We start from the raw sequence: 144,179 nt of genomic DNA on the forward strand, positions 1-144,179 counted from the left end.
ATGCGGTACATAACACAGCTAAGGCAATTCATTGTGTCCGAGAAGAGAAACTTTGAGGTAAACACTCCTGCTCAGCTCATGTCAACACGGAGCAAGCTGTAAGACAAGCAGACGACGCTCGCTGCCCTCGGCAGGTTCCATGATGTAGACTGAAATATCAAACAAGATTGGTCACTAGATGTTATGCCTACTGGAATGATTCTACGTGTAAAAAGTTTGAAAAGCTGAAAACTAGATTGGCTGAGCCGCTGCGATCTGGAGCGATTCAAATGTTTAGTCTTGTAAGAATTACAAGTTGATTCAGAGGATTTAAATCAATCTTAAAATGATCCTTAGGACTTGCTTTACCAGCTCAATACATTTATAAGAAATCTTCAAAACTGTTTCAGGGTCTCATTTAACGTGTTAAGGCTCCACGTGGTATTTGTTTTTTGTTTTTAAATTGAAAAAAAAAAAAAACATTTTTTGTACTGGCAGCTTAGTTCAAACAGGAACAGAACTAAGCTTTTTGCGCTTAGTTTTGAGCCAGTAACTAGTAGCTGCAATTGCATGCGAAATGCTGCAAAGGGGCGCAACTGATGCTAAGTCTGTAATAACTAATTGAATCACAACTTTTATTTAATACAGAAGAACAATGAAGTACAGTATTGACACTTACGATAAGGCAGCTGAATGTAGACTTAATTAACCACTTTTTGTTTACTTTAGCTATAGTGATAAATGTCTCAAGCACGCACAACACACAAAGACACACAAAACCTGTACACTCTGACAGGATGCAAATACCATGTTTACATCCAGCCAACTGAAAAAAAAAAAAAAAAAAACACCAGGCCTGTTCGGAAGGCACAGCACAATCACATCGAAGGCTAGAAGAGCGGCCTTTCAGAGCCTTTTCAGAACACTCATTTGATAGCTGCTGCAAGCACACTTGCTGGATACCCACAAGGGCATTAATAATAAATTTTTTGGGGTAGTAGGCCGGAATTCGCTATGTTATGTTTCGGCCCCGCCACTGTGGTCTAGTAGCTAAGGTACTCGGCTGCTGACCCGCAGGTCGCGGGTTCGTATACCGGCTGCGGCGGCTGCATTTCCGATGAAGGCGGGAATGTTGTAGGCCCGTGTGCTCAGATTTGTGTGCACGTTAAAGAACCCCAGGTGGTCGAAATTTCCGGAGCCCTCCACTATGGCGTCTCTCATAATCATATGGTGGTTTTGGGACGTTAAACCCCACATACCAACCTATGCTATGTTTCGTCATTCTTCTGAGAAGCGCGGTATCGGCTAAACACTTGCAAGGAAATTCGTGCCAATTGTTCATGCAGTGGCTGACGAGGATGAGGAATTATGGCTGAAGTGGCTATGCGCCACAGTTAATATGGGAACAAGAACAAGCTTTTGTAATGGGTTGGAGCATTGGACGACCCACTCGTCACGCTATTTGCATTGTGCGATGACTGGTTGTTATTTTGATGTTTTAAAAGGCTTCATAAGTCGTATCAACGCGATTGCTTTCCCGACATCAAGCCTGCCTAAGGCAAGTTTGCCAATAGGTCGCGAGCACAGGCGTAGCTCAGTGGTAGAATACTGGGCTGGCACCCAGCGTACCCGGGTTTGAGCGCCACTGTTTGATTGGTGGTATGTTCTTTTTTTCTAATTTCGCACAGTGTGGTTACGGACACTGGCGGCGGCGACGGACAGCCGCGTGTGACCCGAGTTGTGATTTTATAACAGCTTTCGCTGTAAAACGTCTTAGAAAGTAATTATTGTGCAGGAAAGCACGGCCTGGTTTTGAACTTAGATACAGTGCGCGAGTGGTCTGTTTTGTCACACACACACACACTTATAATTATATATATATATATATATATATATATCAATGAGATCTAACAGACAATAATGCCAAGTAAGAAGAAAAGTGGGTGAAAAATAACTTGCCGTGAGCAGGAATCGAACCTACGACTTCCGAATAACACGTTCGATGCTCTCGGAGGTCGTAGGTTCAATTCCTGTTCACGGCAGGTTATTTTTTCACACACTTTTCTTTCTTTTTATTTACATTACATTGGTTCTAATAACATCCCCTATACATTCCTTGGCATTATTGTCTGTTAGATCTCATTATTATTGTGTCAAAACACGGAAAAACAAGCCCTTAGGTATACACTTCTGTTCCTTATATATATATATATATATATATATATATATATATATATATATATATATATATATATATATATATATATATATATATATATATATATATATATATGCACTTGAGGCCAAAAAAGCGCACAACAGTTCGACTGTGCTGTACGCATGTGCACTCACAGTAAGCTATAACAGTTAACTTAAAAGACTACCTCCCCGCCGCAGTGGTCTAGTGGCTAAGGTACTCGGCTGCTGACCCGCAGGTCGCGGGATCAAATCTCGGCTGCGGCGGCTGCATTTTCGATGGAGGCGAGAATGCTATAGGCCCGTGTGCTCAGATTCGGGTGCACGTTAAAGAACCCTAGGTGGTAGAAATTTCTGAAGCCCTCCTATAGGGCGCCTCTCATAATCATATGGTGGTTTTGAGACGTTAACCCTAACATATCAATCATCGTCAATAGGCTACACTCGATCATCGGAGTTCCAAATTAAAAACCTGCTAATTATATGATGTTGAGCAGCGACAATATTTTCACATGATGCACTTATGATTTCTTCTTCTCTTTACATTCCGCGTGCAGTATTCTTGTTCCGAAATAGCTTGCAACTATTCACCAAAAGCGAACTCGCAAGCAAGTCTGTATATGTGCAATATATCTATCGCGGGAAAACTTGCATGGTTCCTCCATTTGCGAGTTAGACGAGAGGTCACTGATTTCGGCAAAGTATTAGAATGTACCACGCATCCTGTTTACCTCACGGTGTCTTTGTCATTCAACATGGCAATCGGTTCTCCATGCGGCAGCAGAGCGTCGTCCAGGTAGAGTTCGGCACTCTTGGGGACGCCGTACTTCGATTGCACCAATCGCGCGAAATGCCCAATCGTCGGGGTCTTCGATCTGTCGGCGATGATCCACACCAAATTGTGCGGTCCCCGATGCGGTAGGACGCACCGCAAGTCCAGTTTAACTCTGACCATGCCCGAAGCGCCGTTGTTAGCCATCGGTGCTCGGTGACTTTGTTTCGCTGTAGAGTTCACGCACACGTGCCCACACACAAGAGTCCCAAACCCAGCTCTCCTCCGCAGTCAGATGGACTTGTCTGAGCAGGTCAGCACATGAGTTAAAGCTAGCGTTTGAATTACGCTGGCGCACAAGTTCATACAATCCCACAATTGCAAGTTCGATAAAGTAATAGAAGATGGTAGCTGTTCTGTGGTCATAGTTTCGTAACTGCTGAACGCTCGCTGACAGACGCAGCTAGCGTCGCTCCCTTCCTCCGCAGGTAAATAGACTCGTCTGAGCGAATTAACAGCAAATGTTAGCGATGGTAGTTAATAATCCCGCGCAATGCAAGTTTAGACAAAGCAATAGTTTCGCTTTGCAGAAGTTGTCGTGAGTAGTTTCGTTTTGCTTACCCCCCCCCCCCTCTTTATGCGGTCACATGGACTCGTTTGAGCATGTTAGCAGGAATAGTCAACGTTGACAATTATACTTATCTGGGGACAGGAAATGACGTGCAGTTCTTGCTTCTTATAACAGCAGCTTGTTTGTTTGTTTATTGAACAAGCAGCTAAAAAACGCCTTTATTTACACATCGCCGTCGGAACAGTAGTCCTAATATATTACGAACACCACTACGTACGATGCTACGATGTACTTCATTTGAGATAATAATAATAATAATAATAATAATAATAATAATAATAATAATAATAATAATAATAATAATAATAATAATAATAATAATAATAATAATAATAATAATAATGATGATGATGATGATGATGATGATGATATGTGGTTTGCGTCCTAAAACCACATTATGTGTATGAGAGACGCTGTAGTGGAGGGCTCGCAAAATTTTGACCATCTAGTGTTTTTGACATCGTACAGTACCCGGGCTTCTTCCATTTCGTATCCATTGAAATGCGATCGCCACTGTCGGAATCGAACCCGCGGCCGTCAGGGCAGCAGCCGAGTACGTGCACTGATCCACCGCGGCGGACGACTTCGTTTTGAGGTGGAATTGTGTTCGAGTTAATCACGTTATAACGCAAAACTGATGTGCGAACACACGTCTCTTAATGCGACAAACGAGTGTTTCTACCACTCTTCCTATATTAGCGCTCTTAATTTCTTACATTGTCGAAGTGTTATTATTTGTTAGGCGCGATAATGTGGGCTTTGCAGAGTTGATGAACGAAAAAAAAACTTTGTTGTTACCTTGTTTAAAAAAGTAACGTAGTTGTTATTAATAAATTACAACTCTATTGTAACAAAGGGACCGACAACTGATTTTTTTTTTTCGACCCAATTTTTTCCGGCGTGACAGAAAGCTTACCCTTCGCAGTGTCCGCAGCTGCAGTAGTTACTCCCGAAACACGTAGTTATTTTAATAGCAGTATTTTTCGGTTTGAAAAGCTTTGAACACCGACGTACCTTTTTGTCCAGCAACACTGAGAATTGATAGCGATGCCGGTAGCACTTCTAACTACTTGTGCTGCGTGCTGTAATTGTTCTGCTTTTGCAGGAATTACAGTAACTATGCTTGACCACGTCTACCATGAGCTTTACAACTATTTTTGACAAGAACAAGCTGTTACAATGAGACGCTGTGGCTTTATGCAGCTTCCCTATATTGGTACCGTATCCCGACGTGGTGGTCTAGTGGTTGATGTACTCGACTGCTGATCCGCAGGTCGCGGGATCGAATCCCGGTGGCGGCGGCTCTTGTAATTTAAGCTTGCACTGTTGTAATTTAAGCTTATGCCAGGTGCAGAACATGGCCAATTTTCGTCAGTGCTGTAAAGCTGATCCGGGACGCCATTTATTGTGTTGTTGCAACTAATGCACAGGATTGCCCATCATATTTCGAATTTTTTCGTAGTAGCAAGGGCATCCAACACCCCACTAACACTGCAGTGTGTTTTCACTATACCAATGTGCAAATTTTTTACATATTTTAATTATTAACATGATGTTTAGCCATGAATAAACAAAAAGTTGCACAATGAATGTTAAATTTAGCCACTGTTGAAAATGTCAATAGTGTGCAGTTGGGCATAAACTAGGAGTAAACCTACGATCTTCACCATTTCTACAGGAGTAGTACAGTCATAAAGCAGCATATGTGTGCTGGACTGGGCCGTGCAAATTGGTCAGCTCGACTTTAGAAGTTATACATTAGTCATCTACACTCTCTGAAAAGTTTTGTGGATGTGAACATGCCTGCCTACATGTTCCTAATGATTCATTTCTCAATTTAATAAACAGCACTTTGTAATATGCAGAGTTGTGATTGAAATTACCTAATGTATTGTTACTAGGATGTGGGACGTTAATTTGCGTAAATAGTAAAAACTGTCATTCCATTGGTCAAAATGTATTCGATTTGCTACTGCCACTATTTGATTAGCACATGATCCAGTTTTAGAAATTATTATCCGGAAATCCGCGTAATACAGTACAATATGCAATGTTATATTGAAAACTGTGCTCATGCTCTGAACCACTTCGCTACGGAAAACCGCAGAAAAAAAAAATAAACAACGAAGAAAATAATGTAAACTGATGGGAAATGCTTTATTATTTCATTAAGACGGTCTTGCACTTCAGGATGATAGGACAACTGGATCAATTAGTTCGGTCCACAGAATTGAAACCTGAAATGGATAGACATACAACAACAGCAATTATATAAATTGGTAACCAAATATGTAACACTCATTTGAGCTCATTGTACACCATGTTCAGAAACAGCACTTTCTTCTGACATAGAACAATCAGTCCAGCTTGGTTACAACTGCAATATCCCTTTCAGGCACAATTTAGGACAAACTTTTTGTGAATGAATCAATTTTCAATAGTAATTTACTACAATGTGCTAGAAGTTTTGTCGTAAGAAAGGTTAAAGCAGTTGGGTGTTGCCTTGTAAAAATATTCTAGGGAACCACAATAGACTAATGAAATGTCTGCCCATTCTGCAGTTGATCATAATGCATTTTGCAGTATAAAAGGATAAGAATCTGATTGTAGAAAGCCGTGATGGGTAATTAAATGCCCACCTATTCTGTGATTGATCACACTGCATTTTTTCTTGAAAAATTTGAATAGCAGACTTTGAGTACATGCATAAGTTAATTACTTGCTGAAAGCATTATGAGAAATACGTTACTATTTCGCTGTTGCTGTTGTCAGCGGCAAATCAGACATCCAGTTATACGTGATAGCATGCACACTAAAGTGCTAATCTTTTATAAACAACACACTGCCAGTTAAACAAACCATAAGCCAATTGCTGAGGGGGCAAAATTTACTTAACGATCAGTACTTGTTGCTCTTTATGTTGTAAATGTCACAACTGTTTACATTTAGTCACGACCGGCAAAATCTAATCACACACACAAATACATACCAGTGTGCCTGATGGCTATATGCGAAGGTAGAGAATCGCATTCGCGCATCAATTCTTTTTGCTATTTTGGGCAAAGGGCAGATGAAGCACCAAATAAATGCTTTTTTTATTTAAAAAGTTTTGTTTAGTAATACTGCCAACCCTCATGAAGGGTCACAACAGAGAGAACAATACAGTGATCATATTACAATACAATTACACTTTTAATGCAGTAACACTTGCAACAATACATATTACAATGCAATTTTAATTACATGCATAAAAAATTGTATAGTATCGGGCTTTTCAAAATGACAAATCTCGCGTGAGAACCCAGAACAGCAAAACTACAAAAACTTGTGTTTGTTGGAAGCTGCAACTCGCAGACACTCACATTTAAACGATGGATCAAAGAAGTGCAATGCACACATAGTGTTAAAAATGAATAAATAAAATTGGACACATAAAACTCGAAAGGTGTATTGCTGCGCTACATAATTATTGGCGTATCTTAAAAGATCACAAAATATGGATGTATATGAACCAAACCAAAGTTTATAAAGGGCACAAAGTTCCAACTACATACACGATTAACATAGTTTAATTTTGTTGGTCTGCCTTGTTTCCTCACATTTTATGCCGACGAGATGAGGTGCCATCTAACATAAGATTACATATGACAAGATGGATGCTGCTGCAAACATGTAGCCTGTTTGTTTACCTAATAGGCTGCATTCCAGAATCTGCTCAACTGATGCTAAGGTGATTATTAACAGGGGCTGCATTTGTGTTCAACTAGGCGCCGACAGATCGGTGCCCCGAGCACGATTGAGGCTGTACTCACCACTTTTTCCACTGGAGGCATGCCTTCATCGGGCACCTCGAGCTCAAACTTGCCACCATAAGCTGGTAAAAATGAAATAAATAAAGAGAAACTACATTTAAACTTTCATATAACGAGCTGGAATATAACGAAATATCAGTTATAACGAAGTAAACAAAAAATAGTCTTGGTGTAATATAGTGTTTCAAATATACCTTTTATAACAAATCTTTGAATATAACTTTATGTTCGTGTAAGATGCAACTTTGTTATAATAAGGTATGAGTGTACATTCTATTCTCAAAATAACGAATTTGAATATAATGAATTATTAGTTATAACAAAATAAGCAACGAATAGCTTTGCTATAATGTGATATTAATATTATTAAGGTTTGTAACAAATTTTCGGATATAACGAAGTAATTTCATGGCAGATGTGACTTTGTTATATAAGGTTTGAGAGTACTTTAATCTACATATAGAAATGTACACAAGATTTACCTTTGCAACAAAGACGGGGCAGCTGCTATACAGAAGAAGTTCACAAGAAGTTTAACAAGCACAAAGTTTCTTTGCAAACACAGTAACAACAAAAGACACACAGATTATTAAGTATGTAGAAAAATACAATTTGATCAATCTATAGTCACGTGTACCCAAGAGATGACAGCTGAAAGTATGATATTCATGTTGCCTCAAAAAAGTGTTCGTTGCAAACTTTGACTGGCAGTATGCTGGTCATAATTTTGACATTTCAATTTCCCTCCCCAAGATGATGAGGCTAAAACTGTGAAAAAAAAAAAAAAGACCGGTTAATGCAAGCTGGCCATGCATTCCATGAACTATGGGGGTATTCTTAACACGTGTGAAACATAATGTAGCCAAAGTATGATTCAATGAACCATATCACTAAAATCAAATTGTTTCATGTCCTACCACACCATAACAATCTTTTGAAGCTCTATGTGTACTGACCATAAAACTATTGTCACTTATCACAAAACAATGAAAAAAAGAGAAAATTGGGGTACCCTTAACTTCGCCTTTAAGAGTTGAACGGGCTAGCGATATCCTGTCCCTAGTGCGTACATCAAGCACTAAGTGCATGAAATCTTTTCGAACTTTCTATGCACCCGCTACATGCCCTTAAGGGTCCAGTAAAGCGTGCTTCTTTTGTAGTGGTTGACTGGCTTTAAACCATGAGGTCATTACGATAATTACGTGTTCTGATGCCCGGTGGCAATGTACGCTTGTAACACGCATTATTAGTGCAATATTTCATGTTGCACTGCTAAGCATGTATAAAGAATGCGTGTTTGTAAATTGTGAAAGTTACTTTCACTGCCCTTCCAAGGAAAGGAAGCTGTTCCCACTGTATTCACAAGCAGACACGGTTCGATCCCCACTCGGACCCTGTTTTTTTTTTATTGTTTCTTTATTTGCACCTTTCTCAATTTTTCGGTCATGCACTGGATGAATTTTCGCTCATAACAAACACCGCCGGCTACGACGCCGAAACTTCTGCGGAACAAATTCTTTAACACTATTGCGTTAAAAGGAGCGAGGAGCTAACTGACCGCGGTTTTACGGTCAGTACACAGTGCGAACCGACTGGCCCGACAGCAAGCACTTTCGAAGCTCGACCGTTGACTCAAACTGCGTCGTTGAAAAGTCAAGTGCACTTACTCTTCTTGGCCTCGGCTCGCTTCAGCTCTATGCTCAGAAAGTCGCTGACGGCATTGTGTTGCAGAACATTACCTTCCTGAAAAGTGAAACGAATGAAATTTAAATCAAACATCCCCTCACTTCTACATTTGAAAAATCATCAAGGTAATGCCCTTCCAGGACCTTCCATTTCTACACAGAAGTCACAAAGGCTCATTGGCCACGTGCTGTACAACGCTGCAACAATGACGTGATGGCACTTATATTAATGACAATTAGATTGCACCTTTTATCATGACTCTTACAGATTTAAAGACCAAATGAGCTACTACGTTAACTAATGCTTGGCAGAGCAGTTTTGAAGCGTGAGAGGTCACAAACATTGCTAGGTCATTCCAAAGGCTACTGTGGTGCGCAAAACACCGCGATACAATTTACAGCTGTGGCAAATTATAAGTAAAAGGACCATTTACCTTGTAATCGGACACGTTTGGACAATAGTTAGCATCCAGTTCCAGTATCTAGATTAGAGAAAGGATAACAAACATGTCAGTCTGGCTAGACACACTCGAGCTGTGGCGGCTAGCCAAATAAGTCAATGAGAATGTCAAATTTACGCGCAAAAGGTGGAACCTCGATGCATGTAGTGAGAAGTAGCAGCCGTATATTCGGATTTCACTGCCGTCAAAACCGTTTCTATAGGCTGACACACGCAGGTGATACACTGACATTTTACACTCGCACGTAGAAGCTGCACTCTAGATTTTTGCGACTTGTTGCTCTCAAAGGACACCCTATGGACACTTTTATTCTCTGATGATAAGACTATGTATATCAAGCTAGTGATGATTATAGCGAAAGTTGGCGACAGTAGTACATTTAAACAGTTTCCCCTTGTTTCTGCTTGCGGACAACAATTTCGCATAATTGCTTTGGAGTTATAGTTAACACTAACGGCAAGGTATTCATACGAGTACTGAGGGAATGAATAGGTCAAGTCGCAAAGTCGCACTATGGTCACGTACAACCTTACAACAGGGAGAGATTTCAGTCTCAAAAGCAGACAAACATTAGCCTGCACACATGGCCACGTAAGCTAGACTGACACCATAAGCAGGACTGCCGGTGACGCCGCCACCAGGGAGCTTCACCGAACACACTCAAACCTTGATATTACAAACAGAGATAAAACAAATTACCAGTTACCAAGAACTAAATGAATAATTCACTCATAGATACGATGTTACGGATATATATCTATAACAAATTTTTGAACTTAGTGTACTTACTTTCGTGTAAGATGCGGCTTCATTACAATGAGGCTTAAGCAAACGTGAGTGGGAGACGGTGAAATTGAAAACTGGGTGAGTTAGTGACACTTCGACTTAATGTGTGGAGCAGCACGCGGAGAATCCACCAAACCTTTGGAAAAGGACTTAGCGATTTCAAAGGACCACCGCTTAAGTGGGATTAGCACTTTAGTTCCAGAAACAACGTGCTGCTTGCTGCCTTCAATCACCTAAGCTGGAGTGCTCTTCCATCTTCTTAATAGGGTAGCGGAATAGTTTTACAAAAATCAGAGCGTGACAAGAGTAACATTATGTTTCTACCATTCCTACAACAAAAAAGTTACGATGCTATATGATTCGGATTTAAATGAAGTTATAATGAAGTTATTTTAGGAGCAGATGTGACTTCCTCATAATAAGGTGTGAGTGTATGTACAGGCATAATGGACCCTATACTTCTAGTTTTTGCTAAAAACTGTAAATTGTTGGGTGACCCTATTATGGCCTCTATATGTTATATACTCGACTATGTGTGAGATGGAATTAAGATGTCACAGCACTTTATTCAAGACGCAGCTGCGTTACCTTGAAAGCTATGACGTCTCCCGGCTTGGGCGGCACTTTCAGCGGCGGGTATTTCGAGTAGTTCACTTGTCTTGCGGGTGCATCAACAGAGTCTGCACTCGATGCTGCCGCGTGTTCCTCCGCCACCTTCCAATGAAGATTGTAGTTACAGTATTAATATGGAGGCACACTGTTTCAAACAACCACGATAACGATTCTCACTGAATCCGATCCAGTTCATTGCAATGGCTTCCCACAAGACCTCTCTAAAGATGCTGAAAGATTTGCGAGTGATATCCTGCCTTAACACCGGCTGTAGCCACAATCACATAAGTTGCATCTCTGCAAAAAAAAAGTATGGAGACTAACACCACAGCTCACTTAAGGTCTTATTAAAGGGGCCTTGCAACACTTTTTCTAGTAATCATCGAATGGCTCCACTGAATGACTATTGCTTTACGAATACATCATTGCTGCAGGAAATTTTAGAATTTTTTCAAATACGAGCGGAGTTATAGCAATTTGTTGAGCAGCGCAATCAGTTTCTCTTTTCTCTCATCCCGAGAAGTGTGCTGGAAGCTAAGCGTCAAGGGATTGCACAAGGGGAAAAAGTTAGTCACATTTGCATTATGACTGCCAGCGCTTCTTTTTTTTTTTATTTGAACCCACACCCAACTGTCAGCGAGATCGCGAGCGGGCACACGGCACCGTCCAGTGGTTGATGCTGTAACCATGCGGTCCTGCGATACCAAAATGAGCCAGTGGGCCCAAATTCGGGTATATGACGCGGCTATTTGAGTATATGGCATCATTAGTAGAGAGCAAAGGGAGCAAGTCTAGCTGAGTTTGAGAATAAACGGTAAATTCCAGGCTGCATGCCGTGCTGTAACATTTGGCTGGCGTGTTGTCAGGAGCCTTGACTAGTGATACGCAGCGTTATTTGGCCATGCTGAAAATGAGTTGCAGGGCCTTTTTAAAGCTGTTAACCTCAAAGGCACGCAGATAGTATTGGCATTATCAGTGTCGGCTCAGTGCTACAACACTTATGCAGTCGTGGCCACTGACTAGTAATGACACATTACTAGTACCCAGTTAAATCATTTGCCAAATGTTTTAGCATAACTAGGTCGCAACGCTTAGTTGCAAACAGCCACTTTGATTGAAAAAGACTATTTCAGATTGCAGACACAGTTCAAAGTGACCCAATTACAAAAATTGAGCAGTGAGCGAATAATTCCAAACAGACAGTTTTCAATTAAAAGGGACTATTTTGTGACTCGCCGTCGTTTTGTAATTCCACTGTGACTGAATGTTTGCAACCACCTCGATCACGCAACTTCAAAAGTCTCTGGCGCAACCTAGTCCTAAAAGAGTACCTTATTAATGTCTAAATGCGAGCCAGTTGATTGCATTCACAGGTAAAACAGCACAAAGTGACGTTTAGTAATAAACCAGGATTTGGTAATGAGGGACGCCGCAGTGAAGCGCTACAGAAATGTTGACCATCTGGTATTGTTTTACGTGCCCCGACATCGCACGGTACATGATCATTTAGGATTCTGCGGCCCTCTGAAAATGCGACCGCCGCGACCAGGATTGAACACGCGACCATAACCACTTATCCACTGTGAAGGAGAAAGTTTTTTACTGCTTTCGCTACTAACTGTATAAACACGATACGTTAAGCGAGCTTTTGATAAAACTAGCTGACAGACAACGTAACTATATCACCAGTGTTTTTTTGAGAAAACAAGCTTTGATACTTGACGAGCGTGCAGCTAGAAATGTTCATTATTTCTCCCTCCCCAGTGTGCACACTTTAAAAGTATATCAGCGAGTTTTCATAAAAAAACTAAAGTAGTTAGCAGTCATTGAACAGATTGATACAGGTAGTTCTGTGCAACTTATCTATATTTTCTTTGCGCTGTTTCGCCAACGGATGTGAAAAAGAAGGTCTTTTTCTTTACTACCTCTGGAATCTTGGCGTTCAATGTGGGAGCTTCTGCAGGTGGAGGCACGGAACGGTAGGAGCGTGTCGCGGGAGAATCCCACGACGATGCCCGACCATTCATGAGTGGAAGCTGATTTTCCTGGTTCGTTGAAACGCTCTGACTAACTTGTGCTACGCAAGGTGTTGGTTGGACAACTGCCGGTTGCACATTCTGCTGGGAAGCTACTTGCTTTTCTTCTTCGTCATCATCATCATCTGACGATCTACTGCCGAAACGAACATGTCTCCCGGTTGGCAATTCCCCTTCAGCGAGCTTCACGAGAGCGCGCACTGCGGCTGTTTGTGGTAAGCTCGGTGATGCGACTGGCGATGGAAGGCGTGGTGCTGCAGGCAGGCTCAGTGACTCGGCAGCTTGGGCGCCATCCTCAGCCGGCTTTTTCTTCTTCCTCCTAGGCCTGCGTTTTTTCTTTGGAGGGCTCAACGAAATCGATAAGCTGGGGTCTGCTGGGGCCACGGGCCACCCTTGTGTGCCTTTGAGGCTCTGACTTAGTGGGGTTGAGCAAGCTGGTTCGTTATGGAAGGGCGTGCTTGAGACTTTGACAGCTGGGAAGTGCGGTGTGGCACCCTGCTTCGGTGTCGTCGCCGTTGAAGTGGCGGAGCGGTCGTGGTCGGCGGCTCCAAAAACATTGCTGGCGTTGTCTTCGGGTGACTCGTTGCTCTCCGAGGATTCCCGTTTTCTCTTTTTTTTCGTCTTCTTCACAGGCTCGTCTGGCGTGGGAACATCATTGGCGTTAGCCTCGGGTGACTCACTGCTCTCCGAGGGTTTCCTTTTTCTCTTTTTTTTCGTCTTCTTCACAGGCTCACCCGGCGCGGGAGCTGCGTCGTCATCAGGTTCGGTATCGGGTTTTGAGGGCTGTTGCGCAGGTGTGACAACTCTGTTGGAAGAATTAAATAAAGAGAAAACGAAATATAGAGACAGTGCCACTTTGAATACACCGTCGTTTATCACAAATTTCAATGAGCTAAAAAGAAAACTACACTGTGTAGAGGACCAATGAGTGCATATTGCCGTGTTTGTCTTCTTCGCTGTGTTCTTGTCTCTCGTGTGTGCAGAATATGATTCAACTCACCCAACTATTAGTTTTACATCATTTACCATCACATGATCTTTTGAGACAAGCATCACAAACGCATATTGCTTTTCGTTTCTGTCATAAGTACCTTGGGTCTTGCATCAAACCAGCTTGATGTTACGGTCAAGTTCTTTTTAAAAAAAACGAAGTGTAAATTTAAGGGCTCGTTGTCTTCTTTAGTCACAAGATCAACGAGAAATAACAGAAAATGATGTCAAGAGAAGTATAGGGGTGTTATTAGAATTGTAATTTAAATGCAAAGAAAGAAAAGTGGACAAAAAGATAACTTGCTACAGGCAAAGACTGAACCAGTGACCTTAACATTTACATCACAATTTCTTCACACTTCCATTACAATTGCTTCCAATAACATCTCCTATACTTCGCTCGGCAAGAATATGTGTTAGTTTTTATTATTATAAGGCCAGGATCTTTGCTACTCTGCATCATATTGTGTACTAGAAATAATAAAAACAGTTTCTGGAAGCAGGAATTGCAAACGAGGCTGTTTTTTGCGCCTTGAAACTGCAGTGCGTGATTGAAAGCGTCGCTTTGCAGATGAGCAGTTTTGCAATGCAATCGATTCAGTGATATACAACTATCCAATTCCCATGTTATTCCTACGAAACGCTAGCCAGTGATTACCTTTGCAGGCACGTGATGTACAGGCATCAACATAAACGACAAGAATAAGGCACCGTTTGAGGTGCTGTAAGGGCACAGCTTTCTCCAAATAAAAAGATGAGGCCCCTGACTACAAAAGATAAAGATATATTGGCGTTCCGGCACCCGCAATAGGAGCCTTGTGCACAACTGTGAACGAGGCTCTCATAGCAAAGCCAAAAGGTCTCTATAATTTTATTCCCTTATGGTCGGCACCCTCACCTTTTTATTGAATGATTCCTCCCGACCAGACGGGTGTTCGTCGAATTTGAATTCTCAGCAAAGTAAGATATCGTTTTGTTTCATATAAGCACAGAATTAAGCAAAAGTCTCTGCTCACACCGAAGGATAACACAAGCATGCAACAAGAAAAACAAGCAGAGAGGTAAACCAAACATCACAAAGTGCCCGCTCATTAATAAAATGCATAGTATTGTGCACGTTCATTAAGACACGCCCATCTCTCGAAGTTTACTCTGCCTTCACAAAACGAAATGATGATGATGCTCCTTGGATGATTGGCAACGACCCACTCAGGGGGATCGGTACAGTAACTTGTTTGTTTGTAGCCTGGAGACTGTGGCACATGTTCACTACGGGGGATTGGCCAAGAATACAAATAGTAGCCTACGAATGGTAACTGCACTATTGATTACCAACATATTACAAGAATAACGAAAAAAAGAATGAAATATTACAAAAAAGGAGCAAGCAGCAAGTACATCTTTGCTGAGTCGGCTTCCGGGTATATGCCAACAGCTGGCGCCGTAGTCACGCATTGGACATGCAAAGTTGGAAGCCTTGCGTTTGCATTTCGCGACACTGAGCATGCGTCGTACGCTAACCGCTTGCGGGCGAACGCAACGAACGCTAACTTAATGTACGCTATTCGAAAACTTCCCTGAAGAAAATCTCGCATTCTACCCGCGGTTTTGCAGCGCGCCACAGTTTCGATCCTATCAGCACTAACGTGTTTCTGACAAGCGCGCACAGCAATCATGCTCTTTTTCTCACGTGTCAAATGATTGATTGATTGATATGTGGGGCTTAACGTCCCAAAACCTCCATGTGATTATGAGAGGCGCCGTAGTGGAGGGCTGCGGAAATTTTAACCACCTGGGGTTCTTTAACGGGCACTTAACACATGGGCCGACATTTCCGCCTCCATCAGAAATGCAGCCGCCGCAGCCGGGATTCGATCCCGCGACCGGCGGCTCAGCAGCTAGCCGAGTACCTTAGCCACTAGGCCACCACGGCGGGGATTTGTCACGTGTCAACCCCTCTGTGCTGTACGAAGGGCGCGCCTGTCATACCCACAATAAGTCCGCCTTTTGGCAAGGCATTCCGTAGTACCTCACTGTATCTTTGTCCCTCAATATCCGCAATGGCTCGTCGGGCGGCAACCAGGCATCGTCGAGGTAGAGTTCGCTCTTCTTGGGAACGCCGTACTTGGCTCGTATCAACTTGGTAAACTGCTTCACCGTCGCGGTCTCCGCTGTGTCAACCACGATCCACACCAAATTGTGCGCCTCCCTGTGCGGAACGGCGAGGCCCAAGTCCAACTTCACTCTTATTTCTGCATCGGCGCCCGCCATGTCTGAACAAAGCAGTTTCGTTTTGAAGCGCGCGCCCTCACAACCACAGAGTTACTACCATTTGGTTATGCTCACAACGAGGGAATGCTCTTAATTTTGTGCTCAAGTATTGCAGCTTACAACGGTTAATAGGTTGACATAGACTTTACAATACGTTTTAAAACATGGCCGTTATGACGTTTTAGGCGTAGATAAGCATGGCATTGGAGATTACCAATTACTGCTCACGAAGCTTTTTATGAATGCTTTAACTCTATGTTTAAAATTAAAGTTGACAGCGGTTTGCAGAATGACACCGATTTTTAATGTTATACGTTGTGTCAGTGTGCTTTTTCACTTATTTTCTGTCATGACTTCAATTACTTTGTAAAGCCCAGATCATGCGCTATCATCATGTGCGTGCAAAACGTACAAGCCGGAGCCGAGACAATCTTTAGTTATCGAAAGTTGCAGAAAATCGGTTCTTCCGCCGCGTGGTTGGGAAATTCGTGCGGCGCTAAGCGTATAATGTCGCGGCGCGTTGTCGTCGTGTTGTCGCGTGACTCGAACACGTATTTGAGTGACTCTGAACCGTTCGCACAGTACAGTAACACCTGAAAGAACAAAGACTGCTAAGCGGCAGTCTTTACACAGTATCTTCTCAAGCAGCTGGTTAGCCTGCCCGGACTTTCCGTCACGATGTCAACCCCGTCGATATTGAAGAAACGAGGTACTTCGACATCGACGGGCGTCGTCGAGAACCGCGTGGGATTCGACTTGCCCACCGCCGACGACATCGACGTCCAAATGGCGTTCACGGAAGCCAACAAGTCGAACGTCACGGCCAGCAACTACAGGCAGCTGATCAACGTCCTCAAGTCAGCCGACACTGACGTAAGTTCGTAGCCTAACTTGCCGGTAATAAGCGCGCACTGATCGCGCTCTTGGCAGCAGTTATTGCTCTGTTTTCTTGCATTCCGAAGCACCGATCTTAACTATCTCAAGAATAGCAACTAGCATGGGCAAGTTTTGTATATCTGGCTGCAGACTCACGCAACCCAAAAACGCAAAACAGAACCTCGTCCTAGCATCTTTTGTGTTCAGTGCAGCGATATTCGTAAATGGGCTAGTTGTTTATAATGAAATACTCGAGGCTTATTCGTTTCCTGACCTGTTGTTAATGGTGTCCCGTCATTTGTTAAGCCCGAGGAACCTTCCAGAACCATTCGAACACGTCAAAACAAGCCCACCAAAAAGCCGGCGTGCCCGCGCAACGGCACTTGGGCATTACGCCGCGTCGCAACTTGTTGCGCAAGTCACCGCTATATTCAAAAGATCGGAGAGGGAGTGCCTGCAACGATTGCGCAGCGAGCGGGCAATACGGCTTTAGTCTGGGGTCGGCTTATTGACCGATTTATCGATTGCCCGATGAAGCTTAATGTCTTAAAGCAACACAGAGTGCCGTTTTGGAGCGGGAGACCATCTACCTGTGTCCACCTTATTCTCTACTTACACACACATTCGCTTTTGTCAATATTCAAGTGAACCCCTATTACAGGGAGTACAGAAACTGTTCGTGTTTTACCACTCTCATCCTGACGTTTTACGGTGATCAACTGGGGACCCGAAGGTCGTGGGATCGAATCCCGTCAGCAGCGGTCACATTTCGGTGAAGGCAAAAAGCTAGGAGCTCGTGAAGAACCCCTGGGCGTCGAAAATTACTGGAGCCCTCCGCTGTGGTGTGTCTCATAATCAGGTCATGGTTTCGGGACGTGAAACTCCAACAGTTACATTATTTTTCTATTTGTGTGGTCAATATTTAGGAAAACTTCTACATTGGGTATCGCAGAAGCCATTATTCTGGTGCTGCTGCTTTCGGCCATTTTTGTTGTCACTGAGCACCGGTAATCGTCACAAACTATAATCACACACTTTCACACACGTTGCAGGAACTGTTGTGTACTTTCAGAGCCGCGTCACACTTACACTTTGCTATATACCGGGCGTATGCACTGACCCTTGATCCGCAAAGGGGCAACGCTAATCGCCGCGCCATTTTGAAGGTTTGTTCGTGCATGGCGTCTTGACTTTCTGTGTGGAAGTGTTCCTAAGGTCTGTAGACATCAATGTTGCTGTACGAATATCAAACACAGTGCATGCAGGGAGCTTTTTCCGCTTGCAGCGAACACGCGGACCTTAATTATGGGGGGGACCCTGACGATATCGATCCTCGTGGATGACGTGCGTATCCCCTATAACTTCATTAAAAGTTAAAAGTTGTAGCAGCCGTCTCAATACCATTTGAAGTTTCTAGCACACACTGTGTGTGTGTCTATATATATATATATATATATATATATATATATATATATATATATATATATATATATATATATATATATATATATATATATAGGAGGGTTGCACGTGACGTCATCCGCATGAGGCGCTAGCAGCGTTTGCTTCTACCGCCATGTCAGTGGTCTAAGCCCGCCCTTTTTGAAGCGGCGAGCGGCAGTGAGAGGTTGTGTGCGTGCCGCTACGTACGGTACCAACGTGTTGAAATTCGACTGAGTGCTTACGCGCGTGACTTCCGAAGTCCGGCGAAACTTCGCTACGAACATAAAACTCACATTTACGGCGGATATCGACCCGTTCGACTTCAGCAGCGATGAAGCTGTGTTGGATGTGAAGTGTTATTCCCGCATCAAGCTCACGGACATTAAGGACCACCTTGTTGGCGGCACAAGCTTTGCAACAAGGGACGAGCTTAAAGCCTGTAAATTGATGGACGCCCACAACTATGTCACTAGCGGATGAGTCCAACAGCACCGAGTCAGAGACCTCGGAGACGGCCGCCACGTCTTCGTCGGAAACATGACTGGTTCCTCTTGCTCAGTGTTCGGACAAATACTTTTTTTTTTCACCGCGGTGGTGTCGTTTCCCGAATTCTTTGTGTGGAAGGGCTTCACCATTTGCAAGAGCATGTGAGGTGATACAATTGTCATAGTTCGTTCGTGGTTGAGCTTAAGCCGCTTGCGATCAAAAATGCTCTTTGCTGCAGGGTCCAACGACGCGCGTCGGGCAGTTGAGCACTCAAAGATCACATGCGGTCTCGATTGTAACTGATCGACGTTAATGTGATATCACCGTTTATGTGCTCGGCTCGTCAAAGCATGGGTAAACAAGAACGCACTGCGTCGCTGACTGTTTACTAACACACAGAAATCAGCAACACGCCGCACCAACCCGAATGATATCGCTCATAAGTAGCGATCGCGGTCGTAGTGCGCGCGCTCGTCTCCTGCTGCGTAAACAAAACTTCATAGCACTTCGTGAAAACCTAAGTTTCTCACCTCAAAAACGAACATCTATGATGTTGCATAGGTTCTGAACACTTACCAAAAATGAAAAGAAATGTTTAACGCACACGCGTTATAGTGTGTGGCTGAACCATCCCACCCAAACCTTTTTGATTGGTTTACAATCATTTTAGGTATGAAAAAAAAAAAAAAACGCCGACATCAGACGCATTCTCGTCACCAGCCTTCTTACTCGAGTGGTTGTAGCAACCAAATACGGCACAGTTCATCATTATGACCAGAGGAATCTTGCACAGACGCGCACCCGTGAGTGCGCCACAGAACACCTGCATACTATAGTTCTGCGACTGCTTGCCCGCGGTGGCAGAGAGAGGGACCACAAAGATGGATGCGCTGCCTCTTCGACACTGGCGCCATCTCGTGGGCCACGCCCCTGTGCAACCCTCCTATATATATAGTTGCTTTATTCTTCATCACACCAGTCTGGAGCTACTTGCTAGACCAAGAAAACTTTTCTCCTGCACGCTGTAAAAAAAAATTTATCTACCAAATTTGTTTTGCGGAAGTAGGATGAAATGGTTAAATTTCAAACGTCGGAAAGGATTGACACTTACTTTGTCTTCTGGGTGCAAACAATGTTTTTCAGGATGAAGCGCTGGTGAGGTTGCTGAAGCGCATCAAGAACTCCGCACCACTCATCGAGGGGCACAATGATGAAGTTCTGGATTGCGTCCTGGTAAGTGTCAATGTATTACAGCAGAGCTTCATTCGACTCAGACCTCAGGATTCATTCATGTGCGTCAAAACCGTTTGAGAAGTTGGAGCAAAAAAGCATTTATCTTCATTGGTATTGCACGTGCAAGATTATGGCAGAGTTATGTTGAAAGTAAGGGGGTGCAAATTTCTAAATTTTGAATATTTTTCAAATAGTGTCCGCATTTCGATTCACACTCACTGTTCCAACAGCCCGAAAACAATGTCCTAAAGCCAGTGGCCCATCAGATCTTTCATTTTCTTCACACGATCACACTGTCAAGTTGTGGCAAAGCTGCCTTTCGGTCTCTGCAATGGTTGCAGATGTATTGATTCAATAAAACGCTGGTTCCAATATGGAGATGACAGATGTGACAGGGGTGGAGGCTGAATCACTGCTGTTTTGGACACGGAATTTCAGTTCGAAGCCTGAAAAAATGGGACGCCGAGGTTTTTAACCTAAAAAGTTTCAGATGTTCTTATATACGACGTCTATGAAGCAGATTTGGAACTCCAGACTCTGAGGGAGTGCACCCTTGTCCACTGCATCAGTTGGGCTTGCAGAAAAGTTGAAAGAGGGAGAGGCTTAGGAAATGGCATCTTTGCTTTTCACATGTAAAGTGTTGTCGAGAACAGTTTGGTTGTCCCAAATCATGTAACGCAAAATTTTTTATTCAATATGCACGCACACTTCAATATTTAAATTCGCTTCACGCCTAAAACTTTGCTATTCGCACCGCTCTAGTTACAAGTTCTTATAACATCATAACAAAAGGTGCACATTGTGATAAATATGTCAATGCTGGCTTGGTAATATTGATGTTATTTGTGCAGAAGACATCCGTGACATTCAACATTTCATCCTCAAATCAGGAAACAAAATCAACTGTCAAAACCACATATTAGGCGGTAACGTGTGTACATGCAGTGTTTTCGACATGGAAAATGCATGCATTTCTGCTGCAAAAAAGAACCAACTCTACAACTGACCACATTTATTTTGTGATAGCCCTATGCGAAAACCATGTACAGTGAAGATTCTCAAAGAACGGCACGAGTACTGTGCTACAGTGTATGCAATTGTCTTGCTGTGAGTGATTTCTTGTAGTGCAGTGCTCAGTTGTTCAAGGTTCCATCAGGTTGACACAATTTTCTTTTGTCTACAGTCTATTCAGTCACCCTGTACTGATTGCTGCCACGTTTTTCAGAAAATAAACCTGCTCAAAAGAAAGGTTCGTGTCATCGAATTCTGTACTGATTGCTGCCACGTTTTTCAGAAAATAAATCTGCTCAAAAGAAACGTTCGTGTCATCGAGGCGTTTTCTCAGCTGGCCTGTGACATGGTCTTCATCCATCCCGCATTCCTCAGGAGCATCGTCGTGTCTGTCCTGAACACCTTTATGTCGCCAGGTTCGTGACACGTTTGTCGCGACATTCACGTTGTTCAGTTGTGTTCAGTGTGATGAAGGACGTATGATACATATTGTGCTTTGTGTACTTATAATCCTTTTAATTAAGGAGGTCTTTATTTGTGAGATAAACCATGAGATCCAAAAAGGTACAATAAGCATTTTGCTATGCCTAACAAAATTTCACGAAAACAGTGTGCCTTGGATGTTTCAAGTGCATGTTGTACTATGTGAGACCTATTTGCACAAGTAAATCTGTTGCCTCTATACCAATATGAAATGAGTGCAGTCTTCAAAAAGGGAAATGAAGGAGAATCGTGGATTTTTAAGAGACCTTTGCAGGCTTCAAGATAATACGATGTTGCCTGCCACTTAATATGTGCGTAATGTCTACTCACGTGACCCAAATCATGTAACACCATGTAAGTAGTCACGCAGCATGTTCGCACGAAAACCCCATGACAGTGTGTTGCGTGCCCAAATGACCGACACCAAAGAAGAACAGCCAAGTGTTAGCCGTACTTAGTGCTACTAGTAAAAACTTCACATCTCTAGCGAAACGTTCACATTACTAGTAAAATCTCACTAGTTGGCTCACCAGCTCTGCTGTTGGTTCCAGCCTTGTGCTACCAGTTCAAGGTGTGCACGTTTTCTTTATGCATGCGTTTATCTGTACATAGTCCTGTCACCTTCTTGACTCTTTGCAGAAGCCACGTCGAAGGACACACCGGAGCGTGACGAAAAACTGGAGAGGCTTCACGCACTGTTCCGGCTTCTCTTCAAGCTCGTGCCGACGTAAGAGTTGCCTCGCGATGTCAAGGCGCGCGTGTTTGTCTGCTTGGTGTGTGGTGTGGAGGCTGTGAGTAAGAGGGCAACTTATTGCTAGCTCTGTGGACTTGAAGTGATGAGAATGCTTCGGTAGCACTTTAACACAACTGGCTAATGGCTTTCATTTGTTTTTTGTGTTGGTTGTTCAAAACTGACCTTCAGTAGAACTTACTTGTTGCTCATTATGACCAGATTCAGCAAAGCAGTTGGTTTTCTTTCCAAAACCATCAAGGGCAGCGTCTTCTTTACATATACCCACATGGTTGTTTTGGAAGTTTTAACACAAAAACAATAAATCTCTTAACTACAGTAGACTATAATTGAAACCCGAAAGAACCAGTAAAATGTGTTTTATCTAACCGGAGTTCCACTTACTGAGAGGCGAACGGGGGTGGAAAATTCAAGTGCAAAACCAATCTTATTAGAGACAGCTGTTTCATATTAGTAGCTGTTCAACTTGAGATTTATGTCCACTTATAGTCTACTGTATTCATTCAATCAATCAATGAGTCGGTCAATGTGTGCAGGGCTCCCACAAGATTTGTCGAGATCCTCGCCGAGGTGTTTCCCTATATGAAACGGGACGGCATCCAGCAGGCCTCGCTCGTCGGGCACCTTCTGAGCGTGGCGTCGTACATCCCGGACCACAGACTGGAGCTTCTGCAGCTGCTGACACACAAGGCACTGCAGATTGATGTGAGTTCTCTGTTTTGTTTTTTTCTGAGAACAGTTAGTCTTATTAAAATTTGAACGAAATCAACGCTAAAAATGGAACTGTCAACAGATGAGACAGATGTGCCACAAAAAATGTCTCTTCTTTTCCTCGCCCTGTTTTAATGTGAAAGAGACAGCACAGAGAGAAATGATTGCCCTCCTACTTGCAAATAACTCTTTCACGACACGAAAGCGTCACTCTTGCCCTAAAAAGACATTCGGCTAGACAGAAAACACGAAAAACTTCTTCAGGGGCCAATGCTGACCTTAGTTTTTGCACCAAATACGAAGCGCTGCTTGGCCACTCTCACACATTCGCACACACTGATGTAAGCTTGCAAGCATCATCATGACAATGTGTGCATGAAAAACTGCTCATTTGTTTTTTAATACTGTGAGCATTGTGTTTATTCTTTAGCGGGTGAGTTTCTGATTTCTCGCAACATGTTTCGGTGTGTCCCTTCTAGCTGCACTGCCCTAAGGATGAAATCAATGATGCTGAGCTCGAAGACGAGGATGACGCCATGGAAGGAGATGACATCTTTGAAATGGTAAGGCCAATAATAATAATAGTACATGAAATTGGTTGTGGTCTATTGTTGCGCAATCTTTTTCCCCTTCTTTGGTGAATCGCTGTCTGTGCGGGCACAGCTGGTATATTTCAGCACTACTGTTCACTTGATTCTGTGATAGTCTTATTGTCACTGTTCACGGCCAGTTGATTCCCGTCGATCACAAGGGTGGATTGTTGCTGTGACTACTGCCGAGTCGTGGTGAGCATAGAAAGCTAGAGCATCTCAAAAATTGTTTCATTGAATTGCTGCTGCAGTCGTGACGTGTTATGGCTTCAAGCTGTTGTGTCCCTCATACTGATGCATCCATAAACAGCACTACAGAAAAAAAAAGGGCCAGCTCCTGTAAAAAAATAACACATCAACTAGGTCCAAGTATTACCCACGTTTTTGTCCACGTGTATGCATACCAAGGCTGAATGATCTGGCGTGTAATAATCATCTTGTGTGTATTGACTACCTTAAATATATTCGAACCCCTGTTTCAGAAACACTGATATAGGATATAATTGGATATAGTGGATATAAGATACGTTAGTGTACATACATTGAAATTAAGGTTGACCGGAGAAAGCACACGGGGTACCCTGCTTATAAGAGATACTGTATAAAAGACAAGAATTGCTGCCTAGCGCATGTCTCTTATAACGGGTTTCAACTGTACTTCATGAGTCATAAAGACCGGATGTGTGTTGCGCTATGGAAATCCCAGCTAATAACAAGCTGCTGATATCACCTTTTCTTGCTGTAAGCAAATGTTCAGCTTGAGGCGATGAACTCTCTCATCTAAAATATGCTGGTATTGCAAAGAATGCTTCCCGGTCTTTATTTGTAAGCGCAGAGCTTTCCTTGGGAATCTGCAGCTAAATGAATACAGTCGAATGCTTTTTTAATAGACACTGGTGTAAGAGACAAATGGGTATAAGAGACACCCGTGTGGCTACAGTAAATAAACGGATTGATAAAAAAATGCATACGAGGTACCCTTCTTATCAGAGACATCTCATATAAGAGACAAGAATTGCTGCCCAGAGCATGCCTTTCGTAAAGGGGTTTAACTCTGTGTTGCGTTTGCTTGGGAAATTCGCAGGAAAAAGTCGGTGCAGCCGACTCGGAACGAATGCAACATCCTCTCGCTGACACGCTGGACCAGGTTCTAAACCAGTTCTACGTGCACTTCCAGCAACACTGCAATGCCAAAGGTATCGTTTCAAGTGAGGCCTCACTAGTGCATGTCTTTGTTCAGTATAGTTCCGATGCTAGAAATTTGTCCAAACATCCTTTTTTTTTCTCTCTTTTTTTTTTCGAAGTGCCTGTAAATTAACAGTATGGGCACCCTTTATGCAACGCATTCAAAGTGTTTGGTCTCTTGGCTCCAGACGTGAATACACCCATCACCGAAAGTGGAGGTTGCGGTGGCGGCTGCTGTGTGCCTTTTAAAAAGCGACTAGAGCTAGTCACCAAATTGTTTTTTAGTTGAAAATTTACTTTAGAAAGAGTGTCTTTTACATTTGGGTAGCACAATGTAAAAATGTTTTCTGTTTCTGGTTCGGTATCTGTTGGTGGCGCTCTTCTTAACGCGAAACCTTTCGGGCCATATCCACTGTGCTAGTTTGTCACGGGATGCGTCAAAAGGGGCAAACATGCTTCATCTAAGAGCGCATCAACGCTGAACAAAACTAAGGCCTTTTGAAATATCTAAAGAGCACCTCCTTCCAAACCGAAATGGAAAATGGCTGCCCTTTGATCATCAGCTGTTCTGCCGTGCGAAGATTATCTGGAGAGGTTTCAATGAGAGAGAGAGAGAATTTATTGAAGCCTATCGTATGAAATGTATAAGGCATGTGCGAATTGTCCATTTTATGTTAAAGGGCCAATAAACAGGCTCCGAATTTTTTTTTACGCCCCCCATACAAGCTCGGCTATTCGTAGATTACACCGCAGTGATCACGTTTTCTGAATATTACAGCGCTGCGCCCCGCGCAGAGCCTATATCTTGAAAAACAATTCCCGCGCATCTTTCCTATGCCTGACCGACCTGCTTGCACGCGCAGTGACGTCAACTCGGTGATCGGCGATGTGACGTAGCACGCAGCTCGCCGATTGGTCTAAATCAGGTATGAAAAAACAGTAGTGAAGTCAACGTCAGTTTCTGTTCCAACCCACAGCAATCAAACTTCCCCTTGTTTCTTGGCACTGCGGTGAAAGAACCAGCCTCGCAGTTATCATGTGCACGTGTACACTCCTCGCTCATCTACAGCGCCTGTGCGCACATACGAACACACTTTGGCCCAGACATGAACAACACGGATAAAAAGCATTGCTCTGTTGTCGGCTGCAAATCGAGCGACTGGGCAGTGGAGAAGCATCGGCACCGGGTGCCTCACGATAGGGGTCTGCGGGCTGCATGGCTGAAGGGAATCGGCCATCCAGCGACGTACGTCGGGGACCTGATCGTTTGTGGTCGACACTTAGCATCTGACGCTTACACAGTTGACTCGCGGCTGGTGCGGCAAATGGTAAACAAACAATCACGCTTCGCAGCAAGCGGAAGTGCGTTGCGACTGGTCGAATTCACCGATGACGTCAATCGCTGACGTGGTGTCACGTTGCTGAAGTGGGTGGAGTCACGACGATGGGCTGCGCCTTCCCCTTCACGGAAGGGAGAACGGGGGCGAGGCGGCGCAAAAATTCAAACCAGCTTAGACCGGTGTTCTAAACCCTGTAACTTCCTCAATATAACCTGTATTTGCAAAATTCTTGCGGCAGCATGTTCGCAAAAAAAAACTGCACATATATCTCTTTTTGAAAATTTTTGGACCTCAGGGCTGTTTACTGGCCCTTTGAAAGGCGAACAGTTCTTTTGGTCAAATAACTCCAAATTCAATTGGAATAGTATATATCACATGTTATAAAAGGAAGTGAGTATATTTTTTTGTTATGGTTCAACTAACCTGCACAGTATATTTAAAAATTGAAACAAGGCCTGTGCAAATGCAATTCTTTTCGGTTCAAAATAAGTGCAAACTTCGACTTTGAAAATAGTGGCAGGATTTATCTTTCGGTGGAATGCAAGTGATGATTTGCAAATTATGTTTTCTTTTAGAATTTGCTATACGCAGAACATATAAGTAGGTATAACAAGCTTTTAAACATAAAAAACGGTGAATCGATGTGAGGGCAATGGAGCTTAGCGGCCACGTGAATCTTCCCTGGTTAGATGTCTTCACGGCTTTGTCCCCCTTCACTACAGTGAAACCACCTTGCATGTAGTTTAAAATACATATGTGTGTTCATTCTGAATACTTCAAAATTTTCAATTATTCAAATTGGAATCGAAGTGACTTTGAACACAGTAATATTTGTTCAAATATTTGAAGCATTTGAGTATTTGCACAAACCTAACTACATAAAAATAAACATCAAGTGTAACTGTAGGCTCACACAATTTCTGGGCGTAACCACGTCTTGTCACTACAGCTGTGACAGCGAAGGCAACGTTGGCTCTGGTGTAAGTGTACAAGCCAATTTTTTGCTCATGTGGCACTGACTGAAGACGGAAGCAAAGGTATGCACATTACTTAAGCCTATGTTGACACATTCTGTTCAATGAGGGTTGTACATTAGGCAAGCAGTGTGTTCGTACAGCGCTCTGATTGAGTTGCTGCACCACTTTAATGACTGCTATGAGCGATTTCTAGTGATGACCGCATCATGTGGCTGCTAATCCGGCTGCTGAGCTGAAGATAATGTTGGTTCTGGCGTAAGTGCGTGAGTCGAATGCGTTGGAATGGCACGACCTGTACATGCTTGAAACAGATTTATGTGTGGTGCTTAGCCCTAAATTTTTGTGGTGTTCTATTCATGAGAGATTTACGTATGCATTGTATTCTCTGATAAAGGTTATTCTTTATTCAAAAAAAAACCTTACAGGCCCCAGAACAGGGCATTGGGTAAGGGGGGGAGGAATCGGAATGGTACAGACAGGTAACGAACAGTTTACAGGCAGGATCAGTGCAAGAACAACGAAAAACTATATATATATATAGTATATATAAATGAGATCACATTTTAGGCTATACAGGGCGAGGTAAATTTGAGGGAATACAGCACTTGTTGATATGAACATGGCGACAGAGGGATACATATTAAAATAAAAGACAAGGGGAATATAAATCACCGTTACGCAATGCACTCAGAATACAAAAACAGGGTCACATGGTGAACAGAGTGAGTAGCTGACGGCGAAATGTATCGGGATTAGATATGGAGGCTATGCAATCAGGGAGGTCATTTCAAAGACGAACGGCCCGAGGCAGTGGTGATGAATTGAATGCATTAGTTGACCCGTATATGCGCATGAAGCTGAACTGATTATGCATTCTGCGTGAAAAAGAGTGAGATGTTTGAAGCTGAAGCCGCGTTCGTTTATTAGAGGTAATATATTTCTGGAACAGACAGAGATAGCATATAGGTGTCGATTGGTGGCTGTGTTGCGAGCATTGTTGTTATTTTGATAGGTTGTCAACTCTTGCATTCGCGTCTTGCTTTCTCTGGATACACTCAAACCTCGACATAACGAACCCAGATGTGACTGTTGTTTATAACGAAGTAAACAAATAATTTCTCTGTCATAGATACAGTGCTACAAATATATGTTTATAACGACTTTTCGTTATGACCAAGTATTTTCGTGGCCCTAGTGACTGTTATAATGAGGCTTTAGTGTAGTAGCCTTTTGCAGTTTTTTTAGCTGATATCCTAGGTATCGCTGAAATGTAGCTATGCGTTCCTCGCAGACGGCAACGACATGACCAAGCTGGACTGGGAGAAGACGAAAGTGCTCTTCAAGGACTTCCTGACCATCTTCGACAAGATAGTCCTGCCGACGCACAAGTGCTGCCACGTGCAGTTCCTTCTCTTTTACCTGTGCAGCTTTCGACCCGTAAGCGACGTTTCACACCTTTGAAAAACTGAAGTAAAAACCTTACTGTACTCCATTGCAACCTAAGAAAAAAAAAATGTCAGCTCAACCCAGAGAGTTGTGCCTCCTCTGCCCCTTCACCTTTGAGACAGTTGTGCTGGCTGGTTTCTGCTCGAACCGTTAATACTTTTTCTCATCTAATGTTACTGCAGTCAATCCTGGATATATCGAAGCTGAAGGGGATCGTGTAACAGTTCGATAATTCGAAATAAGAAACAAGCTTTTTTAAGGCTTATATTGACGCATTGCAACTTTCGAAATGGCTATGGCAAATTGTAATAAGCAGTAATATGATTATTCGCTCTCAGTAAGCTTAAGAAAAAGGTGACAACTTCTTGTTTTGTAAATTACTGCACTTCACTTCGTGTGAAGAAGTCTGTAAACTTGTCTTGCTTCTTGTGCCCCGTCAAGTTCATCAAGTCATCCTCGTTAATATCATTGAAGCGTTAAAAATGAGCAAATGCGGCACCTTCTGCTATAACAGCGGTGATTAATGGTGAACGGCGACGCAAGCTCTGTGGCCCGGCAAAATGTTGTCGAACGGTCGCTTTGGAACATTAATGAGCGTGGGACTGCTTCTGCGGCATTGGCAACGTCGGCCATGATGTCAGCATCGATGCTGTCAGAAACATCGATGTCGTCATTTGCACTGATGAAGTCGCTTTCTGGACTCCTGTCTCATGTGGTGCCCCGCAAATTTTAAGTTTCGAAATTCACTGAGGCACTGTCCGCCGTTGTCAGTGGGGATGACGCACCCGAAGTCGTCACCTGTCACAGAAGCCCACAAGAAAATTGTGCACGATGGCACTTTTCTTAACGTCATTCCAAACATCAGTCATCATTTTTATCATCGCTACGAGAGATGCAATGTTTTGTTCGACTCCCGAAAGAAGCTTCAGCAGGAATGAAGCTAGAACTACTAAAGTCGACAGGCTGCAAGTGACAACGCTGTCCACAAACAGATGTTGATGGCACCAGTGGCTTTTTAGGTAGCGGCAAAGGAAAAGCAAGAAAAAAGTGCAGCCTCCAAGATGTTTATTTTATAATCCAGAAATGGGGTGGGGGGGCAAACATTCGTCATAAGGTTGCAGATCTCAAAAGCCATGCGTCTTGGGCCCGTGTGCATCGTGCGCGAACAAGCAAGGCAGAGAATGCGAACATTGCAAAGAGGCTATCGAGTCACTTTGTATTCATATGATTTTGGTGTCCTCGGCAATCAGACCTTTTGAAAAACACCATGTCCACAAGCTACGACACATCGGGCATCACGTGCCGGTGCGTTCACAAAAAGCGCTGCGCAACCAACAAATTACACCGCCTTTATGTCACCTGCATGCAAGGAGCGACCGAAACTTGTTAGAACGTGGCTGAGAAATGATCAATCTTTGTCAGAATAAATGCACTTTCTGGGCTTCGGCACGGCACAGCATTCGATATATCTCATGTTACATTCTGTGACAGTTCAATATATGCATGCAACGGTACTATACTTTTGCATCGGGAATTCAAGCAGATTTATTAACTGTTTGATATAGCGAATAATTCTATATATATTAGTTCAATGTAACAGTAATCGACTGCACTATGCATATAACCAGAATCGACTGTACTAGGCAACAGCTCCTTTAATGAAAACATTCAATAGCAACTTGGAAAAGTGTTGCAGAGCGCCTTTAATGGAAAGTGCACAAAAAAAGGGGGGGAGAGTGAAGACGCAAGAAAAACATGAAATGAGCACCATTTGCCCACTGAAAGTTTCTTTTGTATGACCACTTCTCAGGCAGCCCTGGCTGTTGCTTTCCTGGACTACCTCTGGAAGAAAGTCCAGAACCCAGCCACATCATGCATCATTCGGCAGGCATCAGCGTTCTACATCGGGAGCTTTCTAGCTCGAGCGAAATACGTGCCTCTCAGGTGAGGAATCTGTCGAGACCTTTTGGCATTTCAGAAGGTGCGTGCTAAAATGCCTCGGGAAGTCTAAGTTAGTCCGGAGTCTGCAGCTGTGGCACGCCTTGTAATGGGATAGTGCTTCTGGCACATTGTATTCCAGGTTTTCACTTGTTTAAAAACCTGTTTAGCACGATATAGTTTTTATCTTGTTGGATTTTACTGTCTTCATCATTCTCAGCGTGTACTATGTCCACTGAAGGACGAATGCCTCTCCCAGCGGTGTCTAATTAACCCTGCGAGCCGATTTCATTTCACCGATGCCAACCTAATTTTGGAACTCCCTCTCGAGCCTTCCCCGATTGTGTGTCCCATTCCTTGGTAACCGTTCTGTGGCTCTCAACTGTCCACTGGTTGTTTTTGCTACGTATTCCGTGGCGGGCCCAAGTGCATTTCTGTTGCTTATCAACTAGAACGTAACCTACGCCTGTTTCTTGTCTGACCTATTCTATTGTTTCAGTTCTTCTAATGTTACACCATCATTTTATGTTGCATTGCGTGCTGCAATGTTCTTGACTGAGGATTTCTGAGTTACTATTTTCCAGAATGCTGCCAGTTGTACACTCGTGGAATAGCTTAACGATGAGCATCGACCCAAGGATATGGTAGCATCTATTACCAGCAAGAAGCAAGGAGGTCAGCAACGCAATGATCAGTGTCACACTGGTTTTCTGAACATTTGATCGCACAGATAAGGCTCATACAATCTGTATGCTTTCAAGCCAACAGTGTAGTGCAGTGGTTCTCAGCCATGGATGTGTCAGGGACCCCTTGCAGCTGAGGGGAGGGGGGTACGTAGGTAAATTAACACAACTAGAGCTTGAAACAGGTGCCTTTTATTTCTACCAAAAACATCAAACAAACTTGCCACATCACTTTTATTTTAGACAGTTCATCAATACGTGGCACAGTCACGCATTAAAGAAAAATGCAGGTGAGGGTTTCGCGGATCATAGAAATGGCTTCGCGGACCCCCATTTGAGAAACTGCTGGTGTAGTAGATAGCACGAGTGCGCTCTCTATGCCTGGGTATCGTGTAGGAAATCTCATTAGTTCTTGCCTATACAGTAAAAGCTTGTTAATTCAAGCTTGGTTAATTTGAACTTACAGTTGATTCAAACTGATGCCCTGGTCCCGGCTCACCCCTCTTTATTTCTATGGGGGAAAACTCCCGATAATTTGAATGCGTCTGTATTCACAAGGATTGATTTGAACTGGGAAGCCAGTTCTGGGAGGCTTTCGTCTCTCCTCGCATAAACTGGACCAGAAGGATCACCCAAATTACTGAGTACTTTCAACCCGGTAAGACGAGTGTAGCAATTGATTTCCACATGTGCTTTTATGGTTGCGAATGTCGTCCGTCTGATCCTACTTCTGTATGGGTGGCATGGCCCAGTCAGGCAGTGTTTGCCTGTTGCCGTGTACCATTGGACAATTTAAGTAACGTTTCAAAATATTATTTCACATAAACTAAGAAAGAAAGACTTTAAATAATAGTTGCGTAGGCTCTGCCATGTGGATGAACGTGTTTTGGAGTACAAATAGCTTTGTATATTTCGACATTAAGGCTGATGCTCACGTGGATCGCTGCTTGTTTCTGGCGTATCACTGACTGATCAATAAATTCTGTGCAGTTAATGAACGAAATTACCTGCCACATACGTGTAGTATTGCCTAATTTGAGGGAACGAGTCCAGAGGTGGCTTCTCTGGATTTTCTCTGCACAGTCAGGTGCGATGTCTGTTCATTCCAGCGCCTGTCCAATAATTTGAACTCTGCCTAATTCGGACCATGTCTTAGGAGACAGTTTTATAGTCTCCTACGAGTTCGAATTAGTAAGCTTTTACTGCATTAGGCAATATCATGTCCCGGGGTCGAAAATTGGGCGATTAGGAAGAGTTTTAGTGTCGGGCACCACTGGCATGCACGTGCGCTTGCGTTGCTTATGCGCTCCTGTTCACATCTATGGAGAATACAAAGGAACCAAGGTATCTCGTGTGTAAGCTGCTTTGGGGCCCCGGCACTGAAACTCCGCATTGTTGAAAAATTGCAAGGGTGTACATTTCTGCTTGCTCAACTCCTCTAATAGCCTTGCTAAATAACTAACAGTATCTGAAAACCATTAAATAAATATAAGTAAATAAACTTTCTCAATGCAGCACGGTGTGCGACTCCCTGTCCCTGATGTGCCAGTGGGCGCACGGTTACGTGGCTTCATTGAACGACGGCGGCTTCTGTCAGCACCAGCATGACGTCCTGCGGCACGGGACCTTCTACGCCGTCTGCCAGACCGTCTTCTACGTGTTTGCCTTCCACCACAAGGGCATCGCAGACGGTGCGAAAGGTGTGGTTCGCGCTTCTTTCTCGGCGTTGAAGGGGTGAACCACCATGGTGTTTTGCTGCTATGCAAGAGTTCGGGGCTTCAAAACGACACCCCAGTATAGAATGAGAATACTGAATGACACATGTGCATAAGTGCCAGCTTTCGCTTTAAATTAGGTTGGCAGCAAATAATATAAATAATGTAATAATTAATATTTAATAAGTAATTAAAATAGGTCAGGACTACGAGGCAACATGAACCTGTTGCATATCACTGATCATTGATAAATAATTTAAATATCTCGCGAATCCATGATTACCCATGTAGTGCCTATGTTAATGTCGGTTAGGATAAAAGGGGTGGAGGGGCGGGGAAGGGGAAGCATGCTAGGTCGATAGTATGTTCATATGATTCTGCTGGTGGCTCTTTATACACATATAGGGTGCTGTTCCATGGTACACCATCTTTTAATGAACTTCAGTTTTAAGTCCAGCCTTGTCCTGCACAATACTTTTTTCTTCTGCTCACACTTGAAACATGATGGAACCATTCACTTCACACCTTGTGAGTGTTACGAAGACTGTGTGCAAATTATGTAGGTGCATAAAGATGACGGATTATAAAACTGCCTATAGGATTAGAAGATTATAAAGCTGCATATAGATTACAGGGACCTTATGCTTTGTAATAGGACATTGTGCAGGGACATTATAGTTCTGCGTACAAATCATGAAAATGCCTTCTGTTGAGGGACATTTCTCATCGCCGATTGTGAAGACATACGGGTTAGGACAAGGCACATCCGTGTGAACGTCAGAGCGTGGCTAAGGAAAGGTTTTTAGTGTTAATGAAACGTCACCTCCAATAGCTTCCTAAAGATTTCGGTATTTTGAATGTCGGCAGTGTTATCCAAAAAGTTGTTCTACGATCCAATGTCCATTGTACTGTGCTGCAGGCCTGCAGTACTTGCGCGAATTAAACCTGGAGGCGCTGGTGATGTGTCCGCTGAACCCCCTGAAAGCCTGCCTGGCCGCCGTGGTCAAGCAGTTTGCCTCGATAGCACGCCACTACCAGCTCGTCTACTGCTACAGTGTCATCGAGCGCAACCAGCGGCTCGCCTTGCCCACGGCCAGCGGGGGGGACGCGCCCTATGGGGATGCAGTCCTCGACGCATTCTTCCCCTTCGACCCCTACGTGCTGAAGCGGTGAGACTTTTTTCGGGGCTACACGTCACTTGCTAGTTAGAACCACGTGATTTGCATGTCCTCCGCATACTTTTTCTCAATAAATGGAGCTCCTGTTAACGAGAACGCTGCTTTCCGGGTCTCTCCGTGGGTGTCTTGGTGTGAAGAACAAACGGCGATTTTCAGGAGTGTAGTACTGTGTAAGGGCATTGCACTATCAAAGTGATTATCGTTACCTTCAGCCTGACTGCACCCACCACAGGGCTAAGGCCTTTCCCAGGTTTTGCCAAATAGTATGGTTCTGTGCTTGCTGCAACCGCCTCATCCCAGCAACCTTCTTAATCTTACTTGCGCACCTAGCTTTCTGCCTCCCCCTTGTGTATTTGCTCTTTCTTGAAATTCAGTCGGTTACACTTAACAATAAATTATCATCTTGCCATTGTGCTACATGCCTGGTCTATGCCCATTTGTTCCCTGACCCACTGTACTCCCTTCGTGTCCTTTGAGGTTATGCCTCTTGTCTTTCCATGGCTTGCTGCATTAAAGAGTAGCTGGCATAATTTATGCCTCCAAACAATGAACTGCAGTGCTGTTTATTTTGCATTGTTTACTTCTTCTGACAAGTTGCCCTTCCATTTTTTTGTGCCCTCTATCGCATGTTCCAGCACTGGCAAATGGATCGATCCGCTGTACAGGAAGTTCGAGAAGTCCGACGAGGAGGAGGATGCGGACTTGGATGATGAACTCGAGGTCTGCATTCCATCCCATCTTTCGGCAGTGATGCCTTTGCATGAACAGTGCAGCTTTTTCTGCTGCTGCGTTATTCAGGTTGCGAATCGTACATTGCGAATCTGCCCGCCAAGGCGTCCCAAGTGGCCTTGTCGACATTTCAAGCGTCTCGGTTTAGTTTGCTTGGTGGCTTGATGATTGTCCTCGTCATCAGAAGCGATTTAAGTCCTGCCACCAGAAACGTTACCTTTGAGATATATTTTTTTTCATCTAAGCATCGTATCTAAACATGAGCAATCTCCAACGACATCATGTAAGGTGATTCCGCTTCTGCCTACGGTGCCGTTGCCCCTTCTGCGATTTTGTTGTCAGAGTGCGTGGGTCAGTGGCGATGAAATTGAGGAGGGGGAGCAGTTGCCAGAGCGAATGGCTTCATCAACATTACAGCACTGAATTTGTTGCACAGGCAAAGGCACGTGGCACTATTCATGCTTCAAGACACGTTTATTTATGTGGTAGAGGCAATAGGATCTAGATAAAACGTAATCAGTAATTCATATTTGGTTGCGGTTCTGTCACCAGCCTCCCGGCATCGCTTGCAGCTTGTCCAAGACCTCTAGTGCAGCGTTCTCATGCAACGAGAAATGCTGCTGTTTCGTTGTTTTGCATCTCTAGCAAATTCGGTTCGGTTTTCTTACACATTGTCATTACACGGGGCAGACTTCTGCGAGTAGCGATGAAAACCAGGAGCTCCCAGTTCGAATGAACCGTTCTAGATACCGACGCGTTCGAATTATTGGGAGTGTTCCCAATCGCACAGGGCTGTGCCGGGACCGGGCCTTCAGCTCAAATCAACTAAGTTCGTAATAATGAGGTTTTACTGCATTTGTGTGAATAAAAAAAGTTGTAGCATTCGAGGCCTGTTTTTGGAATGATTGCCTTGTTATTAGAATAGCATTCAATATGTATTTGCATTCAAATCGGTATTATTACTGTTCGATTCCTTTTGTTATAGATTTCAGTATACGCACACCGCTAATTGCAGTCGTTCATGTTTATGCAAAATATTTTGCAGATGCTTGGAAAAGTTGCTGATTTTGTTTTGTTGTTTTAATGTGAAGAGTGATTACGATTTGCTGCTCTTGTTTTTCTCCCAGGACGACGAAGACGAGTTGATGTGCAAGTCCCCGAAGTCGCCGAACTATGTTGCCGAGATGTTCAGTTACAGTGGGTCGCCGGGCTTCAAGCGTAGCCTATCTTTAAACCATCACCGATAGTAATTGCATACAGCTTGTAGAAGTAGGGATTATATTGTTATTGCTACCGGCGCGAAGCGGCGGGGTAGAAGTCAATGGTTTTTGTTTATCTTTCATTTTGCTGCTTTTGACGTCGTTGCAACGACACTGCCACTTGCGGACAAAAAGTCGGATACGCAGTCAACTTCGAAGTGCGGCGACAGCGCCATTATGCGAAGGCGATCTCGCTTATTTCACTTCATCATCTTCTGTGACCATAACCGAGATAACGGCTTCCTGTGCGACACTGAAGTGTTGTATGTTATTCAGAAATTTCTAGGAACTAAAATGTAAATATTGAGAACTTTAATTGTTGAGCTGCTAATGGGAAACAGCTTGGGTCAAAAGTTTATGGGATGTGGTTTCTGTGAAAAAAAAAAAACATTTCTTTTTATATTTTAGTACTTTCCGAAACCTGATTTTCTATTTGTACAGTATATAAGTGTGTGAGACCTATGTAATATTTAATAAGCATAGTACTTAACAGGCACAAGCAAGGAAGGGTACGCTCACATTAAACTTTTTTTACAAAACCTGCATCTTGTAGTAAACTTCAACCCAGGCATGGAAACCTGCATTGTTAAGAGAAAAATATGTACATTTTGTGAAGCAAGCAATCGTGTTCAGAAAACGTGAATACATTACTCGACGTGCATGCTGCTCATGCTTTTGCGAATATGGAACCTTGCTGTGAAATAAAAAAAAGGCTCAACAGACATATCTCATTGTGTTGTGCTGCTGTCATTTTAGGAGTTTTGACTTCTCTTTCAGCTATTCATTCTATGAGCTTTAAGTTACAGTCATCTTATGTCAGCTCAAGCAACATAATAGTGGCAATCAGTGGCGCACTGTGCCCGTGTGCTCCCCCTAGTGACGGAAGTGCCGCTCCAATTCCTCCAAAAGAGAAATGCCGCTCCCGACTGTGATATTTGTCAGTAACTACTCCAAACCTGCTCCGAAACGGAGCTGGGAAATGAAACATTGACCTTCAATCGCGTTAGCATTCAGTGAGACTGAACAAAAACAAAAACGTATTCTAGCGTATTGACAATGCTACATGTGCTGACATTGTAGATATCTATTTAGTGGACAAGCAGACTATTTTAGTGAAATGTGTGTGAGGTTAGTATAGCATCATAACGATTACTAACTGCTGTTGTGACTACTATGATGTGTGGCTGATTACATTAGCACTTTATCAATTTTGAGCTCATAAATGTCACACGAACTGGCATTTCAAGTGTATAGCTTATTTTAGTTCTGAAATATTCAAGGCTGACTGTTTTGGTGAAATATGAAAATAACACACAGTACACGTAGCGATTATAGACTGCTGCTTTGGCAATGGTTACATGTGACAATGGCTGCTTTTGTAATTTGGTGCACAGGTTTATTGCTTTTGTATGATATTTACCACAGCCATTAGCATTTCAAATATAGGTAGCCTAGGTAGCGAAATCTATATTTCAGTGACCATCCGACTGGTTAACTATTTGTTTTGTGCCATTTCAAGTGATTATTGTATGTGCAACATGCTTTATAAGTATTAATATTTATAAGAAGCTTAGATGACACTTTAAACTCCAGATGTCGTTTATAATAGTTTGCCATCAGTCCAAGCACATAAATAGTTGCTCTAAACTAGCTTTTCTTTTCTGTTCCAAAACACTATCTTTTTCTGCTTTGGAATATACTTCAAAATGTCGCTTCCATCACTGCCCTCTCCTGCCTTAAGCCTTTTGCCAGCCATGGCATACGGAGTGAAATATTACACTAGACTACGTCTACTTGCCCAGCTCCTTCACTACGGAAGAAATAGGTGCTTCCTCCTCCATTCGAGAAAGTATTTCTGCCAACATCCCTGGTGGCAACCACAGTAGAACACCACTTGTACGTTTTCCCACATATGTGTGCGACATCTAGTTAGTCCCAGTGCGGAATATACAGACACCTATATGCTTATAAGAATATTCTTTTTACATCTTCCCACTGTGTTTCTGCCTGATAGGTTGCAAACTGTTACCTTGCTAGATGTGCAAAGCAGCTATTTCATTGAGCTTTGTAATGTGAATTGCCACAAAGTCGTCCAAGTACTTGAAAAGTCTGGTACCAGCAGAGGCATGAAAAAAATGCTGAGGACTATATTCTGCAACCAACCTTATTGCATGTTTTACTTAAGTTTTTGTGCTCTCTACATGCATTATAAGGGAGCAACAACAGGGTAAAAGATAACAGCAAACTTTTTGAGTGAATTCTGACTTACTTTGTATACAAAATGCACTTAAGGTGGCAGAAAATGGGAGATAAAACTTTCTTCTAGAACCTCTTTGGTTGAAGCAATAAACTGGTGAATAAGTTGTTCTGAGGTAGAGCTGTGAGCAATGTTTCTGTTTGCTTATTCATTAGAACTTTTCTCATATCTTTACTGCATAGTTATGTTATGCATTTCTCTAATGGGTGTACAATAAAATGAGTTACACTGTTATATATGTATATTTTTACTTGGGCTGTATTTGATCATGTCACTGTGAATTTCCTGGGCCACTGAACTGTACCTGCTAGTTAAGTCGCATCAGTACTTTTTAACTCTGGTGCACAAGAAGGCTCAACAATCTAGAAGCCATACACCATGCATTTTCATGTTGCGTGATGCAAACGTAGTAACCGTAGTGATTCATAAAACGTGCTGAATTCAACAGCCTCCTCAAGTACAGGTGATCCAAGAGCAAAACGGATCTTGCGAGCTTTGGCCGAGCTACGGAAAACTGCATGTCAGCGTGCTTTATAAGGGACGCGGTTCTTTATTTAAAGACTGAAATGTGCCAGAACACAGTACTATCATTTCCGTATGTAAACAAATAGCCACATTTCTTTCGGAGCTAACTGGCATGCACATTTGCGTAGCTTGGCCTCGGCTAGCGTGCTTCGTTCTATTTTTGGAACACCTGAACGTACGAAATAGCATGTCGCCGTGGAAACTGCTTCGCAAGGTAGACTTTATTACGGCTACTGCAACACATCATACGGCAATAAATTGACGGTTCGCTTGACTCGGGCCGAGACCACACCATTAGTTGGACACAGCATTCACGAACAAACAGCTGCACGATATCGAACAGTCAAAAACTGCCGAACAGCGATCAACATCGCCCCCAGAAGAACACAAGGTAGGCGCAGTTTAAACACGATTCTCCACGAACAACAACCGCTTCCTTCACAAAAGCCTCCGCGACCTCAACGTGCAGTAGATAAACCCCCCCTTGCTCGCGCGAATTTGGCGCCTCGTTCGTTCATTCATCTTCACACTCGTGTAGCGCTTGGTTGACGACGATCCAGTCGTTAATCTGCCGGCACCTGTCTTCGTAGAGCGGAATGCTCCAGTTCCAGGCGGTTATCTTGTCGAAACGGCCGCTCACGTAAAGTTTCTTCGTGCTGCATTCGCAGTCGGCGTCCGTCGCCGCGCTGCGGGCTACGATGCCGCTGTAGCCCTCGGGCAGCGTCAGGTGGCGGCCTTTCAGAGGACGTCCCCGAAGGTGCGACTTGAACATGCCCGGCTGTCCGTCAAGCGGTTCGACGTGGGGCAAGAAGTACGTCGACGCCTTGGCCTTTCCGCGGTGCTTGATGTCGCAGGAAAACAGGTGAACGTCGACCGTTTTGGCGCTCTCCATTTTGAGATCGGCGACGGCCATGTTTGTTGATCTTGGCTTTTTCATTGCGTGGATGAATGAAGCGAGACAAACTGCTAGCACAAAGCTTGAAGCAAGACCTTCACAAAAGAAGAGGGAATATAAAAAACTAAATTTTTTGCATATTTTATCAATCAGCAAAAATCATACAAGTGTGCTCAAGCAAAAAAAAAAAAAAACGCGAGTTTATTAGCAGGAAAGATAACAAGCGCGGGAACGGAGTTTGAATTGTTGTACATTGCTGTTGGTGTGCTGTGACTATTCAACAAATAAAAATGTGTGCTAGGTAAAAAAAAAAACAGTGCTCAACAGCCCTTTACGTTGCACGGCAGTTACAGCCAACAACCACTTCATGTTGGCAACATTGTTATAATCAGCCATGGATGTAATTGGATGTAATTAGACGTAATGAACCTCAAAGAAAGTTAGCTCTGTTGTTATTGGTAATGGTAAACGATTAATCGAACTGGAAGAGGTGAAGTATAACTGCTAGTTCTGTGACCTTGTAGTTCAACATTGCACAGAAAAAAAAAAAAAAAAAACTGCAGTAACAACTCAGATGCTTTGCCTTTGTGTATTTCGTCCTGGTTTTTCGTGCACTGTTAAACATCAGTATGAAGAGGTAGTTGCTGGTAGACACTTCAGGATAAACCTAGCAAGTTTCTTGAGCAGGCTACACTCAAGTCAAAAGTCTGTTATATCCAGTTTTCAAAGTCGCATCTGAGCAGGGATCACCTTGCAATATTTGAAAATTTATCGTAGAGGTGTATTTGTAACACTATACTTATGATAAGACTATCCTTAACCTACTTTGTTATAACGATAATTTGTTGTACCAGTGTTTGTAATACCAAAGTTCTGAGTTACAGGGTCATTGTTACAAGGTGTGAATAACAATTAGCGAGGTGTTTACATCACAACCGCATGAGATAAACAAGCTTAAAAAAACTGGTGTCTGATGCATAATTCAGAAAAACTACTGTTGTGTTTATTGACACAATCATTAGATGTCACATAACAAACATTTCGATAGTGAAGTAGAGTAAATCTCCTAATTTCTAACTTTAGTACTACGGAGGTGGTAAACAGATGTTTAAGATGTTCAGCAGGTGGGGCAAGCATCAGTCATTTCAGCCTGAGGCAATGACATCACAAAACAAAAGAAATGCGTATGAATTATTTTATTTCTATGCTATACAGGCACCTGCAGAGCTTGGGGTGCAAAACAAATATGCGTGAAAATAACGAAAAAAAGAAATGTCCAGCATTAAGCGATGGTACTTGTGTTTCTGGACAGTGATCAAGGTTTGCAACACATCTTCCTTTGGAAGAAAATTACGAAAACTGTACAGTTCCTACGCCGCACCGTCGGATGCGGATTGGCCGTCCTCGTCTTCTCAGACGATCTCGCACGTTCCACCGGCCATCTCGATACTCGCTTTGAGCTTCTCTGCCTCGTCTTTCGGCAAGTCTGCTTTCACTATCTGGGGCGCGCTCTCCACAAACTTCTTGGCCTGGAACGAAAATTGGCGTCGGTCAAAACGAACAGTAAAACCTAGGAGCAGGCAATCTAATATTAACTGATACTGCATTCAACGTCTGTGTCACCAAAGGCGTAGAGAGAATGTCTGTAAGCGAGGCTATCCAAAGGTCTTGGCACTGTTACGATGGTACGTCGGCAATATCAATATTGGCGAGTGGTAAATGGCACGAATACCATGTTCCTGTAAATGTAGTGTGCAATGTCCAAGCTGACTCGAAGGATCCTTCAGTGATGCAGGCCAACAGACCAAATAACGATCATTAACCACATCGATGGGATGGCTGTACACACAAGGGTAAAATTTCTGTAATGCCCAAACAATTGCCAAACCTTCCTTTTCTGGTAGCAGAGTATTGGCATTCTGCCTTCCTTAGGGCGTGAATAACATATGCAAATACACACTCAGAGAAGCCAGGCTTGCGTTGAGCAAGGACAATACCATCTTTACTCTACTGCAGTGCGACCATGGTTGTAACGCAAGGGGTAACTTTTGGTTACACAAGGAGGGGGGGGGGGGGGATAATAAAACAAAAAATAAAATAATTGCATTTATCATTACACTTTTAACACAACATGAATTTTAGTATTCCATTCTAATGTCAGGGTCAACTTCAGGTAGCAAAAATCTGAAAAAAAAAAACAAAAAAAAACAAAAAAAAAAACAACTCGCTTTACATTTAAATAGATATGGTACGTTCAAACATATTAAAGATAAATGCATATCTTTTCAACCAACAATGATGCGTGAAGGCTTTGCGCAAAGAAGACAAAGCATAAACAGGAACACAGAGGCACGCACAAAGTGCGGACGCCAAACTGGCTTCATTGTGTGACAGCAGGGATGGGTAATTACTCAAACCCCGATTTAACGAACTGAGTGTACCTGTACAAGGTTGATGCCCTCCATGAGGTTTTTGATCTCCTTAATAAGCTGGATCTTCTTGGAGTCTTCAAACTTAACGAGCTTCACCGTGAACGACGTCTGAACCTTGGCCACTTTGTCACCTTCGTCCTCCTGCATTGCAAGGATTATACATCGGAATTATACGGCTTTCCTAATTTATTGGTGTTGAATTAACAAGCTCTAACTGTATTCGCTTTAGATTTGTGTCCTAAGGTTTCGATAGCGTTGTATTTGTGACTATACTGCACTATTTTTATGGACCGTTATCAATAACAATTTTCGGCCAGACAGCTGATCTCGGTAATAACGACAAAAACCTACCTGGTGCTTTGCCCTCAGCGCGAGGTGACACAAACCAATGGCTTATTTCACCCTTTATTTGTCGCTGTCAGCGCAGTGAGCGGGTAGCAAGTGCAAATTTGGATTGAAGCGTGCAGTCGCGTGTGCACGGCCGTTGCCATGTTGGCTTGTAATTAAAGTTGCCAGCGATTACTGATAGAACAATTACAGGCATGAAACATAAATACAAATAAGAAAAAAAGCATATGACACATCTATTTTACACAAAACATGGCGAACGAACGCAACTGTCTGAACCCTATTATCTGTAAAGTGATTAATTTATAGAATATGTGGCTTGTTTGCACTCTGTAGCTTTTGTAGTGCAGCACGAGATGGAGTATAGGCATTTCTGAAGACCTTCTAGCCACCCACGCACATCGACACTCAGACAGAACTATGCCGCTGATGCTGTTTTGCTTATCATTGCGAATAATTTTACGTGAGGATGGATGCCCGCCTATCGTACTGCCCGCTCGTATTTGATTCATTGTAGGGGTACACTTTGTATACATTTTCTATGCCTTTGTGATACGGAGGCCAGATGTGCAGCCATGCCAAGTGGGATAAACAAACGAGTGCATTAGAATTTGAAAGCATTAACGTAAGACAATGAAAGAGACTCAGGACTTCACTTGTGCATACACAGAGTGACAAAATGAGCATGACATTTACACGAAGTTGATTCAAAGTCAAACCAGGAAGAATGACAACACTTCAGAAAGAAAAACAATCATCGCCTCAGCTGAACAAGATAACGCTACAACGAGACTCAAGTAATTGATTTTCATAATGGGAAGAAATGAGGCTAAAATAATTAGTAATGGCTTTAAAAATTTTCAGCACATGACCTGACAACGCATCTATGCCGAGAGTTGATCAAGGCGACAGATTACCGTAACCCACGCGCACATTCAACAACAACAACAACAACAAAAAACGCCATTAAACTGTTTGTAACCGGCAGTTACCTCTTGAGGTGCGGCGGCCGCTGGCGCTGCTGCCCAAGCTCCTGCCATCATAGGTGTTTCTTGAATATTAAGGGTTTTCTGCAAGGAGTAAAGGAATGAACACACCCAAAGTTAGCACTGCGTACGTAAGGCAACTACCACTGTTTTCGCAATTGCGCACTGCTGTAATTCCCGTTGCTTGATCAACGGTGAACTCACTGCGCCCATCGTAGGAGCGGCATTCAAACAGCTTGTCGTCGCGCAACATTCGACCGGCGTCACCGTCATGGACACCCAACGTCGGAAGCAGTTTTGCGTACCTTGAGAAGTTCGTTCAAGTCGGCCACTTCCATGAGCGTCAGCTTGGCGATGTCGTCCACAATCCGGGTGATCTTCTCCGGATAGTGTCTCTCCTCCGCACTTGGCGTGGGCTGCGCCAAAACTTCGGTACTGTAGGACTTCGCGGCTACGGACACAGCGGCGGTCGGCGCTTGGGCGCATCTGAAATCGAAAACGCACCGACCTGAAATACCACCGTGACGTGAAAAGTGCTATTCCGTGAGGCCCACAATTAGCGCAACCCCTCAGAATTAAGGTCAAACGCAACTCAAAGAGAGAAGTGCGGAAAAGCGTAGACAATGTGCGCTCTCCGCATCACCGGCGCTACGAAAAAAAAAAAAAAAAAGACCATGTGCGCTACGGGACGATCGGGAAAATTGATCGCGAAGCAAACGAGATGCCAACCTTTTGTAGATCCCTCGGACGCAATGCCTTCCCGCAGATAGGACCGAACCGCACCTACGTGCCAGAGCTAGTGAAAGGGACATATTTGCTGATCGTTGCGAAAATTTCTCTAGCCGAAACCGATTCTAACCCTCAGATCAAGAAACACATGCTCCGTTAGTACAGCTCCGCAGTTTCAACGAACCGCCTCAAATGAACGACACAAATTTTGATAAATTTATAAATAAAACACTTTTAATATTAATAATTACATGTAAGTTTTTGCAGGTAAAGTTGAAATTTTAATTGAAAAAATTAGTATTGACATTAACAAATGCGGTCCTTCTATGCGTCTGCTTGTCTGCCATGTTGTCTGCTACTGCAGTTATTCGCAGCCATGTCTGTTGACGACCGATCCTCCGTAGAGGCGCGTTAAAAAAAAGAAAAAGAGACGCACCGCGCTCGAAGCCACGAAAATGGACGTTTCAGCGCAAGCTCCTCGGGCATCACTCTGAACAGCTGCGAGCGTCGTGCAATCCGGTCTTGCCATGGCAGTCAACGCGGATCCGTCCACAACAACACGGAGTTGAAACGTCGCCTCTACCCTTATGGAAGGGGGTGGAACCCCGCGTTGTCTCACGCCGCTTCGCTAGCAGATGTGAGTGCGTTTTGCGCGTCGCACGCCGTCTTTAAGGGCCGGTTTCGCTCTCGTCCGACGGGACGAAGTGTATGCATTGCGTCTACCGCTTCCGTACGGAGTGTTCCAGTTCGAACAACCAACTGTTGCTGTCCGACGTTTCACGTAGTTGGAGCGGAGCGCTCGTTGCAGAACGACTCGCAGCTGGCGTTTTGAAGCCGCTTCGAAAGCTGCCCGCTTGGACGGATTACGCCACATTTTACTCCCTTACGTTTCGAGTGTCGTATCAGTATTGGCCGTACATGATGTCGAGCTCACGATTCAGCGATGTCCTTTCTTTCTTGCGCGCACTGCGCGATATTTGTTTAAGCATTACGGTCGACCTTACGGTCGCCACTGGATCTTCATCGGCTCGTTCCGAGAAATGAGTGAATGTTCTTTAGAATGAACGCAGTGTGTGCGTTGGCGTTATATTAATGTCGATGTTGGTAAATTTAGAAACATCGATACTGACCTGTCAGACGCATCACGATTTATAATCGGTGTTTCGCGCGTCGAAGCTGTAACTCGCGGATCTAGCCGGATGGTTCGCTTTAGGCGGAGGCAACAGTGGGAAGCGATTCATAGCTGGATTACCTAATTGCTTCCCAATACTTTTTCGCACAATCTACGGTAAATGAACGGCGGAAAAAGAACAGAAAAAACAACAGAACAGTCGCCGTTCACTGAGGCGACCCAACCCGGACGCCGAAAGGCTGAAACCCGTGATTGCCTGCTTGCTTTAAATTTTTATCAGTGCGCTTGTTATGGCATACATGTACAAGAGATTATGGTTATCTCTTTCCTGACCCGTGGCTCAGTGGAACTGCGACGAGGCAGTGATAACAACTGCAACGTTGGAAAACTACACTTGTCATCGGCGTAACTAACGTTTTCGGCGACTGAAGGCTGCAGGGATAACATCTTGCTTGGCTGTGCAGTCGTTCCCAATGTACCATCGCTAATTGTTAATGTGACAACTTCAACACTGCAAGTAATTCTCAACAGGTGGTGTGATGTATAGTTAAAATTTGTCATGTTTATAGTTGTAATTGCAAGCATTTTATTGCTGTCTTCCATATCTACAAGACAATATGTTCACGGCAAATTTTTAAAGGTGTGCAAGTATTCGAAATGTTTGAATAACAAATTCAAGCATATAATTTGATTCACTCCCGCAATCAAATAACCCATATTTGAAATATCAAATATTTTGCAAATAGTTTTTGAATCGTAGGCAACGTTGAAAGAGATGCTTAGACGAATAAGATGTGGGAACAGAGAGGTGTAACTTTTCTTGTTTTCATAACGCGCATGCAGCCCATGTACTTACGACACAATTGACACTTGTTGATCACAGAATGAAGGCGTTTCACTTTGAACTCCAGTGTGGCTGAAGAAACAGTGTCAGTAGTCAACTATCTATGCTACAAACTTTATCATGATGTTAAATCATGAATTACATATAGTTTGAACATATATAAGTTTTACTTGGAAGCTAGCTGCTGCCATAGTACCACCCTGAATGCTGTGGTCACTGCTATATTTCAACCTGCAGTTACATAATATATTGAAGGTTTTAGTTGCTGCTTAACATCAATTGTAGTATTTCTTATAGGTTAAAAATAATCGCAATGTTCTTTTGTTAAAGCTTGGAAATATCTGTTTAAATGAAATGTTTTGGAATACATGGGCTGTTTTGTGAATTGTCACTGTACCAGTCTAGACCCATCTTAAAAGATGGTTGACTTACTATTTGAACAGTATTCGATTTTGGTATCATCACCGGCTTAACTGGTTTTGGTTTTATTAGTCGATTCCACAATTTTACATTTCTGTCTATAGAACCGTGTTTGCATTCTTTAATGAGTTGCTGTGTTTTTTTTTTGGTGTTGCAGTGAAGTTTTAAATGAACAGCCATCATGGCAGCCCTGCACACTCTGCTCCGCCGAGCGTCCGACCTGTTTCGGACGAGCTCGGGTGTGCCTCAACAGCTGAAGCCACCGGCCGCGGACGGAGAGGTGGTCTTCTGCAAGAACAACGTCTGCGTTCACCCTCCGGTGTCGTCAAAGAATGGAGTAACACACCACCCTGGTTACCTCACCATCAAGGTGCACCATGACGAGGTAGGTACATGGTTGCGGTGTTGAGATTCAAATTTTGTTGGGTGTGCATGTTCCCCCTCCCCAGCAAATAAACTTTAAGTGTTGATGCAAGTGTTTTAAGTTGCAGTTCATTTAGCAAAAATGTTTCGCTTTTCTAGCAAAAGCTCGTGTCTGAGAGGTGTGTCTATATCCAGTTTCAAGATGAGAAAACTTGACTGCTCCACCGACGGCCATTGCTGTCCCTACCCTAGAAAATTTGCATAAGTGCTCCGTCGACTTGTTCTTACCCATTCTCTTGACACAAGAATTTGAGTGCCTTGGATAGCTGTCTTTTGCTTGCAGGTCCACGCTTGTGCCGCTACTTGTGGAAACGTTGTGCTTTAGTAACACACAGGGCTATGTGAAGTAAGTGTTACCCTATCTGATGGTCTAAGAGTAAACATTAATTACTGTTGTACTGTACAGTTATATCTAGCAGCAAAACAGCGTAAAAACATTACACTGTAAAAACAGTCACACCATTCCTCGTGTGGAATCGTCACTGAGTAATAATTCGTTCCTTTCATCCGTGCCTTTTAAGTGCGACGCATTTGTCAGCAAACTGCAGGCACTTTGAGCATTTCTATCTACGTATCTATTTAGGTGCCTACGTCTGGGTGCTCTCATGATCACCTCTTTAGCATGTTGTTACCGCAATAAGTAAGAAAGGGTAAGAGGGTTTGACGAATACAACTGTTTGGACATGACTAACACGACAATCTTCTCATGTACATCGTCAAACCTTCTGCACCGGATTTGTATGGCATCTATTTAGGTGCCTACGTCTGGGTGCCCTCATGGTCACCTCTTTAGCATGTCATTACTGTAATTAGCACTTCTACATGATATTAACTCTATTCAAGCATGGTGTGACCATTGGCTCATGACACTTAACCCAACTAAATGCAAATCATTATCTTTCTCACGTCGTCAAAACCCTTTAACTTTTCCTTACACACTCGGTAATGTTGACTTGGACAGAGTCGAATCTTATAAGTATCTAGGTGTAACATTGTCATATGATCTAACGTGGGGTGCGCATGTCACTAACATAATAGCGGGTGCTAACAAATCACTTGGATTTCTGAAACGTCATTTACGCCACGCTCCCAAACACCTGAAACTTCTAGCCTACAAATCTATTATCAGGCCAAAGCTTGAGTATGCGGCTGCCATTTGGAGCCCGCCTCAGGCTTGCTTAACAAATTCACTTGAGGCACTGCAGAACCGCGCGGTACGATTTATTCATATCATGTCAGTGTGTCATCATTGAAAGAAGAATCGTCTTTAATAACTCTTGCACTTCGTCGTCGCATTGCCACCCTAGCTCTGTTCCATAAGTTCTATTACAGCTCACGTGACCGACCGGATTTTATCACCACTCCAGCCCGCATATCTCATCGCACCGGTCATGTCCTACAAGTCACCCGTCCACGCAGCCACACCAAGACATTTTCTGCCTCCTTCTTCCCACGGGCATCATCTGAATGGAACGACCTTTCCTACAGCACTGCCGCCATTACCTGCCCAAGTTTATTTTCACAAAATGTAACACATTGTCTGTCTCGCAATTAACATACATGGTTAGCATTTTCATTTTTTGTATAATTTCTCTACATCCACCCCTTATGTAACACCCCCTAGTGGGGTCTTTAAGGTAATAAAATGAAATGAATTGCACCTGTCATGGAATGCGTGGTGTTCGGGAGTAAAGCGAGGCAAAAATGACTGCATTACTCCTGTCCAGTAAACTGGAGCAATCAAGTACTTCTAGCACTGATCCTAGCCGTGACAGCAACTCAAATGAGTCGTGTGCTGGAGTTGCTATTGGAGTGTACAGTGTATTCGAGTTAATTGAAGAAAGACATTAATCCATTTCAATTGTCCATTGGTAAACTGGAGTAATCGGGTACTCCAGCGCTGTTTGCGGGTGTTACAGCGACTGAGTGATTGCACAGGTTCTCGGCCTGAGCCTGCGCCTCAGCTGGATCCCCAATGCGTCACTCAAGAAGAACCCCCGCAGCCTCGAGAACCGTACGCCCTGCAGCTCGCCCTGTCGAAGCCCCAGCGTCTGCAACAGTGTGTGCCCGAGCCCCACTGTGCACCAGCGGCATTTCCGGCGCGGCTCCACGAGTTCTGGGAACCAGCCTGCACCGGATGAGGGCTCCACGTGTCAATTGTGAGTCCTCGCAAATTAGTGGGAAGTTTAGACTTGTTACCAGAACAGGGTGAGGGTGTTAAAAGCTGGTGTGGACTGTGGAACCAGTTGCCAGGAGCTTCCGGGTGGCAACAAGAAGGCCGCACATGCCATTTTGAATGTTGGCAGCCTGAGAAACTCCTTGATTGCCATTTTAATTTGGTCAGGTGACAGCAGTTGTGGGAAATCGGGAATTCGGTAAGTCACTCAACCAATCGACCAATCAATCAACCAGTTTGTTTTTCATTGATTACAGCATCAACAATGTAATGAATGTGAGGATATGAACTAAAAGTTGTTACATAGCAGTTTTTTTGTTAGCCTCATATTCCAGCTTCAATATTTCTGAGAGGCCACTCTGCGTGCTTGTCTTTGCGAGATCTGGGCCACCTTTATCAGATGACTTCATGGATGATCTCGAAGGATTCTCCACAGAGACTATATATTTTTCTTCACAGAAGCTGCGACCAGCAGAGCATCAGCTCGGCTGTCTCGGACATGGGGAGTCCACAGGAGGAGCAAGGGAGCCTGGACTCCTGGACGGCCAGTGACCAGGCCGAGATGACTGCATCAACGGCGGGGTCACCAGCAGGGTTGTCTCTCGACCCCAGCGAAGGTGACCTCTGCGGTGCCGGAACCAGTGCCACCGTCTCCAAGATGCCGAGCTGCGAGGATGAGAGTGTGTCGGGGGCCGACTGCAACGGGTCTTCGTCGTCGGCCATCGGACCAGAGGAAGTGACGGCTGCTTTGGAGTCCATGATCAGCGGCCTTAACCAGATCGACGCAGGAAGCGTCGTCGGTTAGTTCATCTTCTTCCGTACTGACTACTACTTCCAGGAGAGCATTACAGCAATAAAACTTCGCATGAGATCATTAATCCCCAGACCATTCGCATTTGGTTAGTTTGGTTACAACCTAGAAGAAAATGAGAACTCTTCCCACAGCCATCACTGTCCCTCCGACAAAGAATTTGCGTAAATGTTCCGTCTAGTAGTGCAGGTGTCGGCAACCTTTTGAGGCAGAAGGCCTAGTTGGTTGTAGCCAACACGGCAAGGGCCAGATGGCAAATCGCAAGGGGGGTGGGGGATTGCACTTTGCAGGTTAAGAGAAAAAATTAGGCGAATTGACAATGATGTACAAAACTGGCTCATTTTTTGGCTGAGTTTGGCTCAATGTGAGAATGAAAAAAAGTGCCAACTGAAAGCTATTAGCCAACTGTCCAAGCACATTTTAAGTGAAAAATGCGATGTTGGCCTTCAGATGGGAAGTGACAAAGGGAGGGTGTTCTGACATCATAACGGGGGCTGCATAATACTGCACCATGGACCACAGATTGCTGGTTCTCTACAATAGTGCTCACTCATTTTTGGGACATCAAGCACTTCTCAAGGATTTAAAATAGGTGATATTTTAACGCAGACGCAGGTTTGCGACTCAGGTTTCTGGTCAGAAACTTAAGCACCTTTGTAAACATTTTAAGGGATTGTGAAGTCACTGACACATTGTTGACTTATGTGCATCATGTAGCCTCTAGTCGTTCAAACTTGTAGTTAAGTTCTATGTTGATTTGCTTCGTTTGATATTCATGGATAATTATTGAACCAGTGTTTAGTAGATGTTTATTCATCAGTAAAAGAGGAGGATATTGGTTTCAGGCTTTTCTGGTGTCCAACTTGAAATTAGCAATAATATGTTTTTGGATTAATTACGGCATAAAATTAGTGTAGCTTTGTTTTGTTATTGGATTATTGTTTCACTAAAGCATGAAAGAAACACACTTAACCTCCTCTGTGCTTTTAATTATAGCTTCATTGTCAATTGGCCTTGTGCAGTTTCTGAATGACCCAAAATAATAAACGTGTGCAAGTTTTTTCAACATTTCACGTTCTGTGCTTGTTTAACATTGCTTACTTTTGTCAGGGCAGCTATATTCAATCAATCAATCTTTATTAGTAATATAATAATACAATACATGTGAATATGCAGATGGTGGACTCAAGGTTTCAAGCCAAATGCTGGACCTCCCATGCTAGCACACTAGAAAAGTGAATAGATGGAACATGTGGCAATGACTTAATAAAACTTGTTGTTGGGCTAGTTGGTTATACATCATATACTTAGAAATTTGGCGCAACCTCGACTCACGCAAACACTCACACAAGCACACACACTTACACCAGAGCAACACACACGACACGCAGCGCTCACTACCAACTGTTTATTGCTCCTATCTGACCTTCTTAAATACGTACATCGAAATGCGCAAAGGCACAAACTAACAGAACTGCGCCAGTAGAAAACCAACATGGCGTCACCACACCACAAGGAACATAAAAAAAGTAAAAAAAGTAAAAAAAGTAAAAAAAGGGGTTAACACAAAAAGGAGATATAATCGCTAAACCCTCGCATCAAGGAAAGATATTTCTTGTTGATGCAACACCAAAGATGGCTCGCTGACACATATATCTTTATTCTTTTCTATATAATATGCTTCTAACAGCAAACGTGCTGATAAATTTGAGCTTCTCCCAAGAATCCTTGTATCAGAAAATCGTGGTTCACACCCACATGCGGCAATATGCGACACAAGATGTGCGTACTTGTCCTCGTTTTTCTTAACCTTTAGCGCATGCTCCCTAAGCCGGTCATTGAGGCATCGCTCGGTAATGCCAATGTACACGTTACCGCAGGAAAAAGGAATGGAGTATTGAATATCTTTTGGCATTTTCTCTTTCTGACAGGCAGCAAAAGTTCCTTGGCCAGTTCAGCGAAAGAAACATCTGCGACTTCGTTGGGGAACGGCGAGGACATGTCCGGCCGGTTCGAGAGAAACGGCACGGCCATATCCGACGCACCATGGAAAGACGCGGGTGACATCAGGGCAGGTGGCGACACACATTACAACCAGCCTTGGCATTCGGAATGGAATGGCAGCATTGATGAAGTAAGCATGCACCTTTTGTCTTTTGCACGTAGCGCTCGTGTCCTTCTTGTCTCTTTGTCGTTGTTCTGTTCTCGCGCTATAACTATCGTCATGTCATACCAACTAGCCCAAACTGCCATACCGCTGGTCTGTACAGTCACGAATGAGTTGAAAAGCAACAAGTAATGTAGTTAACAATAAGACAGATGCTTGGGCTAGTTGGTGATTGGGAACAAACCTATTTGAACAGCGCAAGACTACGAGCAGTTACAATGTAACTACAGAAGAAGAGACAAGGACAGAAAGAGCGCTGGTCACTGTCCCGCCGACAAAGGATTTGCATAAATCTTGCGAAAAGAAGTGCGCCCAGTTTCTAGTTATGCCCAGTTGAGCAACTCCTGTTTCGGCATGTAGGTTAATACTGTGAACAAAATAAAAATAAAATGGTATCGGCATGTGCAGCCGTCGCGCAGCCGGGCCAAGCCGCAGCCGGAGTCGCTCCGAAGCATGACCGACTCGGGGATCGCCTCTGGACCCACCATCATGGTGAGCCGACACAGTGGCTGCTCCAGTGCCGACCTGGCTACGTGCGGGTCTAGCAGGAGCAGTGGACTGGTCTCGTCGGGCTCATCAGAAGGACCGGACTCCGGCCAGCAAAGCCCGTTTCCTGGTAGGCACTGCTTTGCGCACTAGTACCATTATTTAGAGTAGTTTTCTGGGATAGTTGGAGTACTGAACTTCGATACAATACTAGGCGTTTGGAAAAGAAAAGGGACTGTAAGAATGCTGTTTGTTTTTCATTTCTTTCTTGCTGTTCTTTTTTCTTTCTGAGTGTGTCTTTTGTCGCCCTATTTCACTGAAGTACTGAAAATTCATCAGATTGACTTCATTATCTGTGATTCGTGCATCTTTCTTATAGTGATGCTGTATACGGCTAAGTTACGGCTTACCGCAGCTGCAGATGAAGATGCATAAAGCAACTACTTCTTGGCGCCCTTCGCGCATTGCCTCCTCTCCCTCCGCACTGCTGCCTCTTGCCACCCCCGATGCCTTTTTCACGATTGTCACAATACTCGACGGTGACACCTTCTGTTAATTGCAGCGACCATTTGTGCAGTAGGGTAGAGATTGTGCAGAAGGACTCGTTAACAACTTATGAGAAAAAATGCCGGCTTTGCCCAAAGTCATTGCTGCCCTTCCCACAGAGGATTCTCCATTGTATAGTGCTTGCTCATTTATGCGTTGTCTAGTGCTTGAATGTTTCTCATAGTTGAGTTTTGCATACATGCATGCGTTTGTGCCACTGGATTTAGGTAGGAAACATCCTGCTAAATTTAATCAGAGAATGTGACATTACTGCTCAGCTAAACATGATTTTTTAGGTTGTAACAACGAACCTTTTCTCTCAGTGTGCATAGCGCTCACATTAGCTTAGAAAAAGTACTTGTGGATTGAGCATAAAGCAGCTACACGACTGCCTTTTGCAGGTAAATTACAGGGTTTCTCTGTTCTGTGGGCGGAGCCTAGATTTTTTTTTCTGTCGTAGCCGAGTATAGGCAGTATTTACAAACTCAAGTGCATATCTGCCGTTCCTGCAGGCTTCATTGGAGTTACATAGCAAGTCTTGGGCATTTGTATGTATTGTATGTATTTCCAAATGTTGCATTTCTAATTTTTGCATAATCAAATAAACTTGCAGGGAGTGTATATTCCAAAGCTATTGATAGGCAACATTATTGACACTGCCTGCATCAGAGTCATTTATGCCATTTCTGATGGCTTCTTTATGAATACAGTGCAATCGCTTTGGAATTTAGTCCTGTGAGCACAGTTTGAGAATTGTCCATCAAAGTATGCACCCATCAAACTCGACTGCGATAGCCCGCTGGGACTTTCCGTGCAGGCGACGACGGCTCGAAACGGCTTCTGGAGCGGCTACGATCTGGCTCGCGCTTCATGCTGGAAGAAGGCACGCCCGAGCAGCTCGCGCACGCTCACAACCTGACCTTTCCGGACAGTGCCTCTCTGAGCGGACGGAGTCCGTCGCGGTCGTCCATGTCGAGGGAGAGTCCGTGCGGACAGTTCTCCGTTGACTTAAGTCAGTATATTCACTTTACTGTGTGGGCAACTGTGCATGCTAACCAGGCAATTTATACTCGAACCTTCATATAACGAACCCTGATATAACGAAGTGTCATTTATAACGAAGTAAATGGAAAAAGTCTTGCAATAGATGTAGTTTTAGGAATACCGTAATTACTCAAATCTAATGCGCACCTTTTTTCCGGTTAAGCGAGTTCATAAATCGCATGCGCGTTAGAATCGAGTACGAAAAAAAAAATGAATACGGTCATTCTATTGCCATCGACAACTCCAAAATGGCCGCCCCCTATGTGCGTCGGCATGGCGTGTCGGCCATTTCTGCCTATGTGTTTCCCTTGTGCAGCACTTCGTACGTGTGCTGAGGAGTTCGTCATCTTGTAGTGCAGTAGCATCGACGGCATGGAAGGGCCGACTCCAAAAACTTGAGTGCACCACGATGCCGCTTTTAAAAGAAAAGTCATCGCGTGTGCAGAAACGGACGTAAATCGGGCTGCATCGTGGTCGTTTTGAGTTCCCGAAACGCGCGTGCGGGACTGGCGTAAACAAAGGCAGAAGATTGCCGACAGCAGAGCTTCACGCAAAGACTTCAGTGGACCACAGCAGGGTCGGTTTCCGCAAATTAAAGAGCTGCTCGGCGAGTATCTGCTTGAGCACCGAGCGGCACGGCGGCCCGTGACGACAGAACTGCTCCAAGTGCGGGCTATGCAATTAGCGTTAGCATAAGGTCTAATGTGGAGCCAGTTTAAAGCGAGTAGGTGCTGGCTAACTGACTTCATGAAGAGGAAAGGCTTTTGCCTCCGAATTGGGACGGGCATATGCGAAAAGTTTTGCGGAGGAGTACGATGAAAGGCTTTACAGTTCTCAGAGGTTCGTCCTAAAATTGCGGCACAACAATGGCTACCTGCTTGGGCAAATCGGGAATACCGGTCAGACGCCTCTTTACTTCAACATGCCTGGCACTACAATCGTCGAGAAGAAGGGGGCGAAGCAAGTTCTCGTGCTGACATCGGTCCACGGTGTTGCGAAAGACGGACCGATCCCGCCGATGCCACCGCTGTTGCGAAAGACGGCGACGCCAACACGGCCCCGAAGGCGCCACTGCTTTCAACTCCGCCGGGAAGGTCACCAGCCGTTTGGTAGCGTATGTTTCTCAGCTCGCGACTGCTTCTGCGCCGAGCTGATAAGACGAGCGGACGAGACGACGGTGAGTTAAACAAGGTTTATGTACAGCATATATACAGAGGCGTTACAATTTCGGCACTGGGGCCGACAGAGACTCGAAGAGCCGAGCTCTCCTCTCTAATACATAGGTGAACTTTTCGCCTAAGACCGCCGACTCACACACATGTCGGCTCTCCGACATGGGGACTCCTCTCTCATAGGACCGCCAATCGCGACACGCCGCAGGGCTTCTTTTATTTGCACCGGGTCCAACCAAAATGTCCAATCAGAAGCGCCGCTGGTCGTCAGGGCAGATTCCTCCAATGGGGTCGCCGCTGGGCCACGTTACCCCCAAACACGAGGACGCCGGCTCGCTGTCACGTGCGCTGCTGACTCACTGCACGTGGGCCCGAGAGGCGCCGCGCGTGTTTACGCCGTTGAATTGTTCGTGTCAGGCGGACTGCGGGCTGGCCTTGACCCAGATTGCCTTTTTCAGAGGCACGGACGTTTGACGAGGACTCGCTGGCATAACAGCACCCCCGCCACCAGACAATGCACCGGAAAGACGAGCTGCTTCCACGGGGCTCGGATGTCAGGTGCGCTCGTTCGCCAGGTCCCTCCAAGTTCGCCTCCAGGGCCATGGGGAGAATACAGCTCCAGAATGTTCCGGGAACACATCCCATTTTTGACGACGGATCCCAGCTCCACTGGCTTGTCGCCACAACTTGTCGACCAGCTTCACTCGTCTCTTCTGACCATCTTCGGTTTCAGCACTTGTCGATGGTTCTGCAACTTGCCAAGAACGGATCGACAACAGACAACACACGACACACGCAAGTGCCTTCGGTCACCCGACAGAACACCAGACAAAGTATAGTACAACATATACCTATCTATGTGTCTATCGGAATTTTGTTCCCTCTACATCAAGAGGCACATGTGGGACACAAGACTCTTAAAATGACAACTCAATTTTTTTTTTTTTCCCACGTACAACAACGTAACGAATTAGAATACCACAAAGTTGGCCCCTTGAGATCACTCTAAACGAGAGCGCTCAGCCCAGGTCGTGATGAGGTCAAAATTTTGCCCCGAATCGCCAGCGAGAAACCGAAAGGTTGAGAAGGTACTAGCTAGAACGCACTGCTCAATGCACCTGCATTAGCGTTTAGCTTTCCCCCCCTTTTTTTTTTTTGATAGCGAACGTCAAAGTTGCGCTGTGGAGCAACATGCTCCATCTCAGTAACCGGCCACTTTTAGGCGACGATACCTATGCGGTACCAAGAGCGGCTCACACTTGCGACGTTGCACAGGGAAACAACGATACGGCTTGCTACGGATTGACTCCTCACCGCTTAGCTCGATATCGTGTTCGATCACCCTTGTGTTTCCGTCACAGTCCGAAAACACGTCTTCAACCACCAAAACAATCTTTCTTGGGTCCTCTTTTTGGACTTCACTTAACCTAGGCTCTAGGTTTATCTGCTCCCAGATTACTTTCGATCCCCCTTCGATTACCTCACTAGTACTCAAAATTTCTGCTTCCTCTTCCTCTGAAGCACTTAAAAGTAAATTTACGACTGCTTTAAAGTTACTGTGATAAATTTTGTTCGGCCGCCTTCCTAATTTCTCTTCACAATTGGTATCGGAAAGCTTCGATACTACTTTTGCGGGCCCTTCCCAATCAACCTCAAGCTTGTTCCTTTTGGACGGCTGCAGCAGCCTTACCTGATTATCGACTTCAAAAGCACGCTTCTTCACCGATTTCTCGCAGTGCTCCTTCGACAGCACTTGTGCCGCGTTTTTGTGGCTTTCCACTAGCGCTTCAATCGAGAGGTCCTCACGCTGCTCTCGAATGAGCGTCTCTCGATCAACTCTCGGCAGCTCGCTCCAACTTTCCGCTACAGGCGAGAGCGTTGCAACCCTCTCGCTCTGACTCAATGGCGCCATGTCGTCTCCCCTTTCTACGGAAACCGCGCCGGTCGGTTCGGCGACGGGCCGCTCGCGTGACTGCTCACATGACTCATGCGGAAACTTTCCTTTCTGGGGTTCCGTCGACCCGCCGACAAGGTCACTTGAGAATTCACCGCATGGAACCAGATCAAGCTGCCGCGATAGCTTCCGCGCTTGCGATCGCGTGAGAGCTATGCACGCTAAGTTGGGGAAGAACGATTTGCCCTGCTCTTTGAGAAGCTGCTCCGAGTTGTTGGAGAAAAGATAAGGAAAACGATCATTTAGCGCGGCAGACACAGCCGCTTCGGTGCGAAGCTCACCGAACGGGCCTTCAATGACAACCGTGGCGATTGGTAAGCGCACACTCTGCTCCTCGGCGACTTGCCTGATCCACGCGCATTCTCCTGTGAAGTCATCCGGAGACACCAATGAAGGATGGACAACGTCCATGGTTGCCGCTGAGTCTCTAAGTGCTCGGCATGTTTTCTCATTGACCCTAATTTCTTGGAGATACGGCTCCAACAACCGAATGTTTTTTTCTGATTCTCGGATCGTTGCGAAGGCAAACTTTTCCTGACAGTTTCTCGCGATGTGTCCTTCCTTTTTGCAGTTGTAGCAGATTTGCGGCTTTCGTTTGTTTTCCGATTCAAATGCCTGTGTGGTAGAAACCTCACTCGATTTCTCCGCTTCTGTTTGCCCTTCCCCTACACTGTCCTTCGTAAGAGACGGGTCCTTCTTGAAATTACGGTGCGGAGCGGGTTTCCGTTGATCAGGTTTCCTTGAAAAGCCCTCTTTCCTTTCATCCTTTTCAACGCGCACTGCCCTGCTATGCAACTTTCGGCGAGTATAATACTCCTCAGCTAACTCAGCTGCCTTGTTTAACCGTACTTCCCCAAGTCTGTCCTGCAGCCAAAGTTTGACATCCTCCTCGATGCAGCGGTAGAATTGCTCCAATGCAACGCATTCCACCACTTTATCGCGGTCGTCATAAACACCTTCGCCCTTGAGCCATTCAATCAAATCGGCTTTAAGACGAAACGCGAAGTCAACGTGTGACTCATTCCCCTTTTTAGCATACCGGAACCTTTGCCTGAAAGCCTCGGGTGACAACTTATAACGTCTCAAGAGCACTTCCTTAACCTCGTCATAGCTCTCAAACGCTTCCCTCGACAAGCAAGTTATCGCGTCGGACACTTCGCCGGGAAGAAGAGCTAACAGGTTCCGCGCCCAAAGACACCGCTCCAAAGCGTTTCGCTCACAGACGTGTTCAAACTTGACAAGATACTTCACCATGTCCTCGCCTACTACGAACGGTGGCAGTTGGTCCCGAATTCTAAAACCGCAGACCTGAATCGTCTGAGAAGCTACGCTAGGCGCCTGCGAACACTGTAGGATTGCCAATTCTAGTCGTTTCAACTCTAGGCGCTCTTGTCTCTCGGCCTCCTCGCGCTCGCGACGTTCGCGCCTTTCAACTTCTTCACGTTCGCGAGCTTTGCGCCTTTCAGCTTCTTCACGTTCGCGAGCTTCTACTTCTCGCCTTTCAGCCTCTTCGCGGCGTGCTTTAATATCCACCCAGGCCTCATCGACTTCCTCAGCCGACACTCCCTCATCCTTCATGATCTCAAGGATCGCTTGCTTTCGTTTCGCACGGCCCAAAGTAATGCCGAGTTCCTCACAAATTTCGATGAGTTCCTTCACTTTAAGGTTCTCCATCGTTCACACTAGCCTCTTGCTGTTTGCCCCTGTTAACAATTTACTTGCCGTACCCACTATAAGTCAACTAGCAAGACGCGCAAGCAACTTTTCACTCTCCCGTGTTTACCCCCTCCGCATTAACTTTGGTTTCAAAGCACTTCGACTTTGCTTGAAACGATCAAAGCTCACTCTAATGCTTCACACAGCCCTTCTCTAAACTACTACAACCTGAGCTAGAGTAGTCTGGTGAACTGAGGGGAAAACATCAGGCACTCACCGCATCGATGTCGTTGACGCCGGCCGATCCCGCAGCTGCCAACCACTGTTGCGAAAGACGGACCGATCCCGCCGATGCCACCGCTGTTGCGAAAGACGGCGACGCCAACATGGCCCCGAAGGCGCCACTGCTTTCAACTCCGCCGGGAAGGTCACCAGCCGTTTGGTAGCGTATGTTTCTCAGCTCGCGACTGCTTCTGCGCCGAGCTGATAAGACGAGCAGACGAGACGACGGTGAGTTAAACAAGGTTTATGTACAGCATATATACAGAGGCGTTACAATTTCGGCACTGGGGCCGACAGAGACTCGAAGAGCCGAGCTCTCCTCTCTAATACATAGGTGAACTTTTCGCCTAAGACCGCCGACTCACACACATGTCGGCTCTCCGACATGGGGACTCCTCTCTCATAGGACCGCCGATCGCGACACGCCGCAGGGCTTCTTTTATTTGCACCGGGTCCAACCAAAATGTCCAATCAGAAGCGCCGCTGGTCGTCAGGGCAGATTCCTCCAATGGGGTCGCCGCTGGGCCACGTTACCCCCAGACACGAGGACGCCGGCTCGCTGTCACGTGCGCTGCTGACTCACTGCACGTGGGCCCGAGAGGCGCCGCGCGTGTTTACGCCGTTGAATTGTTCGTGTCAGGCGGACTGCGGGCTGGCCTTGACCCAGATTGCCTTTTTCAGAGGCACGGATGTTTGACGAGGACTCGCTGGCATAACAATGGTAAAACTACAGTGACGGCAATGCTCTGTTACACGTCAGATGGGCACAAGCTTTGCCCTTACCTCATACTTAAATGGAAGACGCTCCCGAAAAGAGCTGTTTTTTCGAGTGGTGTGATCCTGCGGGCCAGCGAGAAAAATGGGTGCGCGTTGCAACCGATGTCTTACATTTTTTTTTTTTTTTTCGTCGTGGAAATCGGGTGCGCGTTACAATGGAGGGCGCGGTAGAATCGAGTAAATACGGTAAACCTTTATAACAAATTCTCGGATATGACAAACCTTTTTTCGTGTAAGATACAACTTTGTTATAATAAGGTTTGCGTGTATGATAAAAGGTTCCGGTAGTGATAAGAGTGTCCCTATTCAACTAGAAGTCAGCGTTCAACCAGAAATCAGTGGCATTGATGCTGACATACTGCCGTTTTAAACTGCTTGTAGTGTTCATTTCGTAGTGTTCAATACTGTAAAATGCCGCCGCAGTTGACGAGAAACACTGGTAATTTTTTAAAGACGATAGTCTTTCTTGGGGACCTTCGACGCAAAAATTTCGGTCTGTCTTTACATTTGTCTGTCCGTCCACTCTTAACGGTACCGGATACTCTGAACGGCACCAGCCGATGCCCCAAACGGCCGGCCCGATTTGCAGCGCCCACCAATATTGCTCAAGCATCAGCGTTCATACGTGTGCGATTGTAGATTAAAAATCAATAATTGCGCATATCTGAGGCACCTTAACAACATGTATATATTCTTTGTGTGCGTCTTTTACTAGAAAAGGCGTACATAAGTAATTTCATGGACCGTAGCGTTTATCACGCTGCGCTGACCATGCAACGCCTGCACGAAAAGGCGAGTGTTTCCAACGCTTTGCTAAGACGACACGTTAGTGGCACCTACCCGTCGCCTTGCGTCTACACCTTATCGTCTCTAAGACGGGTGCGCACGCCCGTCTCGGAGCCGCATGCTACGTTTTCCAAGAAAACTGCCAGATAGCGCTAATGTCTCACGTGTGATGGGACTTGGTGCACTCGTTCACCTCCGCTGCCCGCTCGAGGCACTCTAACGCAGCGCCTCCAGAATACCATTCACCAATTTTCTTGCGCAGAACATCAAATAAACATATTGTTCAATCTCTCCAGACGCAAGACTGTCGTCTTTAGACGACATTTGCAGATTAACATGCAGATATGGGGCCAATTTTTGACCCTGCTTTTTCTTACCAGTGTGCTGCGATGAATAAAACTGATCAATCAAGGGAACAATCAAAAGGTCCCCCCGACAGCTTCTACTTCGGGACCTCTGAATGTATAATTACGTCTACCTTGTAAAAATCAAACTGCCAATCCCTCTATCGATTCATCTTGATGTGCAGGCCAGATGCGATCGCTGCGGCTACTGTTCAGCAACCGTGAGTGTACCTGCGGCCAGCTGGTGATCGCCAGTCGGGAGAGCCAGTACAAGATCTTCCACTTCCACCACGGGGGCCTCGAGAGGCTGGCGCCGGTCCTCGGAGACTTCGACTTCCTTACGCGGGGCAAGAAGAGCAAAGTAAGATGTGATGACAAAGACATTGTCACAGTGTGATGATCGTGAAGATCAGTGTAGCCAGACTGTTAACTACAGGTTAAACTTCATTGAGTGAACTTTTTAAGAGTATCGATCTGGGCTTTTCAGTTTGCCAGTACTCGTGAACTGTTATTGCAATAGCTGTGGCTTCTCACCGAAGTTTCACAAGTGCATCGTAATCGCAGAAAACACCAGCGAAATGACGCGCCTTATTGTCGGGGCTTACAAGATTTTAAGTTTGAATGAAAAATGCATAAGCCAAGTGCCTCTCTCTATTCATCAAGGAAATCGTGTATGTGAGGAGTACGACACACGAGTGGTTTTTGCTGATATGCACTTGCTGTCATGCGTAATGTAGCTCTGTATCTTCGTACATAAGGTCATGTCATTTTTTTTATACGTACACTCAAACCTCTGTTCAGCAAACTCGGGTATAACGAATTATCGGTTATAACGGAGTAAGTGATGAATAGGCTAGCAGTAGCTGCAGTATTACGAATATACCTTTATAACGAATCTTCGGATATAACAAAGTTTTTTCCGTCGGAGATGCAACTTTGTCGTAATGAGGTTTTGAGTGTAAGTATGTTGATAACATGCACTCTGTGCGTCTCTGCGTTTTTGTCTAAGACTTTTTGTGCAACAGTTTACGAGCATTGAGTGAACTCCGCGCAAGAAGACTAAAGTTTGTTAGTCTAACGATCTGAGGTATTGCGACATACCTCAGAGCCATGCTTGAAGCAACCACACAGAACCAAAGCAAGGCTAACAGTGAAGGCGATGCACATGAGGAGCCCTATAATGCTATCGCCTGCTACCCTTAACGGCAAGGCTCAAGTGCTTTTCAGGTTTTTTCATCTCGACATGATTTTTTTTGTTCAATGCCTGAGCGGTAGTTAAACCTAAACTTAATGAATTGATAAATGGAGGTTTATTTCTAATGAACAATTGCAGAACGCAGGCGGGCAAGAAAAAATGACGTAGAAAGGCTGCTTGAGAAACCCCGACATCCTTATAAGCAGAGAAAAGGCCAGCAAAGCATTTGATTAGTGATAAAAGAGAGGCTGTGAAGGCATAATATTGGTGCCACGTAAAAGTGCAACGCTGGGACGTATACATTAAAAGATATGCAAAATATGTTCCGAGAAAATCGTCAGCAAGAAACAGGAAATGGCAATCGCATCACAACAGTATATGCATATAACAATAGGAATGCATTTCGAAAAGCATAAAAAAATGTAGTTTGACAAAATAAAATGCATCACATAAGGAATGATGCAGGATGTTTTAACTCTGCAATGTTGATACCCAATATGCAGAATCATTTAGGAAGCAAGGTCAGTTTTAAACTGCTGTGTATGCATCAAGTGATTCGTTATAATAAAGTAAATTCCACTGAAACAGTGGTACATACATTTCTTTATTACGAATTTCTGGATGTAACGAAACTGGATTTATTTGGTTATGAAGATTTTGGACTGTATATCGCAAAAACGCAAATGAAGGAACAAGTTTTGCCCACTTCTCTAGTTCATTACTGCTGCTTGCAGCGAGTCAGTACTGCTGTCCCAGTTACAGTGCTCACACCTCAATATAACGAACTCGGATGTAGCGAAATATTGGTTATAATGAAGTAAATGAAGAATAGTCTTAAAATAAATTACCTGCGATTGGCCTCTGTGATTGCAGAACGAGAATTGCCCGTACGACCACTTCTCGGTGTCCAAGCCTCAGGTGTCGGCCGAGGAATGCCACCCCGAGGAAGGCCTCTACAGCACGCCAGTCGACGAGGAGGCCTGGCGGCAGTACATGAACGACGACGGGAGCATCGACGATGACTTTCAACTGCGAAAGGTTGCGCCATTTTCCTTACCTCGGCGTTTTCTCTTAAGCACTTCAGCGCAAGTTGAACTTGGGTGCATGCAACGGTGGCAGCCACGTCTGTGTGGTAGCAGCTTTAGTATTGAGCTGCAGCACTCTGTATAGTGCTTGCAAGTTCAAACAGGAATTTTCAGTATAAAAAATCTTACGTGCAATTTCTCAAGCTAATTACGTCTTGTAGCGGCAGTTCTAGTCTCTGAAAATAATGTGCGCTGCGATTTGCGTGTTCGAGTTGGAATTCCGCAGATATGACCCAAACTGAAGATGGTGAAAGACAAAGTATATGCGTTTCCTGGTCCGGAATCCACCTGTTTTGATCTGCGAGTACTGTACATTGCATCCTCGACGCTGTCGTGTATGTAATTACGCCATGTTTCATATAGAGCGTGTGTTCAGAGCTTGTGAACATGCGCTCTGCGTGAAATCAGGTCTTACGTACATGGTGACATTATGGATCCTGCATATCGAGTAATATCATAACTCTCTATAAACACAGCATGCTTGTGCTGCAAGCCTGTGTGGTAGGAATTCGTGTGAAACCTCATGAGTGTCGCTATGTTAGTTGAAAGGCGACCAACTATAGCGAAAAAATACGTGGAATCAAACTAGACGCAAAACACGAAAGGCTCGTACTATGACATTTGTCTGGTACTGTTTCTTTCTACTCCGTGTTTAGGTATGAGTGGGAGCACCTGTTGTCATACATAGTTACTATTTATGAATGTTAGTTTTTCATGCCCCTCTGTGAACTATTGCAGGGGTCTTTAGTTCTATTTTTCTTAAGATCTGGTTGCCTCTTTTTGGTTTCCAACCCGTTATTTCGCCATTCCTGCTGTAGCCCAGCGAGAAGTTCGGATGTTTAAATAAAAAAATTAATGAAAAATAATGTACTGCGAAATTCAATGTTTGTTGGCTATTGACCTTTGATGGCGTGTGTATGGATAGTTATATGCTCCTATCTTTGGTGCAGGCAATCTTCTTCAGAGGCTTGGATCCCAGGCTACGGAGGGAGGCGTGGCCGCTGTTGCTACAGCACTACGCCTTCTCGACAACTTTCGAAGAGCGGGAACAAATTCGCAACGACCGATTTCTCGAGTACCAGGATATTCGCAAGCAGAGGTAATCACTGCTGCATGATTAAGGTTGCTCAGTTGTAACAAGGAATCGGGTATACTCAAACACCGATATAACAAAGCCAGATGTGGTGAAATACAAATTTTAACTAAGTAAATGAGGAATAGTCTTGCAATAGACATAGTGCTTGGAATATACTTTTATAATAGTGTTAGGAATGTATCTTTGTAACAAATTTTTGAATACAACACATTTGTTTTCGGGTAGGATGGAACTTTGTTATATAATGCAACTTTGTTAAGGTTTGAGTGTAGTTTGGTTTTCCAATAGCCAATACCTTTATTCTTTATTTATGTCGGTGCAGCTCATACTTTAAACAGGAACATCAATTATCTTTTAAAACATAACAGTGAACTGATATAGTAAGCTGATGTAGTAAAATTCAATATCATGGCTTGGAGCTTTGTAGATTGCAGTGGCGTAGTGCTGTGGGTGTTAATATGTCACATCACAAACTCCACTTCGTCTTGCTGTCTCGACAAACCTTTGCGTACACAGATTGCCGCAGAACATGGAATCCTCATGATTTTTTTCACTCAACATAGTATTTTACTACGACATCTAGGTAAGATGTACTGGGCAATGAGAAGAATTGTGTGGGGACCGTTCAAATTTTCAGTTGTTTTTGAGCTGTACGTCAATGCAGTACACTCTCGGAACATTTGCGTTCTTTGCTGTGTATCCTTGTTGTGTGACAATAAAATTTCTATCTGGCTTGCATGCAATCACTCTGGTGGAAACTTAGCTTTTGTCACTTCCCCATCAAGAATTCTACGCTGCTATTATACTGTGTGTGGTGTTCGTGTTGAAAGTTTTCTGGGCACATAGCGTTAAGGCGATGTGACATAGCTATGATAACAATGATTTTCGTTGTGCGACAAAGGTTTGTGATAGAAAGTATAAAGTGTGCTCTGACTACACTCAAACCTCATTACAGCGAAGTAACATCTGCCACGAAAATCCTTCGTTGTATCTGAAAATTAGTTACAAACATTTTTTTTTAACACTGTGGTAAAGCTACCGTATTTACTCGCATAATCCTTGCACCTTTTTTTTGGCGGAAAACCGATGCAAAGTTGGGGGGTGCGAGAATCACGCAGGGAAAACTCTACGAAAACGTATAGAGCAAAAAAGAAAACAAAGTGGCCACAAATCGGGATTCTCACACCAGCAACTAATAAGCTTTGAGAAGTACTAATTAAAAGTTACCTCAACAATAAAACCACAGGTTCAACACAAGGCAATATTCATTTCAGACACAAAAGGTGCAAGGAAATAGTCGAGAATTAGAATACTATACGTAAAGCTTGTGGGCGTCGTGGGCGTAGCGGTAGCATTCGTCGCTCAACAGGAGCCCTCAAAAGGTAAGCGTAGGTCGTCAGTATTGGGCTGACGACTATTTACAGAATCGTCCGCAGTTTTCTTCTGAAGAAATAAAGTTTACCATCAATCCCAGTTTTAGGCACACGGCAGGCCCAACGCGTCTTGGTGGCTTTCAGCTGCTGTCACCAGTAGCGAACACAAAGCTCATACTCCGAAAGGCCAGCCGGCGGCCCTGTTGCCGTTGTTTAGTGCATGATTTGTCACTTTCAACTTGAAAGCAGCCGTGTAGGTTTAGTATCGCCCCATAACGTGACAAGATTACCGACTCAACAAACAAAACACGCCGCAATGCGCACTTGCCACTTTAGCTTGGCTTAGATTGGATTGAATCTCCGTGCAATAATAGTATGCTTGATGCTTAAAAAAAATGGCGCACGCTATCCTCAGTGGTTGGAACGAGCAGACGACATTATTGCGGCAGTTTTTGGGGGTGCGATAATTACTCGAGGAAAAAAAGATATCATATTTTTGGGGGGCGATCAAGGGGGGGGGGGAATTATGCAAGTGCGAGGATCACATGAGTAAATACGCTATTGGTTGGTCACTTCATCATAACCGATAATTGGTTATATCTGAATTCGTCTTATTGAGGCTTGAGTGTATTTCAGATATGTGGTCATTGTCACATCTTGTTTTTAGTCATTGTATGCTTGTGCCTTCGAAAATCTGGTGATGAGCCATATAACGGTGCCGTGGGTTGAAGTTCGTGGGTGGCGATTGCGTGAAACTGCAACTTTTGAAAATTTTCACTGATATTGTAGCATTGTGTTGGTGTTTGTAGAACGTAGGATTTCGCGTTAAAAAAAACTGGTTGTGATATGCAGAGAGCGGATGAGCCCGGCTGAGCGCGAAGCCTTCTGGCGGAACGTCGAATGTACCGTGGAGAAGGACGTGGTGCGCACTGACCGGACCAATCCTTTCTATGCTGGTGATGACAATCCCAACATCGAGATCATGAAGTGAGAAAAACTCTCTCACCCCCGTTTCTTTTGATAATATTTTCTAAGCTCTTCTTCGCTCACTCTCTGTAATAGAATGATGATGTCGGACAACTTCTCGCATAAATGAAGATCATAGGATAAAAAGCTAAGTATACCTAAGAAATCACACACAATAAAATTACTGTATTAAAATGAAACACTAAGAAAGTACTGAAAGTTTGAATGCATAAATACATGACACTAAGTCGTCAAGCAAGGTCGTCAAAGACACAAATTGTTATGTTTACTTGCACTGGCTAGAGTTGGCTGACTGTTGGCTTTCTGCTGGCTATGTGTACAGCTTATTTGCTCACATAATCAGCACTAGCTATTACTGGCCAATGTTTGCTTTTTGATGGATAATGCTGGCAAGTGGTAACTAAATGATGACCACAATCATCACTTACTCCTACCAGCGCTAGCTGAATTTAGGAAGTGATGGCCGAATTTTAGCTTTTATTTGCTACCTGCAGTACTGCAATTATTTATTGGCGTACAGCCAGTGCTAGCTAATGGTACATGCATACAACAGGCACTGATAGCGTTATGTGCTGAATCGAGAAACATGTCAGATCTAGCTTGTTGTATCTGATATTTTTTACAGCTTTGTTTGTTATATCAAAGTTAAGCTAACAACCCTGCGAAGTGTCACTTCATGACATGTGCTAAGTTTCACACGTGTCGTCTTTCCATCAGGAACATCCTCCTCAACTATGCGGCTTGCAACCCGAAACTTGGCTACACCCAGGGCATGTCCGATCTCCTGGCTCCTGTCCTGGCCGAAATCCAAGATGAGTCCGAAGCCTTTTGGTGCTTCGTGGGGCTCATGCAGCGCACCATATTCGTCAGCTCCCCCAAGGACGGTGACATGGACCTTAACTTGGTTTGTGCTGCACTATTTCATTAAGGTGGAAGCCTCGTCAAATGCGAGAGTTCGCGGTCAGTGCTGTCGGCACCAACACAAGTTACGCAAAAAAAATCAGTCACATAGTGATGCCATGATGATTGCTATAGCGTGAAATGAGTACAAAGAGACACACGAAGATGAGCGCCAACTTCATACTAAGTTTGCTGTGTAGAACATAAATTGTGGGGGAAAAAACACGCAATAAAAGGTGAGCAATGCAAAGAGGTTGAGAGAAACAGTGAAGTCAAACATCCCAAAGAAAAAATGCCCCCACCTCCCTAAAGAGAATCGTGAAGAAATGCATTGCATAGCGCCCATAATGGTGTTTTGCACGTGAGAACTCGGCGTTAGGAGAATAGTGTTTTCTTTTTTTTTACACCTTGCAGCCAATAGCACTGTTCGCTGCTCTAGTAGCTCGCCAGCTCTAGTAGCTAGAGTGCCCGGTTAACAAAATACTATGAAGTGAACGAAACAAACGGCTTTCTCGACTTGGCGTTGACGTATCACAGCGGCTTCTCGAGCACACACTTCCGGATGTTCTTGAGAGGCGCCCAGCCAGCGAACGGTCGAGAGTGAGGCACAGGGAGGAGAGAGAGCGAATGGCGAGAGAAGCGGCAAAGCACTGTACCTACCCTCTCCTACACTTTCTTGCACCAGATGCTTCGGTGGCAAGGGGTGAGGATAAGCGCGCGCACCCCCTACTGTTGCTGACAGCTTCCAATGCCGAAGCGTGACATGGGAGGGCCTCTGGTTGCTAGAGACGCGCGCGCCCGTTGCGGTTGCTATGGGAGAGGGCAGTAGAAGGATCCCGACGGACGCCTGACATAGCCCGACAAAAAAATCCATTCGCATTTTAAAAAACCTAAAGGAAAAGTCAAAGAAAAACTATCATCACTTCGGGCAGATGCAGGTACAAGTGCAAATGAGTGTGGCTTACGTGCCATCTGTGCAGCCTTAAAGGGGCCCTGAAATATTTTTTCAAGTACCATAATTACTTGAATCTACCTTTTTTCCAGTTTAGCGAGTTCATGAATTGCATGCGCGTTATAATCGAGTACGAAAAAAAAATGAATACGGTCATTCTATTGCCATCGACACTTCAAAAATGGCCGCCCCTCATGTGCGTCGGCATCGCGAGTCGGCCATTTCTGCCAATGTGTTTTCCATGTGCGGCACTTCGTACGTGTGCTGAGGAGTTCGTCATATCGTAGTGCATTAACATCGACGGCATGGAAGGGCAGACTCCGAAGACTTGACGAGTGCACCACGATGCCGCTTTTAAAAGAAAAGTAATCGCGTGTGCAGAAACGGACGGAAATCGGGCCGCATCGCGGTCGTTCGGAGTTCCTGAAACGTGCGTGTGGGACTGGCGGAAACAGAAGCAGAAGATTGTCGACTGCAAGGCTTCACGTAAAGGCTTCAGTGGACCGCAGCAGGGTGGGTTTCCGAAAATTTAAGAGCTGCTCGCCGAGTATGTGCTTGAACAGCGAGCGGCACAACGGCCCGTGACGATAGAACTGCTCCAAGTGCGGGCTATGCAGTTAGCCTTGGAAAAAGGGCTAACGTGGAGCCAGTTCAAAGCGAGCAGGTGCTGGCTAAGTAACTTTATGAAGAAGAAAGGATTTTTCCTCCGAAGGCGAACGGGCATATGCCAAAAGTTGCCCGAGGAGTACGAAGAAAAACTTCCCAGTTTTCAGAGGTTTGTCCTTAACTTGCGGCACAAAAATGGCTACCTGCTTGGGCAAATCGGGAATGCCGATCAGATGCCTCTGTACTTCGACATGCCTGGCACCACAACCGTCGAGAAGAAGGGGGCGAAACAAGTTCGCGTGCTGACATCGGGCCACGAAAGAACTAGAGTGACGGCAATGCTCTGTTGCACAGCAGATGGGCACAAGCTTCCCCCGTACCTGATATTTAAGCGGAAAATGCTCCCGAAAGAAGTCATTCTCCCGAGTGGTGTGATCGTGCGAGCCAACGAGAAAGGTTGGATGACGACGGACCTGGTCGCCGATTGGATCCATCACGTCTGGCGGAAGCGGCCTGCCGCCAGTTTGGGCCTGCGAGCGATGCTCGTGCTCGACGCGTTCAGGTACCATCTCGACCAGCGGATCAAGAACAAGCTCGCTGCGTGCAATACGGACCTTGTAGTCATACCTGGCGGCATGACATCACAACTTCAACCGCTGGATGTCTGCCTGAACAAGCCGTTGAAGGACAAGATGCGGGCGCTTTACACTGACTGGCTGATCAATGAACGACATGATTTCACGCTAGGCAACAGGATGAAGTGCGCCTCTCTGCAAGACTTCGCTGCGTGGGTGAAGGACGCGTGGTGTGCAATACCATCAGCCATAGTGACCAAGGCATTCAAGAAATGTGGCATCTCGAATGCCATGGACGGTACCGAGGATCAGATGCTTTGGGCTGTTGACAGTGATAAGGAGTTGTCCGACAGCGACGAGGACTGACCTATTACGCGACTCGTAACGCCACCGTAGTGGTCACAGTTTTAGCTACAGGGCTGGCTGTTTGACTTTGTGTTTTATCTTTTGAAACTTCAGTGCATCAAAACCCAAATACTTGTTCTCAATGTGCAAAAGTTGACACCTACGGACTTTTTTTTTCTCTCCCGTCGCGGAAAATGGGTGCGCCGTACAATCGATGTCCTACTTTTTTTTTTTCGTCGCGGAAATCGGGTGCACGTTACAATCAAGGGCGCGGTAGAATCGAGTAAATACGGTAACCGTAGATTGAATTCACTGGAAGAGCTAATTGCCTCACGAATTCAACGTCGTGAAAATTTTAAGAATCCGTCCGGTACGAGTGGAGTTACAAGAGTGCTGCAATTGCATTCTATTTTCTCTTGTCCTGACGAAAGCGCTGGAAGCTAAGAAGTGAGGGATGTTAGAAGCAAAGAGATTACGTCACACACGCCTTGTGAGGTTGAGCACTTTTTTCTATTTGGATTTTAAGTGTCGTCGTGAATGCACGCGCAGACAAGTCACGGCCTCCCGCAGCGATTTTTAGAACGACTGAGCACGCCATGTTCAAATCAGCCAGTGGCTGATAGATGGCCATCTACGGGTGATTTTTGAGCGTCTTCCGTCATTTTTCGAGAGAAGAGAAAGTAATATTTAGCTGACTTTGATAATTTATTGTGAATTCCAGGCTGCATACTGCGCTATAATATATGGCTCGCGTGTTGTCAGGAGCCTGTACTACCGATTGGCAGCGTTTTCTGATCATGCTCACAAAGTGTTGCAGGGCCCCTTTAACGATAATTCTAGTACAACATTCCTGTGTTTGTACAGCGTTGCTGTGTCCTCAGAAAGAGGTGTACAGTTGCACGCAGTACAACGGTGGGCATAAAACATATCATTTCCATTTTAAATGTTAGTGTTATTCTAAATCTGTTGCTTATAATGTGTAAGGAGGTGTATTTCCAGCATTGTTAGTGTTAGGAATTACTTTGATATACTTACACTTATTATGCGAAGGTTTGCATGTGTTCAATGCCATAGCTTCAGATCACCTCTTTAAGCACCTCGGGTAATCCTCAAAGGCAAGACAATACTACTACCCGGAAGTCGCAACAACATCCACAAAAGGTCCAATTCGCTGTCATCAATAGTGTACTAGAGTAAACTGCCATTTGTGGCGAAATCGAAAATGATAGTATGATTTTTAAGAAATAAAGGGTAACGAACTTTTGCTAAATTGTGCATTAGTTTGTGCATAAATTAGCAACCACACAGGGTAATGAGCAGGGCTTCACATTTTATTGTAAGGTGTTATGTCTTTCACTTTTCATTGGGTTTCTATGTTTTTGCTTGTGAGCTGAACATTCTATCTTTGACACTGCTTTTTACACCATACTCAGTGTTGAACTGTTTTCTTTAGATTGCGCTCATCTTCGTGTGCAGCAGCATTGAAACTCTACTGCATAAGTCATGCACCACTCCTGCTTGGACCTAGGTCTACAGCATATTGAAATAAATAAACAAAAATTGGCCGTGTATCTGCATGCTTTACTGCAAATGTTCTCGAAAGATTATAGTCGTCTACAGGCCTCCCTTCGTGCATAGTGTCGCATTTTCAGTGCACTGTAAGAAACACCAGGGTCTTAAGATTCGTGTATCTATGCACTTTCTAGTAAAGGAACACACCACGTAATACTTACATGACGATGTAGCGCCTCAGATATGCATAATATTTGCTTATTGCTAGACTATGTTCACAAGTATGAACGGAGCCACCAGTTCGAGATAGCTGGGCATTCAGCAAGTGCTTAAACCTTGCCCCGGTGGCTGAATCATGTGACAGACACAGACAGACATGCCGAAAGACGCAGTCCGAAAATTCTGCATTAAAGTATCTCGAGAAAGACTGTCGTTGTTTGAAAGGAAAGTCATCTGTTCTCGTGCGTCTTCAGGAGTACATGCGAGAGCTTCTGCGGCTGATGACACCGCGCTTCTATGCGCACCTGGAGTGCCAGTGCGAGCACTACCCGGATGCCCTGGAGCTCTTGTTCGTGCACCGGTGGCTGGTTCTGTGCTTCAAGCGGGAGTTCGCCGAGCCGGAGGCCCTGCAGATGTGGGAGGCGTGCTGGGCCCGCTACCAGACGGACTGGTTCCACCTGTTCCTGGGTGCGGCCATCGTGGCCCTGTACGGAGGCGACGTCGTCGACCAGGGCATGCGGCCTGACGAGATGCTCCTCCACTTCAGCTCCCTGGCGGGACATATGGACGGGGATCTGGTGCTCCGTAAGGTGCGTGATGAGAGGGCTTAGACGTATTAAAAAGTGTGATAACTTACAGGATTGGTTCTCGCGAAACAGCCACCTGGGCAAGACGGGGAACAGGTGTGCTGGTGTTGTCATTCTCATTTCTTATCCCTGCTCCGTACTAGGCTCCATTTCGACTATTGAGGGAGTAATAAGTGCATCAAAAAACATGGTGCTCCTTGGCCCTTGCACCATAAAGGCCCAGCAGCCATCATTGAAAATCGATGTTGATACCCCTCCAACAGCGTGGGCCTCAGTTACAGCAATGTTTCGTGGTCGATGCAGGCACGGGGCCTCTTGCACCAATTCCGGCTCCTGCCGTGGATCCCGTGCACTCTCGCCAGCCTGTGCGAGCTGTGCGGTTCCGGCATGTGGGACAGCGGTCACGTGCCAGTCGTCGAGTGCCGTGGCGGTCACGGCGGCCGGTCCTGTCCATACGGTGGCCAGGACCCCGTGGCGTCATCCGACTCCACCGCCACCAACCATGTTCCCTGATCTTCAGCCTCCGCAGCTCCGCGTGGTGGCAGCTGCATTTTTCCGTTTCTTCGTTTCACAGACGGAGAGCAGTCGGAGGGAAGTAGCGATGCTTCTTCGTCACACGCGTGTTTGTTCTCAAGAGCTCAGGACTACCTGTTCCCGCAATTGAGAAAGGAAGGGAGAAAGTCCTCAGGCTAGTAATGGGGGGTAGAAGTCCGGGCGGATTTGCGAGTAGCGTGCCAACTTGCGAGTACCAAAAAATGCTGGCGAACGAGTTCAGGTGTTCCCGCAAGGTGGCAGAATGGTTATGCAAGAAAAAATTGACATTTACTTGTGCAAAGTATTTACTTGTGCAAGAAATCCACTCAAAGAAAGAGAAATTGACAACCACTTTTCTGCAGCTCGAAGCCACAAGCTAATCCTTACATATTACTCAGAAATAAAGCTTCTTAGTTGCCGAAAAACTCGTCCTGGTCCAGGGATCAAACTCGAAACCTTTCAGGAGTGGTCCCTATGCCATTTGATGAGCATCCGTATAAACTTCAGTGTGGCTCTTCATGGTACAAACAAGTGGTTATCAATTCCCCTTTCTTTCACGACCCTTCTGCCACCTTGAAGTTCTGCAGTACTGATTTGCAAATCCACATGGATTCCTAGTTCACGGAAAATTCTCGCCTGTAAAGGGATTGAGCCCAGGACCAACGCCTTGTGGCAGTCACTCTTTTCGGTTAGCGAACCATGATGCTGGCCTGTGTAAACTTATCTGCCCCCTTATCGCTGATGCGTTTTAGCTTTGACATGCAAAGCAGCTCTTTGACTAGCCTGTGTAACACTGTCCCTCCGTCTGCACTGCTCCCCTCGCTGCAGGCGTTGGAGCGGTGCCAAGTAGCTCACACCCTCCTAGCAGTGCGCGGTGACGTCTCTCTCCCTCGCCAGCCGCGCGCTCGCCGCGTGTCAGCTCAGCTCTCTCGCTTCACCCTCTCCACCGCTCGCAATGCTCGAGCCCACTCGTCATGTGGGCATCATCTCACCCGTGCCACCTCTCTCCATCTGTCGGGGAGAGGAAGCCGCAAGTCGGCGGGAGTGCGCTCCACGCCCGCCTCTAGAGCCTCACGGCACCAACAGTGTAGACAGCACGCAGCTGCTTGCTGCGCAATCGTGCAGGCGGGCGAGACGCCGTTGCGGCATGCTTCCCGCTAATGTGTGCGTACATTTCCCGGCTGTCAACGGCGTTGTGAGGGTTGACGAAGCTGATCACGCTCGCGAATGGCGATGTCAACAATGATGAGATGCGAGCTAGGGAAGGCAAACGCAAGCGTCGACACTGACGAGGTGCAAGTCAAGTACATCAATCACTTTCGTGAATACAGACGGCGCGCAGGTAACACCGACGAAACGCGAGCCAAGGAAGCCGAGTGCAAGCATCTTCAATGTGTCCTGCCTCCCTTGTCTTTGTGTTTCAAACAAATGTTTATTCAAAAGTTTACTCGAGTAAGCATCTCCCTGAAGGGGTCCCCTTCAGAGAGATGGTCCATAGTTTTTTACCTTTAATTGCTTCATGTGATACATAATTCTAATGTTTTAATTACTTTATTCACTTTAGACTCTTCAAGCTTTGTGTGACAGGCCACGTACAAAACTATTTTTGCATTCTCATATACTATTTGGATGAGACAATTGGGACTAATTTGTAATGCGTCTTAGTGACAGAGTCCTACACGCAACCCATTGCAACGACAGAAAGAAAAAGAAGAAAGTTAAGACTGATGCAGTTACTTACAGCACCGCTTCAAAAGAATTGCTGCACTATTCGCTGTTTCAATAGACTTTCACGAAAATTATGAGCTTCTGCAGTTTTTCTTTGCAATTATGCGAATCTTAACCCTTTTTTGTAGCGATATCAAATGCTTGGTTTTCAAGGAAAGTCATTGAAGTTTTGATGCTACGCATTCTTTTGTGGAGATGCTGTGGAACAACCCCCTTTTGAATGGCCCTTTAAATAGTCTGTTGAAAATATTTATTGACAAAAATGTTAGTTTACCTCAGCTTGTATTGGGAAGTTCACTAGCATTGTGAAAGTGATTAGTGTTTTTTTTAATTGTACACTGCAATGTTTTTTCATTGGCAAAGTGGCTCGCTTCATTTGATCGTTGAACTTAGATTGAAGCTTGCAAATATTGAAGAATAGTTTGTGGAGTAGGCAATCTTGGTAGTTGTCGCTCTGATGAGCAATGAAATTAGTACGCTTGCGAACTAGTGCTTTTTATTCGAAATCGTGTTTTATGAGGTCGATGCGCCGCCTGATGTGGTCGTTAAATTGCCGTCTTTCAGGCTGCACTATCTGATTGTCATGAGAGTTGTGGTACGTGCGCAATATTTTATATTTTTACAGGCTCATAATGAAGGGTGTGTATGACAGGGTTGTTCGAGAAGATATAGATTTTTTTCTAATCTCTCGTGGACTGCTTCATATTTCATGGCTTAGTAAAGGCGTCACTTTCTAGATTGTCACGGCACTTAAAAACACAAATGCTCTTATTGCGTTCGTCAAATTCATCTTGATTCGGTTCATTGTGTTTATATGCAAACTGACTTATGGACTGACTGACTCAAATGTGTTGTAATTCAAATGTCCATGAGGGCATTTGTGTTGGTTCACTCTAAAACGAAAGAGCGTACCTGGAGTGTCTTTCTGTCCCATGGCAGTCACGGTCGTTCATTTAGAGTGCCGTTCGTCACATTATTCTCACATGCACTGTACATCCAGGTCACCAAAGACATGTGCGCTATCACCGTGACGTAGCGTTACGGCGAGCGTTCGGTTGTTGAAGGGGTACCGAAGCAAAAATTTTCGTTCGTCGTTTTCTTGCATCCAGTGATGGAAGTGCAGCTCCAATTGCTCCAAACTGCTCAAAAAAAGAAATGCTGCTCCATGCTGCTCCAAGCAGTAATATTTCTTGGTAATTGCTCCAAATCTGCTCCGAAATGACGCTGACAGAATGAGAATGACGAACTGTTACGGTTTCACCGACTCGTAGGTCCTGAAGAAGCTGAAAAGAATCTGTGTACTATCGTCCCTGTATGCTACTAGTGTGCATAATTATCAGCTATCATTTCATTTATGCAACAAGAACAGGCATATAGTAAGCATATAGCTCATTTGGCTGTTTTTCTTTCTCAGCTAGGCGTGCAGGCAGCGAAATGTCAAAATTAGCAGGATCGAATCGCTTTTATCTCATACCGATTAGTTACTGCTTATTTGGCAGCAGTAATATAGGACTGTGGTTGCTTCTAAAATGTGGCACTCAGCCTTTTCTATTTGATTTGGTTTCTGCCAAAAATACTAGTATTTTAATTTTTACCTCATTTCATTGCAATTTTTGACAACCAGCCATTGATTGCTATGTGAAATTTGCATTGATTGTTGCCTGTTAAATATATTTATTAAGAAATATCAATATTTACACTATGCTTTGACAATGCTTAAACTCCAGTTAATGTACGGCAAATCGAATATCTGCTCCTAAAACACCAACAGCTGCTCTAAACTAGCATTTTTTTTCTGCTCCGCAGAAAACTTATGGCTGATCCAAGGCACTACTCTTCCTGCTCCAAAGTTATATGCTCCAAATAGTAAAAAGTCACCTCTATCACTGTTCATCAAATGAAAGGCCTAGCCTTTAAGAACCTAGAAAATGAACTGCCAAGCGCGAGTCTACCCTGAAAAAGTAATTACAGTATTGTACCCTGACCTCACAACACTGTATGAGCTTCCTGTCATGGGCTCCTGCAAGTCCTTGTGACGTTTTTGCAACCGCTTTGTACCATGGCTCCGTTGGCGATGCTCAAGTGGTCACTTTGAATGTTGTGGTGACGCGCAAGTGGCAGTTTCAAAAGTTTGGGTACCTGACGTCATCATAACTAGCCAAACTGCTACGTGAAGTCGTCGGAATTAGTACTGTACCCTGACATTAAGCTAGCTTCGATGCCGGTGCGTGCATCGTGGGGAAATTTACTTTAATATTGAAATAAAACATCTTAACAGCATTTGCTGGGCTTCACACTTGCTCAGACCATCTCTGTATATACACTCAAACCTCGATATCATGAACCAAAATATAATGAAATACTGGTTATAACGAAGTAATAGTGTTCATAATATACATTTATAACGAATTTCCGGATATAACAAATTTATATTCGCGTAACATGTAACTTCGTTATAATGAGGCTTGAGTGTAGTCTATAGGAGATTTGTACAGATGAGTAAATTCACCTTCGAAAAATGATGTCAGTACCTTTTTAAGAAAAGGAAACACAAGCTAATTGGTCGTAAGTTATTGCGGAGTGGTTAAAAAGGAGGGTTCTCTTCGTGATGTAAAGTATTTTCAGGCTGTTTAGATCTGCTTCGTTTGTTTTTGAAAACGAGTAAACTGGATCTCACATGGTCAATGCCCAAATCATTGTTTTAATGCTATAGTTCAAGAATAATTAGGCTTGCATGTTTTACGTTTTCTGCCCTAGTCAAAATCATGCGAAAAGTTTGCATAGTTTCAGAATTCAAACGAGACTGAAGTTGTTTGACAAAAAGTTGGAGGATGAAAAAAAAAATTATAGAACAGAAAATGCCATCGGAGTCGACACTTTAACAAGTATACTTGTCTTGTCGAAACATTGACATTTGCATGCTTAAATTTATGATTTCATGCTTCTCTTGAACTATTTTTTAAAATTTCTGCATGATGTTTCGTGTCTGCACTATCTGTTGTGTTTTGCAGTTTGCCGTTCACATCAAGTGAGCGTGTAAACATTTTAAGTTAGTGAAAGTGAACGGCACGTTCACTTTATTTGAGAAGGAGTGTTTCTTGCTATGGTTTGAGAAAAAGCTTTAGCTCTTACTTTTCTCACTAAAGCACAAGCAAAATGCAAGCACAAGCTTCGCAGATAACTGTTGAACTGAACTGAAAGGCCTTGTTTGCAAGTATGAACAGTCATTAAGTTTTACGTGATGCAGTTCAATTATTTTATGGAAACTCAAACAAGAAGTTAATGCAGGAAATCGTGGTTGGAATTTCACAATTTGCCTGTGGGGCCGTGTGAAGAGTGTCTAGAAAGAGAAATATTGGTACACTCAACAACCCGAACAAACTCAGATATATTGAAATATTGGTTATAGCGAAGTAAATGAACAATAGCCTTACAATAGTGTTAAGAATATACCTTTATAAATGTACCTTTATAAGAAATTTTCGGATATAATGAACCCATTTTTGTGTAAGGTGCAATTTTGTTTTAATGAGATTCGAGTTTAATTTCCATGTGACAGTATTAGGTAGATTCATCTCCAAATTGTTAATAGGGTGCTCGGCTAGATGAAACACATTGAAATTACGTTATTTAAGCAAGATAAGTGGTTAACTTAAATCACAAATAACTGACAGAGTGTGTGGTGAACTTGACTGTTTTTGAATACTGTTTTGATCAAATGTCTGTCAATTATTTAAAAATCTTCAGTTTGAGAACTGAAGGCGAAAATGTTTGATGCCCGTGTACTTAGAATTAGCTGCACGTTAAAGAACCCAAGGTCATCGGGATTTCCAGAGCCCTCCACAATGGCGTCCCTCAATAATTTCGTGCTTTTGGGGAATTTAATGCCAGATATTATTATAGTTAATTTGAGAATGTTAGTAACACTGACTACCTACTGGGAGCAGAATTGAGCCTGATTACCCTGAAGGCACTGTATTTAATTCAATAAAGTGCAGCAGTTTCTTAGGAATATTGTGCATGCATTTATTTATTCTGCATGTCATTCATTAAAATGTAAGAGCTAAGGCTTTTTCTGAATCATTCTTATGTGTTACTTGAGGTATTCCAGGGCTTCTGGTTTTATTAAGAAGTGACATTCCTAAAAGTGATTCTAGTCAGTTTCAAAGTTGGACATTATTCTAGTGAAAATTAGCCCTTTAGGCTAATTAGTTGGAACTTGTTTTTGTGTAATTGCAACTTCCATTATTTGATTCCTCATTTATGGTTCCTATTTTCTGTAGCATTGTACGCTACTTAGCAGCAACTATTGGAATGCACAATGTGATTGTCGGTGCGTGACTTGAATTTTTTTGTGCACTAGTTCAGTTGAAGACGTTGCATCAGTTGGACGTGTTTATTTCCCATTGACTAGTTCCCATTGGACTACTTGACGAATTGGACTTCTTTAATGAACTATACTCAGTTTGTGCAGTGTTCACTTTTAAAATTTCACTGATTTGTATGTGTTCTATGATATTTGATGTAATTTAGCAAATATCATTGCGTTACTCTTTGAACAGCTGAATCTCTATACGACATGGATGCAACGAATCATTGCATATAATGAACTAAGCAAACTGTTCCATCACTTACATCAGCAAGCACAAATATGTGTGTACTGTGAATCCTGGCAAAATGAAGACTTTTCCCGACGTTGAAGCAAGTCTCTTTCAGTGATGTTCAAATATATTCAGCATACCATCGAAATACATTTCGGGACACCATTTGTTCCAACGCTTACTACAATAGTTTTGTTAAAGTGACTCTCTTATTCGAGCTTGCTTTAAAATTTTTTCCTGTTGAAAATGAGAATGCACTGCATTCGTTTGCAACCTTCTTCGTCTTCTTATGTACATTTCTCATCTATAATCAGTCAGCTATGTGATCTTAATGCGCGAATCTCATTGTGCAGCTTCCAAAATACGACGAACTTTTAGCTGCAAAGCAAGCTACATTATACTTGCCTGTACAAGCAGATGTGATGCGACATGTGCATGGCACAATTTTCAAGTAAAGTGTTACATGGCATGTATTGTTAAACATTCTCTATACTGACAGCCATGACTTGATTTTCTATTTACATTTTTCTTGGATCGATTCTAGATTCTACATCTAGATCGATTCCACATTTGTGATGTAATGTTTGCCTGGCGATGAGCATCCTGTGGTGAAGTGTGATACCGAGAGTACAAGGGTTTAGAAGAGTAAAGGAGAAACAGAAATTGCAGCTTTATTTTAATTATTAGTCTTGTCAAATGACTTTCTACATGGTTTCAACTTTTGAGAGTAACTGTGGTTTAGTGCACTTCAGTCAGAGCACATGCGACCATTGAATTCCCTGGAAGAAGAAATTTGAATGCACAGTTCAGCATCGATAATGAGTTCGGATATAGCGAATCACTGTTTATAACGAAGGAAACAAGAAATAGGGTTGCCATCAGTACAGTGTTAGGAATATAAATTTACAATGAGTTCTTGGACATGGTGAAGTTACTTTCATGTAATACGGGAGTTCGTTAGGACAAAGTTTTGCTGTATTGATCTTAAGCTCTTAACTATTTCATTACGTTGTATTCAAAGTCGCTATAAAAAGAATAATTGATCAGTAGTGTAGTCAGTTTTTAATGATGAAGGCTGATGCAGGTTTAGTGCTTAAAATGCTAAAGCAGTTAAGAGCTCAGCTAGGCTGTGTGTGTGTTTATGAATGAAAAATGCCGGACTCAATTGCAGTGAGCAATGTACATAAGAACTGTAGGAGAACTGAGTGTGAGTGTAAAACAGCTTCTTTCTTCGTTGCAGCTGCCCAGGAAAAAAATAGTGTTTGTGTGATTCTCCCGTCTTAAAAAATGTGCTGGCACAATTTGTGAATGGTAACACAAATCTTTTTGTTCCATTGTACATAAAGTGTTGTAGTTGCGTGCAGTGTAATTTGCCTTGTGATCTAGCCCTTGTATGTGCAATGTTTATGTCGCAGTGACCATGACGTGCAATCTTGTCTTGGAAGCTGTTCTTTTTTTGTGCCATTACTGCTATAAAACGTGCAGTTTTTCTGGTGGCGTAGGTGGCAATCGGTTTGAAAGAAAGAAGTCAGAAGACTTGCAGTGCAGTAACGTACAGGCATGACGAAGTCTAGTCGTCTCGAAGTGCCAGATTTTGTACATATTTTGTACGCATGCTCTCAATGCGCAAATTTTGCAAGACAAAGCCGGGAGTAGAGGCACCGTCGTGAAGGTGTCAAATGAGGCATCGTTGTTGCAAGAACAATCCTTAGCATTGATAGTAAAGACTCCTTGCGGTAGTGGAGTTCGGATAACAAGCAAATTGTATTGAGCACTGGTGACTACCGGGACAGTCAGGACAATTACTTATATATGCTGTAGCTATTGGAGGACCTCTTTTGTCTCCATTCATTGCAAGTATGTTCACGAGGTTGATAAGCAACACCGTTTGGCGGATAATGTAATGCGTGCGGGAGATACATAATGCTGGCGAGAAATGTAGCCTGTCATTGTAACAGTACCTGCTTGAATGGAAGTGTAGCATTGTCTATGTATCGTTGCCTCACTAATGCCCTACAGTACTGTGAAAAGCTCCGAGGTGCATCAGCCAATCAGAACAGAGATCCAAGAAATACCCCTCCAGTGTTCACAACTGATCATCCTCTTTGCGAAGCCAGCTGAGAAGTATCGTGGTGAAACGCAGTGGAGTGTAGCAAACAAGCTGTCCACTTCTTGTCCCAAGATTACTGTGCGGCTATTGCTCACACTCGATTGGCTTGTATGTGCCCCGTAACCTTTGTTGCAGTGCATGGAATTGGTGAGATGAGATACGAAGGCGTCACAGAAATAGATGTGCTGATATTACTGAGGTAGTGATCGTCTTATGCAGGAGAGACGAAAGCGGAGTCCTCCAGAAGAGGCCCTTGTGGCTAGCCAGTGGGATAAGATGAATGGGGTGAGATGAAGATAACGACTTTGACAACGATTAAGGTGACGATTTGTACATTGAATTGTGCGTCGCTTGGTTTTTGTGCTTGTAGGAGTGAAATTCGAAGGTGTAGTGTCCTGTGAAACGTGTGGAAGTTGGTGTGTTGTGAGAAATAGTGCAAAAAAAAAAAGAAGAGAGTAGTGTTGTGCAGCCTAGTGATGAACTCAAGAAGTACAAGTTTACATGTAAGGAAATGATTTTTTTTTCTTCTTTTTTTTGATCTTCTATTCATAGACTTGCGTGATTCTAGTCATTCTAATGTAGTTGACTTCATGGCACAACCTCAAACACAGTCCTGTGTTGGTGCAATGCCAAATGTATTTTTTTTGCCATCTCCTGTTTTTTCACAGTGTGTTAGTAGATGCAAGCGTATTGCATTAGGGTATCTTTTATGTCATAACTAGTCATTACTACTGAAATGAAGTCAAGAAAAATCAAAAGTGGCGCTCTTTTATTGCATTGAACTTTTGCTGTAAAGGCAGGATCTTTCAATGCCTTTTTTTAATGTCTTTTTATCCACTTCCTTAACACTGGAGATTACCCGGTCAAGTGTGTTTGATAGGCTCTTGGTATTAACCGCTACACTTGGTACATTGCAGTCACCACCTTCTGTTCAGTGAGATGCTGTAGAGACCTCAAAGAGATTTTACTTCTCCTTAGACAATGAAATCAAAATAGTTCATTGTTGAGAGCAGTTAGTTCCGTTTGACGTGCTTGAAGCTTTTATGTTGTTTGGTGTCGTCCTGTTGTCTGTGTCGCTCGTACTTTTGCTCTCAAAGAAGAGATTGCTTTTTCTGATCATAATTTTATCAGTGGCGGCGGAAACAGTGCCATACAGTTTTAATGACGGTATTTCTAAGGAATTCAAACTTTAGGAAACCCTGTTGTTAAAAAAAATATTAGTGTACTGTTCTGGCTTGTTATAGAAAAACCTTCTTATACACACCCAGCCATGTCTGAACATGTGGGTAATTTGCATGCAGTATATATATAAAATATAGTTTGAGATGGCTTTCAACAACTCTTCGAAATTCATGTATAAATTGGGAAAATAATTCTAGATCGATGAGTAGTTTTTGTCTATTGTTAAGCCTTCACTGCTTGTCCAGTTATAAAACAATGGGTTTTGAATGACCACTATTAAGTTAGTGTGGGGTATATGCAAATTCTCCAAGTTTTTTTGTTTCATATTTGAGTTTGTTTACTGAACAGAATTACGTACTGATACAAACCGGCTAAGATACATAATATGAGGTGTCCTAATGTAAACCATATAGTGAGATGTCCTATAAAATACATGTGAAAACTGACAAGCTAAAACAGAAGCAATTGTTCTTTTCTCTGAACATTTTACCAGCTTTTTTTTTTGACATACACAACATGATGATGGTGTTTGCATCTCCCTCTCTACGTACATTGACCATTTCAGTGTAAAACATTCTTTCATAATTTTATCCCACGACACTTTTTATTGCTGCTTGTGCAATGTATCTGCCCGCCGTGTACATCTGCGTATTTGTAACAGCGGTGTGTACACATCCGCAGAGTGATCATGTGCCTCAGCATGTGCATATATGTACAGCTATGCATATACAGGAATAAAGGTTATGATAAAGCTCTTGAAGTCACGTCTTTTCATCGTGGAAGCAATGGGGTGTACTTGCTTCTACTGCAAGGAACAACTGAAGTTGCAAGTTGTATTCAAGGCTCCACATAACAAACCTAGATGTAACGATATACCGATTATAACTAATTGAAGCATGATATTGTATTAGATACAGTGGTATGAATATATTTTGATAACAAATCTTTGTATATGATCATCATCAGCTTGACTATGCCCACTGAAATACAAGGGACCTCTCCCATGTTCCGCCAGTCAATCGGTCCTGTGATTCCTGCTGCCACATTATACTCGCAAATTTCCTAATCTCGCCTGTCCACCTAACTTTTGGATACAACGAATGTAACTTTGTGCAAGATGAAATGTTGTGATGAGTTTTGAGTGCCGCACACAATACATTATATGTGACTGCTACCTTCATGTGGTTAAAACTCGCATATGTATTCACCTAGATTGAATCAAAGGCGAAATTAGCCATCTTCTTTTTCTTAATCGATGTATTAATCCTTTGCGCCATCCTCTAAAAGCTATCTGCACGTAACGTGGTTCTGCACTGCCTTCAAGATTGGAGGCATTGCAATCTTTCCGCACTTAAACTGGTTTTGCACTACCTCTTTGATCAGTCCACCTTTGACCGCACGACGTTGTCCTGGGAAGATGTCGCCACGTGACGTCACGTTATTGTGTCAAGTCATGATGGCGCCAGTACGGGATCAATCTTTACATGCGAAGCAGCGTGTGCGGCGTGACCACCCTTAGTGCGTGTGCGCAAAAGCTGGCTTAAGCACTGCCAGAATACACTCGCCCGCTAGCGCGTTGCCGTCCGTGTAAGGGGGCGGGTAAGACGCTGTGGCCTCTTCTCATCACGCTCTTTCAGCAATCATGTGGATGCGTCGAGGTACGAGACTCTGCAGACGCGCGATGAGCCAATACCTTGTGTCCGAACGCGCTGGCATTCCGAACGCGCTGGAAAGCGCTAGCACGTAGTCAGAACGCGCTGGCACGCGCTAGAGCGTGCGACATGCGTAGTTAGTGGCCAGGCGTTGTAAAAGGCTGTGGCCTCGCCACCTTACTCTCTCAGTAATTACGTGATGACGTCGCGGAACGAGAATCTGCAGACGCGCTATGAGCCAATTCGTTGTATCCCAGTCAGAACGCGCTGGCGCGTGCGGTCCTGCGTAAGTGGCTGTGTGAAAGGCTGTGACCTCTCCCCCTTACTAGTAAATCACGTGCTGGCGTCGGGAAACGGGATTCTGCAGACGCGCGATGAGCCAAGGCGTGGTATCTGCAGAACGCGCTAGCGCGTCAGCTTGCGCAAGTCGCTCTGTGAAAGGCTGTGGCCTCTCTTCCTTACTTTCTCAGTAATTGCGTGATGGCGTCGGTGAACGAGAATCTATAGACGCGCAATGAACAAATGCGTTGTATCCTGGTCAGAACGCGCTGGTACAAGCTAGCGCGTGCGGACCTGTGTAAGTGGCTGTGTGAAAGCCTGTGGCCTCTCCCCCTTACTCTCAGTAAATCACGTGTTGGCGTCGGGGAACGAGGTTGTGAAGACGCGCGATGAGCGAACGCGCTAGCAAGTTCAGCTCTGATTAAGTGACTGTGGCCTCTCGCCCTTACTCTCTGAATGATCACGTGATGGCGTCGGGGTACGAGATTCAACAGACGTGCGGTGGACCCACGTGATTCCGCGTGGCGTGGCGATGAACCCGCATGGAGTGCTCCAACAAGAGTTCGGAACAAGTAACAGAAACTAAAGGTAATCTACGGTGTGCTACATTTTCAAAGACGTGGTAGCGTCTGGCAAAGTGCCGTTGATGAACGGAAATTTTAAGTCGACTCACTTTTAAGCTACTCGTGGTTTCATTTAGTGGGAAATGTTGCATTTTTTCAGATCACTTGTGTTGACGCCGGCGAATTTTTTCGTTTAATTAGGCATCTAAGGCTTTGGCTTTAGTAACTTAACTACATCGTGATTACGGCAAAAGGGGATCGTGGTTATGTATTTCATCAGCGGCGTAAATCACGGGGAGCGTTCAGAGGGGTCCTGACTCCCCTCCCTTGTGTTGAGGATGACCAGGGCACCCCTTGCTAGTGTCTCCCCTTGAGATTCCTGTTCCAAATTGAGTTGAGTTAGTCTACGCTCCCTCTTGGTCCACTCGCGTATCACAGCCTCCAAGTGTTTTGGCGTGTAGTAGAGTCAAGCCCAATCTGAGCTACAACTATACATGTAAGCTACTGCTACATATGCAGCCCGTGGGGAGAGTGGTGCCAGCACTACATGGTGGCGACGATTTAGAAAACAATAAGCGTTTGAACTACTGTTATTTGCTAAACCAGTTTCACGTTTACTGGAGTTACGGTGTAGGTATGGGGCTCCTCAAACCTTGGCCACCATATCGCGATTCACATTGACAGCGACTACATGGTACATTGCTGTTTCAAGGTGCAAACTAAAAACACGGAGACACATTACGCTCATAAGGGCAAAATGGCGATCTTTTTTTTGCCTACATCGGCACGAACAAAGCTTTCCAAACTCTGCGTATAGGCAGGGTCGAAATTTATTTCGGGGGGGGGGGGCACCCCCTTAAAATGGTCGTTTAATACTCTCTCTACCATGGCGAAAAAAATTCGGGGGGGGGAGAGGGGGAGTGCACGGGCCTGGTGTGCCACCCCATGGCTACGCCCCTGCGTACAGGTGAAAAACAGAAACTTATTTTTCTGCACTTATTTATTTTCGGTAAGGTTTCAATGCAATGACAGCATCGCGCAAGTGTTGTAGCGCCGTATCACGTACAAGCTGGTATTATCAGATCTGTTTCTCTTCAACTCGATACACATCATGTCCTCGCGCCGTTCAGGGCATGACAGGTCCGTCACATAACTACAACCTTGACATTTTATGTCCAAGCTTCGCCTTCAAGCGAAGCGATAGTTGTCCACCATCCATTCGTGGAAGTATATGCAGCATCACCGTACTCCGCGAGGCGAAGCTGACACAGATGGGCTTGGAAGAGTCGTCCAAGCTAGGCCTAAAAATTTTCCAGGTAACATTTTGACATCGGTCGGCGATCCGTGCCGTGACAGGTAACCGTGTTTCAAAGCCGTGCTCAACGCCGGAAAAGGCCTATATTTCGACATCAGCATACTCTGTAATTTTGGCCTTAGTAGAACTCGTTCAGTCATCCTGGACAAACATGCTTCCGGCGCACGACATTTCTTTTTTCGCGTAGAAAGCTTTTGTTCTGAGCTATGTCTTGTGAAATGCTTGTAGGTTCGTGCTGCAAACATGTGCATGACAGTTACACGTTAAAAAAAAAAACACCTCCTCTGCCTTTCAGGCTTCTGCAGAACTTGTTTGTCACACGAAGACTTGAAGAGCTCTTCCGAACTTTTTACAACAGTCTCGCTTCAAGCGCCATTCTTAAGAAGGGTCTGTGAACCTACGGGATAAGCGTTAGCCTATCCTCGAGGTCACTGTTGGCACGATGCGCGGGGGTCACATTCATGCGGCGAACAGGTACTAGGTGTTTCCGGCATCGCTCGATGGAACTGCCCGTCGATTACAGTTTAACGAGAATCTATCCCTCCGACGCATGCGCTGTTTGAAAGCATATGACGCTCACATTCGAAAGACCGCCGCCGAAAGCGGCGAATATCCTCAACACACAGAAGACTTGGGTTCGGTCACCGTTAAAATCACGCATTTCGCTTTCGCTGTGTCCGCCGTAAGGTTCGTAGTGGCAGCGCCGTCAGTCACAGAAACGGTTGCACTTTCCCCGACAACTGCGAGGGACGAGGTCGTCGCGTCGCGTACGCTGGGACTTCTGGAAGGGGTGAGCTGGTGTATGTTGGCCACCGCTTCATCGTAGCTAGGAGGTGCGTCGATGGCCCACACCGGCTCGACGCTGCTCACCACCACGACCCTTGGCGGGAGCCGAGGGCCGTTCTGGATGTGGTCGCACACAGCCACGCACGAGGAGATCAGGAACAGCGTACCGCCGACGCTGACTAGGCCTAGACCAGCCAGAAAGACCACGTCCAATCGCGTTCGTGACGTGACGCTCAGAATGAGTGGAACCATGCCGATGACGATGAGGAACAGGCCGACGTTGAAGGTGCGCCAGGAGTTGCGAGCCAGTGCCGAAGGTAGCCGGAACTTGACCATGGCCGGTGTTGCCTTCTATAATGTTCTGCGTGGAAGAAAAATAAACTTCATTTTAGTGAAGTTGGGTAAAGATGAATTCTATAACTATATCTCGGTGGTACTACTTAGCACAGGTATAGTAACGGTGGAGCCGAACCACGAGATTGAAGCAACTAGAAGAATAAGAGTGGGGTGGAGCAAATTCGCCAAGCATTCTCAAATAATTAATGGCAGATTGCCACTATCCCTCAAGAGGAAGGTATATAACAGCTGCATATTGCCGTTACATACCCACGTAGCAGAAACCTGGAGTATTACAAAGATGTTTCAACTTCAGTTGAGGATGACGCAGCAAGCAACGGAAATGAAAATGATAAGGCGTGACTCTAAGGAACAAAAAGACATCAGTGTGTATCAGGGAACAAGCGGTTGTTAAGGACATCATAGTCGAAATTTATAAAAAGAAACCGTCACAAGCAGCGTACGTAGCACGAAAGCAAGAAAACCGTTGGCCATTGTAATGGTAACAGACTGGATTGCAAGAGTAGGCAAACGTGCTAGGTAGAGACAGAAAATTAGGTGCACAGATAAAATTAGGAAGTTTGCGAGTATAAAGTGGCAGCAGCAAGCACAGGACCGAGTTGACTGGCGAAACATGAGAGAGGTCTTTGTCCTGCAGTGGGCGTAGTCAGGCCGACGATGATGATGATGGTTAGGCCCAGGGCTCCGCTGGCTTTCGCCGTCCGGCGGACCTGATCTAGGAGCGTGCATTGGGTTTCCGGGCCCCAGCTAGCGAGGTCAGCCTCCCTCTTCTTTTTCGAATACATGCTATAACTCGGAAGTTAGTCTAAACCTTTTGGTTTTTGTTCACTCCTCCACAAGATGTGGAATAGCGTCCCAGATCTCCTTTTCGAAGTCTATGCTATGATTTAGAAATTTACTTAAATCTACTGGTTTTTGTTCACACCCACATGCATGAGATGCAAAAGAACCTGCCGCCACGCCACGGACAGAGAAAATACGTTCGGCAGCTCGTTCACTTAGGCGAAAACTGGTTTCAGACACGCTAGTGCGGTTATAGGCGGTTACAGTATTAGGCGGTTACTAGCTTACACTAGATACAGGCTCCACCACCAGTTCTGCGGCGCTGCTGCCATTCGTCCTTGTACGGAAACGTTCCTTGTCTCAGCTTCAAGTATTACGTCTCGCCGATCAGTGATATCGGAATCGTGTGTGAAATTGTCTAGGAAGTCTAAGTTTCGGACCGCGAGCCAGCGACATGCAAGAACATACCTGTGTGTACTGGAAACACAACCACCTGGAATACTGGAAGAATGCTCGACGTCACGGAAGTTAGCGAATTCAATTGGATGGAGAGCATTAATGCAAATTTTGCTCCGGACGGGACAGCTGTGGCTGTGCGTGGACGGAGATTACATAAAATTCTTACGGCCTGACCACCCAGACGCATTGCAGCTTTTCAGCGCGTGTATCTTCTACGCGGCGTCGCGCCCTTCCCCTATAGAGAGAGAGGGCATGTGGCTACGCAAAGCTGTGCGCTCACTCTCTCCATAGGGAGAGGGCCCGACGCCGTGTCAAAATTCCACGCGCTGACGCGCTGCAACGGATGCGTGTGGTCAGGCCTTTATGTTATAACTGACTGCACCTATAGCCGTACAATCGAGAGCCAGCCTTCTTGCAAGACAGTGCTGCTGTGAGGCAGGCACGTAGCAAGTTACATTGGGGCCCTTAGTCGATGGAACTGTTCCACCACCACCGCCACTCCTCGAAGCTGTTTGCACTTCACACCGTGTTGCGCCAGCTCCGGGATCGGCCTTTGACCAAGCGATCGTCATGCGAAGACGTCTTACGAAGTCTTGATGACGTTTCACGATGGTGTTAGCCTTCGATAGCCGACAGTTGCGACTACATAAGGCTTACCAGCGCTTTGATTGATTTGATTGATTGATTTGTGGGGTTTAACGTCCCAAAACCACCATATGATTATGAGAGACGCCGTAGTGGAGGGCTCCGGAAATTTTGACCACCTGGGGTTCTTTAACGTGCACCCAAATCTGAGCACACGGGCCTACAACATTTCCGCCTCCATCGGAAATGCAGCCGCCGCAGCCGGGATTTGAATGGCTTACCAGCGCTAGTGATCATTCAGCCAGCTTTGTTTAGCGTGAGTCATCAACAGTTTACGTTCACCGCCATACAAGCAGCGTCAGGTAGGTTGGTCACATGAACGAACCTAGTAACGAGCCTAAGAAAATTAACATAAACCAACATTTAGCGAATTGCTGCAGTGGGATCATTGGAATGAGACTTAATGGACGCAACACGTTTTCGTTATTATATAGGTAGCCAACAATGACCTGGGGCACAAGCTAGCGTTTATCTCACACTACAAAACTGTCAAGATTAACTGAGGTTCGCCAAGAGCATAAACTATAGCTTTGGTAGCTCACGTTAACCAACATGATAGCGAAGTATAGTCAACATTGATCAGCAGCGCGGGGGTACTGTCGATAGCTCATGTAAACTAACATTTAACCAAGACTGACCAATGTAAGTAATCATTCAGTCGTAGTTATGGAACAGTAAGCCAACCTCAAGAATTGTTTACCGTATGCGAGTGAATGCAATCGTTGTATTCCGCTATAAACGGTCGCGAACAACATACCGATACCGCCTCGATGCAGGAAATGGGTAGATGAGGACATGAAAATGAGACTGTTCGCTTTCAAGAGGGCCGGGCGATATTCAAGGGGCGACCGGAAGATAGGAGCACATAAGTAGGGATAAACATGCTTGTTCAGAAGCTGTGTCGGATCTTGAGCGGGCCGTTGGGCTCCTATCAGCACTCGGAAGCTGTATATCACAAGGGCTCAGCGGCTTCTGTCGGTTGTATAGCCCCTGAAGTACAATGGTTACTTGTGGTACCCCCTGGAGTATTCAGTCAGTCAAGAACTTTAATATATGGTCCTGAGGAGTTTAAGCCACCAGGGTGCCCACGTGGGACATCCTAGCAGCCGCTACCGTAGGCGACGCCCGAGTCGGGGCGGGAACGTGGTGGCGTTCCCTGGAGTATTCGTTAGAATATATTGCCATCTGCTTCTAGTAGCGGGTCGGCTCGCACCACTAAAGAAAGAAGTGTGTGCGTGTACCCTCTCTTCGCGCTGGGGCACTCGGACAGGAATATTTTCAAAGCTGTCGAGAAGTTTATATGCGACTCGAATAGATTTGGTAGGTGTATCAACTACTAACAATTCTTTATTCAGCCTTCCTAGTCAAAAGATTTTCAGCCTCTGGGAGATTACACAAAATAGTTAGACTTAAAATCACAATTATTCAAAATTAACTTTGCATTAAAAATCATCTCAAAATTATTTTAGCTCTTACTAAATATTAGTCATAAATTCAGTATGTATGATCCGCCCGACTCATGACTGATCCCCCAGAGTGGGTAGGTGCCAAAGATCCAAGGGGCATCATCATCATCATCGTCTGGTGAGCAAACCCTCCAACGCGCTTGGTAAGAGCCTTGTTGGAGTGATTTGAACGGACGTGCTCGTCATAGTGGTGTGAACTGTAACGTCAGTTTCGGATGGTAATCTCTTTATCTAGCGGCTGGTCCGCTAAACGGGAGTGTGTATTCGCACTGGGCTTGTGGTGCGGCTTCCAGGAGGGGTCTGAAACATCCGCTAGAGGCCACCCAGCACCTCCATCAATTGTCACGTCGTTCCAGGGGTCTAGAGAAGGTTTATTGAGGTCTGAGCGACAGGCCTCTGGCTGGGGAGCTGGCCAAGGCTCCGGTCAAGGTACTGGCTGGGGATAAAGAGGAGGTTTCAGCTATTATGGACATGGTGGCTACCACACCTGGGACCATCTAACAAATCTGCACACAACTGGCTCGGACGTTTGAAGGACTCCGATGTCGACTGCTGCTTCGCATGCAGCAGTCGACATGGTTTCTTTTAGTGGGAGATGGTGTCACTTTTTTCCTTCAGAAAGAGCTGTACCAGTCACGTCAATAATAAGATTAGTTGCCCGAGCCAAGCCGCAGCTGTATATAGGAGTTGTCTATCGCATAATCCTAGATTACGGTAATCTTACTTTAGTGAGCATGACCAAAGGAAGTCATGGCCACCTCAGGACAAGGCCAAGCTACTTTATTTAGCTTGCTTAATTTGTTTACAGCAAGAAGGAAATTTTCGAAGTTTTTTTTCGCGGTTCATTTTCTTGCCAATAGTTAGTGTGACGTTTTCTTTCTCAAGCATTGCGTAAATACGATGTTTGCTATCAGCTTCTGCGCAGCTTGATGCAGCTTGCGCAGAACATCTTGCGCAGTTTGACGTCCATGTGCGTCGGTGACGCCGTTGTAGCTTTATGAACTCTGGCGGTACTCTTACGAGCGTCTCGTGTAGCTCGGCTTTTGTCTTATCATCTCCGGCCAGGTCGCTACCTTGGATTCCGAATTTTAGTGCCTATAAAACTGCTCCAAGGAGGACGTCACACGATGAGCTGTGAGCTGCAGATAAGAGACGGACCTTGATAGAGCAGAACCAGGAAAGCCCCCTTGGAAAATTTTCGCGTGACGTGTCAACTACCGTTGGTGCACTGATGTGACTGGTATGTCGAGCAGTCTTTAAATTTTTATCAAACATAAAAAAAAAATAGAAAACGGCGTCGCTGGTCGTTTGAATGGCGAAGCTGTTCACGAAATCACTCGTTATTGGGTTATAAAGAAAAAAAGAAGCTCGGTTGTGTATGCTCCACAGAAATTGGCAAGCGCCATTAACGAGTAAAAACGAAATTGAGTTTCTTCGCGAGGAAGAAATACAATGGTCGTGTCAAAAACTATCATCATCGTGACTACTGCCTCGCGCTTTCTTCTTCTTCCATCATCTGCTTGACTCTCGCTACGAATTCCATGAGATTTTGTAAAACCGCTCAGTTGTTGCTTAATCCCCCACACTGCGTATGAGCCACAAGAGAAGTTGAACAAGAACATGACTACGCCAACTTTCCCGGCGTGTGAAGCAGCAATAACTCTCGTGGGCAAGAGAATGAGTACAAAGAGAAATAAAGAATTAAATAAAGAGAGAACATATAGAGATAGAAAAAAAAGAGACAATCATAGAGAAATTGTTGAAATAGAAGACCGGAACAAAGACCCCCTCACATAATACTCCTACCTGGAGCTTGTAAGGTATTTGTAAATAAACAAAATACTAAAAGAACAAGTAGGAGGACGTTGTAGCTTCGCCTTTAAGAGAACATCGTGGTAGCGTAATCGGGCTTTGTTGACATCACCTTCTCTATTGCTAGCCTCGCCTCAGTTTGGGGTGGATATATACTTCAACCGCGCAGTAAGGATACGAACGATTCTATGTGTAACATTGGCCGTTTTAGAGCATCCTAGAATGACACCTCCAAGTACAGCTGCTAAGTGACGACTTCACCCCAATTCTTTTTTTTTTTTTTTTTTTGCAAATCAACGAAGGGCCCACTACACGTCCGATCGAAAGGCGACAAGTCAACCTACGCTGCTTTCACTTTGTTGATGTTTTTTTATTTGGCGAATAAATAAGCCTGAGTGCTTACGAAGCCTAGCCAAGACGACTTTCAAGCCAAGCAGGCTAGTAGGATTGTCGCCGTGACACTATGGTCCCTGGAATATACAGTATATTCTAGGTACCATACAGTGACACGTGCTTGAGAAGGTTGCGAGTCTGAGGGCATGTGTACTCGAAGCACGTACAGTGTACGGAGGGCGCTGTCTTTGTACTCAGTGCTCATGAATGACGTCACACGATTTCGAGTGCTCCCGCGTCACTCTCTTGTAGCGGAAGTATATGGAAGCGTCTTGAGTGCCACTTCATATCGTCGTGATGATAAGCGGTGCACTCGGTGCACTCTCGTCGCGCAATGGGTTTCGCCCTTTTGCCCACATGCATTTATACTCGTTTTCTCTCTCTCTCTTTCAAGCAATGATTGTTATGACTGACAGATAACGGTGGCGGCGTCGTAGGCGCAATACTCGCCGCCCGCGAGCGCACAAGATCTTGGAGCACGCTGGAGCTTCACCTTCAATGTAGGGTAGCCAACCGAGCCAAGCTTGGTTAACCTCCCTGCCTTTCCTCTCTATTTATCTCTCTCTCTCTTATCTCTTCACCTTCAAGAGTGGAGCGCGATAGCGTAATCGGGCCTCGTTTTCATATTCCTCTCAATCGCAAGCCTCGCTTCGGTTCTCGGTGCATGTCTCAGCTGTGTCGCAAGAAAACAAACGTCTACGCGCATAGCATTGGCCGTTTCAAAAAAAAATACTGTCACGGGTTGATTTCATTGATATGTGGGGTTTAACGTCCCAAAACCACCATATGATTATGAGAGACGCCGTAGTGGAGGGCTCCGGAAATTTTTGACCACCTGGGGTTCTTTAACGTGCACCCAAATCTGAGCACACGGACATGCATCAATTTCGCCTCCATCTAAAATGCAGCCGCAGCAGCCAGGATTCGATCCCGCTACCTGCGGGCCAGCAGCCGAGTACCTTAGCCACTAGACCACCGCGGCGGGGCCGGCAGTGTCCGAATAACCATGAGTTAAACGATTCGATAAAGGTAGGCGACCATTGTTCGGAAATGGGAAAGCCAGAACTTGATGTCAGAGCAGCAGCTCTTCAGTTTGGGTGCATGCTAAGAAACCGTTTGAAAAAAAAAGTATGCAAAACACATGCATATTTCTCGTAGAGGTACGAAGATTTTATTGTGCAAAACGCTGATGGATACAGTGTAACCTTCGAACCAGTGTAATCATAGGCATCCGAAAGGGCTTCTAGAGAGGGGTCAGAGTTTCCCCTCCCCCCTATTACCCAGGGTGAGGGCGCAATGTATTCGCCATTTCGTTACATTGTTGGACCTGTACCGTCGCCAGGGTTATGGCCATGCAGAATTTTGAGGATAATGGTAGTCGAATTGTTACATCGTTCGACTTGTACCATCCTCAAGGTTATGGCCATGCAGGATTTTGAGGATAAGGGTGGTTGAATCGTTAAATCGTTGGATCTGTACCATTTACAGGGTTATGGCCATGCAGGATTTTGAGGATAATGGTAGTTGAATCATTATATCATTGTACCTGTACCATCCTCAGGGTTATGGTGATGCAGGATTTTGAGGATAGGGGTGGTTGAAGTCGTTACATCGTTGGACATGTGCCATCCTGCGGATTGTGGCAATGCAGGATTTGACGACGATTGCAATTGAAGGTTTTTGAGATAACGACAGTATGGGTGGAGCCTCTGCGACTGTAATACACCTTACCCAATCACGAGACGAGCGAACTTACGTATTTTGCTGACCAAGCTCCCACTGTGTTTCACCTGACGTATGAAACCGAGTGTATTGCCACATCGGCCCGCTTTATTATCATTTTATTCATTGCTGACGTTGAATCTTTCTTTCTACTCAACACCTATGCCGGTATCGGAGCGGGAGATAACAAGTTTACTTATCAGCTATACGGCGTACAGAACCGAGCGAAATAGAGCAATCAGCGAGAGGATCTGGGTATGGTCACAGTCGCTCACAATAGGAGGTGTATTGATTGCTTCGTAGTGCTGAAATACTTGCTTCAAAATAGGCGTGCTATGTGAATGCCATGAAGCATTCGCCACTACCCCCCAACCCCCTCATTCCCCCGGTCTGTGGAGATTACCTCATACACTCCAGTTGGGTTGTAGAGAGAAACGAAATGCTGATTCAGGATAGCGCAATACATTGCTTCAAAGTGACGCTTATGTTGCCCTCAAAAAACATGCATGTTATCTTGCTGGCATTGCTTTCCTCGTCAATAACACTTTCTGACACTTTGACGTCCCGACAGGAATCCCATGACTCACGATAAACGTGAGCTGTACGGTAATGTCTGGAGTTTTACGTCCCGATTTCCTTATGGGATGTAAAACCGTCCTTATGCTTTGTCTCAAATTTTATAGCAACACTGTGCCAAATTTTTTCTCTCTTATTTCTATATTTCTGAAAACACGCGCACTGTTTATTCTCAAGTGACTTCAGCTCGCAGTACCCTCGCTTCAGAGGAACGTGTGATTTAGAGCACATGCTTTGCCCCTCTTTACGGGCGGATAAGGATCTCACGCAGCAAATGGAGCTCGGCACTCAAGAGCTTAGAATATCAACATCAACTTTGGGCTGTACAGAGAGCCTGCAATGCAGCGGACGAACTGTCTTCACGTGGGAGCAGCCCGCGGTGTCGCCCTAAGGGATGGCTCTTCTCTGGATCTTTAAGTAATGTTCTTCGTACCGTATCTGCGATTGATTGAGATGCTCAGTGGCCGGCGTGCCAAACTGTACACAGGGTGTCCCACGTAACTTTAGTCAGAGTTTAAAAATATCCCCAGGTGGTCAAAATTCCCGGAGCCCTCTACTACGGCGTCTCTCATAATCAAATGGTGGTTTTGGGACGTTAAACCCCACAAATCAATCAATCAATCAGTCAGAGTTTAAAAATATGCCGGAACACGTAATTACGACGCGATCAAATGCATGTTGCTCACCGTTGCCGGGAGTTAGTCGGACAATTTTTTTTGTGTTCTGAAATATTGTTTAATTAGATCTGTTTAATGTGATAATGCGGGAGTCATTCGTCAGCACGTCATGCATATCCGAAACATGGGGCGTGTTCCAATATTCACCGCAGACTGCTAAATAGACTGCTAAGTGGACGGCGGCTATCTCAAGTCTCATTCCAGTTTTCGCGTTGCGGGCGGAATTGACAGCTTCGCGACGGTGGCATCGCTACGGTGGCTAGCATCGGAGATATAGTGAACTAGAACCAACACCCGACCCTAGTGGTGCAAACGGGAGAGTTTGGACGTGCCACTTGGCGCAGAAAAATCTAGGTGGCGCCACACACGTTTTGCCCTAGTGGCTTTGGCTCTCCCATCGGTGTTGCTGCATGCACTCGTGCCCGTCTCATTGCGTCGGTCGGAGACAGTTTTAGATGAACGTCCGCTTCAGCTATGCGGACGCAGCCTGCCATTAGGATGGCTCGCATTTAACATACAGAACGCGCGTGCCGTTCGCCTTTACTAGCTTCAAAAGCACACGCACGGGAGACAAGTACGATGCAGGCTACTTCGCTGCCCAAACAAGATGGCGACTCCGCGAAGTCCTCGGATAGCTCGGATCTCGCTGGTATATATGGTAGTCTGCGCACAGGCAGACGCTTTTCCGTGTTCTTATTGTGAGCTACGTTCAATTTTTCGCAGATTAGAACACGAAAGAAGTCGGAGAAATAAGAGCTGTCTTTTTTTTAGCTTTCTCGTCTTGCCGCGAGGCGGCGTCACGTCGCGTAGACACCTTCAAGACGCGTTCCATCACCCGGACATTGTGGGATCGATGCTGTCTTCTAAGCTGTCAGCGTAGACTTTCTACGATGCTGTCCAGAATTAGAACACGGCCATGGTAGCACCTCACGGAGGTCTCGTGGTTACCATGCTCGGCTGCTGACACCACAGGTCGCCGTATCGAATTCCGGTCGCGGCGGCACCTTCCCTCTTCCGTTGTAACAATAACAGACCCTTTGTTATTCAAGACTGCAATTTCTCAGCAATGTTTGTAACTATACGCAGTTTCCATTTTCTATCTTTGTCTTGCATGTGCTTGAATTCTTACATATACATTTTTAGTTGATATGTGTTTCCTTCGTGATTTGCGCATCTGACACTTGTTTCTTTTCTTTGTCTTTTTTTCTTGTGTGTTATAAAATGTTGTACCCACCCCCTCTGTAATGCCCTACGGGCCCTAAGGGTATTCTAATAAATAAATATTATACGGAGGTGAAAATTCTTGAGATCCGTGTGCTTTTAACTGCACGTCAAAGATCTCCAGGTGGTCAATGTTTACCAAGCTTTCTATTGTGGCCCCTCTAAAAATCCTATCGTCATTTGGGAGCGTTAAACCCAAACAATAAAATATCATTTTTATCATGAAACATAGTTGCACTGACGCCAGTCATGCTCTTTGGCGCAATCGCCGCCTCTGTATCTGCGCCGCTTGAGTGTGCACGCCTTTTAGAATTGTTTCCATTGTGTTTCTGAACAAACGGGCACTCTCGTGGTGCAACGCAGTCGCATATCGGTTATCGCAACGCAAGTCGAATTTGAAATCGAACCTGCCGCGACGTGAACGCCGATTAGCTCTAAATTGCTGTGTAGCACCGGGAATACTGGATACCGGCACACCCGTTGCCTGTACACAACGGGCAGTTGCACTGAAGAGTTTCAATCATTGCTACCTGTTGGAAGCAGCGGAATTTCCCACGACGAGCTCCAATAATTACGAATGTGTTGCTACATTAAGAGTATGCGTGTTATCGCCTCATGCGCTGCTCTTCAGTAAGAGAGTGTGTGTCATAGCAGCTGATGCACTGCTCTTCAAAATAAAGAGCAGCTCTGTTGCTCACGAAGCTGTTGCGGCAGCTTAAAAAGCAACTCATATCAGCACAGGCTTAAGTCTACGTTTGGAACCGTACACACAAACTTTTTTTTTTTTTTTGGGGGGGGGGGGGTGAGTTCTGTGTAAAACGGCCAGCTTTGGCAACCGTTGGTCGCTGTTAAGGTGTGTAAAGATTTCAGTATTACCAGAAAAGCTGAAACATGAGAAATGACGAGGGGAATGGGTGCAGAAAACCGCCCAGCCTCCAGCCCTCCTTTCCCCTTTGTTATAGAAGTCAAAACACATGGTTGGGTGATCCTGTTTATAATTCTTAAATATTTTAATGACGCAGAAAGAGGAAACACCCAGTGAGACACGCAGACAGCAGCGCTAGCTGAGTCTGTGTGTCACCTGGGTGTTTTCCCTTTTTTGCGCTGTTCCAATCTTCTATAATAAGGTTTCGCCCCGCCGTGGTGGTCTAGTGGCTATAAGGTATATCGGCTGCTGACCCGTACGTCGCGGGATCGAATCCCGGCTGCGGCGGCTGCATTTTCGATGGAGGCGAAAATGATGTAGGCCCGTGTGCTGAAATTTGGGTGCATGTTAAAAAACCCCCGGTAGTCGAAATTTTCGGAGCCCTCCACTACGGCGTCTCTCATAACCATATGGTGGTTTTGGGAAGTTAAACTACACATATCAATCAATTTATAATATAGTTGCTCGGAAAAGCTGCAAAAACCTTAGGTCCTGTTGTGTGTGATTATTATTAATATTTAATAATAATATTATTATTTTTTATAACAAAATTAATATTATTGTTGTTGTTTTTATTATTCAAACAAACATTATCATTACGGGCAGATTTCTGTGGTGGTGGTGTTGTACGGTACGCGAAAAGCCCTCGAAGGTGAGTCAGTGACATGCACATTTGTTCAGAACCGTTTTCGAATGATGGATGCTTTCAATCGTGGGTTTGTCTGTGGTCGGCCGTTTATGATATACAAGGCAATTTGATCTTCTATTGAAGCGAGCTGTCGTTTCACGCTGCCACACTTCACAGTTGCCTGGCCGTCACACGGTACATATGGTCGTCGTTGGCCATCGCACGCATGGTCATTGTACACATGGTCATTGTACACATGGTAATTGTACGCAAGGTCGTTGAACACATTGCCTGTGTTGTTGCCCGTAGAAACCGAAGCATTGCGCTATTAACGACGTGGAGTGTAGGTAAAATCCGTCTTATTTTATTCTTCGGTGCTGCCCTCTGCCATTTTGACAAGGTCCTGATAGGGGCTGTCCGTATCGCCATCTTCATCAGTTAGAGACCCCGGCATTGTCCACCCGTGGATCGGGCTCTCAGCAGCTTCGCTTTAGCTTGATACAATGCACGTGCAGTGTCGTGAAACTCAAACCATGACGGTTGGTATGCTGGCATAAAACTCGTCTCGAACCAACCGTCGGTTGCTGGCCGTTTTACCTACGAAACCTTACTAGTTCACCGTCACGGGCGCGTGGTGGGTTAGTGGTGGTGGCGATGGTATACTTAGTAGGAGAAGAAAGGAATGAACAATAAGCAAAGGAAAGGCGGGGATGTTAACCAGTCTAGGAGCACTGGTATGCTACCCTTAACAGGGGGAAGGGGGGGGGGGAGATTTAAATATGCAGAAAGAGTAAGCGATGAGATCATCTGCGGGAACAGGTGACCGGCGCCGCCGCACGGAGAACGATTGTCGGAAATTTTGGCTTTCTCTCTGCTCTTATCCAAGCTAGATAATTTAGAAAAAAAAATACTAGTTAACGTTTTGAATTAGTATCTCGAGTGAAAAATCTTGTCTGTTTTAGTGAAACAGAGGCAACGGTGCTCTGAGGCAGACCCAGAGGTCGCGGGTTCGATGCCAGCCACGGCGGTCGTATATAGATGGAGGCAAAATAGTAGAAGCCCGTGTACAGTGCACGTTGAAGAACACCAGGTGGTCACGACTTCCAGAGCCCTCCAACACGGCGTCTCTCATAATCATGTGGTGGTTTCGGGACGTTCAAACTGACAGATAATATTATTGTTATTATCGAAAAATCTTGAATAGACAAGTTGCACTTGCTCTTCGCCGATGACATTGCATTGCTGAGTAACTCAGGGGACGAATGGCAACTCATGGTTACGGAGTTAGACAAGGAGAGCAGAAAGGTGGGTCTTAAAATTAATCTGCAGAAAACGAAAGTAATGTACAACAACCTCGGAAAGGAGCAGCGCTTCGAGATAGGTAATAGTGCACTTGAAGTTGTAAAAGACTATGTCTACTTAGGGCAGGTAATAACCGCAGAGCCTAACCACGAGATTGAAGTAACTAGAAGAATAAGAATGGGGTGGAGCACATTCGGCAAGCACTCTCAAATTATGACAGGTAGATTGCCACTATGCCTCAAGAGGAAGGTATATAACAGCTGTATCTTGCCGGTACTGAGCTACGGAGCAGAAACCTGGAGACTTACAAAGAGGGTTCAGCTTAAATTGAGGACGACGCAGTGAGCAATGGAAAGAAAAATGGTAGGTGTAACCTTAAGAGACAAGAAGAGAGCAGAGTGGATTAGGAGACAAACGGGGGTTAAGGATATCATAGTTGAAATAAAGAAGAGGAAATGGACATGGGCCGGGAATGTAGCGCGTAGACAGGATAACTGCTGGTCATTAAGGGTAACTAACTGGATTCTTAGAGAAGGGAAGCGGGTTAGGGGGAGACAGAAAGTTAGGTGGGCAGACGAGATTAAGAAGTTTGCGGGTATAAATTGGCAGCAGCAAGCACAGGACCGGGTTAACTGGCGGAACATGGGAGAGGCCTTTGTCCTGCAGTGGACGTAGTCAGGCTGATGATGATGATGATGACTTGCTCTGAAACGTTGGTATACTTCATCGATGCCGTCTGCCAATCGGACCAGCGGAGTATTTAAAAACAGATTGTGTATAGTTAACCTTCAAGATAGTAACTCTAACAGAAAACATTCAATAGAAAGGTTAAAATGTTTATTAATCGAATCTAGAATATTTCATACTGGTTAAGTCAACAGTACTGCTTATTTCTTTCCAGTGCTTTTTTAAGTCGGTGAGGTTATTGAGTATAGTTTGTGGAAGTTGGCTGAAAATGCTCGTTCTTGGCCGCTTGTTGAAAGAAATCGCAAAAACAAGTTGGGTCCACATATGTGGACATTACGCATCAACGGGATATAACCTCATTTTTCTGCAGCACAAGAATCATATCTGTAGCAATGAAGGTTGAGGCTGGGGGGGGGGGGGGGTCTTGAACAAAAATGTCAGCTAGCGAACGTTTCCATTCGAAGGGAAGCCTTTTACACATGTCGGTGACTTGAGAATGGGATTTGGAGGTATTCGAGAAACATCGATGTTGACCTGCAGAAGTGACTGAACATTGGATGCCGATTATAAAAAAAAAGAGTTCTTCTTCCAACGCTATATTTTAGACACATAACGAAAATAACGCTTGTGACCAGCCATGTCTGTGTAGTTCATGGTCACACTTATTAAGTAAAAAAAAAGAACATATCGGACAAAAACAGTCATGCAAAGCCGGGGCACTAGCTGAAGGTTCGCGAAGCGCGTGTTTGAGGCCCCTGATCTTACGTACTTCTACTCATTATAGAAGAGATCATTCTTACCTTGTACACACAATCTGAAAGCAGTCCTGGTAGATGCGGAGCAGGTGACGTTCTTCGCACAGGGTACAACTAACGACGGTATACGAATTAAACTCGAATCGCGCCCTATCAGATTGAGTCTAGAAGACTGCCTTCTTCTGCGACGTCCATGAGGGCCATGAAGACTACGTCTTTCCAGGGAGACGAAGGGCAGTGAAGAGGACTTCGAAAGACAATGCAGACTATCGCCGAGCGTGTCCAGGCAGACGAGGCAGAGCTCAGGGCGTACAGCACAGTGGACACGTTCACCACCGTCGAAGCACGCGGGGAGATGTCGGTCGGGGAGGCGCGAGCACGCTGAAAGCCTTCGCGGATGCCTCGCCAATAATCTCGCGGCCCGGAGGAGGCGTGAAGAAAGGAGAGAAGGACGGAACGCACCCAGAACACAGGTGCGAAGCAGTGACGCCGTCGCAAAGACAAAAAAAGGAAATCATCAAAAACCCTTGCCGACACCCGACGCAGCCGGCGAGCTGACCGCTATAACGTTATCGGGTGACCTAGGCGACGTCGTGGCGCGCGCTGTAGCTCATTCGCGGACGCGCGCGTTCCAGCGCGATATCGGTATACGACATGGCGACGTGTGTACTCTTGGCGACGACGCGTGAGCGAGACTTGGGAAGTTGTCTATCTGGAAACGCTCCGCCCAGGTTGCGGCCGCGAGAGGGACTCGCGTGTTTGGCCTTTCCACTGGTCTTCCCGGTGACAGACAGACGATGATAATATTGGGGGTTTCACGTCCGGATATGACCATGGTGGACGCCCTGGTGGAGGGCTCCGGAAATTTCGACCATCTGATGTCTTTCTTTAACATCCACTGACATCGCATAGTACACGGGATTCAATCATTTTTCTTCCATCTAAATGCGATCGCCGCGGCAGGGGAATCGAACCCACTACCTTCGGATCAGCAGCCGATTATCGCAATCACCATACGCCAACGCGACAGTGGTATAAGTCCACAAAACAGGCTTTGCGTTAACTATGCTTTGCGTAGAAACGTTAAAGGAGAATCAATGTACAGCTTGTGTCGCTGCGGTCGCATTTCGTTGGTGACAAGCGCCAGAACCGAGGTCTATTTTTTCGACACTTGTCATATTCTCTGGGAGTGTCCAGCACTAATTGGCAAAACGAGAGACGCGGTTTCCAACGAGGACCCACGGGAGAATTCGCGGACCGCGCTGCTCAACCCAGGACTAGATAATCAACTCTGGGCGATCCAGCAGGCCAACGAAGCTGCTTAGACACATGGTCTCTCAACCAGCTCCTAGGTGGGAACCCAGCCCGGTAACCTGCAGGAAGTGAATAAGATTGTTCACTCACTTGTCATTTGAAAGTACATTTAAATCAAAGTTATGCAAAGCTATCAAATTAATACGCGGGTTTTCATGCGAGAAGCTCGTAGGAGCCACGTGACAATTCTAAAAGCCGTCGTCAAATGAACTTATTGTCGTGGTTAATGGCCTCACGAATCGACTGCCGCGAGAATTTTTAGAATGCGTCAAGTACGAACAGTAGTGAGAGAGAAAAATTGACAAGGTGGTACTTTTTCATCGTTGAGTAGTGCACAAATTGATAAAACACGCCCAAGAAAGAAAACAGGACGAGTGCTGGTCAAACGACTGAGAATTTACTTGAATAAATGGATATATATATATATAAAAAACAATGGGCACGCCGGATTACACCCGATTAATGAAGCGGATTTCTCGTTCTGACAATGAAACTGATGACTGACTTATGCAATTGCCGACACACTTCGACATGCATTATGCCTCAGCTAACTTACGTGCACTCAATTTATGAGTACGCGTGAGATAGCGCGTACATGGTGGCATGCCTCAGCTATCTCAATTTGTGCGCTACCCAACGATGATTAGGTACTAACAAAGTTACGGGCATTTGTCAAATGCTTTAAGCGCTATTCTCTCCTTTCGTCGTAATGAGCGCACTGTTTAAGCTACGCAGGGAGGATGACAAGGGGGCTCGCAGCTACGTCCGTGCTTCATGCGCACGCCATGACCCCAAGCACTCTTTTTTTTTTTACTGCGATAGCAATTATATGGATGTTCTCGACATTTTTTCGCCGTCATCATCGCCGTCATGTCCCATATAAAGTCAGAATGAATGTAACTTTATAATGTGTGCCATTATACCACCATATTAACCCTTAATTCCTTAGTATTACTGTTACTGTTCTTGAGTATTTAAAAACTGTTATTGCTGTCTTCGATCTTGTATGACTATTATCTAATGCTTATGCGTGCGCATTATGTTCTCTATTATTACTTTTGTTTTGTTCTGATGCTGTTGTTATTCTTTTTTTGGTCTTCTATATTTGTTTTATTTCGTTATGGTTTCTGTGAAGAGAGAGAGAGAGATAAAGGTGCAAGGAAAGGCAGGGAGGTTTCTGTGAATGTATATATTGATGTGCTGCCCTCCTGCATGGACCCAATTAAGGTCTGCAGTATTGTGTTAACAATAAAAATAATAATATTAATATAGTCTGGCGCGGGCACGTTGCGGCACCTGGTGGTGGCCGTGGTAACTGCGCACCCCACGATGCTCAAATGTTTCAATGTGCGTGTCCATGTACTTGTGACGCAGTAAAAGTCGAGCTTATGACACAATCTGTCGGGAGAAGAGTGAGCAATTTCTTGCTGGGTTTGAAACTTAATTCTATATTCAATACCGCGCGCTCCGCTATGGTGTTTGGCTGAGATGTTCGGAGGAGCCTCGGCTACCGATCGGCAGAATTTTCTTGAAGTTAAAACGAGGACGAAAGATGGCTGGATACAGCGCGATCGCTGGCTTTAAAAGAAAATTTTGATTGACAGACCAAAAACATTTTTCACTGCGCGTGCTTTTGCAACACAATAGATGACTTATGACGATCAGTCGAGGGTAGATAAGACCATACAGGGCAACTAGGTTTACCGATTATCTATCGACGATACGCGTATATACTCTTAAAAGAGCATTTCATTATACTGTAGAATTAGTGAACGCTGCCCAACTCAGTTATGACTTGCGAAGCTGTGCATTAAGGCAAAACTTGTTATATAACAGTTCACATATTTCGGTGGCGGTGTAGTATGTATACGTTAGAAACCCGGCGCCGGCACTGAGCACACAGAAATGCGGCCTTCGTGAGTGCGCCGATTGCATACGCAGTTGAACGTGCAGTTGTATGCGCAGTTCTGCAATTATATATTACTACTTGATGCTCTCTCATTAGTCAGCTTGCCGGTGGGCAGCAGTTTATGTACGACGTTCTGATCTTTTGTCGAAGTGACTCTTCATTTCATGTCGCCTCACACCACTGTAGGCTGGATGTGAACGCCAATGGCGTCCTTGTAGCTTGTAGAAACTGTACTGTTGCGCTGATATGCACTTTGAATGAAGGTCCAACTGCCGGCCCGGAGGACGGCAATAGTAAGAAAGGGGTGTTGCGCAACACGATGGAAAGATAGAAAGAAATGTAGAAAGACGGCGACAAGCTTGAAAAGGTAGAGAATTGAAAGACAGGGAGAAGCAAAGAGAGCAAGAAAGACAGAGATAGTCAGAGAAAGAAAGAAAAAGATGCACAGAGATATGAAAGAATCAGATGAGATAGAAATATGAAAACAAGAAAAAAAGAGAAAGAAAGAAATAGAGAAAGAATGAATTAAAGAAAAAAAAGATAGGAGAGAAAAGACAGAAAGAAATAAAGGCAGAGACATCAAATGCAGAAAGAAAGAAATAACGAAAGACAGAGATGAGAAAGAAAGACGGATATAAAACGAAGATATATACAAGAAAGATATTGAGAGGGAAAGAAAGAGAAGTGAAGAAGCACAGAGATAAAGAAGAAAGAGATGAGAAATGAAAGGAAAAAAATGACAGACATAGGAAAGAAAACGAGAAAAAGTAGAGAAAGGTATTACATCAGGCATTTACACGCTCCGCTTTGCTTGCTCCCACTTTCTTGATAGGGCAAGGGTCCCTCAAGTGTTTAGCGTGTTTTTGTCAATAACATTTCAGTTGAAAAACAGGGCCTCCTATTGATTCCAGTCTTCCTTCGTCCTCATCGCTATGAATTGCCACGGTTTACTTATGTTTATCATAAGTGGGTTACGAAAGCCTTGCGAAGGCTTTTGTAACCCATTTTCGTTCTCATAGGTAACGAACGGTTTACGCCAGCAGATAAAAAAAACGAGAAGCAATATTAGCTTTATGCGCCCCACGTAGGCGCATATATATATATATATATATATATATATATATATATATATATATATATATATATATATATATATATATATATATATATATATATATATATATATATATATATATATATATATATATATATATATATATATATATATATATATATATATATATATATATATATATATATATATATATATATATATATATATATATATATATATATATATATATATATATATATATATATATATATATATATATATATATATATATATATATATATATAATATAACTCACAGAGTGGAACCAGTGGATAACGCACAAGTCCTGGACGTACCTGATGACTCGCGTTGTCCCAATTTGCGTACCATCAGTGCTGTTTCCACTTCTGATTCATCATCTCCTGATGTATTTGGCCCTTACATTGATGACAACCTCACGTCGGTACAGCGTTCCCAGCTTCTGGACCTGTTGCGAGAATATCGTTCTTTTTTCGATGTCGGGCGAAGTTCTCTCGGTCGTGCGTCCGCTGTTACGCATCGTATCGACACTGGTGCCCATCCACCATTACGGCAACGTCCCTACCGCGTGTCGCCTGCTGAACGTCGGGAAATTAACGAGCAGGTTGACGATATGCTCCGACGCGACGTCATTCGGCCCTCGGACAGTCCATGGGCGTCTCCTGTTGTTCTTGTTGCGAAGAAAGACGGTTCTGTGCGGTTCTGTGTGGACTACAGACGGCTCAATAAGATCACTCGCAAGGATGCTTACCCACTGCCGCGCATCGATGACGCAATTGACGGCCTTCACGGAGCCGAATTTTTTTCTTCTCTCGATCTGCGCTCGGGGTACTGGCAAGTACCCATGGCTGATGACGCTCGACCGAAGACTGCGTTCATCACACCCGACGGCTTGTACGAGTTCAACGCCATGCCGTTTGGTCTGTGTAATGCACCTGCGACCTTTGAGCGCATGATGGACACCGTTCTGCGCAACTTGAAATGGCACACGTGCTTGTGTTACCTCGATGACGTTGTTGTGTTTGCTCCAGATTTCTCCACGCATCTCCAACGTCTGAAAGAAGTTTTTGCACGTGTCAGCAATGCCGGCTTGCAACTAAATCTGAAGAAGTGCCGCTTTGCAGCACGGCAACTCACCATCCTTGGGTACGTCGTGTCCAAGGATGGCATTCTTCCTGACCCAGCCAAGCACGGGCTCTCAGCGCGAGCGGCATCCCTTTTGGTAGACCCACTAGAAGGCACTTGAGAGTTCCACCAATTTCAGTGTTCGGAAGCTTCTCTACAATATATATATATATATATATATATATATATATATATATATATATATATATATATATATATATATATATATATATATATATATATATATATATATTTATATATATATTTATATATATATATATATATATATGTATATATATATATATTTATCTATAGGGTTCCGGAAATTTATGGAGTGCTCCGGAAATTTCGACCACCCGGGGTTCTTTAACTTGCACCCATATCTGAGCACACGGGCCTACAACATTTCCGCCTCCATCGGAAATGCAGACGCTGCGGCTTGGATTCTAGCCCGCGAACTGCGGGTCAGCAGCCGAGTACCTTAGCCACTAGACCACCGCGGCGGGGCACTCTGTTATAGAAGGTACATGGAAGAGACTCAAGATGATCGAAGGCTTGCTCATATAGCCCGTATAGTGAATTGAAAGCTAGTCGACATGCCGTTAGTATGACAGTTTACAATCACACATATTTATACCAGAGTATTTAAACGCGTGGCTATTACCGAACACGACCGTCTTCGTTCCATTATTTAAAAATAAGTATCTCCATGAGATGCACAGACGTGATTGGTTTTCTTAATTTCGCTTCCTGAGGCACCTCATGCAGTGATCGCGTGTTAAAATATAACTATTGAACAAGAACATCAACAAAAATATTCACTCACAATCACAACACTGCTTGATGGGAGTTCTTAGCGCGGCTGTTTTGGTGTTTTCATTTTGCGATAAGTTGAGGCACGACTACCTTGCTTACAGGGAGAGGATGGAAAGCAGCACGTTCGGCAACAGCCGCCGCACACAGGCGTCCATTTATATGCAGCGCATCATTTCCATATATGGTATCAGCGGACGCCTTCACCGAATTTCTCGGCGATGACGTCATCGGCGACCGCATGATGGTGCGCACAACTGTGGCGCCGCTGGTGGCCGCCGCGAAACCTGTCGTATCGCCATTGCTGTTTTGTAAATCGGCATTCAGACATCGGTAACTTTTGTAGGTCAGCATCGATAAGTCTCTCCAAACTTCGTGCCTTATCTGCTTCCTAAATGACCCCTATATGAGATGGGAATGACCTTGATTTGATTTGTGGGGTTTAACGTCCCAAAACCACCATATGATTATGAGAGACGCCGTAGGGGAGGGCACCGGAAATTTCGACCACCTGGGGTTCTTTAGCGTGCACCCAAATCTGAGTACATGGGCCTACAACATTTCCGCCTCCATCAGAAATGCAGCCGCCACAGCCGGGATTTGATCCCCCGACCTGCGGGTGAGCAGCCAAATACCTTAACTTCTAGACCACCATGGTGGGGCTTGGGAATAACCTTCTATTAAATGACAATACATGCCTTTTTTTTCAAGCGACAACCTTACGCGCCTCACTAAAAGGAAAAACTTCACCGGCATCTTTCGCCAGCGGTGTGAACTCGAGTGATACAAAAGTCCATCACGTGCTGACGTCACTGAAAAGATATGAGATGGAAAGACCTGAACGTCTGGCTACATCGAACTCCTTTGAACACCTGAATGAGCCAGCGCCCGTGGCCGTTGCTCGTGCACACGCACTTTTGTACTCCATTACTTGTGACAGCCATCACACGATGCTATCATGACGTCGTAGATTGCGACAATGTGGGGAATTGTGACGTCACTGTGACATCACATGTTTTCGTGATCACACGACATCATTGTTCGGTCAAACGGGGCCAATCTCTGAGGCTGTGACAAACAGGTGAAGTAAGCTTACAATGACTCGCGGTCCTGGAGGCATTGTAAAACTGCGACAATTGCAGAAGACTTTGAGATTGGGTCACGAAATGTTCAGTACATTGACTTAGAAGAAAAATGACATGGCTTTAACGTTCGATCACTTAAGAAACCGTGTGAGTCTTTTTGTGTGTGTGCGTGCGTGACTGAGATCCATGTATGAGGTGAATGTAAAAATCCTAATCTATTTCAAGGTTTTCTAAAGATAAACCAGAGTCATTTTCTGCGATGGAATCATCGTTGCAAATTTGGTTGATGAAACCATTAAACGTCACGTTGAAGTTGAAAAAATAATAACGGAACACGTATTTGTACTATATCAGCTGTTACGTGTGAAGTACTTTATAAGCTTTGTATTTTTAATACCTACTCACTGTTTCAAATCTCTAGTGCACGCATTTTGGTGTAATACCCGACCTCACTGTTTCTGACCGATATCTTTGAACACTCACGTTATCTAAACAATCCCACTGTCCCTCATGTATTTGCCTGCAACGATTCGAAAGCAAAATTCATGTTTGATTGATTGATTAAAATTTTATTTACTTCAGAGTGATTATGCGGGCTGGTTAACTCTCGGTCCACTGGCATTCATTTCGGATGCGCCAAAAATAATGACGCAGACACAAAAGGAAGCACATAAACAGGATGAGCACTCGGACGTCAACTCTACTCGATGTACACATAAACCAGTACGGGCGGTAGATACCAGGTCAAGTTGATGTACACACATAAACAGCACGAATTCTAAACATCAGCTCAAGTTGATGTATACACAGGACAAGCATTTGAAGTGACGTCTTCGCCTTTTTTTGTGTGTTACGATAATGAATGAGTTTTTATCAACAGTAATGACTCCTCCCCTCCCCAAACTGTGGAAGTTTTCTGCATACAACGTGTTTGTGCACTGCGCCCGTGGTCGGTCCACCTTTAACAGAGCGATGAAATCACGTGATCCTGTCACCGCGTGACGACACGCTGTCGTCACAACTTTCGCCGCCCTCCGAGATCCCGATGACGTCATACAGAGACGTCACCATATGATGATGAGGATTTTATTTCGCATCACTCGTGTTGTGGTGGCGGACAGTCACTTTTCGAGTGTGCCGGCTTTTCGCCAGTATAAACGCAAGAACATGAGACGAACAGGGAATTTGTTTTCATTCCCTTGGAGTTACTCGCCTGTGCGCACTTTTGAGCATCGCGTAAAGTTGAAAAATTCGAGGAACCAATGTTTAGGGGATCGCGAACTTTCCGTAGGGGAACTTGAGTTCTTCAGTTCCCTCCCACAAGAGATTTGCGTTAGCGTTCTCTTGATTAGGAATCACCGCACGTCTCGAAAGTGCATCTTCATCCTTGAGGAGCATACTCCGCGGTATGCGGAGTATGCTCCTCAAGTTGCTCCTCAGTTGCTCCTCAACTGAGGAGTATGCTCCTAAGTTGCGACTACCAAATATGGTAGGTCGCAACTTGGAAATGAGCACGCGACGCCTCTTGAACAGCGGCACACCTGTGATTCATTTATAGGCGACAAAGCCGTGCTATGTGGTTTTTCGTCCTAAATGTGATACGTCTTTCCCTGCTACTGAAAGTACTACCCATATTACTGACTACTAGTTCCTTGCCTCTGCCTAAAATAATTTTGAGAGTGATGACGAGATCTGTGCTCAAGTTTTTCATAAAAGTTCTAGTTGTCAGCCGAATATTTTCCTCGCCTGAGCTCAAACCATCGGAATAAACATGTGCCTGCTGCACAAAATCTCTAACTTGTAAGGTGTGTGTGAATACTGAACATTTAATCCGAACGAACAGTAACCAAACGGTGACATTACTGAAGCAAATACGAATACAACTCGAGTAATATTAGAAAACTTTTAGAACAGTACAGTAAGGCGGCTATTTTTAATAAAGCCCTGTGATTTCACAATATTCTGTTGGACAGAAATATTCGCAGCTTTAAGAAAGGAGTATTATCAGTACTTCTAATCAACAAAAATTACGACAAATATTACACTAAAGTAAACTCGTTCAACTTTTCTTTTTTACTTCTTTTTCTCTTTTGTCTTGTGTTCATTTATTTGCGGATAACTCTTTTACCAGTTTTCATTTTATGCTTTACAGTTGCTGGTTAATAGTCACTGGTAAATTATATCTTGTACTACACGTTCACACATTGTAAGCGGTTTAGTAGATTTTGCGTTTATGTATTCGCAAGTTCTATTGTATTTTTTGTTGTAATCAATATTTACCCATGCATGTATATCTTGCAATTATATTTTGTACTGCCCCTCTTACGCTATGCCCCTCGAGGTCCCTGTAACGTACTCTAAATAAATATAAATAAAGTGACTAGAACCACCGAGGTATCCTGTAACGGTAGGTTGAAGTAGAGGAGTGACTACCGTACTCAAAGTGCTATTTTGTCTTTACTTTCTATATAAGAGAGACACTTGAAGTGTTGAACTGAATACAACCCATACAGCAAAACGCGCAATAAAACGGATAAAGAACTCGTCACGGTACGCGGCTTAGCAATTAAAGCAGCTAACCCTCAGTGCTGAATTCATCACCTCCAAGAACGATTCACTGAGACACAATGCATGCCCCTGTTGTCAGTGTACGTTACTCTTTAATCTGAGTGCATCCGCAGTCTCCTACTTCGGTTACCACCGCGTAGAGACAAGAGCTGATCACCCCTAGCTATGACGAGATCCGTTCTCTTGAGGTTTTCCCGTCGGTGTTCAATATCCGAAAGTCTTTTGCAAGATGTGCGGTATTTCGAATATGTGATATTTGATTTGGGCATCGAATCGAATAGTACGTTACTGAATTCGTTATTCAAAATTTTTGGATATTCGCACATTCCTGCTTATCTAAGATAGCCAAAAAGTGCTCAAATCCAGAAGTGGAACCACGACACCGTAAACCGCTTAGCAATATTTAGGGTGCTTTGCGTGTCTGTAATTAACAACCAAAAATAAGTGTGTTTTGACAAAACAAAAGACCCGTGTAACGGGTGTTTTGAAAGACTGAAGCACATACGAGATGGGTGTTTTGCTGTATAGCGTTAGTTATAAACATGCAGAACACTCGTATAGGGGTGCAGACTGGTTTACTGTGAATGGTTGTCGGTGGAGCTTACATTTATTGTTAGGTTGTAACCATCTATGCACCAAGTTGAAACACTGTTGAACGTAGCAAATTCACTGTTGCAGGCCAATATCTTGAATCAATGCCTACGCTTTCCGTAATAACTTGCAACGGGCATGCAAGGACGCGCTAAGTGATAGATGATAAGATACCAACTAAAACTAAAGTGAATCTAGGTCAATATCAGGTTTTCAAAGGCTCCACGATGCATTACATTTTCATTCTTCACCCCAAAAAGCTTCACAGAGATAACAGTAACTCGCAATCGGCGTTATCTTAGAGTGCCGTCTTTTCGCCTGACACTGAACGTTTATTGCATTGGTGTCGGGGTTACCCGAGGGAGTGTACAAATTGTAGCACGTGAATTGTAGATAACGGCTTCACTTCTACGAAAAAAAATGCGCGATAGCGATAAGTGATAACCTCGTTACAAAGCGAATGCGTTCGCATTCAAAGTCGCCCGTACAGCGATGGGCTACCCTGGTGAGAAAATGCGATAAGAACACGCAGTAGGGGTGAACTAGGTTTTAGCACAGGCGACCTTTCAGCTTTGCTTGATGATACTATTCTTGTAATGCACGTGATATGAAAAGATAAGGTGATTGAATGTCATGGGCATTGTTTCGATTTCGCGTGAGGCAAGCCAAACATAAGGGGAGGAGGTGGGCTGCTGGTGTGACTTGGGGGAAGGGTTAAGTAGGCACTTTGCAATCTCGCTGCCGGCGTATTATATGGTTGGTGACAACCTATAAAAAATGCCAGCTGTGTCTCGAGCGATCGCTGTCCCTCTATCTGCGAATCGGTATAAATGCTCTATTCAATAGCGCTAACTTATTTTTGTGACGTCCACAACTCCACTGTTTCGTGAAAAGTCGGCAAGAGCATTCGGATACATATTTGTTTCGTGAATTTTAGGAAGCAAACTTGAATGTACAATAGTCGTCAATTCACTCGGGGATTGATGATTGATTGATATGTGGGGTTTAACGTCTCAAAACCACTATATGATTATGAGAGACGCCGCAGTGGAGGGCTCCGGAAATTCTGACCACCTGGGGTTCTTTAACGTGCACCCAAATCTGAGCACACGGGCCTACAACATCACTCGGGGATTTCAGCATCGTTGCTTGGTCAAACGTAATGTTTCAGGTAGAAACGACGATTCCCCCGCCCCCTTTTTCTTCTTCTTAATCTCAGTGGTCTTTACATTAGCCCAGAGAAATTACTCGTGGTTCTAGAGGGAACCCACAAGCACGACTGTCAAGTGGAATCTCAGTGGTATGTAGACGCCTCCAAAAAAATTATACGATCTCCCACTTAAGGAAGCATGGGGGGATGTTTCATTTGTACGTGTAGTTGTGTACACGTTGTGTACCGCTCATGTTACTCCCCTCCCGTTCTTTGTGTTACGGTGTGTGGGCCGCAAAGGGAACATGCAGGGCTGCTTAGAGAGTGCAACGATGCGAGCGTGCACAGCATTATATACGAGCGCACAGCTGCGGTGGTGAGATAAACGGGAGAAGAGACACTAAACGGAGGCAGCGCTCTGCCACCTCCTCGTGCTCCCGCGAGAAGAGGGGAGAGAGTTGGCGCATGAGCAGTGGGGGAGCGGACGGTCGCCAAGGGACGGACACAGCTCCGATCAAAAGCTGTTTCGCGTGTAAAAAAGAAAATCCCTATTTTCGCTATAGTATCTCTGTTTCTTTCGCACGTGAGAGGTACGCGTGCCGCGAATTTTCGTGCGAAGCTAGCATTTCTTTTTTTAGGACGTAATCTAGAATGTAGTGCATTACTATGGAAACGGCGCTACGGAATGAGAGAAAAAGATTCGAACTACACGTAAACAAGCGTGTGAAGTTATAACGTGAGTTATGCGTCGATGCGTAGCCTACGTGATTGCGCGCCGCACCAACACGCCATCTCAGAGGCCATACATCGATAGTCGATATGCATGCCGATTTGAGGATGAAGGTCGTCACTCCTGATCTCTAATATCAACCTCAATAAAGAATGAATCGCTTTGATGAGACACATTGAGGTAATGACAGGCAATGGTATAGCTCAGTAGGTAAAGGCTCGCGCGCTGTCAATGTCAATAATAATTATCGTTTGGGTTAAACGTCCCTAAAACAAGATGTGATCATGAGAGACACCGTAGTGATGGGATCCGGAAATTACGACAACCTGCTTTTCCTTAACGTGCGCCTAAATCAGTAATTATACCACACTGTTGCAGTCGGTCTACGTGGCATGAAACCGGGAAACGTTTTTGGTAACTACCGTTTTTTTTTTTTCGACAGATATGATTTTTTCCCTCCCATTTCCCATTTACGGCACGCCACCACTGTCACCGACCAGACATGGCGCTACACGCAGATGTCTCCTATATTCACTGCATATATGCTCTTTACGGAACCTAAAAATAGCACATACAGTAAATATAATATCCCCAAGTCCTGGCGATAGACTGGAGCCTCTAGCGACGCCCTGTACTTCGAAGACTTTTCATCGCGAAAGGCTTTGGAATACGGGACGTCATAATGACGTGGACTTGCTGAAATTCCGCCATGCAATTCAAACATGAAATTTCGAACTTAATTTCCCCCTCTATTTAGTAAGCCTATATAACGATACTACTAACAATAGCATAGGGAAAGAATGATAAATCTGTATAAAGTAATCTACCGTTCCACTTTAGTACCCAGTTGAAAGCTGGACTCTACACTTTAGTTCTGTTCGGTCTTAAGTGACCTGCCATGGAATGGTTTTTATTATCTCGGCTATTCCATTTTCATAAATCCGTCAGTGAGAAAATAAGTGGTTACCCAGACAACAGAAGTGAACAAATAAAACAATATATATACCAAGCTAAAAAAAAGAGCTTGACAACAGACAGTTCATTTTCAGGTGTTTACATTTCAATATAACCTTCACACTCACGCATTTGTGTCCAAGTTTTACCCAATGTATACAGATTAACACATCACTTTGTATACACGTACCTGTTCACTTTGTATACACGTGCCTTTGTATACACGTACCTTTCTATCATCACTTTGTATACACGTACCTTTGTATCTGTTCATCATAAGTGCTTATCAGTCTAGTGCGCGCTGATAAGTCTTGTGCACAAGTGTTCACTTTTTGCTGAAGGAGCTTTCCAGGCCATGGTCCAAGCAATTTATGTAATGCGACGAGCTGACTGTTGAAAGTTGCTACATTACAGTTACAAAGGCGTTTACAATTACAATTACAGTGACAAAAACATTTACAATTGCAAAAATGTTTCCTTATGGTTGAGGTCGGGTAAGTTCAAGCGCGTCGTTTTATTAACTCTCGGTAGACCTTACGTTGCTCTCTCATAGACCTTACGTTGCTGCTCTCGGTAGACTTTACGTTGTGATACCAAGTCTTATCAGAGATGTTTACACGGACGCCTGTAGGCGTAACAAAAATGACACGTCAGAGAGTGCAAATAACCGTAAGAAAGTGTCAACAGTCTAACGTAAACACAGTTTGTCATATAATGATAACAGAAATGTCAAAACAGTCGAATACACGTGAACATACAGAGAGAGAGAAAGAGGCAACGAGAAAGTCGAGGACCCTTTTTTGTATTACGAACTTAGGCCAAAAAGCTCGAACTATGCCAAGGTTAAGGAAGGAAGATCTTCAGGCAGCCTTGTATGAGTGTTCACATTGCCAATGAACATGCGAGTGATTAGACTTCAAGGGAATACTTTACGAATTATATTACCATGACTGGACTAAAATGACTAAAATAAAGTTGAAGTTACCATTCAATTATAGCTATTAGTAAATATGTTCATGAAATGTACGCAGACTACCTTGATATTCTTCGCAGTGAACTTTTACACAAAGCCTTTCAAGGTTTATTTGTTCGCAATGATTGTACAGCTTCCTCCCAAAAGTTATAAAATTCACTCTCGGATAAGTCGTTTCATGCTCATCCACTGAATTATTCTTCAAACACACAGCTAATATTCTGATCTGTGACTTACATAGTTTTTTTGTCTCTGTGTCATCTGGTGCGTTTAATTTTATTATCAGCATATATGTCTATTGGAGCGTTTTTCCCTTCCGTGCTTTGTCCCTGAGTGAGTCTCAGTCAGCTGACGTATGTGTGAGTATGCTCAACTATGCTTGCGATATATGTCTGGGCTGACAGTATCTGCAAATAAAACTGCAGAACAAAAATAAAACAAACCATGTACTGCTCGTATAACTTCGATAAATTCAAGGCAGCCCCGCCTCCAGACATTGAACATCAAGAAAGAGTGATGAAGTGATGTGTTTGGAAAAATAATAATTTAATTTGGTTGATTTTTGGAACTGAAATACTTAATTGATCCCAAATTGTTTTTCAGAAACATCGAGTTACATTTGTGCTTTGCTCTCTGCATTGTGTGGTTTTTCGCCTTCACACAAGTGGAAAGTGTCAACTTGCGTTGTACAGTTGATGACACTGCTGAAGCAAAATGTGTACTGGAAACGTGACAGCTGTGCAGCTGTCAAATTCCATCGGTATGCTGCCACGCAAGACCGAGAGTCACACTAGACTTGGCGATAACTATTTATCAAATATGGTCATGAATAACATCCTAACCCACCATTACCAAAAGCTGTGACACAGTAAAACACGGCTGACGTAAGAAACAGGATATCATCGTCTTCTGTTGTACTGTACTTTTTGTAGGTAGTTTAGGGCGCCAACTAAGATGTGTAAGTCATAGTCATTTATATCAAATAAGAAACTATAGATACATGCAAATAACTTTAATAAAAGGTTCTGCGAGTTTGTGGGGCGAGCAGAAGGTCCCGTATGGGTGACAGCCCGAAGTTATTGAGTCCTGGCGGCTTCCTGGGCCCGCTGGACAGCCCAAAGTTGATCTTCAAGGGCAGAGATGTGCAGCAGTTTCTCAAAACCAGTTTTAATGGTTGTAATAGTTTTGATACCTGACTTCAGCAGTTTATTTGAAATGAGGTGACATGAACATGACACCAGAATTCATATTCACAAACAAACAAACAAACAAACAAACAAACAAACAAACAAACAAACAAACAAACAGGCTTTTGTGCCTGAAACATCTGATCTTGGAATACGTGCATGAAATTAGTAGAAAAGCGCGATGGCCAAGATCTTTGAACAAAAGACCGGTACATTTCAAATAAATTGACAATGACATGCTTTCAGCCAAGTACTAGTACTCAAGTACAAGAACCATTAAGTTATCAGTACCATGTAAGTCCCTACGGCGTTCACTATTGGGAGTACACAGTCCTTCACATAGCACAGATGGCTATGAATTGCTTCCGGTTTTGAACACATTCCTCATGGTGAAGTTCTATGATACACTGGTTTACCTGAGCGATATTTCTTCTGAAACAGGAAGCGAAGTTCAGCTATATATTCTACTCAATTTTGAAAGTTCATTATCTCCTTCTCCGAAGTTAAGGTTCAACATTTCAAGATTCACACCCTGTTAGACTCTACCAAGCTGGTGCATATTTTTTCCTGGTGAGGATGGTGACGTCATGGCTGGTAGGCACTACTGTCAACTCCACTTACGTTCGACCCATGGTTCTTAGCTTAATTATTAATGTTTATACGTGCAAGCTCACTGCTACAGAAGTGTACCCAGACTCTAAGTCTGTAAAGTACAAAGGCTTCCATAAGTAACACGCTGTAGGGGTGCTCTATTCAGCCAGCAGGCTCCCCAGAACTTCTCCGGAAACGATGGCAGAAAACGCATGCACGGCTCCAATTTGTGGGACCAGAACCCAGACTATGCAGCAGACCAGGGAGGATACAGAAAGACTGGGCCTTCTCCTCTTTTTCTGAATGCTCTGGTCTGGACCAGCAACAATCTCACTGGCACAAGCTCAGACTATAAAAGTTTGACTTTCACAGCGACTGATTTCATTTCATCACAACGGCCGATTTCATTACAACGGCAATTTCACAACAGCTTTGGGACGCTGACGCAAGATGTGCTGATTTTAACCGGGGTGTTTGTCTTCACTGGTGCAAGAGGTTCGCGTAGATGTCTCAGGATGTGTGCCTACAGGTTGCGGCAAGGTCACGAACCCGCGCGTATTCCTTGTCCACCAACACTACTATATATACGATGAAAACGACAGATGTGCGCGGTCATTGCCGCACGTAGCAGCGCACGGGGCAGCCTATGGGCCACACCGCTTCTAACGTCGGTTGAGGTGTCAGCAACTGAAATCCCAATTCAGCAAAATTGTTTTCTGACCAATCAGTTGTCCTCGCCACACTGACGCATCCTGACTATCGAACAGAAACATGTGATTCTGGACGGTTTCTGGTTCGTAGTGAGTCCCACAGCAGCATTCCAACAGACAGCTTCCACCATTTGTTTCACCAGATTGGATATTCACAGTTTTGCATTTACTTGCCACCAGTCTCTTAAGCTTGACGTAACTTCCTGCCTACACGGGTACTTATTAGCAGTCTTAAGGTCACTTCTGGTTATTGATGGCGAAGGACGATGACTTTTTCTTAAGTATTCTGACCACTTCCTTCCAACGGGCAATGCCTATAATTGGTTTCGTCGCATTTTCATTTACTTCAAATTTTTGTCCTACGCATGGTGACGTCCCTTTTTTTCACATGGTGTGCGTGTACGTATATTGCCAATCTTAAAGCTCACTTGCAGTTTGGGATGGACGGTACTTGATTCGTAGCGAGCCGCACTGCAGCATTCCATGCAATAGACAACGTCCATCATTTGTTTCACCAGATTGAGTATGAGCAGCGTTGCACTTACTTCACATTTCTATTTCACATTCCCTGACGACACTTGCGTCCTTCTCGTGTAACGGTGCATATTAGAGATTTAAAGATCACTTCTGTTTGCAACGTACGATGCTCACTTCATTTCCGTTTAACAAGTCTAGTTTCCACGTCGGTTGTTGAGCCGCCTACTTGAAGCAAGCTGAATTCGGCGAAAAGCTGTAGCGGACCACATCACACTTCCTTACCTAGAGCGGGCGAACTGAGGAGGTCCAGGAACTCATCGTGTTCTTAAGAATTATGGTTATCACAGTGTGAATTGACACTGACGAACGAAAAATCGGACGACACGTCCTTTGTCGGTGTCTCTTTGCGCTGTCAACAATAAACGTAACCCAACTCATCCACCTTTCCGTCGTTATTCCGAAGAAACCCACCAGTTTCACTTAACGGACATCTCAATGTCTCGATCGGCACGGGAACTTCAAGGTCCACATACCGCGTTCGGTGGCATCGCCCCGGCACACTGCGAGCCTATCCGTGGTCAAGATGCCTGTGTCGGCGCCGCGTACACCGGCAACACGACGGGGTACTTGCTGAAATGCACGGGTTCCAGGCCCGCCATCGGACCATCTGGGTCGACGGGCGGCGCAGAGTGGATGGCTCCGCTTCGGTGTGCTACGTTCACCGACACGGAGCTGACGGACGTCCCGTTCAGGAAGACCCCGGACGCCGCCAGAGGATCCAGGGCGTGGATTGCCATGAGGGCAGCCCGGTAGCGCCAGCTCTCCATGGCGGCCCAGAGGACGCCGCCGCTGAAGACCACTATGCCCAGAGGGATGAGGACGAAGCCGAGCAGTCGGAGACCCGGAGTGGCCGAGTTGAAGCCCACGAGGATGAAGAGGATGCCCGACAGTTTGATGAAGAAGCCGAGGAAGATGACGCTGCCGAAGCGCCACGGTGACGGGCCGACATAGCGGGTGGTCTCTGCGTCGACGCCGTCCGAGCACTGGCGGTCTTGACAAGATCTCCTGGACAGCATCCCCGCAGGCTGCTGAGTAATGCAAAAGAACATTTCGAAAATGTACAGACACGAACTTCACGATTCCCGTGAGCATGCGTATATAATCTAGCGAATCTTAACCGCTAATATAGCTTTGTAGATAATTTATAACAATTCCGAAGTTGACGTGCGTGATCCAGCGCTGTACGGCGCACCTCGCGATATTGACGTAATTCAAAGGGCACGTGAAAATGACCTCGAACTTGCGAGGCGTCACCACTGCGGCGGAGCTCTGAGGTGGTACTCTGAAAATGACGACGTCACAGTCGTCATTCTTCTTTGGCTGCGCTTGAACCAGTGGGCTACTATTCAGTGGCTGCTCGCGAGTCCATGGCGAACGTCTGGAAAAACGGAAGATCAAGAAAGCCGTTGCCGCCGGATGACGATGATAAAGACGACGGTGACAGTGACAGAAACGGCATCGTGCAGCACATGCGACAGCAAAACAACTGGGTCAAACTGGTACGTCGCGGTTCAATGTGCTGTTTTTCGAGCTCGGTTGGGCTAGTTGCATCCGGCGGCTTTTTCGTACTCGGACCTCTCCAAAATTGAAATAGACCTTGGCCTTCATAAAATAGGCTGTAGCTAATTATCTGTGATTAGCGAGAACTAGCGATGTGCTGGGTTATGACTAATTGGCACCCAGCAACATATTGTGATAACAAAACACTATAAGAAAAAAATTTGATCAGTACGTCTTACTTCCTTAAATCAATGAACGATTGGGAAGGCAAGACCCGTTTTTCTTTGCTAGGCATAACCGTAATCAGAACCAACGAGAATCAAGGTAGAGTTTCGGACGCATTATTTGAAGGTTGCAGGTTAAGTCCCTGGAGGCGGCAAGTTGCCTTTTCGCCTTTACTAGCGATCCTTTGCCCTCTACTTTCTTTGACTTGATCACCTGCTGATTGGTTCTCACTAGGGGCCTGAACCTAGCAATCCTAGTAATCAAGCAAATAGTATTCGTGTGAACAACTTACGACTGCAAATTTTAAATGATGTTACCTATGGTTGTTTCTGAATGACGCTTGCTTGGAATGGCAGAGCGCGTGGCTATGGACGTTGGCGTCATCCGTAGCTGCCATTTCTTAGTTATAGCGTGAGAACAGCACGACGACACAGAGACAAGAAGGACACAAAGGACACGAGCCGTCGTTCTATTCTCGCGCTATAACTATCGCCATGTCATACCAACTAGCCCAAGCTGCCACACTGCTATTTCGCGTTAGCTACATGCTTGAATTCACTCTTAAAATAAGCTTATGGACCTAGCATGCACTGTAAACCAATTCACGTCCTCAAGGGTACTTTGCGTGTCAATAACTAACACCCTGCAATAAAGGTGTCACTTATAGACACACAAAACACCTTTAAGGGTGTAAACTTGTTTACAGTGTGTGGTATGACTGTACATTTGGTACCATTATGGTGTTGGTCTCTGTATAAAAGTGAACAAAAAAAAAAGAAAGAAAAAACTGGGAGAGGTGCAGCATGTATGGAAAAGGGTGTCTCAGCTCCACCAAAGTGAAACCTGGAAAGTGGCGAATAATGATGCACACTTCTTTGATGACTCACTGGATGTGGCAAGCCTGAAACCGGGCATACAGGGAAGGGCGTTTCCGCTTCTGTAACGTCGCAGAAAACTGGGTCGGGATGCAAAGCACCCTTAAGAGTGCAAACTGGTTTAGAGTGTGGAGTGTGACTGTATACGTTTTGTACCATTACGGTGTTGGTTCTATATACAGTGCAACTTCTTGTTTGTTACATGTTCGGTTTCAGTACTATATGGTACGTAGGAAAGGGTGTTTCGACTCGACTAACGTCGTAGAGTGTTTGTTGGGCTATACCTGTTTCCGTCTTCATTTATATTCAACCGGTGGCGGGTAGCGAAATTTAAGCAACTTTTGTGGAACGCACCCGTTTTTGTGATGAACCATGGCTACACGACACACTGCGACGACGTTAGACGCCGACAAGCCGATGCACCAAGTTGCTTCGCTCCTAAAAGGTGGCTGAAGCTGCCCATCGGCCACTCATGGCAAGTGCGATTCAAGCTGTAGAGTTCCAGTTATGGGCGTACTTCTCATCGTGCTGTAAAGACTCACGGCACCTTCGGACAACGTTGAGGAAAGCGTGGGCTTTGAAAGCGTGGGATCTCACGGCCCACTCGTTGAATTACTTTGACCTTTTCTGTCGATTGCCTTGTCCCACCTCCCACCCATTCGCTGACGCTTTCTGCATACTGCGTCCGGAATCGACTAATCTTTGACGAACTGGTAATGTGATGGCCGTCACTGATGACGTCATATATGCCATTTCATACTTTGCGACCTTTTTGAAGGGCAGAGTGTATATCGGGTCTGCCCTTCAAGTCGAATGCGGTTTTGACAGGCCAATTTTTATTGCTGTTCTTACAAGATGTTAATAAATTATTATTATTATTATTATTATTATTATTATTATTATTATTATTATTATTATTAATCGTTCGTACTCGCTCCGACTACACCAGTCTTTCCGACTAATTACACGTGCTCCATAGCTTACGATATGGGACTAGTTAGCACGTAGTTCAACAATGGAAGTCTAGGAGACACGAGTAAAAAATTGATTGATATGTGGGGCTTAATGTCCGAAAACCACCATGTGATTATGAGAGACGCCGTAGTGGAGGGCTCCGGAAATTTCGACGACCTGGGCTTCTTTAACGTGCACCCGAATCTGAGCACACGGTCCTACAGCATTTCCGCCTCCACCATAAATGCAGCCGCCGCAGCTGGGATTCGATCCCGCTACCTGCGGATCAGCAGCCGAGTACCTCAGCCACTAGACCACCGCGGCGGGGCGACATAAGTACACAAAACAAGAACGAAGAGAAAGTACAAAGTGCACTCGATCCCGCCCTTTTTCTACTCGCTTATTTTATATTCAGACACGCTTGTAATTAGATTTACATGCACACATTCTTACGTGAGGTCGTCACACAGAGTAAAAGATCGCAACAACCCCGAATTTAGCACGAACATTGGAACTAGCCTAGTTGCAGGAACTTCCACGAACTACAACCAAATGGCACGCATCAAAAGCCGTTTAAGGTCACACACACAAAAAAAAGGACGCCAAGTGCACGTAAAAGCCCCCAACATTACTGAAAATAACAATCGCGACAGTTAGCAATTGAACCACCACGGTGGGCTGGTGCATGGTTATGCTGTGGCTCGACTGCTAACCCGAAGGTGGCGGAATCGAATCCCGTCTTGCGGTTGCCGCATTTTCGATGGGGGTGAAAATGCTAGAGGCCCGTGTACCTTGTGATTTAGGTGCGGCGCCCTTTATTATCGATTCTTTCATAATCATGTCGTGGTTTCGGGACGTTAAACCCCAACAAATATTACGAGACGGCCAGTCCAGGCAAAAATACTTTTTCTGTCAGCTTTCAAGAAGACAATCAAGCCACTTGTCTAATGTCGGCTCTAGCTAGGTATGCCCTGTGCTCGCAAATTTTTCATACCTTTTTTTTTATTCTAGCGTGCACATTTAAGCTTAAACTGTACAGAGATATTACGTATGACGACTAAAATGTCGCGTTTTACAACCTCAGATAACTGTATTAATCGCGCCAAAGCAATGAAATGTTTTTAAATAAAAGTTCCCTTGGATTCCTCAAGTGGTTCCTGGTTTTCACATAAGTGGTGACGCCTTGCATTACTCGAGGATACCTCAGATTTATGTCTTGTTTTTTTTTTTTTGACGCTAGCGTTAAATACTGAAGCTTAATCAGATAAACAGTTGTAACGTTGATCGACACTGACCTCGTTTGACGGCGTCGACGCTTGGGCGTGACCGGGACCTCCTCCAGTGACGCCGAGGACCACAAACATCAGAGGACGACCTCGGACGCGTCTTCGAGACGACACCTGTTCATCGCGGCGGAGGCCATTTGCCGTCCGTTCCCGCGCGCACGCGGACCCACCGCACGGGGGCGCAACAGGCGAACGTATATGCCTCTCCGGGTCTACTCTTTGCTATACGCCTCGCGTTTGCCTAACCTTGCCTTTACTTTTTTCTTATCTGCGTTGATCGTGTGTGTGTGTGTAAGTGCGTGCCCCAGTTTTTTCTTACGCTTTTGTCGATCGGAGCCGTTTCGTTTCTGCTGTAGCCGCGCCGTTTATATATAGCTCGCAGTCTCGACCAGTTGTTGCTATAGTTGCCGATCGAAGAACTTCGCGTGAGACCTGGCTCTCTGGGGGCGCGCTGTGTGTTCTTCGAGCGTTGGTCGAAAGGAAAAGAAGGGGAGAAAGCGAGAAAGGAAAGAAAAAAGGAGGGAGAGAAAAAAAAGAACGAAAGAATGAAGGAAAGACAGAAAGAAAGAAAGCGAGGTGACAAAGTATGCAAACAAGAGAGAAAAAACACGAGAAAGAAGAAAGAGGGAAAGTGAGGCGAGCTGGCAAGAAAGACGGAAAGAAAGGAGCAAAAAGAAAGGAATGGTGAAACAAAGAATGAAGACAGAACGAAATGAAGAAATAAAGAAAGGAACTGAGAGGGAAAGACAGACAGAGTCGATACAGCGTGTCGTTATGAGCTGTTCTTTCCTTTTCCAGTAGTTTGTGTGTTTGTTCTCGCTCAGTTATGTTTGTTATCCAGCTTATTTCTTGTTTCTTGAGTGCCTTTCATAGTAACACGCACCAATCGAACGGGACGGAGAAAGCGGCGGGACAAATAGAGACACAAACGAGTCGTGACGTGTACGTACACATGTAGGCCCAGTTTTTGAAGGTTGCGCCCTACATAACTCGTCTTATCGCTACAACTACCTAACTGGCTAGGCTTTGGTTCGATTCGGACAAAGACCATAGGAGACACACAGAACACAGACGAGCACTCGCCTGTGTTCTGTGTGTTTTCTTGGTCTTCGTTTAAATCGCGCTGAAGCCTATCCAATTATGTACCAACTCAGTCAAAGTAGTACTACCTGCCGACCTATTAACCCCGAACACGCAACTGCGCGCGAAGTCTATACCGCTAGGCTCCGGCGCTACGAAAAAGCGCGCGAGAAAAAAAAGGAGCACGTATTTAAAAATTTTGCCTATGTGTGGCGACAGTTTTTAAAATATAGCCGTTTCATGTGACGGCACCTTTTGTCTTTCGTTAGTCTGCAAGTTATTTGCAGAAAATCTGTGTCTCAGTCTACTCCGTACCATAGTGGTGGCAGTAGTAATACTTAGCAGCAGCAGCAATATAATAATAATAATAATAATAATAATAATAATAATAATAATAATAATAATAATAATAATAATAATAATAATAATAATAATAATAGTGTTAGTAGTAGTAGCAACAGTAGTTGTAGTAGTATTAGTAGCAGTAGCAGTAATAAATGCAGCAGCAGTGGTAGTAACAGAAGTAATGGTAGTAGTTCAAAGTGAAACAACGCAAGAGGCCGGTAATCACCTTGAAGGGGGAGCGGGTGCTATTGTGCCGCTGGTTCCATATCAGCAATGAGTGGTTGCTTTGCTCGCCTCGAGATGACGCCATAGGAGGCAGTGGTTGCCCTCGCTCCCACTTGAACGCGCTGCCAGCAGCCGCCAGGCTACGCGCTCAGGCTACGCGTTCCCGTGTTCCCTTTCATAAAAATTGATACTGTACTATCAGCGTCACATGAAACCCGAACAGCGACATGCCTTCGCGATAGCATAGTGCGTGCTGTCCACCTATCACTATGGGCAGGCACGCATAAGCAAAGCTACCGAAGATGATGTGCGCGCCTGTAAATGGTGATAACTGGATGATGCCCACTATATCATCGTGAAGGCTTGCCGCTGTTCAGCTTTCATTTGACGCTGATAGCACAGCGGTGAGCGCTGTTAAGGTGAACACGTGAGTGCGTGGCCGATAACACACATCGTCGGAAACTGCACCAGTGCGGCATGAGCTCCGCGATACACTCTTTATACCGCGCGCACTGCGTCATGGATACACTTGTTCCTCGTCTGCTAGCCGCAGTTTTTGTCGGCTAAGCTGATGCATCCAACATTTTAAGTTATTTCCTGCTTTGGATTGATTGTTTTATTTGTGGGGTTCAACGTCCCAATACCACCATATGATTATGAGAGACGCCGTAGTGGAGGGCTTCGGAAATTTCGACCACCTGCGGTTCTTTAACGTGCACCCGAATCTGAGCACACGGGCCTACAACATTTCCGCCTCCACCGGAAATGCAGCCGCCACAGCCGTGATTTGATCCCGCAACCGGCAAGTCAGCAGCCGAGTACCTTAGCCACTAGACCACCGTGGCGAGCGCAACCAAACTTTCCGTCACAGCGAATCAAAGTCGGGCTCTGCTTTAAAGATTTCTTTAATGAAGAGTTCAAAAATAAACTGCTTTATACTCATTGTTGTATTCACGCACCAATTTTTGAATTGAAACGGAGCTTGAAATGCAGGGCACGCAAGCTTAGCCGACAGGCAAAAATGCGGCTAGCAGACGACGAACAAGGGTATCCATGACGTGCGCTCGTGGTGGAGAGAGTGTATCACGAAGCGCATGCTGCGCCCGTGCAAAGTTTCCAACCATGGGTATCACGCGGCGCTCATAGTGACGTCAGCCACGCGCTCGCGTATTCACCCTAACAGTGCTCACCGCTGTATGTACTGTCGTCCTTTATGAAAGGGAACACCCGAACGCACGGCCTGCGCTCTGCGGCGGCTGCCTACAGCACCATCAACCGACAGCAAAAGAAAACACGCTCGCTTTCAGCGTCATCTGTTGCAAAAAAAAAAAAAGTAATGGCCGGTAGACGAGCGCTGCTAGATTTTCACTTCAGTGCGTAGTCCACAGCCAACATATCAAACGTTGTGCGTGACCACGACGTAGGCTGCAGTAATCACCCGATATCGCACGCCGCGCGACCGGTGAGGGAACGTCATCGAGCAGCGCTTGTCTACCGGCCATGATTCGTTATCTTGCTTGGACATAGATGGCGCCAAAAGCGAACGAGCTTTCTCCACTTGTCAGTTGATGGTGCTGTAGGCTGCCGCCGCAGTGCGCAGGCCACGCGTTCGCGTGTTCCCTTTCATAAAGGATGATAGCGTACGTGCGTGTGGTATATGCCTTCAGCAACACGCTCGCGCAACTGCGACCGATAGAGGGAATGACTCGTGGGCAAAACTGAGCAAGACGCATGCAGGCGCTCATCGGCGCGCACGTTAGCACGCATCAGCCTCGGCGGTACGTGGTCGATGCGGTAGTCATATCACTCACGCTGAAACTTGTTCCCACCCCCCGCAACGGTGGGCGGTGACTCGATCGTCAGGCCAGCAATCATCGGTTGGCATGTTGCGGTTGCGTTTCCGGCTTTCATGTACTGATACTGGCTGTTATCCGGCGGCGTTCTTTTCACCTAATATTTTCCACCAGTGTTTCGTGTGAAACGGACTGTTCATGTTTTCGCCGATGGTTAGTTTCCACAATCGCCTTGTATGCTCGCCACCTTCGTCGCTGATAAGAAGCAGCTAAAGACGTCACACGTTCGGACAGCGTAGTTTTTTCGGTAAGTGAAATTAGGTGCCCCCGACTTCTCTCGTTTCTGCTGGAACGTTTTTAGAATTGCAATGAAAACGGTAAACGTGACAGTTGTTTGCCGACGGTAGAATCCTGGTGGAACGCGAAATTATGGAGCACACGCCAGTGAGAATCTGAAGCCAGAGGCGTAATATTGTTCTTGTGTGCACGAACGACAAGCCGACATACCTTTAGGCAAGCATGCTTACAACTATGCCGGCCTTCACTGACCAAGTGCAATACTTCTACCAGCGCCTTGCCTGTGAGTACAGTCACGGTTGATTGTTCTTTGTTCCTGTCATGCGTCGTTTGATGGCACAGAGACCCTGCCTGCTGATTCGGCCGCCAGTGCGGTTTTGTGTAGGGACCCGTAATGCATCGTCCGATCGTCATTGTTCATGAAATTTTGTGTGAAGACTCGTTCGTTTCTGAAAGTAATTTGCAATTTCTAAAATTAATGTAGATTGCCGTACCCGCGCTATCTGATACCTTATGTGCTCGCTTTCGCAGCGAAAAGCTCAAATATTTGCGGGGCTTCCCTAATTTATTCGGCGCCCGGTTCATTCTGTACGGAGCACGGCTTCAGCGCCGCATCGCAAAAGGAACTGAACGTGGGCGCCGCAAGATTGCTTGAAAAGAAAAAAAAAAGAATACCGGCAGTGTCTTTAATCACGTGACCACCCACCCGCCAATAGCGGCGAAATATCCGCCCCATACATCTGAACGCGGCGTGGTATCTGTTGTTGCGGACCGAAAAATTGTTGGTTTGATTCCCGTTGACGGAACCTTTTTCTTTACCTTCCGATCACGCGTATTTTTCAGATGTCATTTCCGTGACGGAAATACGTCACTGAAGTCTTGGTGGACCCTAGCATTAAACACTTTCGTGTTAGGGGATTCTAAAGTTATGAATTAGAAAACGGGAACATAATTTTTACATTCGTTCTAAGAACGGCTGTTTCATGTTACTGACTTCATGCAAAGGCTCGACGGCCTACCTCAAGGTCACGGGTTTGGTCGATGGATATATCAGAGGACCCTGTACTGCCCGATGTCACTGCACGGTAAACACTCGTTTATCTAAATTTCCGAAGGCGTACCTCATTATCACACCGATAGTGGTTTTGCCATGTAATAACCCCATATATTATTAGCAGCAGTGGCGGCGTCACGAACGAGACAAGCGAAACTTGTCTCATGACCGCCTAGAAGTGTCCAAACAGACCCAGTTCCTTTGTAGATTAGCCGAAAATGTGCTTTTGAATGCCTCTAAAAGTACAGGAAAGCCCAGTAATGTTTAAGTTTGGGAGAGTTGGGGATAGTTCATGTCTATTTATGAAGCAGCGCATGGATACAAAGCTCAAAAGAAAAACGGTGGCCCTTACGTTTCTTCTGTGCCTTGTCTTCGAGCGGTGCTTCATAAGTAAACATAAAAGCTACCATGAAGAAATGTCTCGAGACGGGACTTTGCACAGCGGAACAACAGTACTGCACCTAGGCATGTTGAGAATTTTTGGTGATATTTTGCGTTATCTGTGGAAATGTTAGTGTGCCCGATAACGCAAGTAGCTCGCACGTTTCTGGAATGTGTGAAGCCTCACGATGCACGCATGATTATTGCGAGAACACTAACAACGCTGGCGAAACACGCGACTTAGGCAAGCGTTGCCCATCGTACAACGTATCAGCCGACATCAACCTATGTCAGCTCAAACTCGCATTGGCGGTGAAATCTAGCCGCCGATAAACAAGGGTACATGCATTAGAACCTAATTAGAACCTATAATCACACAAGTTTCTCCATGATAGAACTATACTCAGCTTTCGGATGGTCTCACTCGCACTCACCAGTGCTAGCTGCAAATACCCCTGGTGTTTTTATCTGTTACTTGGCTCTCTCTGTTTGATCGCAGTTAGAGATTGTCACAGAAAGTCGACTTGCTACCTCATGGCAACAAAAAGCACGGACTACGAGACAATACAATTCACTCGACACGACAGCAAGTCGGTGCAATCGGCCGTATAGCACGGCTACGCCATTGCTTCCAAATATTGATATGGTACGGAAATGGTAGATGTAGATCCTAAACTTGTGGCTCACATCCACCCTAGGGGGGGGGGGGGGAGATCGGCCAAGAATCAGGCCGTTTCACAAAAAAGCTAAAGTATATATTTAAATACTAGCGAAAAGAAAATTAAGAGAAATATCATTTTTTTGTAAATTACTTTTGCGATGGCTCCCTTTATTAACGAAAACTTCAAGCGCTTCGTTCTCCGCACAGTAAATTGCACGGCAAATTTGCTAAACGACCACTGCATCTTCTGTAAGAGTAGTTGATATAAACATGACACAAGTACCGTTTATTTCATTAAAATTCGTGAACACGCTTGTTTATAATTAATACTGCAGAAATTGTGTGTGTGTGCGTGTGTTACTTCAATAATTAAGAAAAGTGCTATATTTAGTGCTTTTCTGAAGTAATCTGATGGCAACAATGACATCGTTCCAATATAGCTTTTCCAACCCAGCTCTTTCAGAGTATTATATTGACTCAATGCTTCTCAAAGCTGAAAAGCAAACGGAAAAGAGTCTGTAAACGTTGCTATAAACGGCATGCCTTCCCATGAGTGCTAAATATATTACGCTTTGCAGTGCGATACCGCAATTTACCCAAAATGCCATAGTTGGTTGGCGCTGCGTTTAACTTGCAGTCGTTCTTGATAACTTTTCTTTCTCGTCAAGTTCCCATTTTTTTCGCCAAGTTCCAGTTCAGCGTGGCCTACGAGATTGGTTTAATCTCGAGGGCCGTGCATTTAATACGGCAGGACGCCATTCCTGCTACCGAGAGATGGCGCCACGTATACTTGTCCCCAAATCCTGGGAGTGTCATCAAATAAACGAAGCTTATGGCATTTTCGGGGGAGCTACACCGGCATGGTGATGGTGGAAGGGAAGTTACGTTAAACACCGACCGAGTTTCACGCGTCGTTACAGGCCAGATGAACGTGTGAACCACAAAACTCGAATCCGCTACAGCAGCGCTGTATGCGAGAGACGCTATTTAGCAGACGAGAATTTCTAGCGTCCTGATTGTACTAGTAATAAAAGAGCAAATATAAGAAAATCAAACATTTAGAGACACTTGTGAGACATTAGATGTCCAGTGGGTGCGCGTCTCCGGGCGGTTGTGCTGCATCGATTCTGTACTAACTCGACGAGGGTTAAAGGCCAACTCCGGCGATTTTTTGACCCTGTCAGGATAATGGTGTTTTTATGTGTCTTAGACACTCTTCTCACGCACCCGATAACTGCAATGCTTAATAATTCGAAAATAATTTTTAATTACCGAAAAATTGCAATACCGAAACCCAACCGAGTGCGCTTCTACGTGTGACGTAAAGATTCGCTTGACGCTGCGGGACCTACCTGATTGCACATAATGCCCGCCAGATGGCAGTACCTGTCCACGCCGTGCGCGGCGATCAGCTAAAACGCTTACGCTGTTATAGTGAATATATGGCGAATTGTGTGTGGATCGAAACGCAACGCCATTTGGCACCTATCGCACGCCCACAAACAGAGAAAAGGAAATCGCACGTTCAACCAAGAAAGTGCCAGCCAAACGCACACAATCCATAGCAGTCAAGCATACGCTGCAGTGGTACATTATTTCACTTCCGCCAGACAAAACTCAACGTCACACACACAATGTTGCCAATAGTTCTGGCAGGCGAGGTGAGCGTTTCGAGGCAAGCTATAAAATTCATTTGAAAAGAATCTGCGAAACTCTCGAGCTTGCAATATGGCATGAATGGTGCAAACGTGCAGACGAACGTACCCAGTGAATTTCATTGAGATCCACTGACCTCGAAAAATCGCCGGAGCTGGCCTTTAAGGTAGTTTTCGCTGAGCGGCGTCTCGCGTATACATTTCCGGATATCCTTGTGAGGCGCCCAGCCAGCGAACGGTCGAGAGTAAGGCGCGAGGGGACGTGAGAGTGGGGTGCAGGGAAAAGAGAGAGCGAACGGCGAGAGAAGGAGTGGTGAAGGACAAAACCTACCCGTTCCTACACTCTCACACCACATGCTCCGGCTGCTAGGGGCAAGGATAAGCGTGCGCTTCCGCAGCTGTTGCTATGGGAGAGGGAGTGTAAGCGAAGAGATAACACCTGCCAGCGCGCGGACGCCGCGGACAACGCCGGATGCCTGACATAACCCGACTAAAATGCATTCTCATTTAAAAAACAATTACACCATCTTCCACAAAAGGGAACAAGGGGCAGCACGCCATGCAGTGCATGGGTTGACGATGTCCCATTCATCACAGGTGCCTTGCCTGGTGTTAACGCTCCTCGCAAGTGTAACATACCATGAATTCGCTGTAGTTTCTGGTGCTGTTTTTCGTCCCGAAATCTTGCTGGAGTAAGCCAGAAGAGTTTATCACTATGCAACGCGGAAGCACGTGGGTTCATTGCGCATTTGCAGAATCTCGTTTCCCAATGCTATCTCATGTTTGCTGAGAGACTGTAGAGGGGAGAAGCCACAGCCCCTTACACAGGCCGGAACCTGCTATCGTGTGAGCACGTTCTGGCAGTGCTTGGGCCAGCTGCTGCGCGTGCGCGGTAAGAGTATTTCTATGAGGACTTTATGTAAGGCTGTTTAGGCGCACCAGATTGAGCTTCGCCATAGGCTGCTTCGAATCTAACAAATTCGCAATAAAGAAAACACACACGTATTCCTGTACGTAAATACATTTATCTTAATCCTCCTTGTCTTGGTTTGTTCTAAGCTTAGGCACACAACGAGTCCTTATAAGCTAGCGTGCCTACGATAAGCGTCGAACTGCTTCACGCTGTGGCTGTGCCACTATCGCCGCAGTCGATCGTGGAACAGCACTAGGGGTAGCCACCCTCGCGAGGCCTCATCTTGCATGTTCCGCCTTCGCCAATCTTTGTCGGGCTGCATCTTCGAGGAAGAAAGAGGTAATATGTCTTAAGAAGGGGACACCGCAAGTTTTAAGATTATGAGCACATTGTTCGTGCAGTTAGGTGATTGGCAGATTGAGACATCGCAAGATGACAACGTAACGTAGACGACGGATCTCACGTTAAAGTACCCGTTAATCACACAAGGGTTGAAAATTAATTGGGGTGTTGCAGTTGTACACGAGTCTAAAGGAGCACAGAGTGAATAAAAACTCTATTGAACATTTACGGTGGTGTTGAGCGGGGTGGGGCTACAAGCACTCCAACCTATAGGGTAACGGTCACGGTGAGTCTTTTCACTGGTGGCTTCCTGGGCGTTCCGGACGGCCCAACTTTGATCGGCGAACTCGTGGATGAGCTGAGTCGCCTCCCATCACGCCTTGCGGTTCAAGACATCCATTTCTACTCAGACAGCTGCTCTACGTACACCCACAACATCTACTGCAGCGTCACTCTTGCTCCGCACGCTTTATTCTCGTGGGATGGAGCCACGTTAATTTTCCGAAATGACGCCGCAATAGCGGAGTTACCCGTGTTTCATCATTCAAGAGAGGTACTCGCTTGTTTCTCTCTTTTTCTTTCGTCTCCCCCGGTCCGCGTGCTTCTACTCACGTTGAAGGAATGCATTTCCGGATGTCCTTGAGAGACGCCCAGCCAGCGAACGGTCGAGAGAGAGGTGCGAGTGGACGGGAGAGTGGGGCACAGGGAGGAGAGAGAGCGAACGATGAGACAAGGAGCGGCGAAGCACTGCACCTACCCGTTCCTACACTCTCTCATACCACATGCTCCGGTTGCTAGGGGTGAGCACCTTCAAATATTACCGGGGGTAGATTAGGGCTTTTTTAACGGGTTCACTGTGATGGAAACGACATTGAACTTCAAGTATCCGCGATTTTTTTTGCCACAATGTTATTCAACATGGAACTCGTACCGCAGGTCGCGGGATCAAATCCCGGCTGTGGCGGCCGCATTTCCGATGGAGGCGGAAATGTTGTAGGCCCGTGTACTCAGATTTGGGTGCACGTTAAAGAACCCCAGGTGGTCAAAATTTCCGGAGCCCTCCACTACGGCGTCTCTCATAATCATATGGTGGTTTTGGGACGTTAAATCCCACAAATCAATCAATCAACATGGAACTCGTATGAGAAAGCGTGCAAGCTGTCTCTCTCTCTATTTCTTTCACACACACACGCGCGCGCGCGCGCGCACACGCACACGCACACGCACACGCACACACACACACACACACCAGATAGATTGATGAAGCGGGCGACTTACCTCTCTCCGCTTAAAATGCCGTGTGAGGCGTTCGAGGAGGAACAGCGCCAACGTTCGCAGGGTTTCTCCAGGGAAATGCTCTCGTTCATGGGAATCTCCCTGTCTTCAAGAACGCAGTTTCCTTCAGAAAGGCAGGATAAAACAAGTAAGATGCAGCGTTATACAGTCACAAAGCTGAACAGCATCCTTTTGGCACGGAAGTATACCAACACAATTACGAGTCTGTGAATTTTCTTGGGCTATATACTTGATATTGCATACTGAATTTTCGGACGTGCTTGAAAAAACGACACAAAGAGGCACACAGAAAACACATCGTTCAAGGTTTTTCTGTGCGTCACAATGTGCCCTTGTTTCCCGGTATGTTGATACACAAGTGTTGAAAGTAGTTTCTAAGCATGCACGTTTCATCAAGTAGGTGTAACGCATTTGCAAGAATGTTGGATTAGGAACTCCAAGAGTGTCCAGTTGGCAAGGACGTATACGGGCACATTACAATGGCCACCTGCGCTCTGGCATCTACAGAAACCACCTTCATCAACGGGTGCATAAGCGAACCAGGTGGATTGCTCCGAGAGTTGGACGAGGCGGGCAACAATCAAAAGCAGTAGTCCCGCTGGCTCACGCATGATGCACGACACTGACCTTCCTAATGATGATGTAGATTGCCTACATATATAGCTCACACCAACGCCTCTTAGAAAAACTATGCCTGGAACGACGCTCTCTATTCAGTTGGGAGCCTCCTGCAGCACGCAATCTCGGAGGCCATGCCCCCTGTGCCTTGTGTTGCGATCGGCCGCCGCATGAGACCGCTCGCCTCCGTACCGCTTCGTCACGTGACATCACGGCTGCTCGGAGGCAACTGTGAGAGCATTGCTGTGTTCGCAGGGGTCGACCGTCGGAGACGCTGGCCTTCGTACCGAAGGAGGAGGGTAAAATCAGAGGGTAGGGCAGCGCGTTCCCGGCTCACGTTGCCGGCATAATTTTTTTAGGAGGCGTTGCGCACACCCATTATGAGCTTTGCTTTGTTTTGCTTTCCTAGATATATGGCACTTACCCTCTTTGGTAGTTTGGCCAAGGAGGGATTGACCTTCCTGTTCCATGATTTTCTTTCTTACGGAGGTGTCATTGTTGCTTTCCTCTGAGCATGGCTTATACCCAATTTAGGGAATTCGCCGAGTAGTGGGTGATTTTTCGTATTATTTTTTTTCTGTTATGTGTTCTTTCTTCATGCTCTAGTTTAATAATATACTGGTTTGTAGTCCCCGTTACTACTAGTGATACATTTAAAGTTGGCAGTAATTTAGCAAATTGTTCTTCCTCAATAGCGGAGCAGATGTCCCTGTGGCTGTATCCCAGAGTAGTGGCCCCAAAAGAATGAACAGCTCTGATTCCTTGTTCCTTGTTCCTTGGCTGCGTTCCTTGTTCCATCCTCAGGGTTGCGGTCAAGTAGCCGGCGGTTACTTTTATTTTATTTTATTAGATCTACCTCTTGTTCCGCAACTGTTTTAGTGCATTGATAAGTGTAACTTCTTATTTCATGTCTGTTTCTTCTCCGGGCCAGAGGCCTGCCCTCTGGTCAGCCTCTGTTCCCCCTCAAGATCTTCCTCTGGAGTTGTTTCTCCGCAATGGAACCCGTAGCGTTCCTGTCGCTTTGGTGCCGACCACCGGTGGGTTCATCCGCATGAAAAACCCCAAGACAATCCAAACGGAACTTCGTGCGATCACTCCCCACTCTCTACTGATAACAGAGGTTCGTCAGTTTGGACGCGGGGGGATACTATGCTGCTCACCAGACAAGGCCTGCATCCAAGACCTTCTGAAGTGCACTACTTTTGCGTCACATCCGGTGAGCTCTTTTATCCCACCTCATCTAGCTTGCTGCAAAGGATTGGTTCGGGGGGTAGACGCAAGTCTAAGCCCAGCAGAAGTCTTGGACATCTTTTCCCCAGCAGGTGTTATTTCTGTTTACCGCCGTACCAAACAGGAAAACCAACAGAAAGCTCCCACTGAAACTGTAATTGCCACATTCGCTGGAACAGATCGCCCTTCGGAGATCAAGGCATGGCCGCTTATTTATAAGGTCGAAGCTTTGGCTCCCCGTCCGCTGCAATGTGCTAAATGTTGGCGCTTTGGACACAGTACTAAAGGTTGCCGATCGGAGACTCGATGCCGCATATGCGGAGCCATATACGGGGCTGGTCATAGTACTGCTGAGTGTCAATCAGACAATAAGACATGCTGTTTGTGCAAGGCAAATCACGCTGCAGACGATCCTAACTGCCCCGCAAGATCAAAGGAACTTCAGGTGATTGAAATCATTGAAAGGAGACGATGCTCTCGTAGAGAAGCAATTGCAGAAATTCAAAGCAGGAGTCAGGGTTATGCCGGTATAGCAGCTCGTTCACCTCTTTCTATGGATGCATCACTTTCTCAGTCCATTTCTGCTATGGTAGAAAAGGCCGTAGAAAAAGTATTAGAAAACTTTTTACTCAATCTGTCCGACTCTCTCAATAGTATTATGGATTCACAGATGTCGGGTACATCTGATCGAATAACTAAGCGTATCCAACCTCCTAGTGCCTCAATTAGTAAACCTGCCGAACATCAGTCAGATGTCTCTATCGATAATGAGGCAATGCTTTCCAGTCCTAACACAACTGAGCAGGAAGGTATATCTGATTCAGAATCAATAATTAATCGAGATGTAGATATGGATGCTCGCCTTTTGAAACGCACCAGATCACCCACTAGCAAACTTAATAATTCTTCTCATCCGAAAACAAAAAAGAGTGTGAAGGAACCTAGGACTAAAGCGGACTTCTTAAAAGATAGTATCTTAGATCAAGCAGTTGCTACTGCTTGCTTATCATCATAGGGTACCTTAGAGTACTTCAGTGGAACTGCCGTTCAATTCTCTCTGCAACTACAGACTTATTATATCTAATTTCTCAACAATCTCCAGACGTCATAATTTTACAAGAAACTTGGCTGTCTTCTGATCAAAACTTCTATCTAAAAGACTATCAGTGCTTTCGACTGGACCGAGGCTCACGTGGTGGAGGATTAATGTTTTTCATTTCATCCAAAATTTGCCATAAAGCACACTTAGTTTACCAACAAATATCACACGATTATGAAGTATTGGTGCTGGAAATTCACTTTCCCGGATGCGCGCCACTATCTATAGTCAACAACTACTTTCCGGCTGGAATACAAGATGAAAGAGCCCTTGACGTGACTGCGAGTTTTTGCAGAAACAGTATGCTATTTGTGGGAGACTTCAATTCCCATCACGTTTCATGGGGATTCCGCACTGATTCATCAGGAAAACGGTTGTGGGACTGGACTAACCGGAATAACCTTATTTGTTGGAACTCCAGAGTTCCGACATTCGTTCGATGTAATTCGAGGTCCGTCTTAGACTTGACATTTGCTAGCTCAAGTGTGACAATATTGTCTTGGACTGTTCTTGATACTGCTACAAGTAGTGATCACTGCCCCCTGGTATTTGAAGTCAGCATTCCTTTAGTGACGGTGGATCGCCAGGTGCAAAGTTTTGTAAACTACTCTAAATTTAAAAAGAACTTACAGTCAACGCTGTCTTCCTTGCCCAATATGGAAACAAATATGAAAGCTATGAGCCTTTGTTCCACCCTAAAGTGTACAATTAAAAAATCACAGTTCACTATATCTTCAACAAAGGGAAAATTCATATCTGCCTGGTGGAATGCGGATTGCGCCAGAGATTATAGACGCCGCAACGCTGCATGGAAAAAACTCCTCACCAACCAATGTCCGACTAATTGGAGAAATTATTTATTTGCTAAAGCTACCTTTAGGAGAACAGTTTCATTAGCGAAAGACGATTATGAAGAAAAACGGTACAGCTACTTATCCAAGAGTGGCAACAAGAAAGCTCTATTCAGATTTCTCCGTAATCGTAAAGCTATTACAGCACACGTAAATATTGACTCAGTTATTTTTTCTCCAACTGATTTGGAAAATACATTAAAGGAAATTGCAATAGAATTGGAGAAGAGATTTACATCACAAATCAAAATAAAGTGTGCAAAACCGTCATTCGAAAATAATTTTATTGAAGTAAGTAGGGATGAACTTGCGCAGGTCGTTCGTATTCTGCCAAACACAGGTCCTGGACCAGATGGCGTCACTTCGGAAATGTTAAAAATATTATTCGACATCTCTCCTGAAGACCTCCTTAACGTTGTCAACTATTCACTTGAAAATAGTTGGATACCTCCTGACTGGAGACTTGCAAAAATAATACCGCTTCTTAAAAAACAGGGACTAGGAATGCAGATAGATAACATTAGGCCAATCGCTTTAACATCACACGTAGTTAAGTTAATAGAAAGAATACTTTACATTAGAGTTACGAAGTTCATAACAGATAATGCGATACTCAGTGCGTGCCAGATTGGATTTAGACCAGGTTACTCTATATGGTGGGCGCATGTTGATTTAGAGGCTCGTATAAAGCTTGCTCGGCACAGACGACAATATGCAGCCCTAGTAACCCTTGATTTAGCCAAGGCATATGACAGTGTTGAACATGCTATTCTTATCAATGTCCTAAAAGATCTTACGTTCCCGCAGTACATAACAAATTGGATATACGAATTTTTAAAAGACAGAAAATTTTATTGCTTCCAACGAGGTATTTCCACGCCGAAGTATAGCCAAACGAGAGGTGTTCCTCAAGGCTCTATTCTATCGCCTGTGCTATTTAACATTTTGTTAAGTTCAATACCACAGAGTGATAAGGTACACGTATATATATATGCAGATGATATCGCGTTCTTTGCATCTGACAACGATATTTATTCACTACATTCGACTTTACAGTGTTATTTGGCAACATTAGAAACCTGGTTTCAGAAAATTCATATGAACCTGAACGTAACTAAAAGTGCTATAATAGTTTTTCCGTTGGACGCACCAGTTACTATTTCTCTTCAGTACCATCAAGAAATAATACCCCAGGTTAATTGTATTAAATATCTGGGAGTACTGTACGATCAAAAACTGAGCTGGCGTGACCACATTGAATATATTAAAATTAAGGCTACACGCGCTGTTGGAATGGTAAGTAGGCTTGGCCGCCTCCGTTCCGGTCTTCGCAGAGATACGATGATCATGATTTATCGCATGTACGTTCGTCCGATTCTTGAATTTGGATGTGTACTATTCTCTGGTGGACCAGCATACAAAATAAACCCCCTCATTCTCTTAGAGCGGGAAGCCCTACGTAGTTGTTTAGGTGTGCCAAAATTCACAGCTAACAATGTTTTGTATCAAGAAGCTCGGATACCCACCCTTGCTTGCAGATTTCGTATTTTAACAGTAAACACCTATTTAAAATTTTCTGAATCCACTTTAAGAAGGCGACAATTTGTATTCTTTGCCGAGCCTGGTGTCTTTTTCAATGAGCATTGGTCCCGTTTATATAAACCCCAAGTGCTATTTGTTCAAACACTTCTAGATGCTTTAAATGTTAATATATTCGAGATCACACCATCTGTCAAACCAATCGGCCAAGTGCAAATAGAATTTGACGATATCTTTCCCATGAACGCTAAACACTTGCCCTCTAAATGTTTGATTGGTTTATTAGAACAACACCTGTCTCAATTAGGTACTAATACAGTAATTGCAACGGATGCATCTATGAGTGGCGAGAAGGCAGGTGTGGGTATTTTTTCTCTCTCATTATTCTGGTCATTTTCATTACGCCTCCCAGATTATACACCAATATTTGAAGCGGAATTAACGGCCGTTATACTAGCTATTCGTAAACTTCCTTTGACTCATTCGACAGCTGTGATAGTGACTGACTCGTATTCTGTGTGTTCATTCTTATCATCGTCGTCGACATCAGCAGTGCTAGAGACTTTTAAATCATTAATCCCAGCAAACATCCGTCTAGTGCGAATGATATGGGTGCCAGGCCATCGTAGTATATTTATAAACGAGATGGCTGACAAACTTGCGCGAACATCTCTTGATCTTCCGATTGTGCCACTTATGCCTCCTACAGCTTATGTAACAGCAGCGAGGTTTAGAAAACTTTCCCTTCTTGAAGACTCATCTAAAACCATGATACCGAATCCAGATTTCTCGCACCTGCACTTCACATGGAATAATAAGTGGTGTCCCACGCGTAAATTGGAAGTCTTGGTAACAAAATTACGTTGCCGTGTACCACCTCTTAATTTCTACTTAAACAGGTCTGGTCTGGTGCCATCCCCTCTGTGCTCAAGCTGTAACGAACCTGAACATATCGACCATTTTCTTATCACATGTCACCGATTCAAAAATCAAAGAAAAAACTGCTTCGAAATTTTATTCAGAAAATTAGGAATATCACTTAATACTCCCAATATTTTGTCTTTTGGGGCCATTTCATTGGGGCATAGCGACAGGAACATCTGCGGGGCTCTCTGCGATTTCATATATAACACAAGAAGATTACCTTGCTGAGTCAGCCATCAGCTCTCGAATTTTACTAGTCACACTACCACTTACTATTTAGCTGATACACTGCAATGATTCAACTTTCAGGAGAATTTTATATAACGATTCCACCACAGATATTTAACAAAATCTATTATTTCTCTCCCCCCCTTTTTTTTCTTTTTTTTTAACATTGCGCCAAATTAATTTCACAGTCAAAACACAGTATTCATATTCCCCTAATCTAGAAAATCTATAGGTATTTACTTGCATTAACCACCGGCTTCTTGGCCAATCCCCCTTAGTGGGTGAGAGCCACAAAAGAAAGGAACAAGCAAGCAAGCAAACAGCTCTGATGTTTTCAGAGCCCGGGTTTCGCATAGGTATTCTTTTTCTCGATGTCGCGAACCGGTGACAGACATGAAATACAGCTAATTGTGTAGTTCATGATGGAGTTACATCACCTAAATCATGACCAGCAATGGCAGTACCGGCCAGTTTTGGCTAAATATAGCGAAATGATTTCGAACACTGCCTATCGTTAGCTATTGACGGCTGAATGCAGTACAACCGGTAAACGTTGGCTAGGCTTGCCTCTAATGTTGACGAAATGGGGGCTTTGTACTTGAAAATTTTATCCAATATCCGCCAAACGATGGCCACGTTGTTTGCGCTGGCTAAAGATGGAGTGATGGTTCCTTGTGTTCGCTAGTGTTGGCTGTAATGAGCGCCAACTATTGGCAAATGGTCGCTATATTTGCCTACAGTGCTGGCTATCCGAAGCCAAAGCAGCACCGCGTTAGCAACTCTTTTGAACGATGTGACGACGAAGTTGGTGGTGGTAGTGGTTAGAAGAGGAAGAAGGCGCCTAAAGGAAGACACGTTGTAAATATCCATGAATCGCCCTCCCCCCGCCTTACCAAGTACATTACCGAGACAAAAATATTCGGTTTTTCGTACGCCCGTGCAAGTCTTGCCCACTTTCTATTTGAAATGTCTGCTAAGAGAGTTCACTAGGATCGCGGAAGTCGACACGATCTCGCGACGTCACAAAAGTGACGGTTGGTTGTTTACGAGAAAACCGCAGGCGCGTTTCATGAGCTGGGACGCAAACAAACTTTGAAATTGACTTTAATTATGTTTTAGGTTATGTTACTATTTTATAGACGACGTGCGTGTATCCGCTCAAAGCTATCCCACAGACGATCACGTATTCAAAATTTTGAGTCAGTAATGATGCAATTCCTACCCGTTTTCTTTAACCATCCTTAGTGGCACTCACTCGTTTTAGGACATCAAGCTGCCATTGTGGAGTTAGTACTTAAATGTATAGAAGTTGAAAGATGGCGTATAAGGCGAGCAAAAAACAAACAAAAAAAACAAGTACCTATGTATGATAGAAAACACGGTCGGCGATGAGGAAAAAAAATTAGCACCGTATGTACATGTTTCACTCCAAATGTCGTCGAACGACGATAGTCTTCCGTCTGAATGTAATGAATAAAACGTTTATTTGATGATCTGCGTGACAAAATCGGCGAATGAGATTCTGGAGGCACTGCGTGAGATATGTGGGCCCTCTGGCAGTAATCTTGCAAAACGAAAAGATGGCCTCCGATATAGCGAGCGCGCGGCGTGCGCGTCCTATCTTGGAGGCCATAATTTGTAGAATGCAAGGCGACGTATAGGTGCCACCACTGTATTGTCTAAGCAAAGCGTAGGGAACACCCGCTTTTTTTAAACCTAGTTTTGCATTGTCAGCACAGCGTAATAAACGCTAAGGTCCTTGGAATTACTTATCTATGCCTTAGTATAAAGGAACACGCCAGCGAATGTGGACGTGTTCATGTTGTGCCTCAGATATACGCAATATTTGCTTTTCAATCCACAATACGCACAAACATTAACGCAGAAAGCAGATAAGTATTGGTGGGCGCTGCGGACATGGTAGAACTTAAGCTGTTTCGGTTGAGACAGACAGATGGACAGACCAAAATTTTTGCGTTGAATGTGCGCTCATTACTGGAATGTTACGAAACCTTTGTTTTCTGTACATAGTGTAAATACATTTTTTCTAAACGGTATCTCAAGAATGACTGTCATCTTTAAACATCTCTGAAGGGAATGTTTGGGGCCCGAGCACCAGCAAATGGACTTGTATTCAAGTCGAGCTAATAATAATGTTAATATAATAATAATAATAATAGTAATAATAATAATATTAATAATAATAATAATTGTAAGGGTTGAGCATTCGAAAAGCATGACATGATTATGAGGGACGCATTAGTAGAGGGGCCTGGTTATTTCGACCTTCTGGCGTTCTTAACGTGACTATACTCACACGACTTTAAGGCATCGAAAAAAAAAATTATTTTACGTTTCTTTGGTATGCAGTGTTCATGCGCTCCATACACCAGATTCAGACCATGAGCATAAAGTATTTTACTTGCATATGTTCAATGCGATAAAGTAGCTTAATGTTTAATAGACGTGACTGACGAGGTCAAAATCGGAGAGCATATATCAGCTGGCAGAATAGAAAACGAAACACTAGCTGTTGGGGTACAAAGCGTCCATGCGCGAGTCAAAGGGAAATATTGGGGATGGTCATCGATGATCGGTGGAATACTTGTGGACGACTATCGAATCATCAGTAGATTGCTCGAAGCAGTGGCCATCGACCGTGTCCACACGTCCCCGAACGATCGTCGAACGGTAGGTCCGCAGCCGCGACGCATTCGTGTCCGAAGTCGTGAACTACGTAGGCTCGTTCCAGTCGACGCCGAAGGTCGTCGGGCCCAGCCGTTGCTATCACCCTGCAATTGCGATACACGTTTGTCTCATTTCTCGCGTATGTTTTCATTTCTCGCGTAACTCTCTAAACTAGGTCGTGCATGTATTACATGGTGACAACTTTCTTTGGCAGAGCAGGCTATGAAACCGAAGAACACATTTTTTTTCACCGCGAATAGTGCGTGAACTCTAACTTTTGTAGACTACCCGGCATAAGCGAAATAAAGAAAAAAATATAAAAAAATGGGCAGATCTCACGTACAGTGGAAATCGATGATATGCGAAGCACGAATGAGGAAGAGGCGGAGGTAAACTACGCCGTACATGACTTCCGTGTCATGATTATCATGTTTGGACGTTTCATTTACCTTCGTCATCTATTAACGTCACCTGATACCAACTTTGGTATATATGCAGCTAGCGAAACGGCCGCGAGCATGCCATGAGCGTAGCATGTAGCAATATGTTTTACATGAAATCTATATCATGATTATCATATCTGGACGTGTAATTTACATTCACCGTCCATTCACGTCACGTTTTACCAAATTCAGTATATGCCCCAGCCCCAGCTATCTCCAGCCAGAGTTTAAAAACATGCCGACACACGCAATTACGACGCGACCAAATGCATTTCGCCGACCGTTGCCAGGAATTAGAAA

At 44.7% G+C, this 144,179-nt stretch overlaps 9 protein-coding genes across 9 annotated transcripts in view; 3 read left to right on the forward strand and 6 right to left on the reverse strand.

The window, feature by feature from the left end:
- Positions 1-3,474, reverse strand: part of LOC119179820 (uncharacterized) — a 9,004-nt gene extending 5,530 nt beyond the window's left edge. The window contains exon 1 of the mRNA XM_037430940.2: positions 2,907-3,474. Coding sequence (XP_037286837.2) covers positions 2,907-3,154 — 248 coding nt within the window. The 5' untranslated portion in view covers positions 3,155-3,474. The remainder of the gene's footprint in view (positions 1-2,906) is intronic.
- A 2,242-nt stretch (positions 3,475-5,716) lies between these two features.
- On the reverse strand, positions 5,717-16,359 carry LOC119179854 (uncharacterized). The gene is made up of 7 exons (XM_037430977.2): positions 15,990-16,359; positions 12,860-13,775; positions 10,911-11,036; positions 9,510-9,557; positions 9,058-9,133; positions 7,391-7,452; positions 5,717-5,815 (listed from the first exon to the last, which is right to left on the reverse strand). The coding sequence occupies exons 1-7, from the start codon at positions 16,229-16,231 to the stop codon at positions 5,765-5,767; spliced, it is 1,521 nt and encodes a 506-aa protein (XP_037286874.2). The 5' UTR covers positions 16,232-16,359; the 3' UTR covers positions 5,717-5,764.
- A 335-nt stretch (positions 16,360-16,694) lies between these two features.
- On the forward strand, positions 16,695-36,678 carry Tif-IA (RNA polymerase I-specific transcription initiation factor RRN3 homolog Tif-IA). The gene is made up of 13 exons (XM_037430531.2): positions 16,695-17,104; positions 20,180-20,269; positions 21,564-21,696; positions 22,403-22,490; positions 23,051-23,219; positions 23,705-23,788; positions 24,900-25,011; positions 28,609-28,754; positions 30,574-30,707; positions 32,900-33,084; positions 34,019-34,268; positions 34,913-34,997; positions 36,134-36,678. The coding sequence occupies exons 1-13, from the start codon at positions 16,910-16,912 to the stop codon at positions 36,251-36,253; spliced, it is 1,791 nt and encodes a 596-aa protein (XP_037286428.2). The 5' UTR covers positions 16,695-16,909; the 3' UTR covers positions 36,254-36,678.
- Positions 36,679-39,247: 2,569 nt separating this feature from the next.
- LOC119179562 (uncharacterized) lies at positions 39,248-39,988 on the reverse strand. Its single transcript, XM_037430666.2, has one exon. It carries the CDS (start codon positions 39,982-39,984, stop codon positions 39,562-39,564), a length of 423 nt encoding a protein of 140 aa, XP_037286563.2. The 5' UTR covers positions 39,985-39,988; the 3' UTR covers positions 39,248-39,561.
- Positions 39,989-41,123: 1,135 nt separating this feature from the next.
- mRpL12 (mitochondrial ribosomal protein L12) lies at positions 41,124-44,692 on the reverse strand. Its single transcript, XM_075868787.1, has 5 exons — positions 44,438-44,692; positions 44,014-44,194; positions 43,715-43,792; positions 42,384-42,515; positions 41,124-41,471 (listed from the first exon to the last, which is right to left on the reverse strand). The coding sequence occupies exons 1-5, from the start codon at positions 44,518-44,520 to the stop codon at positions 41,355-41,357; spliced, it is 591 nt and encodes a 196-aa protein (XP_075724902.1). The 5' UTR covers positions 44,521-44,692; the 3' UTR covers positions 41,124-41,354.
- A 245-nt stretch (positions 44,693-44,937) lies between these two features.
- Positions 44,938-73,735, forward strand: TBC1D16 (TBC1 domain family member 16). Its single transcript, XM_075868786.1, has 14 exons — positions 44,938-45,074; positions 46,991-47,218; positions 49,195-49,415; positions 49,892-50,232; positions 52,175-52,377; positions 52,819-53,026; positions 54,260-54,454; positions 61,643-61,818; positions 63,526-63,690; positions 64,688-64,836; positions 67,059-67,193; positions 67,911-68,097; positions 72,557-72,892; positions 73,193-73,735. The coding sequence occupies exons 2-14, from the start codon at positions 47,015-47,017 to the stop codon at positions 73,400-73,402; spliced, it is 2,730 nt and encodes a 909-aa protein (XP_075724901.1). The 5' UTR covers positions 44,938-45,074; positions 46,991-47,014; the 3' UTR covers positions 73,403-73,735.
- A 13,304-nt stretch (positions 73,736-87,039) lies between these two features.
- LOC142767318 (uncharacterized) lies at positions 87,040-102,232 on the reverse strand. Its single transcript, XM_075868788.1, has 2 exons — positions 102,093-102,232; positions 87,040-88,000 (listed from the first exon to the last, which is right to left on the reverse strand). Exon 2 carries the CDS (start codon positions 87,973-87,975, stop codon positions 87,469-87,471), a length of 507 nt encoding a protein of 168 aa, XP_075724903.1. The 5' UTR covers positions 87,976-88,000; positions 102,093-102,232; the 3' UTR covers positions 87,040-87,468.
- A 15,117-nt stretch (positions 102,233-117,349) lies between these two features.
- On the reverse strand, positions 117,350-124,353 carry LOC119179361 (uncharacterized). The gene is made up of 2 exons (XM_075868790.1): positions 124,227-124,353; positions 117,350-120,405 (listed from the first exon to the last, which is right to left on the reverse strand). The coding sequence occupies exons 1-2, from the start codon at positions 124,293-124,295 to the stop codon at positions 119,896-119,898; spliced, it is 579 nt and encodes a 192-aa protein (XP_075724905.1). The 5' UTR covers positions 124,296-124,353; the 3' UTR covers positions 117,350-119,895.
- Positions 124,354-128,220: 3,867 nt separating this feature from the next.
- Positions 128,221-144,179, forward strand: part of IRSp53 (Insulin receptor substrate 53 kDa) — a 347,305-nt gene continuing 331,346 nt past the window's right edge. Inside the window, exon 1 of the mRNA XM_075868792.1 lies at positions 128,221-128,240. The gene's annotated coding sequence lies outside the window, so the exon portion shown is untranslated. The remainder of the gene's footprint in view (positions 128,241-144,179) is intronic.

This window comes from Rhipicephalus microplus, chromosome 7 (genome assembly GCF_043290135.1).
Source record: "Rhipicephalus microplus isolate Deutch F79 chromosome 7, USDA_Rmic, whole genome shotgun sequence".
NCBI classification, from domain to species: Eukaryota; Metazoa; Arthropoda; class Arachnida; order Ixodida; family Ixodidae; genus Rhipicephalus; species Rhipicephalus microplus.

Coding starts and splice junctions, on each gene's coding strand:
- mRpL12 (XM_075868787.1), bottom strand. CDS start 44,520: ATGTCCCTTTCACTAGCTCTGGCACGTAGGTGCGGTTCGGTCCTATCT. Junction 43,793..44,013: donor ACTTGAACGAACTTCTCAAG/GTACGCAAAACT, acceptor TACTCCTTGCAG/AAAACCCTTAATATTCAAGA. Junction 41,472..42,383: donor AGGGCATCAACCTTGTACAG/GTACACTCAGTT, acceptor TTTTCGTTCCAG/GCCAAGAAGTTTGTGGAGAG.
- LOC119179562 (XM_037430666.2), bottom strand. CDS start 39,984: ATGAAAAAGCCAAGATCAACAAACATGGCCGTCGCCGATCTCAAAATG.
- Tif-IA (XM_037430531.2), top strand. CDS start 16,910: ATGTCAACCCCGTCGATATTGAAGAAACGAGGTACTTCGACATCGACG. Junction 20,270..21,563: donor AAGTTCTGGATTGCGTCCTG/GTAAGTGTCAAT, acceptor CACGTTTTTCAG/AAAATAAATCTGCTCAAAAG. Junction 34,998..36,133: donor ACTTGGATGATGAACTCGAG/GTCTGCATTCCA, acceptor TTTTTCTCCCAG/GACGACGAAGACGAGTTGAT.
- LOC119179361 (XM_075868790.1), bottom strand. CDS start 124,295: ATGTTTGTGGTCCTCGGCGTCACTGGAGGAGGTCCCGGTCACGCCCAA. Junction 120,406..124,226: donor CGTCGACGCCGTCAAACGAG/GTCAGTGTCGAT, acceptor TGCATTACTCAG/CAGCCTGCGGGGATGCTGTC.
- LOC119179854 (XM_037430977.2), bottom strand. CDS start 16,231: ATGGCGGGCGCCGATGCAGAAATAAGAGTGAAGTTGGACTTGGGCCTC. Junction 11,037..12,859: donor TGAACGCCAAGATTCCAGAG/GTAGTAAAGAAA, acceptor CTTCATTGGAAG/GTGGCGGAGGAACACGCGGC. Junction 9,134..9,509: donor CAAACGTGTCCGATTACAAG/GTAAATGGTCCT, acceptor TTCACTTTTCAG/GAAGGTAATGTTCTGCAACA.
- LOC142767318 (XM_075868788.1), bottom strand. CDS start 87,975: ATGGTCAAGTTCCGGCTACCTTCGGCACTGGCTCGCAACTCCTGGCGC.
- TBC1D16 (XM_075868786.1), top strand. CDS start 47,015: ATGGCAGCCCTGCACACTCTGCTCCGCCGAGCGTCCGACCTGTTTCGG. Junction 52,378..52,818: donor GGAATGGCAGCATTGATGAA/GTAAGCATGCAC, acceptor CGGCATGTGCAG/CCGTCGCGCAGCCGGGCCAA. Junction 63,691..64,687: donor ATGACTTTCAACTGCGAAAG/GTTGCGCCATTT, acceptor TCTTTGGTGCAG/GCAATCTTCTTCAGAGGCTT.